This window comes from Pocillopora damicornis, chromosome 14 (genome assembly GCF_964200805.1).
Source record: "Pocillopora damicornis chromosome 14, jaPocDami1.2, whole genome shotgun sequence".
Lineage (NCBI taxonomy): Eukaryota > Metazoa > Cnidaria > Anthozoa > Scleractinia > Pocilloporidae > Pocillopora > Pocillopora damicornis.
Window position 1 is genome coordinate 7,050,871 of NC_142683.1, and position 142,701 is coordinate 7,193,571.

Consider the following 142,701-nt stretch of genomic DNA (forward strand, 5'->3'; position numbering starts at 1 on the left):
GTCTTGAGTCATTGCACTTGGCGTTGCTCTCTTTTTTCTATCTTTTGAAAATCTTCGAATATCTCGGAATTGTTATCTCGCAAACAGTTCGCCTAGGCGCTTTCATTTCAAACGACTCTTGCTTCAGGCGATATCAGGGTGATGGCCCTTACGGTCACTTCCAAGTTACAGTTCTAATTCCATAGGCGGCCCAAGCTCACGTCTCGAGAAAAAGCCAACGATGAATTCATGAACGCGTCACGCGTTGTGTGACTCGGTGTTAAGTTACGGGAGGAACCGTTGAAAATTTGAACACGTTATAAGGCATAGTATGGGGAACGAAATATGGTCGATTTATAACGATAAACATTTCGAAATCTGAATATTTTACACGTAAAATCAATAAAAGCTTACTCATGCCCTGTGTATCCGTCGTAGTTTCTAGCGATTTCTGCTGTTTTAAGCTTGCTTTACCATCACTGTTAACCATGTCAAAAGTCTTTTGACATGGTTAACAGTGATGGTAAAGCAAGCTTAAAACAGCAGAAATCGCTAGAAACTTCGACGGATACACAGGGCATGAGTAAGTTTTTATTGATTTTACGTGTAAAATATTCAGATTTCGAAATGTTTATCGTTATAAATCGACCATATGTCGTTCCCCATACTATGCTTTATAACGTGTTCAAATTTTCAACGGTTCCTCCCGTAACTTAACACCGAGTCACACAACGCGTGACGCGTTCATGAATTCATCGTTGGCTTTTTCTCGAGACGTGAGCTTGGGCCGCCTGTGCTAATTCTAGCTGTGTCCTCACATCAAATATATCAGTTCAGGTATCTCAAATGAACGCCTAAGGCTCCAGCTTACTAAGCGTGAGAAGTACCATTCGTCAGACGTAAACTAAAGGCCGGCGTTCAACAGAGAGTCAAACGAGCGGGATCGTTATGGTCGGGGTAAGAACCAGATCCATTTGCAAACAATCGATCACACTTCATACTCACACAACTCCACTGGGCTCCTATTGATTAATATTGTGCCAGCATAATTGTTGGCGTAATTTGTCGAAACCAGCACAATGTTTGCACTTTTTACGAAAGTAGCACTGCTGGCATAATCAGCACACACAGTATATTTCAGTTTAGAATTTTTGAAGGGAATAATACCAGAGCAATGGCGCATAGTAAATCAAGATGAAGAAGATATATATGATATATAATTATAATCTGAATTTGCTTTGTGGTTTTTTTTTTCAAAGAGCATACTTTAACAAGGCCTAACATAATTTTTAAAAAAGAGCATAACTTGGAAAAAAAGTTAGGCGATACTAGTAGCATAACATGCTGCCTTTACAAGCACGATCTAAGCGCAACCGGCCGCGCACGCAGGCTATTCGAGGAAAACGTTATCTGATTCAAATAGACACGCGTTGCAAGTCAAAACCGGTAAAGATGTCCGTGACACGCATCCGCAGTTCACTTGTGAAGCATGCTATGCAAAGCTCTTTCCTCAAAGGTAAGAAGCGCAAGGAAAGCACAAGTTCATATGTTATGAAAACATAATTTTTCAAGGCTTTGAAAGCCCATATCAAGCACACTAAGTACACCCTTAGTAGCTGATAAGATCCTAATAATACCTCTAGCCCCCGGATTTTCCTTTCACCCTTGAAAGTCTGTATCAGTTTTTTTTTTTTTTTTTTTTTTTTTTTCATAATTTTGACTTAGTGAAATTAAGCATCGTCTTTGGAAATCGTTTTTCTGATCACCCTTCTGCTTGACCATGTGTTGATGCCGTAAGGAAATATTACACAGTAATCATTCTTGAGAAGGAGAGTGAAAGTTTTTGTAAATGTTCACTATGCAGTGCTCCTTTTTTATCTTACCATCGTTTTAGTTCATAAATACTGTGGCGCAACTCAGAGCAATATCTATTATTTCCAGGCTGAGGTTAAAAGTTATCGCTGAGAAAACCTGGTCAGGATTTCTTTTTTTCCAGGGAACGCAAACGCAACGATGCAAGAGTCAAACACTGACTCTTACAGCTGCTGCACTTTTGCATTCCCCCCTCCCCCCTCTTTTTGAAAAAGGAACACTTTATTGCGCCGCCCAGCAGGGGCAAAGAGTTTTCAATCGAAAGAGAACGTTCAGTCATTTTTTACAAGGTATTAGGTTCGGCTCATCAGGCTAAACCCTTAGCAGTCTAAAGCTGCAACTTAAGACAAAGAATCAGATGGTATTATAAATACTATTCGCTCTTAGTAATCGGTTTATTTAAATGTCTTGAGCGGTCTTCCTGAAATTTATGAACACTCTTTTTTATAAGAACATCTTGTCTGCAGCTGAGGCTAAATATTCATTTTTTTATTCTGCGATTTGCGCCTGAAAAACGCTCTTAACATGTTCCGGCTTAAAGTTGTGAAGCAAAGTATTTCAATGAATGAATTCGGACGTGACCAGACTAAGTTCGGTTACAAACTAAGTTTTTCTCCAGTGTATTGTGCGATAAGAAAACCGCATTGTTAATGTTAAAAAAGGTCTTTCAGTTTTGAGTCAATTGTCCTGTTAGATCACAGTTTTGCATTTCTTTTATCTTTATTCAAACTTCTCACAAAAAAAGGGCAAAATAACGACGTTCTTGACTGAATCTCAGCATGTGCATGTTCTTAAGATGCTCTTAAAATTTTGGTTAATCTTAGCCTGAGTGTTCCTATAAAAAAGGTTCTTATATAAAAAAAAGAGTGTATCAGTCGAGAAAATATATTTCTTCTAGCCAGAAACTCGATTTATTGGAATCTAGAAATGTTAAATTATCCTCCGGTACTTAAAGGATTTCCGTTTGACATCATCAAGTCCATTATATCAATGTTTCCGTCCGCCGGGAACGTGCACGTGAGCTGCCGCGCCATCTCACCAAACCACGGGTCTCAGACACGCGTAATTGATACGCAGCACTCTGTTGGGGGATGTCTAGTTTATTTTATAATTGTACAACGAATACGATTCCTACAGCAAATAAAAACTGAGTTCCATAACTAGCCGTAGCATATTTATCACAATGCGGTGTCCATAAACATTGCGTCGCCGCATCTATTCCCTCACCAACAACAGCTCCAATATAAACCTGTGATACTATTTTACATCGTCCTTCGATGCACTCCTCAACACGAACTTTTATCAATTCACTTAGCAAGGGGCCAAGCCGGCCAAAAAGAGTATGATCATATTGCGAAAATTGCGACAAATACGACGTAAGCACGTCCAAGATAATCTTCCTCAGTTGCTCATCTTGAATACGGACTCGGAGGTCCGAAACAGTTTTAGCGCGGGCTCGTCGACCCGAACTCTTCTCCGACGATTTCACAGCGTCGCTTTCGGGAATCGTCGCCAATGGATTCCATCCATTTAATTTACTCAGTTCCGACAACGGAACATTCGGCCACGTCTGGGTTCTCTTTCGCCTCCAAAATCGATCCACCGGCGGCGAAATACGTTCAAGTTTCTTTAGATTCATTTCTTTGGCCCGTCCTTCAACCTTTCACATACATCGTAAGTTATTTCAAGTGGTCAGTGTTTGCAGTGTTTTCTCTTGAATCTGTTTAGAAAGGCGTCATCGTTTTCCCAGATGGTTCAATTTGATTCGCGACTCTTTTCCTGCATGAAGTATTTTCTTCAGACAACACTCCACTTCAGCTGTATGAAGCACAGATATAAAGTTGCTATAAGTACAATTTCTTGAAAAGTCAATGCCAAGGTCGGAAGAACTAATAAGCTTTCCTTCACAACGAGAGAAGTGCACGAATTGGCAAGAACTGTGCGTGTCAAGGGTCAAACTTGTTACTGCTTGAATTTAACTTCGTCTAACTTTAAGTCAGCAACTTTCCCAGCATTTCTTTACCAGGATTCCAAAGAGAAAAAGCGTTGACAATGATTTTCACGTTCACCACAGTGACAGGATTTTACTTCAATTCCTGGTGATTGGAACAGACAAGATTCGATTGGGTAATTCAGACTTCAAAGGGAAGGATTATGACCCCTTTGTCAGACTAAGAAATCTGATCTCCCGCCCGATTGCATGCATGCTATTTTTGCGAAATGACCTGAACATTACGCACGACTATTTCTTCCTTTCTGCTTAGAGACATTTTCCGTGAGCGTCACAAATTTTGTCTACAGCTCAGTGTCAATGAAACAATGCCTCAGCTGGAGGCTAGGCGAATTAATTTGTCTCTCCTCGGACATGCGACAAAATATCAAACACAGAACCTAAAAGGCCCTGACAGAAGACCGAAAATTCAATTTGTTTTTACATTTGACACGATGATCTAACCTCCCTAAATATAATATTCTCCATGCAATGCACAAAGATGACAGGGCATTTTTAAACCAAATTAAATACTAACCTTGAATATCATTTAATCAACTTCAATTTCTTCTTCTCCATCTTCTAAACCTTTGGACATATTTTTCACCTGTGGGCAAAGCATCTGGTTTATTTTTTGGTAGCATGACTCGAAGCCCCCTTAAAAAAGCATTTATTCCATAATTGCTTCACCCAAAGTCTGTTTACGAGCGATAATGAATGAGAATAACTCAATTATTGTGTTGTTGTCCGCCAGTCTTGAGATCCACAACAAGCTTATCTCTGTAGATTTTTTTTCGTGAATGTGTCGCTGAATGAACTATGGAAGTTGCGTCTCTTCGATTTACTGTCTGGTTTTTGATCCCACTCGAAGCGGCGGTGATGTAAACAAAACAGTACCTTTCGAGTTGGCCGGAAAAGCGCGCGACTGAGGTTTTCACTATCGCAGTCACCGGTGTTCACGTGATTCTCGCACTGTTCTGCAACTCACGAGCTGGTCGGTAGCGACGTCGTGAGGACGTTGGAAATTCCTTCGACTGATGAATGAATTCAACATGTGCTATGTTCAAACTGTGGTTTAGAGCCAAAAGTTGGCTTCACGGAATTCCCATGAGTTCAAATTTAAATGATCAATAATTGATTGCCATTTCAAAGACAGGTGTCGTTTTCAATTGGTGGAGTTAGGGTTTATCGAGAAACGTCAAGAGGAGGTGAAGTGTTTTTGAGCAGTTGTTTGGAAGATTTCCTACGGCCAAGAGTGACAAGAAATAGCTGCATTTCTTGTAATGAAATTGGGAATTAAATTTTTATCTATCTTTGTCCGCTCGAGATGCCATGACAAAGGAAACCATGGGCAACATAAAAGAAATTTGTTCAACAGTGTAAACAAATTAACCTTAGATAAATATCAATATACGTTTACGATAAAAATAATTGTGAGCGAATGTCATCGCTTTCAAGTAGTAGGTAACATTCAATTGTAGAAACTAGTTTCGCTGGTATAATGAGGCGATTTTTTTCGCCTTTTCAAATCGAGGGAAACCAAAATATTCGTTATATGGAATGAAACCATGATTCATTTTGTATAATATTTCAAATGACACATATTTAGCGTGTTCACAGATCGTTTCCTCATCTGAGCGAGTAAAACGCGAAAACAAGTCACTTCGCTTACCGAAAGAAAAAAAATAAAGATCACTCAAACCGAAAAAAATTTCACTTCTTCAATGAACCATTAATCTCTAGCATCAGTATATATATTCTCCATATTTTTCTCTATATACTTCCCACGATGCTTTTAAGCAGAATTTGTTTAACAACCAGGAAAAAAACTTAGTGAAAACTGACTCAGATTGCAGGTTACAAATTTGAAAATTCAAATTCAGGGACCGCGACAGCGTAGGGCTAACCCTTGCCTCTCCGAATAGTCCCGACGAATATATTTCCTTCCACTGAACCACAAAGATGGACAAAATTGTAAGGCTTTCTAACAATATTCCCCCGATTTTGAAGTGAAAACTGAGAATTTACACAAACCCTTTTGAAAAAGCTGGTTTGCATCTAACGATCGAAAAATAATTGTCATGCAAAGACACTGCATTAGAATATTCTGTCCTCAGTTTTTTTTTTTTCAAGAAATGTGTTTCATTTTGAGCTTTGTCGTTAAATAACAAAGATCATAATTATCTCTACAGAACCTCAGACAAAGAAAAATGTACTCTTCGAATCTCAGGCCGTCTTTCATTTCACGGGCTGCTGCTGCTTAACATCTGATATGCAGAGAACTCTTAAGTGATCTGCGTGCTCAGTTTGATATGTTCATCATGGTTTGACGAGCATCTCACACATTTCTACAATCAGCGATGTCGAAAGCATTGTGTGGGTAAGTGACAAAATTATGAAAGACGGCATTTCAAGGTAAGTCATCTCTGGAATGAAGAAAGAAGTTGATCATTTATCAGAAACACGTTTGGCTTACCATTTGAATACTTATCCTTATAGGCAGACATGTCTGAATCATGCTTATCTGTAGGGTTAGCTTAACGTTTGCTGTTGGAGTGATGTTTTCAATCTCTTGCAAACGGCAGGGGCTCACGTAGACCACGTAAACAAAGTCGTCTGCCAATTCATAAAAGTGTTACAAACAACTTTGGAGGGAGTAGGCCATAGAACACTATATCAAGCAAGAAGGACCGAGACTCATCTTCCGGATTTTCTTCTTTATAAGGCTAACTGCTCAATTAACTAAATCAAGTATAATACACTTCCTTAAGTGCTTTATTAGTGCACATGTTAAGGTTATAGGCCTGTCGATCTTGGAAGATTGAAGCTCTCTACAAAACTCCTGACCCAAACATTGTTCACAAGTGAACAACAAAGCACTTGATATTCTACGCTATGAAAAGCCGATTATTGAATTAGCGAAAACAAAAAACACACACAGGAACTATGTTGCTCGTCCAAACCACAGCCAACGTGTAGCCGTACCCTACCCTTAGGCTATCCAAACCAAGGTCAACGGGACAATGACCCAAACAAGAACACAACCAGCAGAACCCTTCCTGTTGTTCATTACAAACAGACTAAATATTTTTATCAATCTTTTAAAGGTATAGTAGGTCAAAGGTAAACACACTAATCAGGAAATGAAACTTGGGGCTAAATCTACCTCCTGGACAGCTAAATTCACAACAAAAGTAACGAGCCATAAACTAACCGAATTCAGCAAGAGCTAGTCAATGTCACTTTGTAAAATTTCAAAGTTAGAAATCAGCGTTTCAAACTGGTCTTCTTTCTGTACTTTTAGTCTTGGATTATAAAGCGCTGGAATTAATCGCTATTGCCACATAAATTAATGTTTTAAATTGATTCAAATTGATTCCTCTCAAAATACGTCTACGTTTGATTCTCTATTTAACCACTAAGCTCAATAAATGTGTCACAAAGAGATGCGTGAATGGATAAGAAGTCGCTCCCAACTGCAGCTCAGACTAACCCAAAATCGATTAGTTTGTGCTGGTGTTTTCGTTTTCTCTCAAACCATGGGGGATCTTGTAAAAAGCCATCCGCTATTAATTCTCTACCAAATTATAAGAGTCTATCTTTTGGTCGAGGATCGAGGTAAAGAGTCATTGATTTTCAAAATTAAGAAATCATCAAGATCGAGCCAGTTTGCTCTCTGTATTCTGGAAAATGTGTCATGTTGCGCTATTGCCGCTTAATCGATAATCCTTGAGGTAATTTACCTGAATCAACCATTGCAAGATATTCAGTTCGACCGCTCGAATCCTCCCATTAACGCGCCCTAACTTGTGGAGTAGAGGAGAAAAAAACTCAGGCTTCAAGAGTAACACTCAGAGGTTACGTTTTCTCAGCTTGTTTTTTTAATCGTCTTGACGAAAAGATAACATCACATCATCAAAATGAACACCACAACCGCAAGTCGCCAAACATCACAAATCAAATTTCATTACAGAACCACAAACCAATCGGTTGTTTTTCTCAAAATAGTCGCACCGCAGGAACGCGCACTAAAATAATATTCAAAAAATTATCATTGGAATAGGGGTATGTATAGGGGATAAGTTCTCTCAGTTGATATTCTCTGTTCACATGACTAGAATAGGACATACCTTACTATTATGAAGTATTTGTTGTTTAATAAGTCATTTAGTTAGTCAGTTCAGTATGATTTAGTCTTTCGTTTATCTTTAGAATGTATTTAATGTATGAATTCGAATTCCGAAGATATCGAGGTTTGAACTGTTGTGATAAGTTGTCGAGTTCTGGCAGCCTGCTCTAACTTCCATAAGTGGACGAGCTTAGTTTGTGTACTAACCTTGCTTTGGACCCTCTTGCTTTTTGGCTTACGCAGTCAGAGGTTGATTCAGTTGATCGGAAGCATTACTTACAGAAGTACTTTGTTGTTCCTTTTGAAAGTCTCGTAATATTGTTTGGTTTATTGTTCTAACAACAAATGTTTAATCTCTCAAGGACAGCCAGCGGGCATGCCTAACCACATCTGTTAGTAGTTAGTATATAGACATGTCCTTTGGAGCTTACTTAGGAGAGTGGTGAGAGGAGTGAAGAGTAGACTACAAGAACGCAGACAATGTGCAGAAGAGTACGGTCAAAATTTCGTGGCTGAATAAGAATTATTCAGTGAGAATCAAAGTGTGAGAGCCTTAGAGAGTTACCCAGAATTGTGTACTGTGGAACTGAGTAATTAAGAAAAAGTGTAAAAGACAGTTCGAGAGTCTTGGTGCCTTTCGCCGAGCGTGGCGCGCTCGATAGTCCCCCCCCCCCCCCCCCGATTCAATAGTCGTAACAATACTATGAACTTTGGTCATGTGTCAGTAAAGACAGAGTTAACAGTGAAAGACAAGCTGCTCATTGGGTACCCAACGGAGTACAAAATGTCTAATACCCTTTATAAAGCTTCCCTTGCGGGCTAGTCTCCCTAACTGGAGCCTGCGGTTATTTTAAGTAAGGCTATCACTGAGAAAAGAAAAAGAAAATTCAAGCATTAATCACCAAATTTGTTCAAGATGCAATCTCCTTTGGGAGGGTATTGTCTCCATCTTCCAGATAAACACGAAAAGCTCTCTCCACGGCAGCGACTCCGAAAAACGACTGCAAAACTTTCACCACTACTAGCTTAGCTGAGCTTGCAAAATCTTCGTAATTCTCTCGCACGAACTCCACCATCCGAGAAAGTTCGAAGTCAACAGCTACCACCTCTTCGTGCTCAAACTTATCTTTAGGACCCGTCGTGAACCGAGAACCGAGCTGCTCGAACGTTAGTCGCCTCTCGGGAGCCACTCGTTCATCCGACAGGTCCACGTAACCACAGCAACCCCATTCATGCGTGTCGAACTTGAGGTACACGGTTGTGAGGCAAAGAGCCTTAATGTCGCTGCCTTTCAACTCTACTCGCAGCTCTTCTTCCAGTCCTCGCGCGGCGGTCTGAATCAGATCCACGTGAGACTTGTCGTTTTTATAGACGTAGTCCTTGGTTGAGGCACTTTCCACAGCCCCACAGGTAAACTTGCCTGGGGTTGCCATTCCCTCTGAAAAATAACGAGGAGAAAAATAAACAAAAACGGGAGAACGGACCTCAGATGAAACAAAGCGGATGTGTGTCAAAAAATCTAAAGGCCTCAGTTTTGAGTTTTGTTAGTTTGCTTTGTTCGTGTTGGTGTTGTGCTGTTGAATTCAAATATTCATATTCAGTGCTAAGAGACACAGGATTGTATAAAGGGGCCACACGTTAATGGCATGTCAACTTCGATAAACAAATTTGTTTGTTGTGGTGGCTGGTTGTTCAGCTGATGATGATTGAAATTACAACTGCTACTTAATCAACATTAAATAGTTTTAAAGGGAACTGACTAAAATCAGCGGTGGAATAGGCTTGTGGTTTAAAAAAAACAATCTTGTTACCTGCAGCTGGGAACCCTGTTCGCCAGATTTTCCCGCCCTATGGATCACGAGACCTCCGTGACTCGGAATGTTCTGTGTAATGGCGGTCGTTTGGTTGTTTTGTTATCGATACGAACATTCTGGTCCGTACGTAAAAATCTATTTGGGAGTCTTTTAACGGAGATGTATCAGGGTCAGATATCACTGAAAATTGTGGCGTTATGAAATTTAACCATAATTTCATTTTCCTTTAAATCAAATTCTAAACTCGTAAACAGTTACAGAACTCTTAACAAAAGGCCAAAAAGGGTGTTTGAACAAAATAGATACCTCGATTAGACCTTCTAGCGAAGATAAATTTCTGAGGTTTGTCTGCAGTCAGGACAGCAACATGGAGGCCAAAAGATGTGCTGAATACCGGATGGACCGTGGTCTTACACACAACAAACTCTCTCTTTTTAGAGTCTTCTAGGTTCCTCCAGATCTCCCGAACGGCTCTATGATGACAGTAGGTTGATTGTCCAAACATCAGTTGTATTTCTTGTCTTTCTTCTTCCTCCTCCCGGGAGGTAATCAATGTTTTGAGGGCAATGGCAGGATTGTCTTCGATCTTTTTGTCGATGGCATCCTAGACGCAGATAAAGAAAATCAGTCATGAGCAGTGGCGGATCTAGGGAAAAGGCCTGGAATCTCCCTACACGAGGAAGACTTTCTTACTGACTTTCAGCATGAATATGTTCTTAGTATATTCTCAAAATTTTTCTTAATCTGAGCCTAAATGTTCTAATAAAAATAGGTTTTTATTAAAAAAAGAGAAGCTAGTTTATTTTGATGGGCTCGTCGTTGTAATTTCCATTGTCTGAAGTTGTTTTTCTTCGCCGCCCTATCTTATACGTACAAAAAAACATATGTGAAATTCTGGTCTCAATATATGTACCTGCCTAAATTTTCCGTAGTGCTCCCTATACTTCTGTTCATAAACCCACTCCTTTGGCACGTCGTTGTACTCCTTGTTGCCGACCTCTACAGAGCACAACAGACACTCAGGGGGGAATCCTTGGGGACGAACTGCTGTCTTAAAATACCCTTCACTGGACTGTTGGTTAAAGAGGACAAATCAATCAAGACATACATAGGATAAGACGGAGAAGCTTAGCGTAAGCAGCCTACGAGCTGACCTTCATTATTAGCGCGAAGGCAAGAGCGTCTCAACTCCCACGAGAAAGTTTGAGGCATCGCGCAAAGCGAGCCGTCTGCTAGGGGTCTCAATACGAAGGTATAATGGATCGATTAAAGAGCAAAAAGACGGCGCTGCCAAGGTTTCCGGTCCGGTTTCCGCTGTTATTGCTAACCTCTGCATGGAGAGTTTCGAAGAACAGGCGATAACTACATCATCCTACAAGCCTCGGATCTGGAAACGCTACGTGGACGATACCGAATTAAGGAGCACGATGGAGACATCCGACTCGCCCGTTCCGAGACCTCCGCCGTTTCAGAGCAGACCCACAACACCGGACACAAGCCACTCTGGAACGAAGTAAAGTTTATTGATCGTGACCCTTATTACTACACGTGCAGGGTCAAAGAGGCAATTCATATAAGACTTCACCCTAACAACATCAACAGGGATAGTGGAATAGAATTTCCAGAGGTGTGGATGCCCACGATCAAAAAACACAACAACAGGAGAGCAGTGCGACAGCGGACCGCCGAGGGAGCAAATCAGTGGGTGAAACAGCAAGGATCGAAAATGCACCAATCAGAGCTGTTAAAAAACAACTAATCACAGCAGAGCATCATGCTTTATAAGATCACGCATGACCAGTCGACTTCATCGCCTGAAGAAGACTAGCAGTATGCAGTCGAAACGTCGCGATCTATAACACACGTGACTATATCGTTTATTTTATTGTTATTCACCACGACGAATAACCACAACCTTTTTTACGAAATAAAAATTAGTTTCAGACTCTTCCCAGACCTCTCGCGGGCGAAGAAACGCTCCTGCCGCAGCGCTAATAATTTTACGGAAATATATTACTAGGCCATCAAAAACCGCGAAAACAGCAGTGTTGCTGGGTAAAAGACCACAAATTCGTCAAAGGGAAATCAACTTTATCCACGCAGACTCAACAGTATTTCAGGTGATAAACCAACTGGGCTAGAGTTTGAAAGTACCAACTCATCACCTTCTCTTCCACAAAATACGAAGTTTTGAGGATATCATGTACTATTGACAAAATGGTAGAGCTCAACTTAGGCAGCGAGACAATGATACAAATACCTCCCCGCAGTAATCACCACTTCTCCATTACCACCAATTACTACTACGGTATTACGGTAAAATTTCCGCACAGCCCCATACTAAATTATGCATTCACTTCTTGGATAGAGAAAACAATGACAAAAACAATACATTGCCATTGGGGAAACAGATTTGTTTTACAATAGTATGGAGCTGTGCGGAAATTTTTACCCAGTATTACCTCTTCCACTAAGCTCTCAGCAACAAAGATATAAGTGTTCTGAAGGAACCCACAGGAAAAAAACTCAGCGCTTTTGGCTTCAGTTTGGTACGGGTTAACATCACCTTCAAGAAAAAACTCTGGTAAGCCATGTGTTAAAGATTAAAAATTTTATATTTAGATGAAGAAAGTGATGTTTACGTACTGTGCAATAAAAATAAGACCAAAAAATGTTACGAAATAACAAAGAAATGGATAAAAAACGCTAAAATCTTTTAAGCCGGGCAGAATAATTTTTCTAATTCAGTAAATGACGAATCAAAGCAGATATTCAAACGTTCCGATCGGCACTAAACGCGACTGCCAATTCAAAAGTTGGTTGGGAAGTCCAATAGCACGTAAGACGTGGTGTGTGTGGAGTGCTTGTTCTGTTTAATCATGGCACGCAGTTCCTGGTCAACAAAATTTCAGTTAGGCTTATTTTGACTTGTTTTTCCCTTTGCCGTTAGACTTGTCATTCAATTCTGGTCAGAGAAACGACGAAATTTGCCAGTGTATTGACTTGACAAGAACAATTCTGGTCCCACAAGTCTTCGTAGAAAATCAGTTAAGTTCTAACTGCGTAAAGATAGTGGAGAAGTTTTCGTTGAGAAGTGTATTTACGAGCAGCAATTGCCAGTGAGAGTAAATGAGAGTAATTGAAACTTTGGAAACTCTACCACTAAAATACTCCAAAACCAGTTGGTCTGCTGTAGGTCTCATCTCAGGATTTTCCAGACGACAGTCCTCTATAACTTTTCTCAATACACCACCCAATTCTTCGGGCAACTCCACTCTGTCCTCCTTCTTTATCAAGTTGTTTTGAATGCCCTGTACACTGACAGAGTTTCTACCCTGCCACGGTGTATTTCCTGTTAACGTATAGGCTACTACTTGAGCATACGAGTAGATGTCAGCACGTAGATAAAAAAACTCGTCATCAAAGCCTGTGTGCTCTTCTGTTGTATCTGTCAGTTCTGGGTGAAGAAAGCAGAAGTTTGTTTGTAATGCTAACATACTCATTCTGGATGAAAAACCTTTCATTACTTGTTATATTTCATTAGCTACTTGGAGGAAATTAAGTCATGAAGTGTAGGTTTTGACTTAGATGAAGGACAGGGGTGCATTGGGGTCTATTAGAAACCGCAAAACCGTAGAAAAAAAATCATCCAAAACCGCAAAAGCGCTAAAGAATTAGATCAAAACCGAAAACCGCAAACCGCTTGCAAAACCGTCAAAACTGATAATCCGATACAGTGGTGACAAGTGGAACATACAGTGGTTTTCGCGGCATTCGAGATCAGTGGTGCTGCATATTTGTCGCTCAAATTGAAGAAACACCGGCACCCAAATAGGAAAAAACTGAAAACCACATCGGATACCAAATCCAAAAACTCATTAGTGTTTTTTATGAATACCGAAAATGGAAAATGCGTAACTGCAATGAACACCAAAACTGAAAAACCAAAGTTCTTTGGCACAAAAACCAAAAAAAAAAATATCTAAAAGAAAGCCAAAACCGAAAATCCCAATGCTCCCCTCATGAAGAAAGCTCATGGTGTGACAAAAATTCTGATCGTTCTGATCAAAGGGTTAATGTTACCTTCTACATTATACTCATCATCTGTGAAGTAATCATCCCACACTTCAGGTGCTGTCCAGCGCGCATGGAACAAAGACAGATCATTGCCACTCCTCTCAATTGTTCTTGATAAGCCAAAGTCTGCTAGTTTTACCCGCAAGCTTCTGATGTCCAACTTGATTAATTTATGATTTACAAATAAAGGAATAATCAGGATGAAATTTTTTTGAATGTGTTTTAGAGATACTGATCGAGTTATTTAACAGCTTAAAAATAGTACGATAGAGCATCAAAGTTTTTCAATATTTTTTCAACTGGTCTATTTTTTATCTTCCGTTTTATATTCAAATATATTCAATTTTTTCTTTTCCTAGCAAACAGGTCTCAAAAAGATAATAAAATTCCAGTAAGAATGATTCTATAAACCCTTGGGTCTTTGCTGTGCAGCATATATCTAAATAATTTGAGAAAAAAATTAACTCATTTGCTGATTTTTTTTCATTTTTTCATTTTGATCAATTTCAACTAATTAATTAATCAATCATTTCTTTTCCCTTTTTATTATTTTTTTTCATAAAACTACAGCCTGTCTTCTGTTTATCTGACAAAAGTCTGAAACAGATGATTTCTACAGCAATCTCACCAGTATATTGTCAGGTTTTAAATCCCTGTGGCTTATTGGAGGATTCAAACTGTGTAGGTACATTAAGCCATTAGCCATTCCTCTACCAATGGTCCACACTTGACTTTTAGGAAGTCCCCTAGATTCTGGAGTTTTGTGATCCTCAACAAATCTGTACAAGTTCTTAGGAATGTACTCCATCACCAGAAAAGGGCATCCTGCTTTAAGGATGAATTTCTCATGTGAGATATCACGCTCCAAAATGTCCATTCCTCTGAATGCAATAATGTTATCATGCCGAAGATCTCTGTGTATCAAAAATTTAAAATAATTTTAAAGAAGCTAGTAAGAGCTAATTTTCCAAAGAGGGGTTTTAAATTTGAATTGAATGTAACTGAGAGCAACTATAATAATCTGATATTCAATAGAATAATTAATAATGGTAATAGGACCAAGTGGAGTCCAATATGGTTTGTAATCATATGAGTGATAAACAAAATCTGTTGACCAAGAAGTGTGATTTTTTAATCATGAGTGTAATGATTACAGGTAGAACTGGATGACATGAAGTCCTGTTACCAATTAATCAAAACTATAACAAAATTTGAGAAAGAAACTAGAGACTGGAGATAAGTTTTCATGAAAAAAAACATGGTCAACTTGGTGAAATGGGAGGCAACAACACATATTAGTGACACGCTCTGTTCACTTACACAGGCGTGACGTGTTAACTGTCCCTTTAGCTTTTTCTATTACATCATCAAATTACAAGTATGATGTGTACACTGTCTTATTATTGCTCAGATCAGGCTGGTGATAACCAATCATGTTCTTGAGAATTTTGTTGTAACCAATCACATTCATGAGAATTTTGTTTTAGTTTTGATTAAAAGCTTAGGAGGAGAAATGGAGAATGAATGGTTAGTGCACTTAAGTACAGATCAAAAAATCCAAATTCAAGATGTGGCTGAGTCAATGTGTTGTGCTCTTCAGCAAAACACTTTTCTCTCACAGTGCCTCTCTCCAACCAGAGTATACAAGTAAATAGGTACCAGCAAGTTAGTTGCCAGGGAAGCCTGATGAAATGCTGGGGGGGTGGGGGGGGGGGGTAACCTTGTAATGGATTTGCATCCCATCCAGATAAAGTAGTGAAACTCCTGGTTGCTTCATGGTAATTAGCAAACCAGGACAAGCTCCAGCTGGGTGAGCCACTTGGTGCAAGAACAAACTAAATGCATATATGGAAGACTGAAATAAAATGTATTTTGCAAATCACTCAACTTCATTAAAAGGTTTGAAGAGAGGTTACATATATTTTAAGCTAATGATTGTAACATTAAACTTTATAATTATCTAAGAAGGGTAGAAATGAGCGTGTTTAAAAGTTCACCTCAATAGATTTCCTTCTGTAAGCAGAGGTCTTGTTTCTTTAAGATTTTTTAACACCTTGACAGCAACATCATTCCCTTTAAGCTTAGCCTTATACACACTTGAAAATCCGCCTTCCCCTAGCCGCTCCCAGGCTGCCAGTTCATCCTGGCTTACTTTCCCAACAGTCCTCAAACCGGATGACTCTGCAAGGAAAGTTGTGTTCAAAAGCCCATTCTGTTTATATATCAAATATTGACTTGCAGTCATAAATATTGTAAATGATCCCTTTACGCCCTAACATCAGTATGCATATTTTCTAAACTGTTCTCCGCACATTTCCTTCCTCTTCTGCCTGTCTCGTGCACTGAACTCATCACCTTTCACTTAAATCACCAGGCTTAACATTTACCATCCTTATTTACATCATCATTGCACAAAAGCATCACATTCAACATTCCAATCCTAGCAGTATATAGGAAGTTAGTCATTATGGAGCTTGTTATTTCCCTTTAAACTGTAAGAGTGACTAGCATTTAATTTCTCCTTATAATATCACCCCTGAATCACATGTTAAGGTCATGAGAATGAAGGAAATGATAACCAACACCAGGAAGCTTTTAATCAGTAAACAAATTCTCCTTGTCAGCACCCTAGGAAATGTAGAAAGAACAGTATGGAGAATATGTATAATGACATTAGGGGCCGAAAAGGGTTAAACTGCCAAGCCTGCCACAAGTCCTCTGTAGCTCAGTGGTAGAGTATCCAAAGTACATGTACTAATTGGGAGGTCATAGGTTCAACTCCCATTAGGACCCCTCTGAGTTCTTTTCCCTACAAGTATACCTGTGTTATTCACTGAAAACATTGACTTTCATTTCCTAAGATGTTGACAAGAAGAAATTTGTTTAAGAATCAAGAGCTTCTTCAGTTGGTGATAATTTCCTTTATTCTTGTGACCCAAATGTTTGATTCAGGGGTGATATTGTAGGGAGAAATTAGATGCACGTCACTATTTGGGGTCAATTGGTTAATTATGAGTGTAACTAGTGCAACAGTAAAGAAAAGAATGATGATATTTTGACAAATAGTAAGTACAATATACAGTTATTTCCCATCTGCATCTACAGAAAGCTTTTATTTTTTTATTTTTGCTTCTAGAAACTTAGGATTGTTTTTTTTAGACCCTTTCTCTGAACCAGGTTGTTGTTTGTTTTTTTTTTGTTCTTTCATCAAGTTAGCATCAAAAATTTGTGGCAAACTTCAGTATTTAATAGATCACTGAAAAAATATAATTCAAATCTGACCAGAGTATGCTGACTACCTGATCTGGTGGAGAAAATTCAATATACATCAAATATATTTAAAAGATAAGATTGGAACAACATGATTTGAGTTGTTCCTTTCAAAAGCATACTTCCGAAAAACCAACAACAGGTCAACAACAACAGATCAACAACAACAGATCAACAACAACAGATCAACAACAACAGATCAACAACAACAGATCAACAACAACAGCTCAACAACAGGGGCAAAATTTCCGCGCACAGCCCCATACTTTATTATGCACACATATATGGGGCTTCATTATTCAGTGTATCACCATTAAGATGTGCATGCATAATGAGGAATGGGCTGTCTGGAAATATTTCCTAATTTGATGTAATCCCTGCTTAAACTGTCGATTTATCTTTTTGATGAACAAACTTTACTCGGAAGCGACCAAACAAACCCTTAACAATTTTATAAGACCTCAGGGGAAAACGGGCGAAGTAAAAAAACGATGGTTTTACTTTACGATACAAGAAATGGAAAATAACAATAAAATTATAAACATGTATACCTTCTTCGTTGCACGAGGCTTTTATCAGATCTATATTCTTGTTTACTTGACATAAGATGTGTCGAACTTGCTCGTTTGTCACCAAGTCACTTCCGGCCTCGAGAGAGCTAATTGCAACACAAATTTGTTTCTGAATTTTGCCTAACAACTCCAGCCTTTTTCTTGCTATTTCATCTAGGGATAAGTTTGCAAAATCATCTCGGACATCCGCCATGGTATACTTCAAGCTCAGGTGTCACATTTCTTAAACATTCGAAGAAAAGTTTGTCGTAATGGAACTGATAGTGGGTGCGTTCATCATGGTGACAAGGTATCCCATGAGGGGATTCCCCTTAAATCTTTCCACGATAGTACACTCGATTCCGTTGGTGCCTTTTCCAGAGCATTTCCAAATTAGGACTTTGGCTAACAACCAATCACATGTTACGTACTAATGTATTATAATGCGAAACATAACTTACATTTTCTTTCCGACTAATAAGCCGACCAGAGTTGGCAATCTGTGGTAGAGATTTTTGTGAGTGTTAAATCATTTTTCTTTCTTAATATTTCCCAGTTCTTATAATTTAGATATACTCTTACATTTACTTTTTACGCTTGATAACACTTCCGAGTTCTTCCTGACTATTATGGCGCGAATTGGAACGTACGTTGGCTTTACGTAATTTATTTTTAGAATTTCGGTTAGGAAATCACATTGAAAGGCTTCGAATTGCCACCTTTTCTCTCGACGATGCGATTGAATGAGCATTAACGATGAACGGAAACTGCCGAAATCGTTTGGTCGATCGTTCGGTGTAAGAACGAAGTCAAACACAAGCGTGATCTGTCTGTGGCAGATAATTGCCTCCATCGGGTTGCAATTGATCAATAAAGAACGGCTAATACACCGAATGCAAATATGGCAACATGATCTCGAGACCGAAATTACGATTATCGTTATTTCTAAATTGGCACCAAATTTATGGATATAGTAATTTCGTGGCACTCTTTACCAATGCTCTTTACCGTGTTAAATAAAGAGAAGGACTCGGTTCCACTGTCTTACAACATTCAAGATGGCGGAGGAAAGGGGTAAATGTGCGTTCAGTTGTGATCAGTATGATCTCGACACCAAGATAACGATTATCGTTATTTCTAAATTGGCCCTGAAATAACGAATATCATAATTTCAGTGCATGTCTGAGACCTTCGGGCTCGAAGCTTGGGAACTAGTATTCAGGGAAAGATAAAATGGCGGCTTACGGCGGCGAAGGAAATCTCAGTAGTTTAATATTTTAGCGTGAAAAGGCTTGGGTGTTGTGATCTGGTTCTCAAGTAAAAAAAAATCACGGTCTGCAATGGCCCTACCACCTTTTGAACAACAAGAAAACATTGAAACGGTGGTAAAAAGCAGCAAGTTTCGAAGTCTAAACGAAAGATGGGTAAGCTGAGTTTCAGTCAAATATCATGACATTTGGGATGTAATTTCGATACCGAATAAATAGTTCTACATGGTTATACACGCATAGGATTCTGTTGTGTTCACGTGAAGGCCATTTCAGCCATTCCTGCCACTTGTAAGTGGTAGGAAATAAAAGATATGTATAGTTGTTTCGTATTGAAGCCCTGTGAAATCACAAATTTGATTTATTTCTTCTTTGTTTTAAGTGGTCATTATCCATTACTTTTGGAAGTCGATGCTGATGAGAAAGAAAAAATGTTTATGATTATTTCTTCTCTCGAACATTTTACTATTTAGGTACCAAATAATCTTGATACTGAAGATCATTGCATCCATTATGAAAAAATTACCCTTGATTGCTTTGTCAACTGGAATGTATAATGTAATATACCTTGTGATTTGTGGGATTTTCACAAGTAAACTAGAAATACTTGAAGAAGTTAATGATGTACTTAATGCAGAGCATTTGGTACAAAGTCTGCTTTGCTGTAATCTACCTGAAGGTGCTTTTTATATGCTAGTAAGACTTGCACAGCCCAGTCAAAATGTTTTTGAGTAGTAGAAAAGCTGGCCAAACCTCTTCCTGAAAAGCAGTCTGAAAAATGTGAAGTTAGCGGAAGGTACTTCATTGTAGGCGGCCAAATTGTAAGCTGCCAGCCCATTTTGAGTGAGCAGTAAAACTCAAGATTGGCTATTTTAGCTAATTTTATTGAGAACCAAATTCCCAGCAACAGGCACAATTTTACTGGGCTATTTGTTATTTAACTACTTAGTAATATTCTTATTAAAATTTACTGCATTCCTTTCTAATAATTTGTTGCTGATTGTATGCTGTATATAGCTTATGATTTGTGTGATTTTCACAAGTAAATTAGAAATACCTGAAGATGGTAATGATGTACTAGATAATGTACTTGATGCAAAGCTATTTTGGTGCAAAGTGTGTGCCTTGTCCGTAGGTGATTTTGCATGCTAATAAGACTTGTAATTCAAATAATACACATCAGCTGGAGTGGGAATATTAAAAGAAAAATAATAATATTTAGCTATACCAAGTTCTGGTTTTATGTCCAAATTAAGCACTTAGTTGAAGATCACTGCACTGCTCAGGTCCAGAAGGCTGAAAGAGTACTGTCTGCTGTTAGTTTGATTTTTGTCATTTCTATTGATTTATTTTATTTATCAATGTTTCTTTGAATTGTAATTCATTGATCTCTTTCAATAGTGCAGGTTCGCTCATGTAACCTAATCTCCCACTTATGTATGTATGTATGGATGAGCTCAGTCAAAATGTTTTTGAGTGGAAGGCAAGCTGGTGATAGTAATAGGCAGCAGAGGCTGAACCTTGTCTTGAATGGAAGTGTGAAAAGTGTGAAGTTAGCGGCAGCTATATTGTGGCAGGCAGCCAAATTGTCAGCTGTGGCACATTTTGACTGGGCTGATTGTGTGTAGTATATATGTGCACTTCTTTTAGGGTGTTAAACAGGTTAAAGTACCAAGAAATCCTCTGTGATAACTTGATAATTCAAGATGTAAAAATTTTAAATAATAAGGTAAAGCTTGATCATTCTTAAGAGTTTCCATTTGTTCTGGAAATTTGGGGGAGGGTCAGGGGAGCATTATTTATACATAAATAATGTACATAAAAAGTAAAAAAAAAGGACCAAGGTAAAATCCCAATTTGTTTTAAGAGTTAATTTTATCAAGAGAAAACCCTGGATATAGCTTGGGATTTGTGTGATTTTCAAAAATTGTTAGGAACCTTGTTAATTTTCAGCTTCAAGAACACAAGTACATAATCTTTAGTGCAGCCCTCTTTTCTCCCCGCCATTATTCTAATTTTTTTTATCAAGTTTCCTTTTTCTTGTGTTCAATTAATTTATTGTCTTTACAGGTGAAATTTTAATATCTGCTAGCACAATTATCTCTGCTAAGAGTGTCTACCATCACTCTTGCCGGTCTCATGCCCAAAACGCTGCAAACTAGCTGAAACTACGTGTATTTCGTAAAATTGCAATGAAATCTATCTAAAAACACCAAAATCCGGCAGAACGCACGAGTTTTTGCCAAATTTTACGCAAAAGTTGACAAAAGCGCTCAATTCGACCTGAAAAACACTTTTTTTTTTTTTTTTGCAAAAATCAGCCTATTTTACATTCAAAAGCACGATGTCTTTAACAAAATAGGGATACAATCCATGTGAAAACACTTATTCCAGCTAAAACGCAGTCTTCTCAGTAAAATTTGGGCTGATTTTACCCACTTTTTGTGTAAATAGCTGCCAAAACCCTCTAAACTAGCTGGAACTACATGTTTTTCACAAGATCGCCATAAAATCTTGAAACGTTGCTTTAGGGACCTTTATGCCTCCAAAACGAGTTTTTACTTTAAAAAAAATGGAATTAGCAAAGATGTTAAAGGGGAAAAAGCTGTGAGAAAGGAGAAGTTTAGTGTTGCTGTGTGATATGCCGCCCAGATATATCAATTTATTAATTTAACGCCTTTAGCCGTGGGCAGAAGTTTTTCTCTAGACTAAGAGGACCCTCCCTATGTTGACGAACCTCAATAACTCGTTGATTTTACTGTTTTTACACAGATTTGATTTTAACCATATTCGCCAAAATAACTGCCAAAACACGGCAAACCAGTATCTCGGCCAAGAGCGATATTGGCCATTTCACACATCCTTATTAGATATGAATTTTATTAAAGATTGTCATTCTAGCATATGTTGGCTAGTTACCACAGGTTTCTTGATTTTCATGGGAAAGTGGCATTGGTTGGTACCATGACCAATCTCCTCGACTTTCCCATGATTTTCATAGGATGTTAGCGACCCATACTTCGAACCTCAGTTGTTTTTTTTTTTTTTTTTTACATTGGCGCGAGTTTCACAACTTTCTTCTGGTTTGGCATTGACTCAGAGTTGGGCTTATTTTTATGGCTAATCCATCGGCGACTTTCTCATGATTTTCTTGGGTTCTCAACAGTGACACGCACTTTGGAACCATAATTTTATAAATATGTCAACACTGGCAAATACTGCTAAAATCTACACTCTACTAAACTCCATGTACCACAATATCCACACAACTGCGTGTGCCTACTTGAAAATCCTAACCCTAACCCTATCCAGTTAGCCTAGTATTGTATTGCTGGTTTGAGTGACTAAACTGGCTCAAATGATCCAGCTGCCTAAAAATCTAAGCACAGAGTAAGTTTAAAAGATTCAATTTTGTAAGGTTTCGAAACAGTTCCAAAATTAACATGCACATAGCTCAGTGTAAAACATCGAAGCTTCTAGGACTTCTTATGATTCCTACGAACGTACACACCTAATGCACGTCAATTTGCCTTTGTTGTCCTCGAACGATCACGTCTTCATGGTAACGTGGTGTAAGAACTGTACAGCACTTTATAAATATATGTTTTACTTGACGGTAAAAGTTTGAATCCGTACAAGGAAACGTAACGGAAACAGGCGATGATAATATTCCGTTGACAGAAATGCAACGGAAACGTGTCGTCATATTTCCGTTCAGGAATCATAACGGAAACATAACAGGTCCAAGGAAGAAGTGAATGATGTGGAAACATAGAGTTTCATTTTTCCGAATTACGGAATCATGCTACTTCGTTCTGTGCTCACTCTAACTCTGTGCTATCCTAAACCTAACCCAAACCCCAAACCAATCCTAAGCTATGGTAAAGGGTTTAAGTCAGGGTTGAGGATAGGGTTAGGGCAGGAGCCCATTACCTGGTTAGGGTTAGAGTTTGGGTTGCTTCGGGTCAGAGGGGTTTAGTGTTACAATCAGGGTTAGGGCTAGGGTAAAATTATGCCTAGAGTTAGCGGGGTTTAGTGTTAGAATTAGGGTTAAGGCTAGGATGAGGCTATGCTTAGGGTTGGCGTTAATATTTTTCTACAAGCATTCAATTGCAGGGTTTTTGGTATTGTGTTTGTAAATTTCAGTAACTGCTTGAAAGTTTACTGAAAAACAAACGATAGGCCGACTGGTACACTTACAGGATAGATAGAGAAGGTTGGGGTTAGGGTTAGGGTTAGAGGGTCTGCGGTTGAGGTTAGGGCTAGGGTGAATGTTTGGGGTTAGGGTTTGGGGTAGGGTTAGTGTTTAGGGTAAGGGTGTAAGCCTCTTCAAAAATATTTTTAAGAAGATTTTGTCACCTTTTTCACTTAAATAACCACCTGAAGAATTTTGACCAGTTAGATTATTTGAAGCGGTTGGATTAATTTTGATTGGGGTTTAATAACTTTTAGTAGTTGGATGATTATTTTTACCAGTTGAACCACTGTAATATGCTGGATCTTTTTAACTAATGTTACCATCCTTACCTGAATTATTTGAACCAATTTCACTGGTTACACATGCATTATCCAGTTAGACCATTTCAACTGGTTGGATTATTTAAACCAGTTTGTCCATTTTAGATATTGGCATCATTTTATCAAGTTGGATCATGTTAACCAGTCGCACCATTTTACTAAGTGAGATCGTTTCTTCCGATTGGACCATGTCACGTAATTAAAATCTTTTCACCGTTTAAACCATTTTATCTTGTTTTGGCTGGTTGGACCATGTTAACCAGTTGCATCATTTTGACTGGAGTGAAAAGTTCCGTTCTTAACCCGAGCCCTAACCCTAACCCGGGGTTAGGGTTAGGGTTAGGATAGCTCGCAGCTAGAGTTAGGGCTTGGGTAGGGTGGGATTATGATTAGGCTGAGGGTCACAATTTTTTCTGAAAACATCCAATTTTTTTTTGGTATTGTGTTTGGCTCTAAACTTTAACAAATACTTGAAAGTTTGCTTGAAATCAAAATATACCATTTTTTGCAAAAATAACTGCCAAAATGCGCAATTCGGGCCTTTTTATCAATTTACACTTGGTTTAAGCTTGGTTTTTGTGTTTTCCCACAGACTCTTAAACTATTTTGCTGAGAACATTTTTTGCAGCGTTTTTAAAACTGAAATAAGCTTATTTTTGCAAAAAAAACGTGTTTTTCAGTCGAATTTAGTGTTTTTGTCAACTTTAGCGAAAAATTTTGCAAAAATCGTACATTTCTGCCGTATTTTAGAGTTTTTAGACAGATTTCGTCGCGATCTTGTGAAAAACATGTAGTTTCAAGCTAGTTTTCAGTGTTTTGGCAGTTATCTTGTCAAAAAATGGGTAAGTCAGCGCAATTGTTTTTTTTTTGGTTTTTAAGGTTTTGTTTGCCCAAATTTTACTGAGAACACTGTGTGTTAGCTTGTCTCCATTGTTTTTTCGCAGATTCTATCGCTGTTTTGCTGAAAACATAACGTTTCAGCTTGTTTGCATCGTTTTTGGTCGTGAAATAAGCTAATTTTTGCAAAAGGAAAAAAACCTGTTTTTCAGCCCAAATTGACATAAAGGATACAGAAGAACATTTGCTTATTGCCTTTTTTTTTTGTCCTTACTCATGAAGTTGATTTTGGCATTTCAAACAAAAACTCTGCTAGAGCATTAATTGAATGACATATCATGCACTTACTTTGAAGCAAGAACACTTTTTTTTTAATTCAGAAAAATACCTTTTTATTTTTTTTTAAGGACTGCTGGATATAACCTGTACAACCAAGATGAATTTACATTCATTATTTGTCATAACTTACACTAAATTAGAAATTCAAGTATGAAATGAGGGTACTAGCCCTTTAATAGTGTTCAAAATTTCCATATGCAGGGGTACTTGTGGCTACTGGAGAAGAATCAGTCTTTAACCCTTCACCCCCCCCAAGGGAGATAATAAGTACAGATATCCTCTTCCCTAGGGGCAACTAGCTCAAAAGTGAGTGATCTCAAGGGCCCTCCAAAAACGTTTTCTACAGCAATAACTAAGCTCTACAGAAGCACACTATGCAGACAAAAGGTGTAAGAGAATCAATGAATTCTTTAATTCTTGGTCCCTCCCAGGCCAACCTATTGTACAAATCTCATGACATCTGTTCCAGTTTCATCAGTCAATTTTTCAAGCTTCAAGCTTTTCCTGCAATTATGTAATTGTTCTTGAAGCTGAAAACTAACAAGGTTCCTGTAAATTAAGTTTACATAACAACCTAACAATTTGTGAAAATCACACAAATCCCAAGCTATATCCAGAATTATGCTCTTAATAAAATAAACTTTTAAAGCAAATTGGGATTTTGCCCTAGTTCTTTTTATTTTTTTGTTACTTTTTAAATACATTTGTATAAATAATGCTCCCCTAACTCTCCCCAAAACTTTTAGAACAGATGCAAACTCTTAAGAATGATCAAGCTTTACCTTATTATTAAAAATTTTTTACATCTTAGACTACCAAGTTATCACAGAGGTTTTTTTTCGGTACTTTGACCTGTTTAACACCTAAAAAGAAGAACACATACATAACACACACACAATCAGCCAGGTCAAAATGTGCTGCAGCCAACAATTTGACCACCTACAATGAAATAGCTGCCAATTTCACACATGTCAGACTTCTATTCAGGACAAGATTTGGCCTCTGCTGCCTATTACTATTGCCAGCTTGCCTGCCACTCAAAATTTCAACTGAGATTGTACATACATACATGTGGGATTAGGTTACACGAGCGAACCTGCACTATTGAAAGAGGTCAATGAATTATAACTCAAAGAAACATTGATAAATAAAATAAATCAATAGAAATGACAAAAATTAAACTAACAGCAGACAGCACTTTTTTGGCCTTCGGGGCCTGATCAGTGCAGTGATCTTCAACTAAGTGCTTAATTTGGACATAAAACCAAAACTTGTTATGGTTAAATATTATTATTTTTCTTTCAATATTCCCATTCCAGCTGATGTATATTATTTGAATAACAAATCTTATTAGCATGTTAAAATCACCTAAGGACAAGGCATACACTTTGTGCCAAAATTGCTTTGCATCAAGTACGTTATCTAGTACATCATTACCATCTTCAGGTATTTCTAATTTACTCTTGAAAATCACACAAATCATAAGCTATATACAGCATACAATTGGCAGCAAATTATTAAAAAGGAATGCAGTAATCTTTAATAATAAGAGTAGCTAAATAACAAATAGCCTAGTCAAAATGTGCCGTTAACCAGGGATTTGGCTTTCCACACAGAACATTTGTTAGGCGTCTAGTCTGGACAAGGTTTGGTCTCTACCTTCTGTTACTATAGCCAGCTTGCCTACTTCTAAAAAACGTTTTGACTAAGCTGAAAAAAATGTTTGAGAGAAAAATGGCCACAACAAGCCCACTTACTGCAAAATAAGAAACATAAAAGTAACACTTCAAATTAATACAGAATATAAGCCTTGCAGGATTTGGCTCTCAATAAAATTAGTTAAAATAGCCGATCTAGAGTTTAACTACTCACTCAAAATGGGCTAACAGCCTGCAATTTGGCCACCTACAATGAAGTATCTTCCACTGACTTCACACCTTTCAGACTGCTTTTCAGGATGAGGTTTGGCCTCTGCTGCCTATAATTACAACAGCCAGCTTGACTACTACTAAAGAACATTTTGACTGGGCTGTGCAAGTGTTACTAGCATATAAAAAGCACCTTCAGGTAGATTACAGCAAAGCAGACTTTGTACCAAAACACTTTGCATTAAGTACATCATTACCCTCTACATGTATTTCTAGTTTACATGTGAAAATCCCACAAATCACAAGGTATATTACATCATACATGTTGACAAAGCAATCAGGGGTACATTTTTCATAATAGGATGCAATGGTCTTCAGTATCAAGATTATTTGGTACCTAAATAGTAAAATGTTCGAGAGAAGAAATAATCATAAACATTTTTTCTTTCTCATCAGTATCGACTTCCAAAAGTAATGGATAATGACCACCTAAAACTGTCGGAAACAGAATAATGGCATGGATGTCGGATAGCGATTGTGAAATGTTTGTCCGGAAATTTTATTATTCTTATGTCTGGAAGATTCGTATCTAGCCAATCAGCGTTCTTTTTAACTAAGGTGTCCCGCAAAGATAAGGAACAATTGTCTGTGATTTATTTAGCTTTCAGTCGAAGTAATCTTTTATATCAGTCGAGTCGAGGAGTTGTGACAGTTGTGAAACCTAGCGAGAATAGAAGAGGAGAAGAATAAAAATCTAGCGAAGACGAGACAGTGTGGGCTATCCTTACTAATTCCCCACAAAACAAAGAAGAAATAAATCAAATTTGTGATTTCACAGGGCTTCAATACGAAACAACTATACATATCTTTTATTTCTTACCACTTACAAGTGGCAGGAATGGCTGAAATGGCCTTCACGTGAACACAACAGAATCCTATGCGTGTATAACCATGTAGAACTATTTATTCGGTATCGAAATTACATCCCAAATGTCATGATATTTGACTGAAACTCAGCTTACCCATCTTTCGTTTAGACTTCGAAACTTGCTGCTTTTTACCACCGTTTCAATGTTTTCTTGTTGTTCAAAAGGTGGTAGGGCCATTGCAGACCGTGATTTTTTTTTACTTGAGAACCAGATCACAACACCCAAGCCTTTTCACGCTAAAATATTAAACTACTGAGATTTCCTTCGCCGCCGTAAGCCGCCATTTTATCTTTCCCTGAATACTAGTTCCCAAGCTTCGAGCCCGAAGGTCTCAGACATGCACTGAAATTATGATATTCGTTATTTCAGGGCCAATTTAGAAATAACGATAATCGTTATCTTGGTGTCGAGATCATACTGATCACAACTGAACGCACATTTACCCCTTTCCTCCGCCATCTTGAATGTTGTAAGACAGTGGAACCGAGTCCTTCTCTTTATTTAACACGGTAAAGAGCATTGGTAAAGAGTGCCACGAAATTACTATATCCATAAATTTGGTGCCAATTTAGAAATAACGATAATCGTAATTTCGGTCTCGAGATCATGTTGCACTGGCTGGCCTCACTAGCCTCGCTTCCACGCAACTAGCCCCGGGCCGCCCGAGAGGTCCGCCATATTTGCATTCGGTGTATACAATTTTGAATGCCTCGTGATTGTATCTCGTGATTGTTTCTATGCTAAGTGTGTAGAGCCTTAGAGAGTAGGATTTTGCTATTGTTGTCTTGTCTATGGTGAAAATGAAAGCCTTCTACCGAGCTCATACAACACTGTGTAGAGATCTGAAAATGTTTGTATGATCATTTTTAACTCGTGAATTGCGCGCATGCGCAAGAGCGAGTTATAGATACGATGTGGGGAATAGCATTCGCTCGCTCGCTCGATTGGTCGATTCCTGTAAACTTTTTTTAGATTTTAGGCTTTTGAGTGCATTTTATAGTTTTTGGCGAGCAATAAACAGACGAAATGGCGACCTTTGTTGCTAAGAATAGTGGTGGGGTGAAAAAGAAGCCAATGATAATCTTAAAAGAGTTTTTTTTTTCGTTTTAGTTTCAACAAGCGGCGCCAGCGACTGGCAGGCATGCAAGGATTCACACTGAAATAACAGAACAACCTTCGTTTTTCATAAAATTGTAATTTACAGTCCTTGAACTTGAAAAAAATCCGAAGATTCATTGAAAATATCACTTACTGCGAAGCGCTCGGAGTTTACAGATGTTCAAAAGCTTTTTCTGTTATAGCGTGAGATTGAGGACAAAATTGATCATTACGTTTCGTCGCGTGTGTTTTTCCTGTGAGAAGCAACAAAAGATACCGGCGACTGACGAAATAACAAGTTAACACGAAAATCAGATAACACCTAAACAAACAATTTTAGCTACCGATTTTCAGTGAATTTTTAAAGAACAATTTTCTTTTAAATTTCAAGACAATTTGAAGATTCAACATACACACAACGTACTAAAATGCGAAAGTTACACACCACAAAATTGATAAATAGGCCTGAAATGAAATTCTATCTTGTTATTGATCATACGTTGCCTAGCACGTGACCTAAATCCACCCAGGCGGAGATCCAAAATGACGGTGGCAGGCTTGGCTTAGTTATATCACTCAAAACTCGTTCCCGTTTGTCTCATTTGATAAAGAGGGAATCGTTAATGTTTTCGTTAAGACAGTATTGCCTTGATTTTCTAATATTTACAACGAAAGACAGTAAATTTCACTTTTCACCCACATTTACTTCCAACCTTTTCTTTTGAACCAGAAACAAAAATGATAGACGTTTAAAACACATGACATCATCCACCTTGTCAAATGTAATAGCATGATCATTTCAATTGTAATGCCTTCTTATCCCAACGTTACTTTGTTTCTCTGCTACATTAGCGAACACTGAACTACTGCTCGTACTCTAGATATGACAATCAACCACAAAATTCCCTAAACCAGATAACATTAAACATAATCTAAAAAATCATATCATGTGTCAATTCACGAGTTTGCTCACAGAGCACTTTGATATGCATTCAAAGGGAACAGAAGAAATGACTCTGTGGTACTCTAAGCTAATGAAATCTAACAGTTATCCAATTATTTGTTATGAAATCGTCCTCTAATTCCTAATTTCTTCTTTTTTTCAAGGAAGCGTGAATGATCAGTCCATAATGGATGAAGATGATATGGGAAGAAGGTACCAACAGTGCAGTAGCATTTCACACTCAGTTTGTGGTTTGTCTCATTGCTTTTAGGAAAGTGTGCAGTCAACTCTCACATTTCATTTTGTCATGTCTATCATTTAACTCTTTCACTCCCAAGATCTCATTTGTAATTCTCTTCACTGTCTGCCATACAATTCTCATGATAATAGTTGGGAGAATTTGGTATGGGATCAGCCAACTATCCTCTTAATAATTATTTTCTTTATTCTCAATACTTTCTACTTGATGTTGATCATGTGTGGAGGAGTACAGTCGTGTCTTAGTCACTCTTTGGAGTCAACTCTTTCACTCCTTTGAGTGACCAAGAAGTACCAAATTTTCCTAACTAAATTCGTTAGAATTTTAGGGTAGATAGTAAGGAGAATTACCAATGAGGTCCTGGGAATGAATGAATTAAAGGATTTTTAGCACAATGATTTATTATTTTATGATTTAAATAAACTATGATTAATTTATTATGGTATGATGGAGACACTTAAATCTCATGTTAAGTTTCACATATTTAATGAATATTGTAGAATGATTTAGCTGTTTTGACTGTTTCACTCTTTTTGTTTCTGATTATATGTATACATAGCTGGAGTGGAGGTTCATCCTCTTCTGAAGTGTTATTACAAAGGCAGTTGTCTGATAGAAACATGGACCCCATAGTTAAAAATGTAATTCCTGGTGAGTGCTATATCCCTAAGTCTTTTTGAAAAAGATGGAGTTGGATTGTCACAATTGTAAATAATACAAAACCAAATTGAATCTGCCATGGTTAGTAATCAGAAATCTGCCTAATAGAACCTTTTCATGCCTGAGGTTCACTTTATGTTTGCTCTAATGAGGTACAAAGGAGTATTTCATAGTCCTGGCCCATACATGTGAAAAGACAAAAAAAAACCATCTTTCTTTATTTCATTACCAAGCTTGAAAATTCACCATCTTTTTTATTCTATCTATACACAGAACACTTTTGGCAATGCTGATCTTTACTGTATGCAGAATGTCTGTTATACAGAATATATGAACCTAGTAATGACTTAGCTCACTGTAGAGTCTCTGTGGCTCAGTGGTTGTGTATCTGAGCAAAGCATTCCTAAGGGATGAGGCACTTAGAAATCTTTCATTCTCCCACTCTCATAGCAAAACCAAAAAGAAACTTTTTCTACTTCAATATTAGGGGAAAAACACATCAACTTTTGTATTCCATCTGATTTACTGGTAGATATACTTTCAAGAGAAATACATTAAATAGAATGAGAAAAAAATATTCACTCTTTGATTTCAAATTTAAGATTGTCCTGGTAATACCATGCATCTCTCTTTTGGATGGTACTGAGAATATGGGAGGGATATGCAGTATTGTAGAGTTGAGAAATGGAGGGGGGGGGGGTTAAGTTATAATTTCTGTGCAATGCAACTCAAGAAGTGGGGAGAAACACTTGACTAAGTCTTGAGTTTCCCCTACACTTCTTTCATGCTCTAGCTGCTTCCTGCATGCTTTACAACAAAACAGAGCACAGTCAAGGCTTCTCTATTTGTTTAGTAGACAACCAATGGATTAAATGGGATATGTTAACCTGTAGTTTGAGCAATGCGCTGAACTTCCAGTTTTTGGTAAAAATGAAAAAATTGCTAAAAGAAATTACTGATTGTTCTCCACTGTAACTGACAGGAAGCAGAGCATGTGGTGCTAAAAGCCAACATTCACATGTTGTTTTGGGTCACAAACTTTTATGTTTGACGTGAGGAAAATAAAGTAATTCAATATGCAGACAATGTCTGCCGTGATTGTTTCCTGTGACTTTTAATATATAGTTTCCAGGCTTAGTCTCTTGACTAAATCATAATCTGTTGATTTTACTGTACCTGTCAAGAACAAGAAGCAAGCTATAATACTAGCTATCTCTCATGTGGCTTACAAGCATGAAATTTGGCACACAATTTGCTTATACCCTGCCAAATGATATAAGAAGGGGTGCCCATGTCAATCTCCTCACGCTTCCGTTTTAAAGAGATCTTTAGTATGCGGAATTTCAAACCGACTACAAGACTGGTGCCCATGCTTCGCTCGACCATCCCAAGATGGCGGCGCCTTTGCCGATCATTTCATCAAAGAAAATTTCTTAAGAAAATTATCTTTAGAACATAAAATAAATATATTTTTATCTATTAGAATGGTTTTAAGCCTGGTTTGAGTGGAAGTTATCCTACTTAAAATGCTTCTGTTTGAGTTCGACTAGTTCATCGTGAAAGCAAAATATCTGTGAGTACCTTACGCTAGAAATCTTTTAATTTGTATTTCATGCCGTTGGACAGGTTGTTTTAATCCTTTTCATTGTTTTAAAGCGTTGACTGGTTGTTTTAATTTAGACAGTTGGCCATTTTGGTGCTTTGTTCTTTTATCTCTGTAGATATAACAAATAGTTAATTGTTAGAATTATATGGAGAAAAACGGTAATTTTGATTAAAGTAATAAGAACTGTGTTACCTTGTAGAAATTTTGAAATAGCATTTGTCCTCTAGGAGCTTTAACTGTAATGTCACTTGATTGGAAAAAGTGCATCATTTGTCAGGAGTCCACGAGAGAAGCATTAAAGTGTCCCCTAAACAGCAATGGATCACCTGAAGATAACCGGCAAACGTGTTTGACTTTCTTTCAAAATGTGAACAGCATTCGGGAAGCAAATGCTTTACCCACGGAGTTTAAATTTGGCGACGATGTTGATGTAGACTGCCTTTGTCAAAGTTCTTGGCACAAGTCCTGTTACCTCAAGTTTAGCCTTTCAAAGCTTAAGAAAGCTCAAGAGCGTGCAGGCCGAAAACGAGGCGAAGACAGCAGAGCAGACGAGGAGGGAAGACCCGCATCGAAACGCAGGAAACGCCAGTCTAACTCTGAAGAGCTGTCACAATGTTTATTATGTTCAGGTGGAGGCGACAGCGATAAGCTTCAATGTCTCTCGATGCTTGAAACTGATAAGAGCGTCCGTCAAATAACCCTTGATCTGGAGGATTTTGAATTGTTACAATATACAGGTCGTATATCAGAGGAAGAATTAATTGCTATTGAAGCAAAATACCATCTGAAATGCCCAATCTCTTTGAAAAATCGGTACAGATCACTCTGTACGCAGAAAGTGCAATGTTCAAGTGATAGAGTGGACGATGAAAAAATGGACAAGTCAATCGCATTTGTCGAGCTGGTTGAGTACATTGAAGGATGTGTAGAAAACGGAACTCATCTGTTTAAACTTTCTGAGCTGTTGTCGTTGTACATCCAGAGGCTTAAAGATCTTGGAATTAAAAAGACCACAAATAAAACCAGGTTAAAGGATTCTTTGTTGGAACATTACAATGAGAGAACAAACTGATGGAAGAAACACCGTTTTAGTTTTTAGTGAGGCAATAAGTACTTTTCAGAAGACGCTGAAATTCTAGCGAGGGCTGCAACGGTTGTAAGGAAAGACATTTTTGCTCACAAAGGATTTTATTTTTCTGGATTTTTTTCCAATGGACTGCCAATCGTAATATTTACCATCTAGCTTGAGGTCTCTGATTTCTATCATTCTAAATGAACTTAACATTAGGGATCTAGTGCAGTCAGAAAACCAAGCATGTCTAACAGTCTGCGAAACGATTATCTTCAACACTTAGAAGAGGTCCTACAAGACCAAAACTGGTCAAACTCGCCACTCGGCATCTCGTGAGCCACCTCTATCTCTTGGCCTAAGCATAGCATAGCTCGACCAGAAGTAAAACACTCATGGAAGAGATGTATCAAATGGGGATTTCTGTTTCCTACAATCGCATCATGGAAATAGAAAACTGGCTAATGTCGTCTCTTTGCGAGTGCTACAAGGAAGATGGATGTGTATTGCCTGCTTGTTTAAGAAAAGGAATATTTTCTGTGGGTGTGCTTGATAACCTTGATCATAATCCCAGCTCTACGACATCAGTCCTGTATTTGGGCGATTTCAAAATGGATGTAATAAAGTGGTAATTGAACCTCGTGTCGTGCAATTTTGGTCTGAAATCATACTTGGGATTTCAAATCACACGTATGATTTCAGCCCAGATTGCACTCCACTCAGTTCAATAACCATTATAAATGTTCCATCTGTCAAAATTAAGGAAGAGGATACAATAAACTCTAGGCCATTAAAAAGTGGGAAACTTAGGAAAGAATTCACAGCTCTGATATTGAAAATATACCTACCTTAATTGCGATAGAGCAGCTTAGGAAATTTAAGTGGAAAACCAATTTAAAATTTCTGCTTATCTATGCAAGCTTGGTGTGGAAACTATCGTATGAAAGGAAATTGAAATTATAAGTATAAACTCAGCTGCCAACTACCATAAGAATCAATTTTTCCAGAAAGACCATTAACACTTATATTTACCTAAAATTTCACTAGTAATGGTGAACAAAAGTACCTACATGCAGGTGTACAATAAAAGCAAGCAACAAAACAAACATCTTTTAGTTTACTACTCAAAAGCTACTGTGGCTTTTTTAAAATTTTTTTTTCTTTTTTACTTACTAGAATCAAAGAACTTGAATGAACTCGAATAAATTGAAAATGGTTAAATATGGGAAGTTTACGAATAATATGTCCCAAACAAACACGGAAGAATCAATAAATTTTCCCGTAACAGAGCTTACTTAGGATAGTGGCGAGAAGAAAGAAAAATAGACTACAAGAATGCAAACAGTGTGCAGAAGAGTGCGGTCAGAATTCTGTGGCTGAAGAAGAATTGTTCATTGAGAGAGCCTTAGAGATTAAACAGAGTTACACAGAATTGTGTACTGGAGAACCGAGTAATTAGAGAAAAAAGTGAAAAAGACAGTGCGAGGGTCTCGGTGCCTTTCGTCGAGCGTGGTGTGTTCGATAGCTAGTTCCCCCGATTCGATAGTCGTAACAGTACTACGAACTTTGGTCATGTGTCAGTAAAGACAGAGTTAACAATGAAAGACAAGCTGTTCATTGGGGACCTAACGGAGTACAAAATGTCTAATACCCTTTATAAAGCTTCCCTTGCGGGCTAGTCTCCCTAACTGGAGCCTGCGGTTATTTTAAGTAAGGCTATCACTGAGAAGAGAAAAAGAAAATTCGAGCATTTATCACCAAATTTGTTCAAGATGCAATCTCCTTTGGGAGGGTATTGTCTCTATCTTCCAGATAAACACGAAAAGCTCTCTCCACGGCAGCGACTCCGAAAAAGGACTGCAAAACTTTCACCACTACTAGCTTAGTCGAGCTTGCAAAATCTTCGTAATTCTCCCGCACGAACTCCACCATCCGCGAAAGTTCGAAGTCAACAGCTACCACCTCTTCGTGCTCATACTTATCTTTAGGGCCCATCGTGAACCGAGAACCGAGCTGCTCGAACGTTAGTCGCCTCTCGGGAGCCACTCGTTCATCCGACAGGTCCACGTAACCACAGCAACCCCATTCATGCGTGTCGAACTTGAGGTACACGGTTGTGAGGCAAAGAGCCTTAATGTCGCTGCCTTTCAACTCTACTCGCAGCTTTTCTTCCAGTCCTCTCACGGCGGTCTGAATTAGATTCACGTAAGGCTTGCCGTCTTTATAGATGTAGTCCTTGACTGAAACACTTTCCACAGCCCCGCAGGTAAACTTGCTTGGGGTAGGCATTCCCTCTGAAAAATGACGAGGGAAAAAATAAACAATATTTTATGCGCTACATTTTTCGTTGGTCTATTCTAGGATTGCTCATCGTTATGTTTACAGTCTCGTTATTAAGTATTGCGAATTTCTCTGCATTTGGACCCAAAAAAAAAAAAAATAGGAGAACGGGCCTTAGATGAAACAAAGCTGATGTGTGTCAAAAATCTAAAGGCCTCAGTTTTGAGTTTTGTTAGCTTACCTTGTTCGTGTTGGTGTTGTGTTGTTAAATTCAAATATTCATATTCAGTGCTAAGAGACAAGGGATTGTATAAAGGGGACACGAGTTCATTACATGTAAACCTCAATAAACAAATTTGTTGTGGTGGCTTGTTGTTCAGCTGATGATGATTGAAATGACAACTGCTACTTAATCAACATTAAATATTTTTGAGGGGAATTGACTAAAATCATCGGTGGAATAGGCTCGTGGAAAACTTTTTCCTCTCTTAGTCAAGGATTGGTGTAAAAAAAACAATCTTGTTACCTGCAGCTGGGATCCCTGTTCGCCAGATTTTCCCGCCCTATGGATCACGCGTGACACGGAATGTTTTGTGTAATGGCGGTCGTTTGGTTGTTTTGTTATCGATACGTACATTTTGGTCCGTACATAAAAATCTATTTGGGTGGCTTTAAATGGAGATGTATTGGAGTCAGATATCATTTTCCTTTTAATCAAAATCTAAACTCGTAAACAGTTACAGAACTCTTAACAAAAGGCCAAAAAGGGTGTTTGAACAAAATAGGTACCTCGATTAGCCCTTCTACCGAAGATAAATTTCTGAGGTTTGTCCGCGGTCAGGACAGCGACATGGAGGCCGAAAGATGTGCTGAACACCGGATGGACAGTAGTCTTGCACACAACAAACTCTCTCTTTTTAGAGTCTTCTAGGTTCCTCCAGATCTCCCGAACGGCTCTATGATGACAGTAGGTTGATTGTCCAAACATCAGTTGTATTTCTTGTCTTTCTTCTTCCTCCTCCTGAGAGGTAATCAATGTTTTGAGGGCAATGGAAGGATTGTCTGCGATCTTTTTGTCGATAGCATCCTAGACGCACACAAAGAAAATCATTCAAGAGCAGCGACAGATCCAGAGAAAAGGTCCGGCATTCCCCTACATAAGGGTTTTTTTAACCATCTAACGAATCCAAAATTCTTGAAACGACAGATTGCATGTTAATTTTACAATATAAAGTATCTTTAAATGCTAGACTATCAACTTGTCTTGTAATATTGCTTAGCTTATCTATAAGAACAACAAATTCCAGTGTGTATTGAGGCACAGCGTTTGGAAACCACTTATCAAAATTCCCTGGACCCTTCCCTGAGGAGAAATCTCTACAAGAAGTCTAATTTAACACCTTATAAACTGCAAGAACACTAGGACAAATCAAGCGTCTGTTCTGTTCTCTGTACATTTTTACGGTGACGAAAGGGAGAATTTTTTAACGATGCGGAACTCCTTTACTCTCGTAACCTTAATGTTTGAGTCAGTAGTGATAATATAAGGAAATATTAGAATATTAGGTGCTGGCCTGAATGTTCTAATAAAAAAAGGTTCTTATGAAAAAAAGAGAAGCTAATTTATTTTGAGGCACTCGTCGTTGTAATTTCCATTGTCTGAAGCTGTTTTTCTTCGTCGTCCTATCTTGTATGTACAAAAAACCATATGTGAATGCAAAATCTTGTCTTCATATATGTACCTGCCTAAATCTTCCGTAGTGCTCCCTATACTTCCGTTCATAAACCCACTCCTTTGGCACGTCGTTGTACTCCTTATTGCCAACCTCTACAGGGCACAACAGACACTCAGGGGGGAATCCCTGGGGACGAACTGCTGTCTTAAAATATCCTTCACTGGACTGTTGGTTTAAGAAGACAAATCAATCAAGACATACATAGGATAAGACGGAGAAGCTTAGTGTAAGCAGCCTACGAGCTGACCTTCATTATTAGCGTGGAGGCAAGAGCGTCTCAACTCCCACGGGAAAGCTTCAGGCATCGAGCAAAGCGCGCTGTCTGCAAATGGGTCTGGCACCAATAAAATTAGTTTTAGACCCCTCACAGACCTCTCGCTGGCGAAGAAACACTCCTGCCGCAGCGCCAATAATCCCACGCAAATATTACTAAGCCATCAAAAACTGCGGAAATGGCAGTGCTGCTGTGCAAAAGATCACAAGTTCGTCGCTGGGAAAATCGACTTTGTCCGGAGTTTACAATATTTCATGTGATACGCCAAGGCCAGAGTTTGAAAGTACCAACCCACAACAATGGTGCTGGGCAAAAGACAACAAATTCGTCCAAAGGAAAATCAACTTTATCCAGCGTTTACAAAATTTCAGGTGATACACCAACAAGGCCAGAGTTTGAAAGTCCCAACCCATCACTTTTTACGAAGTTGTGAGGATATCATGTACTATAGGCATGCCATGCATGCAAGAGTTTTTTATTGGGGGTGGATGGATTACTTGAAACATTGTAAGTTATGTCTACATTTTTACAGAAGGAAAGAAGAGTATTAACACGGAAAAGAACGAAAATATCGAATTAACTCACACACAGGTATTTTGTGATAGATTGTGTGTGTTGTGCGAATAACTGTGACCAAAAATAAACTGTATTGGTGCCACAGATACCTGTTAGTACAAAATGCAGACTGCAGACCGGATACTAGGTACTAGGTACAAAATGTAGACTGAGAATCTAAAGGATTTTTTCGTCTGGTATGCGATAACATGTCATCTTACAACTTTCCCAGCGTCACGCAATCGCTCTTCCGTGATCAGCTTTCACGATTATTTTCATTATTGTGGTTGGAATATTCCTGGCCCATTTCTTGATCAAAATTGATCTTAATATAATTTCAAGCCTTCCTGTTGTCTTCTCACTTTGCACGCGAGTTGGTTGGTGTGATGTCTGTACAGATTTTACCAACGTAATAAAAATAGATGTAGATGTATAAGTAAATGAGATGTTACTATTGAATATTCAACAGGCGCAACATTCGAGAAATATTTGACAGCTTTGCACATGGTCCGCACTAACATCTTTTTAAGCGGTATGTGTTTATTTTGTCGAAATAATGCGGACCGAGACCAAAACTGTTCCTTCGACTCGATACATTTTCGACGTTAGTCGATCACATCATATTTACTTACCTCCGTAAATCATTCATTCCAGATAACAAAATCAAATAAACATGCAAATCTGAATTCGTCTTTGGCCAAACACAAACGACTCCACAAGATCACTTTCTCCAGACATCGAAAACATATACTAAATCGTCCATTGTTAATTTTAATCGGACATTCATCTGGAGAAAGCACCGAGCAAACCAATCCAGAAAAATATAATCAACACACTCAACAAATCATGAATCTTGCAACACAGCTTGCCGTTAAAGAACTGCTCAAATCAAAATATTTGGTGCAATTCATCAACACCTCAAGCAATATTTGATTCATAATTTTTGCTCTCACTCTCGTCGGGAAGGAACAATAACCATGATCGTGCTACAGTGCACAGAGCTCCATTTTCTTTCGAGAAACTTTCCACCGTTTTCACAGCATGAGTAACAAGTTTATTACAAGTAATCTGATATCTTTCATCTGTCCAGTAGTATCGCATTTCTCATAAAGCGCGGTAAAATACACGTTAAAGATACAGAAAAGCTAGCATTCCTCATTCTAAAAGACGATTCCAATTTGCCAACCGTTCTCTCCGAATCCCCCATTACTTCGTTGAAAGTTGAACACCTCTCAAACCACAGAACAAAAACGACGCTCTGATTGGTGCGAGATACATACCCTAGTGCGGCGATCTGATTGGTGCGAGATACATCCCTAAATGATCTGATTGGTACGAGCAACATACCACTCTCTGTACGCTAACATAGATATCATTAAAAAGAAAACAAAACAAAAACTTAAAAATAGTAGGGCTCAGCTTAGGCATCGAAACAAATAATACAACACCTGCCCGCACTAATTACCACTACTCCATTACCACTAATTACTACCGCGGCATTACCTCGTCCACCAAGCTCTCAGCAACGAAGACATAAGTATTCTGGAGGAACCCACAGGAAAAGAAGTCAGCGCTTTTGGCTTCGGTTTGGTACGGGTTAACATCACCTTCAAGAAAAAAATTTGGTAAGCCATGTGTTAAAGATTAAAGATTTTACATTTAAATGATGAAAGTGATGTTTGCATACGATAAAATAAAAATAAGAACAAAAAAACTATTGCAAAATGACAAAGAAATGGATAAAAAACGCTTAAATCTTTTGAGCAGGGCAGAATAACTTTTCTAATGCAGTAAATGACGAATCAAAGGAGATATTCAAACATTCCGATTGGCACTAAACACGATTGCAAATTCAAAAGTTGGTTGGGAATTCCAATAGCTCGTGTATAAAGTGCTTGTTCTGTTTAATCATGGCACGCAGTTCCTGGTCAAGAAAATTTTAGTTTGGCTTATTTTGACTTGTTTTTCCCTTTGCCGTTGGACTTGAAACGACGAAATTTACCAGTGTATTGACTTGACTAGAACAATTCTGGTCCCACAAGTTTTAACTGCGTAAAGAGAGTGAAGAAGTTTTCGTTGAGAAGTATATCTATAAGCAACAATTGCCAGTGAGAGTAAATGAAAGTAAATTTAACTTTTGGAAACTTTACCACTAAAATACTCCGAAACCAGTTCGTCTGCTGTTGGTCTCATCTCAGGATTTTCCATACGACAGTCCTCGATAACTTTTCTCAATAAACCACCCAGTTCTTCGGGCAACTCCACTCTGTCCTCCTTCTTTATCAAGTTGTTTTGAATACCTAATACACTAACAGAGTTTGTACCCTGCCACGGTGTATTTCCTGTTAACGTATAGGCTACTACTTGTCCATACGAGTAGATGTCAGCGCGTAGATAAAAAAGTTCGTCACCAAAGCCTGTGTGCTCTTCTTCCACGGTTTCATTTTCTGTTGTGTCTGTCAGTTCTGGGTGAAGAAAGTAGCAGTTTGTTTGTAATGCTAACGTACTCATTCTGGATGAAAAACCATTCATTACTGGTAATATTTCACCCGCTGTTTGGAGGAAATTAAGTCATGCAGCGTAGGTTTTCACTTAAGTGAAGGAGGGGGTGCATTGGGGTCTATTAGAAACCGCAAAACCGTAGAAAAAAAATCATTCAAAAGCGCAAAAGCGCTAAAGAATGGGATCAAAACCGCAAACTGCTTGCGAAACCGTCAAAACTGATAAATTTTTACATACCAGTTATCAAAACTCTTATTGATCCAATACAGTGGTGATAAGTGGAACGTACAGAGGTTTTGCGGCATTCAAGATCAGTGGTGGTGCATATTTGCCGCTCAGATCGAAGGGAAACCGGAACCCAAATAGGAAAAAACCCGAAAACCACATCGGATACCAAATCCAAAAACCCATTGGTGTTTTTTACGAATACCGAAAACGGAAAACTGCTAACTGCAATGAACACCAAAACCGAAAAAATTCTGATCAAGGGTCAATGTTACCTTCTTTATTATACTCATTAGCTGTGATGTAACCATCCCACACATCAGGTGCTGTCCAACGTGCATGGAACAAAGACAGATCATTGCCACTCCTCTCAATTGTTCTTGATAAGCCAAAGTCTGCTAGTTTTACCCGCAAGCTTCTGATTTCCAACTTGATTAATTTATGATTTAAAAATAAGGGAATAATCAGGATGATATTTATTGAATGTTTTCTAGAGATACTGACTGAGTTGTTTCACAGCTTAAAGATTGGACGATGTAGCATCAAAGTTTTTCAATATTTTTTCAACTCATCTATTTTTTATCTTCTGTTTATATTCAAATTTATTCAATGTTTTCTTTTCCTGGCAAACAGGTCTCAAAAGGGTAATAAAATTCCGGTAAGAGTGATTCTATAAACCCTTGAGTGTTTGCCGTGCAGCATGTATCCAAATAATTTGAGAAAAAAATTGACTCGCTGATTTTTTTTCTTTATTTCAATTTGATCTATTTTAACTAATTAATTAATCAATCATTTCTTTTCCCTTTTTGCATTTTTTCATTAAGCTACAGTCTGTCTTCTTTTTTTCTGACTGAAGTCTAAAACAGATGATTTCTACAGGAATCTCACCAGTATATTGTCAGGTTTTAAATCCCTGTGACTTATTGGAGGATTCAAACTGTGTAGGTACATCAAGCCATTGGCCATTCCTCTACCAATGGTCCACACTTGACTTTTAGGAAGTCCCCTAGATTCTGGAGTTTTGTGATCCTCGACAAATCTGTAGAGGTTCTTAGGAATGTACTCCATCACCAGAAAAGGGCATCCTGCTTTAAGGGTGAATTTCTCATGTGTACTAACATTCTCAAATGAGACATCACGCTCCAAAATGTTCATTCCTCTGAATGCAATAATGTTATCATGCCGAAAATCTCTGTGTATCAAAAATTTAAAATAATTTTAAAGAAGCTAGTAAGAATGAATTTCCAAAGAGGGGTTTTAACTTTGAGTAAAATGTAACTGAGAGTAACTAGAATAATTTGATATTCAGTAGAATAATTAATAATGGTAATAGGACTAAGTGCAGTCCAATTCGGTTTGTAATCATATGAGTGATAAACAAGATCGGACGACCAAGAAGTGTGATTTGTTTATCATGAGTGTAGTGATTACAGACAGAATTGGACGACATGAAGTCCTATTACCAATTAATCAAAACTATGACAAAATTTGAGGAAGAAACTAGACATCGGAGAAATGTTTTCATATGTGAGACAACAACACATATTCATGACGCGTTCCGTCCACTTACACAGGCATGACCTGTTAACTGTCCCTTCAACTGTCCTTTTACACTGTCCAATTACAAGTATGATGTGTACACTGTCCCATAAGTGCTCAAATCAGGTTAGTGATAATCAATCACGTTCTCGAGAATTTGGTTATAACTAATCACATTCACGAGAATTTTGCTATAGTTTTGATTAAAAGCAGAAGAGGAGAAGTGGAGAACGAATGGTTCGAGCACTGAAGTCCAGGTCGAAAGATCCAAATTCAAGACCTGGCTGGGTCAATATGTTGTGCTCTTTGGCAAAGAGAATGTTGTGCTCCAAACAAAGTATACAGGTAAATAGGTACCAGGGTGTTGCTAAGGAAGTCTGGTGAAATGCTAAGGGGGGAGGGGGGGGGTAACCTTGCAATGGATTTCCATCCCATTCAGGGAAAGTGGTAACACTCCTAGTTGCTTCATGTTGATTTGGAAATCAGGACAAGCTTCAGCTGGGTGAGCCACTTGGCTCAAGAACAGACTAAAAGCATAAGAAAGACTGAAATAAATTTACTTGGCAAATAAAATCACTCAACTTCAACAAAAGATTTGAAGAGAGGTTACCAATATTTTAAGCTAATGACTGTAACATTAAACTTTATCTATAAGAAGGGCGGAAATGAGGATGTTTAAAAGTTCACCTTAATAGATTTCCTTCTGTAAGCAGAGATCTTGTTTCTTTAAGATTTTTTAACACTTTAACAGCAACATCATTCCCTTTAAGCTTAGTTTTATAAACACTTGAAAATCCGCCTTCCCCTAGCGGCTCCCATGCTGCTAGTTCATCCTGGCTTACTTTCCCAACAGTCCTAAAACCAGATGACTCTGCAAGGAAAGTTGTGTTCAAAAGCCCATTCTGTTTATATATTAAATATTGATTTGCAGTCATAAATATTGTAAATGATCCCTTTACGCCCTAACATTCGTGTGCATTTTTCTATACTGTTCTCCGAACATTTCCTTCCTTTTCTGCCTGTCTCATACACTGAATTCATCACCTTTCACTTAAATCACCAGGCTTAACATTTACCATCCTTATTTACATCATCATTGCACAAAAGCATCACATTTGACATACCTATCCAAGTTAGTCATTATGGAGCTTGTTCTTTAACCCTTTAATTAACAAATAGAGAAGCCTTGACTGTGCTCTGTTCTGTTATAAAGCACGCAGGAAGCGGCTAGAACACGAAAGAAGTGTAGGGAGAAACACTAGACGTAGTCGAGTGTTTCTTCCCACTTCTTGAGTGCTCTAGCCGCTTCCTCAGTGCTTTATAACAGAACAGAGCACAGTCAAGGCTTTTCTATTTGTTTTATAATAAAGAATCCGTTAAATTACCCAAGCATTACTTTCAATTTTCAAAACAAACTTTATTTCCAAAGCGAACAACAATGTCGTCAGCATGCTCTATACTCTCATAAAGCACGCTACAAAAAGCCAATCAGAATCCTTGTTAGAATGGTTCAAATAATCTGGTTCAAATAATCTGATTGGCTGTACAAGACTAAAGCTGTCAAAAGTGTCAATTCATCAAAGTTCAAAAACCATCAAAGTTCACATTCTTCGATAGTTTACAAACTAAAATAGTTCGGCAAGTCGAGTTTAACACTTTTGCATGAAGTTTTTAAGTCTCTAATACAGAATCTTGAAGTGAAATGTTTAGTGAACTTCAGCCGAATTATGGCTCATAAAAACACGCGAGTTTTTTCCACATGACAAGGTAGAAAACAAACTGTTCAAGGCGAGTGTTTTTTGAATGAACGACAGCCGAATTCACCGGAACATGAAGATCGCTCGTGATGACAGCGCCGCAAAACTCGGCTGCAGTGACTGATGTGAATTGCCACTCAACGTATTGGAAAGGATATCAGAGCAAGCTCTTATTTTTTCGCTCGAAGGGTGGCCGATGTAGTTTCTGAGGCTTGCTTTACTGTGATGACCGGAGATCGCCATGATGAGCGAGCCGCGATGAACTTCAGCATGATCATATTCGCTCAGACACCGTCATGATTAGTATGAATTTTATGCCGGTTTGGCTATATTTTTCATCATTTCTTTTTTATTCTATTTTGTTTTTGAACACTGAACTTCATATATTATACGAGCGTTAGCTGTGTTTGATTTTTATTACCGTACGTAAGCTTGCAATCTAACTGAGCGTGAAAATCTTTAAAACTCGGAATGTTTATTTTGTTTTTCCTTTGAGGATTTTTGTATCTGCTCACGTTTTGATAACGTAAATTACGGCGCCTGGCATGTTTACAAACCTTTGTTTGATTCTTCTGTTGCTACTTGCCGGCTCGCTTCAGTTCCGAAATTTCACTTTCAATTATCGGAAAAAAGCTAAAAAGAAGTCCCGGCAAAGGTCGAACATAGTACAATTGGTAGATGGCGTGACAGCTGTAGCTCAGCTCTATGCTCTATACTCTCATAGAGCACGCTCTTTCAACCAATGACGGCGCGCGTTATATCCGAACTTTATTATAAACCCTAAGAGTGACTAGCATCTAATTTCTCCCCACAACATCACCCCTGAATCACATTAATCACATACCAGGAAGCTTTTAATCAGTAAACAAATTCTCCTTGTCAGCACCTTAGGAAATGTATAAAGAGCAGTATGGAGAATATGTATAATGACATCAGGGGAAAAGGTTAAACCGCCAAGCCTGCCACAAGTCCTCTGTAGCTCAGTGGTAGGCATCCAAAATATGTGTACTAATCCTATCAGAGCACTCTGAGTTCTTTTTCTCCTAGTACGCTTGTGTCATTCACTGAAAACATCAACTTTAATTTCATTTAAGATGTTGACAAGGAGAAATTTGTTTAAGAATCAAGAGCTTCTCCAGTTGGTGATAATTTCCTTTGTTCTTGTGACCCAACTGTTTGTTTCAGGGGTGATATTGTAAGGAGAAATTAGATGCTGGTCACTATTTGGGGTCAATTGGTTGAGGTTACTTCCCACCTTCAGAGGCCGAAAAACTCGATGTTTATTTTACTTGACAAAACTGAATTCAAACATTCAAACTATCGTTTCCATAAAAAAAAACATTTCTGAAATCTTTAAAAGCACACGAGTTATCTGGAGAAACGTATTTTTAAATAGAAGTTAATATATCAGGAAGGTGTCGTAATCTCTGGCCTGGGCGAATCCCCTGGGGGGAATTTTCGCGGCAACCGCTCGTGTTAGGCCTGGTGTTGCGCCTTGCGGCTCGATTTTCATGTTACTTCCACTTCCAGCGCGCACACGTTACAAAATTTACTCAAGAAGTGGGGAAAAAACACTCGACTAAGTCTCGTGTTTTTCCCTACACTTCTTTCGTGCTCTAGCCGCTTCCTTCGTGCTTTATAACAGAACAGAGCACAGTCAAGGCTTCTCTATTTGTTAAATAGGGCTGTGTGGAAATTTTACCGTACCAGCCTTGAAAAAAAAAAAATTAAGAATCGCCTCGAATTTAATTTTCGTTGTCTTGCTACTTGGCTCATTTTGCGGTTTTTCCATTTTTGTCGCGGGTTTTTCTTTACTTTTGGCAACTTTGCTCATTATTGTGTCGCCCTCCTCAACGCTCCAAGCGATCGAAATTAAAAAAAGTGTCTGCAATGGGTTACTTTTCCCCGGGCAATCTTGATCCATCGTCATGACGCCAGGAGGTTCCGTGGTCCTGTACACGGCTTTCAAAAATGGCGGTACAGTACGCTCGATCGCTGGGGGACTGGAGACGAGAAACATGGAAGTGAGGCATCAGAGGCCAAACAACAGCGTTCTCTTCAGCGTGGCGGTAATTGTTACTGTTTTTAGTGTCTTTTTATCTTCTTTACATCGTGAAAGTACTTAAAAATGACATCTAATATCAGCTTAAACGAAGATGACATTCCTGGTGCCTCACTTAGAGGTTGAAATGCTACAGAATTAAAAAACGATGAACTAAAATTTTGGTTGAAGTGTCGAGGCGACTCTGGAAAAGGACTTAAAACAAAAGTAGAACTCGTGAAAAGGTAAGATACACGAAGAGCTCGATTAGTGAAATAGTACGCCTGCCTCCTAAATATCAAGTTATAGCTTCACTCTTTAATGTAGTTGATGTAAGTTTAATTAAAACGGTTCAATATTTTTTTTACAGAGTCGAAGAATTCACCAAGAATGGTAAAAAAAAAAACAAATCGTGGATCCCGATCCAAATCAACTGTACACGCGAAGAAAACTTTCTTTGACCAAGTCTACTACTAGTAACTTTTCCAGCGAGCGCCAAGTTCGATCGGTAAAATATTCCGAAGAAAACTGGGGTACTTCTCTTGAGAAAATGCCACTGTTAAAGGCTGAAATGGACGAGCACATTGTAAATTCTGGTAAAAAAATCCCCAACAAAGACAACCACAAGCGTTCCAACCAACTTGAGGAAAGCACAGACTTTTCTTCAAGATTAATATCTTCACGAAATTATAACAACAAGTGATCAACGAGGGTTCTATTTTAAAGCCAAATGCTCTCACAGTTTTAAAAAGAATGATGCCAATAAGCTTGCAATATACATTATATCTGGTAAAGTGTTGCTTGCATTTTGTAGTTGTGTCGCTGTAAACTGTAAACTGCTTGGCATTTGGCATCTTACCTCAGTGCAGTCAGTAATAACCCTTGTTGCTGAGTATTTTGCTTTAAAAGCTTCTGGCATGGTGTTGTCAATTACTGTTCTTGAGAGCCATATATTAATCTGAACAAATTTAAGGTACATAAAATTGACCCAGGATATAACAATACGGCTTACTGTTGATAATGAAATATGGAACAGATTACTCAAGTGCTCTTCAGAAAAGCCTTCTCTTAGACGACACATCACTAAGTACAATTGCCTTAAGAGCTCTTGGGCGTCCTTTTTTCTGATTTACTGCCGTGTTCGTTGTCGTAAATATCTAGTGAAGGTTCCTCGGTATTTAAAGATGTCCTATACCTAATGTTTTGACCATATTCGCCAGGATCAAGAAAGTCAAACACTGTTTTAAACACCTCAAAGTCAGGAAATCCGGTGTAAAAGCTGATCGACGATGACTTGGAACGAAATCTATCAAAATTGAATAGTTTAGCTTTCAGTGCTTCGTTCTGTTTCATAAGTTTATCAATCTCGGCTTTCAAATCAGCAATCTCTTTTTCCATTATTACAATTAAAGCGTTACATTCTGTTTGAGATCCTTTGTCTTCGAATACTTTGTCTTCAGTCTGAGTTGTCCGTTTGATGGTGGCTGTTCAATCAATTCGAAATTATCTTCATTCTCGCTAACAGCTTCTGAGATATAGTCTAAACCCGTTGCTACTAAATGTCTGAATGGCGGAGGCTTTCGTTTACGAGGAGACGTGCGCCACGAAAATACTGTAGGAACGACTCCAGGTTTGAGATTTATCTTACTTCCACTTAGCGATCTCTGAAAGTCCTCCGTTTTAAAATGCCTCGAGCATACCTTAGTGGATCCACTTATCTGAACGTTTTTCCCTTCGTCTCTCCTTATAGCATGAGTCCATTGTTTTCGTTGAGATTTATCAGTAGGGAAAATAAAATAAGAAATTTTTTGACCCTCTTTCGACGAGAAAATTTGTCCTGAAACAATCACCATTTTCCAATCAATCGAAATCTTGAGTTGTTCACATTGTAATTCAGCGTGGATTTTTCAAATTCAAAGCGTTATAAAGGATGTAATAATAAAACTTCCAAACTTTGACAAGTTGATCGCTCTACACGTGAAAGATGTTTGTTTTGATCAGGCCTCTGATGCTTCGTTTCAGTGCACTCGTTACCAGTCTTCAAACTCCGGTCGCACTGTGCCGCCATTTTCGAAAGCCGTGTATTGGTTTGCGGTTTCAGGAGGCGAGATAATATGAACCTTAAACAGTCAGGACGGCAACGCCAAGGAAGACTTCGATTGAAAAATGAATTTCTGCCTTTAATTAGAATTTCAAAAATGGCTGCATGTGTTAACCGTCTCATACGGCGCCACACCTCAACTACGGCATAACGTATAAAAGATGCGTTGAGTTCCAAATGGAAATTAAAACAATTTGCCGTCGCGGTTTCGGTTCGCAGACGACGCAAATTGTGGCGATTTCACGTTGTTGTTTTGTATAGGACGGCTAAGAAATGTACAAAGTTTTAAAACTTACGTGCTGCGCTATTGTTCTGCCGGTTGCCGTCGCTGTCGTGGTTTGCTTAAGGTCCCTAATAATCTCCTGGCGTGGCGCGAGTTGTTTGCGAACCTTGAAGAGCTAACTGAATCTCGCGTTTGATTTTGGAAGGAATACAATCACTTTGAGCGAATATATACGGTAAATAGACTTGACCGATTTTCGTCAATTTTCGCCAAAACATCCAAGGAATAATGAAAAACGAAAGTGTGTCGGGAAGTTTTGATATATGAAATATTTGTCCCGTGGCGTCCATTGGAAAAACATGATTTGAGTTGTCCATTTAAAAGCATACTTTCGTAAAACCAACAACGGGTCAACAATAACAGATCAACAACATAATTTGATGTAATCCCAGTCTAAACTGTCGATTTATCTTTTTGATGAATTAACTTTTCTCGGAAGCGATTGAACAAACCCCAAACAACTTTATAAGACCTCAGGGGAAAACGGGCGAAGTAAGAAACGATAATTTTACTTCCCGATACATAAAATGGAAAATAACAATAAAATTATAAACATGTATACCTTGTTCGTTGCACGAGGCTTTTATCAGATCAATATTCTTGTTTACTTGATGTAAGATGCGTCGAACTTGCTCGTTTGTCACCAAGTCACTTCCGGCCTCGAGAGAACTAATTGCAACACGAATTTGTTTCTGAATTTTGCCCAGCAATTGTAGCCTATTTCCTGCTATTTCATTTAGGGATAAGTTTGCAAAATCATCTCGGACATCCGCCATGGTACACTTCAAGCTCAGGTGTCACATTTCATAAACATTCGTGTCAAAATATGTCGTAATGAAACTGATTATGGTGCGTTTATCATGCATATGGCGATGAGGTAATCCATTAAGGGATTCCCCTTAACTCTGTCCGCGATAGTACATTCGATTCCGTTGGTGTCTTTTCCAGAGCATTTCCAAATTAGGACTTTGACTAACAACCAATCACACGTTATGTACTAATATATTATAATGCTAAATCGAAAGTAAACTCTGTCCTCGCAGAAATAACATAAAATTATGTCACTTTTTATTTCTAGCCGATGAGCCGACCAGAATTGGCAATCTGTGGTAGAGATTTTTGTGAGTGTTAAATCATTTTGCTTTCTTAATATTTCCCAGTTCTTATAATTTAGTTATACTCTTACATTTACTTTTTACGCTTGATAACATTTCCGAGTTCTTCCTGACTATTATGGCGCGAATTAATAAGTACGTTGGCTTTACATAATCTATGTCTTTTTATTGCTTTTCGGTTTGGAAATCATTTTGAAAGGCTTCAAATTGCCCCGTTTTCTTTCGATGATGCGATCGAATGAGCATTAATGATGAACGGAAACTGCTGAAATCGCTTGATCGATCGATCGGTGTAATAACGAAGTCAAACACAAGCGTGATCTGTCTGTGGCGGATAATTGCCTCCATCGGGTTGCAATTGATCACTAAAGAAGAACGGTTAATTTCGAATGCCTCGTGATTGTATCTCGTGATTGTTTCTATGCTAAGAGTGTAGAGTCTTGGATCTTCCAATTGTTGTCTTGTCTGTGGTGAAAACTGAAAGCCCTCTACTAAAGCTCGTACAACACTGTGTAGAGACACTTCACACTTTATTATTTTACACTGTTTACAGAAAAAATAACTCAACATAACATGATTTACAATGATATAGAAAAAATACAAACAGAAATTAACTAGAAGAAAGAATGTTTAATCGTGTATAGTGACCAAAGTAGCCAATGAGCTTTAGAGTTTGTCACTGTCATGTGTAGATATGAGTTGGGGTTGGCTGCATGTTAAGTATAATTTAAAGATATCCGAAAATGTTTGTATGATCTTTGTATGTATTCAAAGGGAACAGAAGAAATGATTCTGTGATACTCAAAGCTAATGAAATTTAACCGTTATTCCAATTATATGTTATGAAATCATCAACTAATTCCCAATTTCTTCTTTTCCAGGGAAGCGTGAATGATCTGTCCATAATGGATGAAGATGGTATAAGAAGAAGGTACCAACAGTGCAGTAGCATTTTATACTCAATTTGTGGCTTGCCTTGCTGCTTTTAGGATTTAGTATGCTGTCAACTCTCACATTTCATTTCGTTATGTCTATTATTTAACCCTTTCACTCCCAAGATCTCATTAGTAATTCTCCTTTCTGTCTGCCATGCTATTCTCATGATAAAAGTTGGGAGAATTTAGTATGGGATCAGCCAACTATCTTCTATATAATTATTTTCTCTATTCTCTTTACTTTTCTGCTTGATGTTGATAATGTGAGGAGGGATCATGTCTTAGTCACTCTTTGGAGTCAACTCTTTAACTCCCTTGAGTGACCATGAAATACCAAATTCTCCTAACTAAAACTAACATCACAAGAACTGTATAGCAGACAGTAAGGAGAATTACTAGTAAGATCTTGGGAGTGAAAGGGTTAAATAATAGACATAACGAAATGAAATGTGAGAGTTATGAATATTATAGAATGATTTAGTTGCTTTGACTGTTTCACTGTTTTTGTTTCTGATTACATGTATACATAGTTGGAGTGGAGGTTCATCCTCTAACGAAGTATCATTACATAGGCAGTTGTCTGACAGGAATGACACCATGCTTAAAATGCAACTCCTGGTGAGTATTATATCCCTAAGTCTTGTGGAAACAGCTGGAATAGGATTGTCACAATTGTAAATCATACAAAACCAAATTTAATTTGCCATGGGTAATAATCAGAAATCTGCCCAATAGAAATTTGCATGCCTGAGGTTTACTTCATGCTTGCTTTAAAGAGGTGTTCTACCACTAAGAGGTAGAGCATCAAAGCAGTCAGGTCAGTTGGAGAACATTGGAGTGCAGGGCAAAAGTCTGTGGTTTGATTCTTCATGGGGACTGAGAATTTTCCATGATGACTCAGAATTTCTCACGAGGACTCAGAATTTTTCCAATTCATAGTCCAATACACGTGAAAAGACAAAAAAAATATCTTACCATATTTCATCACCAAGTTAAAAAATTCACCATATTTTTTATTCTATTTAAACACAGAACACTTAACCCTAACCTTGATCTTTACTGTATACAGGATGTGTGTAAAACAGTGCATGTGAACCTAGCAATGACCTAGCTCAATGTAGAGTCTTTGTGACTGAGTGGTAGTGTATCTGAGCAAAGCATTCCCAGGGGCTAAGGTACTTACAAATTTTTCATTCTCCCACTGTCATAGAAAAACCAAAAAGGAACTTTTTCTACATCAATATCCAAAGAAAAACACACAATCCTATATATTCTATCTGATTTACTGGAAGATATATTTTCAAGAGAAATATATTAAATATAAAAAGAAAAAAATGTTAACTCTTTGATTTCAAATTTAAGATTTTCCTGGTAATACTATCCCTCTCTCCTATGGATGGTACTGAGAATATGGGAGGGGTATATGTTAAGTTACAATTTCCATGCATTGTAACTCAAGAAGTGGGGAGAAACACTTGACTAAGTCTCATGTTTCTCCTTACACTTCTTTCACGCTCTAACCGCTTCTTGCGTGCTTTACAACAGAACAGTCAGCACTGTCAAGGTGCTAAAAGCCAACAATCACAAGTTGTTTTGGGTCACAAACGTTTATGTCTCATGTGAGAAAATTTAAGTAATTCAATATGCAGACAATATCTGCTGTGATTTTTTCCTGTGACTTTCAATATATAGTCTCCAGGCTTGGTCCCTTACCTCTCAAGAACAGGAAGCAAGCCATAATATTTGCTATATCTCATGTGTCCTATAGGCAAATCAACATAAGACAACCATAGCAGTTTTTCAGGGAGGGAAAGCTTTACACATAATAAGGGTCACTTGTTTGGCATCCCTCTCCAAGGGAAATGACTTTTTGGATTGGTTATGTTGTTCGTGCAAGAATTGGCTTAACATGATGGATTGCAACCTTCTTTAATCCAACCTTTATACTAACACCTTCACATTCACCATGATGACAAAATCGTGCTCAAACTATAACCAAAATTCATAGTGCTCCAAGCATATATGATGTAATAACAAATCTGTAACAGTCAGCGATCCTAAATATACATGAAAAATATCAGTATTTATGACATAACTTAGACACGATGCCCACTCTGATTGGTAGAAAATCCATTATGTATTATCCCAATAAACCCATAGAAAACTGAAACATTTTCTTGTCCTAAGAAATGGTGCCACACAGCTCCAGAGATTCTGGACTAGATTTCCCAAAACTGCACACCGGAAAGTAAAAGTTCACATGTTTTTACTTCAAGAAAATTGTAGCAACAAACAAACAGGATTTTCATTCTGTAGCAAAATATAGAAAACAAAATATTTAAACGTAGAACAGCACCCAAGAAATATCCTTGAATTGAGATAAATGTTAGACCTTGTGGAGATTGCAATTTCTAAGGATTCAACAGGTTGAATGAAATTTGATGGTAATGATTGCCAACAGCTTGTCCTTTTTCCCCATTTCTTGATTCATATAGTTTTCATGAGTAGGGAGTGATGTAAAATGAAGCCCCACTCATTCATTTATTGATGACTTTGCAACCATTATAGCAAATTCACAGTCATTTTGTTTTGTGAATGCAGTGTTCAAGGCTTCCACACCTTGTAAAGGACTTTGATTGGGAAGTTAAGAATGAGTTTGCAAAGTCTCTTGATGATCACAAAGAGAATGGCAATGATTGGCGAATGGTAGCTTCTCGGCTCGGCTTCTCAAATATCATACATCGACTGGAAAAAGTCTCCAAGCCAACTATTGAACTTCTCAGGCAGTGCACTACAACAACCTGTAAAGATCTGTTGGAGATTCTTGTAGATATCAATAGAAGTGATGTGCTGGATGATGTGGACAAACATTATATTGAGAGTAATACCAACTCTATCAGACCACCACATCTAAGATCTCCCACACAAGAGAGTGATTATGGCAACAGCACATCTTCTGGTCTTTCGTGGCAAGACTCTGGATGTGAAAGGTAAGACAATAAACTGTTTTATGTGAAAGTGACCAATCAGAGTGACTTACATTTGCCAATAAAGAAAAACCTTTTTCATCATGCTAGGCTTTCAAAAAATCTTTCCGGAAATCTACTCTTAGGGATGGGTTTTTTTTTTTTTTTTCAAGTGCTGTCGAACTCTTAACAAAGAAGATCCAACACCATTCAACAGCAAGAAATATAAGTTTATGCATATATGATCAAAATGTGCCTCTTTTTTGCAAAACTTGCAAAAGCAATGATCGATATTTATCCTTTTATATTTATATTAAAATTGTTTGCATGCTTTTAAGACTTATAAATTTTTGTTGAATAGTGTTAATTTGGGCAAACTTGTGACCCTTTTCCAGAGCAGATAAGCTGCATCACTGATTTGTTGTAAAAAATTGGAGGCTTAAAGTTGTGCTTTATATGATGGTGTTGCAGTGATTTAGGAGAAGGATTTTCTGGTGTTTGATTTTGCACCATTTCTGTTATTTCACACAGAATTGGTTTGTACTCAGGAGTACATTTTATCATGTAGCCTTAACATTCAGGTCAGAGTTGTCTTTAGGAGGACTGCTGTTTTGACAACCTTTGCCACACATCTGACTCAAATTGTGACTTTGATGATGACGTCTCTTTGGAAAAATGAGTCACTGTTTATGACAACAATTCTTGGCAGGACCAGAATTACCAGTGCTCTCACTTACACCATCAGACTACACTATCAAATTGTTATTTCAGATGCAGAATTTATGTACAATTTTATGCTAATTAGGAAGAGTAGAGTTGATTGTGGTTGCCCTCAAGTAGTGGCCAGTCAGAGAGGAGATGCGAGACCAAAAAGATAGCAGTGGCAGATCTAGGGGAGGTGCCTGGGAGGGCCCAGGCTCCCCCCTTATTTTGGGTAAAAAAAAAAAGAATCACAGAATAAAGAAAAGCTGGCAGGGCAAGTGAGTCAAAAACCCAGCACCCCCTTCCCCCCCCTGAGCTCAAGGTCTGATCTGCCACCGGATAGTGTTTTCACTAAACTTGTAAGCTAATCAAAGTGTACTGGAAAGTGTCTTGTGTTAAATGTTAATTTGTTACTTTGTTTCACAGTAGCACATCAGAGGTGGTGGCAGAGGAGTCAGATGAAAAGGGTGAGTGAAAATGATATTTGAGCTGAGCAACATTTACATGGTAACACACCACAACTAACAGAATTGGGCCAGCCTTCAGGTGAATCTGAAATGAATACTCAATGCTCTTAATTTCCAGGATGTTATTTATTTAGCAATTCTCCCATCTCATGATGAGTTCTTTTACGTGTAACATACACAAACGTAAAATGTGTTCAGCACGCCCTTATTTTGAACGTTGTGAAGCGAGACTGTCCTCTTCAAGCGTGGAACACAGACAGGTGTTAAAATCGTTTTCTATAACTAGTCTATAAGTCATGAATAAGAACCCTCTCCCAAGCCTATTGAATTTTGGGCTATCTTATCAGACGAGAGAGCCCCTCCTTAATTAAGCTCCAGTTTTTAATTATTCAGTTCTTTGCATTCCTTCAACCTTCCATTTTCAGTGTCTCTTATTAGGCAAGCCTATTGTAACTGAATGTCATGTACCTCGCTCTGTAACTACCATGTTTTTTAAATGCTCGGAAGTTCAAATTGTGGTCCTTTAGTTTTCGAAAAAAACAAAAAAGCTGGTTATGGTAAGCTGTAGAAAGCAAAATTAAAAGAACTTGTTTTTTATTCATCATCAGGTGAAGATTTTCATTCAGTTGAATCTCAGGAGTTTTGGAAAAACATTCCTGGAACTAAAGAACGAAAGGTACTGTTTTCATGTACGGGTACATTGTGTACTCTACCTTATAGCTTTTTTTTTTTAACGTTTAATTGCCATATGAGAATAAGAAAAAAATTGCAGACGTTGCCCGTTTATTGGAGGCATTCCATTAAAAAAATGCTGAATGGTAATACTGAAAATTGCATCCATGAAAGAAGATGTTATTTAGTTAATAACACTTGCATAATCGGAGAAGAAGAACTCCGAGTGCTTCCAATCGGGTCGAAGCTACAACCTTCCAATTAGTACTTTGAATAGTCTACCACTGAGCTATAGGTGACTCGTGACAGGCTTAGCTGTTTAACTGGGTCCATGATGACAAACCATGTTTGCAACAGCAGCCGCTGAATAAACAAAGTTCTTAGTTTCCAAAGAAGAAACCGTTGTTCTCTGCCAGAGGGCGATTAGAACACTTTCAATAGACAAACCACTGACTGGGGTGACTGTTATCCAATTAATTTTGAAAAGGCTTGCATCAGCCAATTTTGTAAAAGGCTTTGCATCATCTCAGTTGTTAGAGGCTAATTGGGCTGTTGTTGCGGATTTTGCCGTTACATTCGGGTTTCACTTTTCTAGAGATGGAGTAATTTTTGTCAAGCTGCCAAGAAAACTTGTCCGAAAGAAATTCAGCAGGGAAATGTGCAGAAATTTCTCAGCAAACTGCTCGGCCTTGAATATGGTAACACAGATGGTAAGTAAATGATAAAGTGTTATTATTTCATGTTCGGTTGCGATTACCTGGAAGTACGTCATACAATACTATTCTTCATGACGCTCATTAGTGCCCCTGGGTTACCTGACTTTAGACTTTATTTTGCTAACATCTGTGCATTCCGTCATTGTCATTATCATTATCATTGTCGTTATCATTGTCAGTCATTATCATTATCATTATCATTATCATTATCATCATCATCATTTTCATTGTCATTATCATTATAGTTATCATTGTCAGTATCATTATCATTATCCTCATCATCATCATTATCATTATCATTGTCACTGTCATTATCATTTTCATTGTCATCTTCATCGTTATCGCCGTCGTCGTCATCGTTGTCGTCACCTTCATCGTCATGATCGTTGTCGCTCTCTATCAACTTATTACTATCTTATCGTTATCGGCGCTGCCATTGTCATCTTAATAAGAATCATCATTGTCATCTCTTCCAGTTTTCACTGATGATAAGAAGGAGCTCTTCTAAGCCAAAGGAATATCTTGCACAAATGTCTTCGAGACACCTATTGTCACGTTCAGTTTATGTTGATGGTGGCTTAGATTACATGATTCTCATAATTTCGGGTTGAGTTCGACCAATTGCGTGGGAACTGTTGATAGTACACAGGTCACATTTCTTATTGTATCTCGATTGTATTAATGAAGTTCCGTGTACCCACATAAGGTCTTTTATCAAAGATTTTGGCACTGAATTTGTCTAATTCTCTGTTTCTTTTGTTCATGGTGCTAGCAACTGACAACATCAGACTTAATCAGTTCTTGGAGTTGGTGGCGCTGTTTGGCCCTTTCAAGCCAGGACCAGAGGGATGCCTGCAAAAGGTGCTCTTCAATTGCCTCAGATAATTGTTTGTGTCTAGATGAGAAAGAGACAATTAAGGGATTTTTTTGCGCGTAATAAGTACGTTACTAAGGTTTCAGTTTGAAATTGGAAGGAAATAGGGAGGTTAAAAAAACCACGACGGCAACGGCAACGGGAACGTCACTAAACGAAAGATTTAATGAGCAGAACAATGGCTGTGCACGTGCGTTATGGTAACTTTCTTTGTATCCTCTGCAAAACTAGAACGTGAAATGACCAAACTTTGCGTTGTATGGAGAACGTGAACGACGCTGGCTTATTTTTTAAATTTCTTTTCTTAATTTAACGCTGTTTTCCATATTCAGTTTCGAGATAGTTTTGACAGTGAGAAACAAACTAAATTACTCTAGAGTATTGTGAGATTTGTAGGTTAGATATAAGTTATTTTTTTTAACCGACGTTGTCCACGGCGTTACCGTGGTCGTTCCTAAAATTCCCTAAATTGGGGTACTTTGCTTGCAATGAAAGTATTTTAACCCAAAAATAGTCGATTGCAAGCACTATATCCTACACCCATGGATTTCAATAGAAGCCGCCGGGTTACCGGCAGTCTGCTTCCGCCTTTAACCCTTTACGCCCTAAGATCCGTATGTATATTCTCCATACTGTCCTCCGTACATTTCCAAAGAGGCTGACAAGGAGAATTTGTTTCACAATCAAGAACTGCTTTAGTTGGTGATCATCTTCTCTATTCGCGTGACTTTCATGTTTGAATGAGGGGTGATATTGTAAGGACAATATAGATGCTAGTCACTCATAGGGGCTGAAAGGTTACGACCTCTCACCGCCTTCTGTGTAGCCTGTCAATGGGCTTTCGTGTTTGGGTTTCGCGTGGGCTTACACACGAGTGAGTTACTTCCCGGTAGGCCATTGGTTTTCGAATTTCCTGCGTTTAACGAGGAACGTAACATTCGGAATGATCAGGAATGAGAGGCAAATTACAGAGGTTTCAGTAGTAATTACTTAAACAGCACTCTCTTCAATGACTACAATGCTGGAGGGTGCATCTCCGGTCTTCTAGATTTCAAAATTTTTTCCGGGGAAACATGCCCCCAAATAAACCCCCCTCCATCCTTGGGGAAAGAGCCTTACAGCCGCCCATTACACAATGGGTAGCTGCTCATGGAAAAAAAATATTGAAGGCCCCTGTATATTATACAGTTTGTTTAATTTATTGATATTAGTTGACTACCAAACGCGACTGCCGTACCAGGAATCCATCACTCAAAGGCTTCACATGGCTAGAATGAATATAGGGTTAGGACGCGGATGAACATCTCACTTCGTCTTTCTCTCCTGCATCTACGCTTTTCATGTGTTTTCTGTTCCGTGTTGACGATTGGCGTTTATCTAATCAAGTTTTCGTTTTTGCAAGAAAAAGCATAGAAGAAAAAGGAAAATTTTCTCTTGTTTGGCATTTAGCGGTGTAGAATTTTAACCTCTTTGAATTTCTCGCCCTAATGGTCCAGAGTTTCAGTCTCTAGAAACATGTTGTAACAGCTGTACAGTAGAGTTAACTTTCAATCATCTGACATAAAAGTTACCGGTCGAAAAGTTAATTTTTTTGACTTGTTTACGATAATTATTTTTCTCTTATTCTTTTTTTAAGATGTATGATTTGATGAAGAACTCAATTTCAGTTCGAGATGACGGCAAAAAAGAGAGGTAAGTGTAACTCGTCAAGGAAGGAGGATACTATAACTGTTAGTTATCTTGGAGCTGTTCGACGTAAGCGGTGACATTCCTCCCTGCCCCATTCTCCCCACGGTCACACGTCCCAGACAAAAATTAATGGTCATTAACTATATCAGTGGGATTTCATTTGCTATGTGACTTGTAGAAATACCAGCAACGATGTACCACATGCTCGTTTCGTTTCGGTGTTTTCGGAAACACAGAGAACCTCTGAAACTGCACAGTTTCTGTTTTCAAAAACAGTCTTCCAAGTTTTCAACAATTCCGTGAAAAGGAATGTTTTATAAAATGACTGTGATACTACAAGTGCCCGGATTGGTCAAGAACCCATCGGTTATTGTGCCGAAAAACCCATACTTTATTTATAAAAGTAATAGACTGCACTCTCTATAGGTTTACTGGCGTAATAAGCGAGGTGAGTTAAAACCTCTTTCAATGGAGTATAAACTGTATCAGGATTTCGGTGTTCTTGTAGTTAACTTCATTTTTTAGTAATAGTGGTATTGCATACCATAAACAACTCATTCCATTATTCTCTATAATTTTATTCAAACACTGTCTTTTGTGCGCCCTACCATTCGACGATCCCATAGCATCTTCCTTGTTGCATCCCCAAACCTATTTATGCATTCATCATCGGTCAAATCATGATATTTTGTTGGTTATGCATAATTGTTAAAAGTCAGAAGTTACCTAATGTTAAAGTATCCTTACAAGTTGGTTTGCAGGTCGAATGAACGAAACCGAATCAGACGAACGCCTTAGAGACCAGATCCCAGGGCATTTTCTTCTCCGGATCAGTTCTTCCAAAGCTCACGATGGTGTATTTGTACTTTCCGTTAAAACAAAGGGTAGTGGCGTAGTTCAAATTCAAATTAAGGTAACTGACGTCAATTGCAAGTGGAACGAAACGATCGTTTGAGCGTTGTCTTCAAATGAGCCAAAAACACCTTTGGACGCCGCAATTTTAAGAACATCTTTGTAACCTGGCCGCATACGCAAATGCGCGCTGCACAAACAGCTAGTACCTTTGCTACAATTTTATTTACAGCAGCTCAATATGTTTCAACAGTTCTCCATTAGAATAAGAAAGAAGGCTTTTTGGTACGAAACCCGTTGTTGGCCAGGTTCCTAAGCGAGGTTTAAAATGGCGGCGGCCGTAATAAAATTATTATGCTCGTTCGTAGACAATTTTGGAAACGTCAGGCTTCTCTTTGGACGCTCATATCGTGATCTGAGTTGAATTTCACAAATTCTTTTGAGATAGTGATGCTGAAAAGTGAGCCTACGTCTCCTTATAAAAAGGCAATTCTCTATGACTCGGGCTTAAAACAAGACACTTTTTTCGCACTTACGTTCTTTTCCTTGTGGTGCAAATCATGTTTCGCAACGTTTTCATTATTAGAGAGACTTACAAACCAGCAACCTTCTGCTTGCGGACAGAGAATTCAAAGATCTGAAGTCACTCGTCGATGCTTTGAGGCGAGATGTTCTCTTGGAAAACTGCAAGCAGCTTCTAATCAATCCATGCCCGGGACTACCGCTTAATGCTATTTTCGCTGGCTATGTGGATGCTAAACCAAGACAAAGAGGTCGCGGGCGGGGGAAACCTCGAAAGTGATCAAGTTCAAGTCGACTAAAAAATATTCGTGATTTCCTTCTGCATGAGCAGAGACCATTTCACTTTTTTCCTGACTGACTGTCAACCTTGCTGAGGTTAGACTTATCTTGGCAGTTCAGACGAGAAAGCTTGAGAATTTTGTATAGTTTCAACAGTTTGCGTAGGACGTTTTTTCCGTAAAAGGACCTACATTCGTAGTAATGGTGGAGATCTGTGACCAGTTATACGAAAAGCTTTTCTTTGTGCATATACAAAAACGCAAAACAAAAAACCAAAAGGAAAGGAAATCACCATGCTTTTTTGGTAGGAAATTACCATAATTTTGCTCCTAAATTGAGAAAAGAGTTTTATTTATTTTTATCCTGCGTAAAGGTGTTCTTGCTTGATTTTTAAGGTAAGCTTTTTAAGTTAAGTTATTGGAGAACTCGGGAACTTGTCAAAGAGTCGTTTTTAGGTAGACCCGAGATAGTGCCAGACTTCAAATACGAGTATATCATTAAGTAGAGTTTCAAATTAGCGTAGGTGTTCAGATATTTATTTTATAACAATTGTTTTCATAAGTATTTCCCAAACTCGTTAATAATTCATGCTGAGAAAACAAAGGAAATTTACAACCGTGAAGGAGGTTTGGATATGTGATCTTAATTATCATAAAATTTGGTGAACTTTTGCTTTGATTTTCTCCAAGAATTATTACTGGTTTGAGAAGCTATATCAAACATTCGAAAGGGTGTTTCATCCGATATCCAAACACCTTGAGGTTGGTTAAAAAAAACTCAGCTGCGCCTCGTTTTTTCAACCACTTGTCGGTGCTTAGATATCGGATGAAACCTCTTCCTCGTGTTTGATATATTACAGCACTGTTCGTTGTTGCAAATGCGCGCAACTCATTGATGAACATGCGCGCTTTCGTGTGTTACTATGAAAGTAAAGATAGAATCACTGATGAATGAACCTGATGTTGTGTGCAGTGCATTTTATGACATAAATGTAAATAAATAAGTAAATAAATAGACTTTAATGGCTACCACAAGTACTAGTGGACCCAGTAGTTTACATTGTGGGCCAGGCAAGATAGAGAAACAAATATTTCAAATAAACACAAAGTGCTTGAAAATCACAACTGGTGGGAGGCAAACCAGTTGGCGATTTACACAACGCAGCCAAGGAGTTGAACTCGGGGCGACCGAGAACATATCCAGTGAGGCAGGGTGGAGGACTTGAACCCGGGACCACCAGAGTACAAGTATAGCGCCACTTGGCCACGCCGTCTCCTCAAATATTAGTGAAGTTTGTCTGTGAAAATGGTCTATTTTATCTTATTTTGTGATCAAGTAGCTGATTCTTATGAAACCCATCAAAAAGTGCAATAAAGCAATCAAAGCGCAGGAAACTGAATGAATTGCCGGCCAGTGAAGCATAGACGAATTAATTTATCGCAGAATGAAAGCAATGGCGTGGAGAAACTGAGTAAAAATTACCAAACTGATGGTGCAAAGAAAACTAACCAGAAATAGCGATATGCAAGATAAAGGCGCAAACTAAAGCGTGCTACCAAGAAAATATAAATACTTTTGGTGCCAATGACGGATACTTCATTTGACTGAGAAGACCCGATATTTGTGGCCAGAATTGGCCTACCGTTGCGATTAGGATCTGATAGTCTGTTTGGAAAGTTTTTAAAGTTTTGTCGTTTTCCAGAGGTTTTCCAGCGAAATGAGGTTCAGTGGTAGAATTTTGACAGGTGAGATTATTTCCATTTTGAGGACTTAACATTAGATTTTTTAAAATAAGATTACAAAACCACACCACGACAAAGGCGATAGAATCAAAAGACATCAACATCGAGCCGTGTGTACTGATTTCAGTGCCGTCCAGAAACTTTGTTAACTCACAGTACACTATTTCTTTTAGCCAAATTTGTTTCTATCGGCCTCAACTTAAATTAAAGCTTTCATCGAGTCTTCATTAAAATTTATAGAAAGTGCTTAAACTTGACAAAATACTCGGAAAGCTGAAGACGCGGAAAGGGAACGAAATTGCCATAAAGTCTTGAGCACACATTCACTTTGCAAGTGGTTTTTGTTCCCATGTAAATAAGAGTTTCCAGTAAATATCTCAAGGAAAACCCAGCTTGTAGCTACAATTTTCTTGAAGCAATAAACATGAAGACTTTCCTCGGTAAGCAGTTTGAGCAATTCTTGCTAGAATTTCTGAAGTTCTTTCCCTTCGATCGCGCAGCGAAAAATAAAGGATAACAACGGAGCAACCAGTTAGTTACACTACACACAAAACTTGATGAAGTTAGAAAAATGTGATAAAATCTCTTTCGTTGTTTTTGGCGTTCAAAGTGTCCTCTTTGATTCCTCCAAACCAAAGACTTTCTCGAATCAAAAAGCACAGTGACGCTCCAAATTTCCTAGAGGAGTAAAATACGAAAAGAAAAACTGAAAGTTACGTGCCCAGTGGCTTTGGTAATGGCATTTCTCACCGCTGAGAACGAAATTCGACTACTGGAAGATTTGCCACAGGCTGATTTTGACCGTGTACCTGAAAAGATTTCTTCTGTCGGTAAGGAAAAAGCTAAGATCAATAACTAAGAATTTTGTAAATTGAAATTTACGCCCATTGTTTGTTTTGAGCCTTATCGCTAACACACTTAAGTAACCATTGAGTATCAATTAGCATTGGCACAAGTCGACTTCAAAGGCGCAAGTACAAACATTTTTATATAAAAAACTGCCTGTAAACAAAAACCGTAAAAAAAATAGTTTGTCGGATCCAGTAAAAAATCCAATAATCAGTAACATTTTCTGATACAAACACATCCACCCCTTCCTGCGTAATAATAGTCTCCCACCACTCCTTGAGTAATAACAACTTGCTTCCCACCCCTCCATGAGTACTGGTAGATTACATCCCACTCCTCCTTGGGTACTAATGGTCTGTCTCTCTCCCCCCCCCCCCCCCCCCATAGTCGATAAATGGTCGAAAAAAATGTTCCAAAAATGGTCCAAAGAATAGTTCAAGACTCGGAGTCTGAAAACTTTATTTACACCAGCAAAGATTTCAATAAGTTTAATCTATCAGCGAATGCAGGGCGAAGGAGGAAAAGTCCGGCTGTAATCATGTGGCACGTTTTTCCGCGCGATTCTCCAACATCGTTTGTTCGCTTGACAGTGTTTTCCGCCATGACATTGATATTGGCCAATAGCGTTAAGTATTCTAATTTGGGACATAAGAAACATAACTTTCGCCCAGAACTGTGGATTCATTTTTGACTGAATAAGGTCTTTGCTGCCGACAAAGTTAAGACGTATTCAGTAGAGATTTGTAATGTTATTATACTAGATTTATAAGCACACGTTTTGGAACATCTTGACGGCCTCACCGATAACCGATATTCTGGGCGAAAAGACTGAAATCTCCTCATGAACACTACAGACCGCAACGAAACTTCTGTTTTTCCATAAAAAAAATTAACGAAGAATTTCGTCTCTTAGCGGGCAAGTCGGATTGTTTAGCTCAGGAGAAGAGGCCAAAATTTCCGTAGAAATCAAAGCTCACTCAAACGCGACAGAAGAAAATTCAATTGCGAAGAGCACAAACGATGCTACAGATGATGACTTTTACGGCTAACGGTTAAATTTTTGGCCAATTTACGGCTATGGGTCAATATCTTTCCATTATTGTCACAAAATGTTTTTTTACGATTAACTTCTGTTACGACGAACGGTTACACTTTATCAATTTTTACACCAATTGGCTAAATCTTTTGACTGTTTTACGGCTAACGCTCAACCCCATTGACACCCTCCTGTTAAAACTATAATCAACAGAATTGTAGCAAAATAAGCGCGATGCTTTCTTTATTTACAGAATTACTTCAAAAATCTAAATCACCTGAGAAATAATACTGAAACAATTTTCGTCTCAAACTCAGTGATTATTGTTGAATTATCCTTTCGACTTCTTCTCGAGGATTACTCAACAGTATTCACTTCAATTCGCCTTCAGCGAATAATTGTTAAATATTGGCAATCCTCAACCAATCAGCGCACGCCTCAACCAATCAGCGCACGCCTCAACCAATCAGCGCACGCCTCAACCAATCAGCGCACGCCTCAACCAATCAGCGCACGCATCTCTATAATCGCCTGAGCAATATACTTAATGAAAGTGAAATGTGATCATCGCAGTAAATTTTCCAATTTAAGCAATTGGAAAGAAGAAGCCTGAAAAAAATCAGGGCTTCAACGGGATCCCGTTGAAGCCCTGATTTTTTTCAGGCTTCTTCTTTCCAATTGCTTAAATTGGAAAATTTACTGCGATGATCACATTTCACTTTCATCTACAACCGCAGTACAAATATGAATTATTTCATATAAAACTTCACAATATACTTAATGTTCGTATAATTCACATCGTACAACTTCTGTTAAAAAATTAAAAACGAATCATCATATGTCTGTTTAATTGAAAAATTGACTGCCTATGTTTTCGATTCATCTCTGGGTTCATGTAATGACGACTAAGATCCGCCATGAAACACCGGCAAAACATTCCGCAAAACGAAAGGAATAACCTTAATAGTAATAACAGTTCACGAGTCTCAACGCGTTTAAACACATCGACCACGAAGGAACTCCAACCCCCAGTCTCCTGATCCGAAGTCGGACGCCTTATCGAATAAGCCACGCTTCTTTGCTTTTGTTTTGGTATTTCGTTTCGGCACTTCTGTGGACTGGAACACAGGTAACCAAACATAGGCACCGGGAGCTTACGAGCCAGGAGGCCTCTTTTAAATTTCTGTCACATAAAACCGACTTGGCGTATTGTTACCTCCCTCCCTCACCCCTTCCCGATGGCAAGCCTGTACCCACAGCATTTCGATGGATTTCCCTGAAAATTCGTCTGTTTTGTTTAAACCCCTGAGTGGAGAGGGGCCATGTGAGAGGAAATTTTGCTGCCCAAGAAAACAACACAACACTACAATTTGGTCTGGGAATGAGACCTGACCACGTGACCCAGCGCAAACCACTACGCCGATAGGTCTCCCACTGGTACAAATTAATAATAAAAATGTCCAAGGGCTAAACTCTGAACTAAGTTGAACCTTAACCACTGATTTCCAGCAAGGGACTAGACGTATTTAAAGTAAGTATTTGCCAAAAGTTAATACAAATCCGATTCTTTATTCATTAATCAACGATGAGAAGTCATGGGCGGCAATTGGAGAAATTAAAATCTATTTTGATCGAAAAGGTATACAGCTCAAGGTCATGACATACGGACCGAGCGCACTAAGGGTTGAAAATTTCAAAAATTTATTCCAACCTGTATAGGACGCGATAGACAGGAGCAATCGAGACGGCTACAGAAAAGACTATTTCATATATACAGAGATTTACACTGCGAGATACTATCGTTCGTGTCTCTGATTGAACGAACGACGCATTCCCACATTCGTTCAATTCCAATATTTGAAATGTGTTGGTAACTAAGAAAAAAAATCTCAGTATTTATGAAATAAAAGCATCATATCATGGAAAGTAATTGAACGACTTTTATTCACTCGTTGCGATGCATCAAAAACTCACTTCTTCGCTGCGCTCACTTGTTGGTTTTTTTGGGGTTTTTTCTGTTCTTTTTTGTTTTTGTTTTGTTTTGTTTTGTTTTTTGATGCATCGCAACTCATAATCTCCGTCTATTACTACACTGAAATCTTTTCCTAAGTTTTTTCGCGTCAGAGCAAGAAACTAACAATTCATCAAAAAACGCAACTTTTTTCTCTCTTTCTCTTTTTTAAAGTTTTTGCACCAAAGCCGTGTGATTGCAGGGCCGGACGGCTTTTTCGGGACCGGCTCACGTCAACCGGTCCGGCCCTACACACGTCGGCTTTCACTAGGCGTGCAGCGCCTACGGGTCATGTGATAATAACAAATATAATAAGCTGTTAATATACCTTACCAACCCAATCGTGCATTCTAAAATTTTTTATCAAACAATTTAGTAGACGAGCACATAAGAATTTTTCTCTAATCGTGTTTTTTTCATGAAAAAAAAAATTAATTTCCTATTTCATTTCTACCCATTCAATTGCGCAAAATTGACGTTAGGACGCGGAAATCACTCTAAAGTATAATTATTACTATTTCCTCCACCTTAAAAATATTACCAAACTCTAATATTCTAATATCAAACCATTCACTTGATCACCTAAGGAGGTCTTTTAGTAGTAAGTTTAGAGAGATCGTTCAGTTGAATTTCCCATATCTGCTCTGGAATGTTATCACAACGTTCCATAACTGGATAACCTTTGTTGGTCGCTGTCACGCAGTTGTTGGTAATCACATGGAGTAATTTATTTTCCTGTGAAAGACACAGAAACAGCAAAATATTACAGAAAGATCTAATGGACAGAACAATAGCACAGCACGTGCATACTGAACCTTTGTAAGTTTCTTAGTCGTCCTCTGCAGAACAACAACGTGAAATCACCAAGATTGGCGTGACCTGGAGAACGGAACCCCCGAAGGCAAATTATTTGAGTTTCTAATCAGAAATAAACGATGCTCACATGCCTTATACTGAGGTAAAGATGTGGTGCTGTTAGAGACAGTACACATGCATGTCCAGCCATACGCGACTGCCACACCATTGAGCCGCACGCTGCATAACCTGCAGACCAGACGTAATTTTGGCGAGCGAGTGCTCAGTATTTTCTTGGCGACAATTATGGTCGCCATCTTTGATTATAACAGCAGCGGTAGACTGGGGAGAGTAATAAATTTGTATCATGGGAGTGAGCGACGGTCAACAATAAGGAGGGGAGTGGGGTGGGTCTCCCCCCTTCCCCCCTACCGCTGCCTCTACCTCCAAATCAAACACGTTGAAAAAACGATCGCGAGCTTCTTAAGGTTCACTTGCCCTAATACGACACCTGCTTTGCAGGCTACACACTGCAAAATCGTGAACTTTAAGACGTTACCAAGGAGAGATATACCTCTCCTTATTAAACAGGTTTTCGCTCCGTACTGTAACAAACGGACTGAGCGAAAAAAAAACGGGGTACCGTAACTTACAGTACGGACCAAGAATACCAGGGGTTAGTAAGATATTTATTACATCTCTGGGTTCAAATAGAGGACCAAGACTTCAATTTAAACAAACTTTTGAATAAAGCGGGCCGTACAGTGAAATACGGTCCGCTAAATCGACCAATCACAGCGCACGAACTAACCGAGAGAGCTAATAAAAGTCTTTAACGTAAATTAAAATAAACTCAAAAGCTGACTGCAGGGTAATTCCAGTAAATCAATGGAAACGCAAAAACAAAACAAAAACCTAGCGAGCGAGCGAGCGAATTACAGCAAATAGATGCTTAGCGCAAGATAATTCCAAGGAATGAGACTGTGTCATAGCGTATGAAATAACTGGCTTCATTTATTTTCATGGAGGCGTCCAGTGCATACATATGAGTGACGGGACTTAACCTCCTTACACCGTAGACGATAGAGACTGTGATTATCATTAATTTCATTCCTCGTTACCTTGGTGTATTTAAACTCCTGGTTTCCCTTCAGTTCGTGGCAGCCATAAAGTGTTATCTTGGCTCCACTGTGACCTTGGCTTACATCTAAACACGCTTCATCTTGTCGGAATTCATCCAGAAATGTATATTGGAAAGCCTGGTCAAAACAAAGACATCATTGACAGTAAGTATCAAAGTATCAAACCCATGACCTCTGCACCGGTATCGCAGAGGTCATGGGTTTAAGTCCCGTACGGGCCTAAATTTTTTCAGGTCCTATTTTCAACTACTCGTTTCAGTAGCGTTCTTAGCTGCGAGGATCTCTTAAATTAGATACAAAGACTATATGAACATTTTTCCTGAACCAAAGTTTGTTTTCCCTGAATGGAGGTGCTGCAAAGCAGAGGTTACGCTATATTTGTCAATAAATGTATCGCTATGAAATTATGTTTTAAAACAAACTCAAAGCGAAGTGGCGTGAGATAATTCGACGAATGAAGGCATCGTATTTCAGCATTTTGTGGCAGTACTGTACATTTGTGAAAGCTCTTCTTCAAAAATGTCGTATGGTAGGAGTTTAAACTCCCAGTTTCAAATTGATATCTCCTTACGACTCCCGATTTTTTTTGACCACCCACCACCCCCCTTCTCCACTAATAGACATTCACCTGGTTTCCCATCATGCCGTGGCAAGTTACTAGTCCTAGCTCCCCTCCAGCTTTCCGTCCCATAGAGTCCAGGCAAAGATTGGTGCTTGGGTTTCGAATCTGCAGAGAGGTAAATAACCTTTAACAAATACATTGACTAATTGATAAATCAATAAATCCCACTTTTAACACTTAGAATTGACAGTGCCACAAACCACTTGACTGGGATGGTCCTTGAGTGGTAAGGTAATAAGTGAGGAGTTAAAAGTAAAAAAGATTCACGACACAAGGAAATGTAACTTTGAAAAAACTTTCCATTCGTGGATCGCTATAAGTTTCTCCTTAGTATTCCCTTTTATCAAATTTTAATTCATAAATCACTGTATTGAAACATAACAAAGCTTTTTTTTTCCTCAGTGGAACTCGCAACTAAAATAATGTACTGTACGTCAATGCTGCCGGGATTTCTGGTAAATGAGCAACGTGACTTCTCCGTACTTTTATTCCTCAAGACCAATAATGAATAACTTCGGCTACATTACTTCATTCGAAGTCTAATTTGCATGGAATGTAAAAGCAATTTTTTAATTTAATGTCGAAATTAATCCGAGATTGCATTAGTTTTTCTTTACTTCGCTCTGTGATCGGCCCAAACTACTCGCGCCACTCACTCAACCAATCAGACGCAAATCCCGACTATGTCACCCGCGTTTTCCCGCGCTTTAGGCAGTTTGGTAGGTTTTACTTTGAGTTCTCATTGGCTCTTAATGGTATTTTCCTTTCTTCTGATTGGTCGTTGCGATGTTTTGGGTTATAGCTCGACGATACTCAATCGCTTTATTAGAACAGGTAAGTAATAAAACGAGATAACGAAGAAGGAACAGTCGCCATGAAGAAGTGGAACCTCAGAACTTCGGATTCCGCGTTCTAACCCTCTATCACTGTGCATAGAGTGAGCTAAGCAGTACTACGTTCATAAATGACACGCGTCTCGCATACTGTTGGGATTAACAGGGGTGGAGGCTTCGTATTGGTTAATAGAAAAAGAAAGATGGTCAATTTTAACCCCGGTGATGTAATGAAGAACTGTGGTTTTTTTTTTTCGTTGTCTAGAGCTTGGGTCAAAGATACGTAACGGAAAAACAAACAAAAAAGTATTTCTTCAAAACATGGTAGTGTACATTACAAATAACATACCGGTCCGTTAGCCTTGAGAGGTTCATAAATCGACCTGACAGTATCATTTGCCACATTCTCCATATACCACTTGAAACTTTTACATTTGAGCCTTTTCCGCAGGGCAAGTCGATCACTGATATCTCCAGGATCGACATTTTTAAGTTCGGGCTTCTTGTCATAAAGCCATTCCTTGTACTCGTCCATCCAGACTTCTGCAACGCGCTTAAAGTTTATAAGGGTGGCATCCGCCTTGGGGTATGAATAGGGGACATGATGTCTGTAGACATGTCCCACTCGGGAACAAGGAATGTTTTCAAGTTGGCCACCACACTGCCAGAGCTTAAGAAATAAAACAAAGATCCATCGTGAACTTAATAACATGGCCGTTTATCCCCTAAATCCCTAATATCAACATGCATATTCCCATACTGTCTTCCACACTTTTTCTACGATACTGAAAAGGAGAATTTGTCGGGAAATCGAGGGCATCTTTAGTTGGCGATCATTTCCGTTATTCTCACGACCTTGGTGTTTTATTCCCTGATGATGCTGTGAGAAGAAAGTTGATGCTACATGTAGGCACTGTCGACGGCTAAAAAGGTTCAAGAGTCGTCATACTACTTCCAATTTTCGTCTCTCCATACGAAGTGCAGGTTCATGTTCTAATAATAACTACTTCCTCAAACCCATTTCCAGACGGGTGTCAAAAGTCCTGTAGGATTTTCATTGGCTTTGCCTTCCTCTGCTCAGTGTGATTAGTATACAAAACTCGTGCCATTCCTTAAACCCTTAAACTTCCAAGATCTGATTTTTAATTCTCCAAACTGGGATCTACACATTTCCTAGTAAATTAGTTATGAGAATTTGGTGTTAGATCAAGATGATAACTTTTTACTTGTAAAGTTTGAGTATTCTCATTATCTGTTTGCTGAATAGTGCATGGATGTTATTGGCAGAAGTTACTTGTACTTTATAACCAATAAGATGCAAATAGTCTATCTGTTGATCACATTTACTGTAAGTACATATTTCATAGCATGAAGATGTTATAATTAATGAGACATTCGGAGGCATTACTGTGGGATACATTGGTCTTCACCTTCAGTAACTCTGGTTTTAAGTGGAAAATAAATTTGATGCTGACTCTTCAAAGTAGAGGAATGACATCAAAAATAAGGACACGAACAAAAAAAAAACAAAACCAAACAACACAGCACCCACCCCAGTAGTAACTTCACCCAACAGGGCTTAACTTCAGTGAGAAGCACAAACATGAGGTAAATTTCCATATCTGACAACAATAAAACTAAAGCAAATTTTTAAAGTGGTCTGCCTAAGGCATCCCATTTGAACATCATACCTTGAATGATAGTTCATACTGCTCTCCTCCCCAGATGAACATTCCTGGATCATATTGTCCCAGCTCACTGAAAAACTCTCTGTTGATTGCAAACAGCCCACCAGCCATAACAGGAGACCTGGAAAGGAATATTTGTATTTTGAACTCAAGCAGCAGAAGGGGTGCAAGGGTGGGGCATGCAGTCATCTTGCCCTATGTCACCAGTTTCCACATCGTGCAACAACAGGGAATATTGCTACATTCATTTAGGGTCCATTACTCAATAGTAATTTGATATTATTGACTGAGTTGATATAGTAAATTGGCCACTATTAACCCCTGAACTCCCATGAGTGACCAAGACAGAATTTCTTCTAACAATATCAATACAATATCAACCAGATAAGGGATGAGAATAAAGAAAAATATAAATTTGGGGATAATTAATACTAAATTCTCTGAACTAATATTGTAAGAACTGTATGGTTGACAGCAAGGAGAAGTACAAATTTGATCTGGGAGTTAAAGGGTTAAGAGTTTCAAAGGTAATGCTTCAAGCATAAGCCCTTTCTCGGAGTGAACAGTCTTTTACTTTGTTATACTTATACTGGTTCCTGAGTGTAAATCTGCACTATTTTCCTTAAAATTTGATCCAAAATATTACTTCAGGCTTGTAGAGATACTGGGACCTTTGAGAAATGGTCCCTTGGAAGGGATGTATCACAGAGTTACCCTCCACAATCATTTTGAATAGTTTTCAGTTTACATGGGTGCAAGGATGTGAACAAGCCCTAACCTACCTAACTTCTTGTGTAGGATCTTTCCTCTTCTTCATCTGTTCTGGACGCACCGGCCTCTCTTTATAATCAAATCTCCAGTTGAAGGTTCCTCGAATGTAAGGGTCCATAGGCTTGTATTGAAAAGTGTTATGATCTATGAAGTCTATAGTAGGGCACACTGCCGTTCTTCGATCAAGGGCTATCCTTTCAAGCAGAGGAGGGAGCCAGCCCACATTAGCCTCACAGTGTGCATCAAGGAAGAGAACAACTTCACCGATGGCACTACTTGCACCAATAGATCGAGCCTTTATCAGTCCAACCCTTTCTTTAGTTCTGACAATTTTTATCTTTCCTAGTTTTCTTGTGTAGTCTTCTAGTTTCTTCTTTAGATGTGCTGTAAATGAAATCATGACTATTGTTAGCTCCAAAAGCAGAGGAAAATAATCCTTGTAATGAGCTTGTGAGTGTCAATAAATGTTTTGGTGTGAAATGATTTCAAGTTACCGGGTAAACAAATTTAATCCAATTTGATTTGTGTTTTTCTTTCATTGGTGGGGGACAACCAAGGCTTAAATTTGAAACTATAACCCTTATCAGTAATTCTCCTTACTGTCTGCAGCACAATTCTTATGGTGTTAATTCAGAGAATTTAGTACAGGATCAATAATTATTTCCTGATTGATATTTCTCTCAATTCTCACCACTTGTCTGCTTGATATTGTATTGATATTGTAAGGAGAAATTCCGTCTTAGTCACTCATTAGACTTAAGGGGTTAAGAACGCCACAACAGCTGACACAGGGAGATACAGTAATATAATAGCCAGTGTACTTGACACCAGGTGGAGAGTTCCGAGGTCAAGAACTGGCTGGGTCAATGTCTTGCGTTCTTTGACAAGACACTTGATTTCATAATGCCTCTCTCCACTCGGGAGTGTAAATGATTACCAGCAAATTGCCTAGGGAGCCTGATAAAATGCTGGGAAATAACAATGTGGGGGACTAACATCCTATCAAAGGGGGGGGGGGTAATACTCCCAGTCACTTCATGCCACATGGAAACCGTGATAAGCTCCAGCTGGGTGGGCCAATAAGCTTGAGTACAGGCTTTACCATCAGATGACAGCAATGAGAATGCAGAGGAGAGATAGATTTAATAAGCAAGACAGTACCTGAGCATGTGGATTTAGAGACTTTGTACATTTGGTTTTTGTCCTATTCAAAACAGCAACATGTAACACCAAATTTTTTTCACAAGTCTTAAGAACTGGAACCCCAAACCTGTTTTTTTTATGTCATGCTGAAGAGGAGATCTGGCACCAGACAAGATGGTTAACACATTAAGTAACTTGGAAAATTTTTAAGAGAAAGGACGCTTGATTTTAAAGCTGACTGTTTTCTTAGCATCACCGTTGTTAGCCTGTTCCAGGGGTTCAGTTAGAAAAAATGGAGCGTTATAGTAAAATCAATGGCAGGACAGTAGCAGTGGAGTGAAAAAAACTGGAAGTTTAAGTGGGGTGGAAAAAAAAGAGAGAGGTTTGGGTTAGAGACCCTGAACTTCAGATGGACAGGTCTGAGTTTACTACCCAGCTGGCACATTGTGTTATGTTCTTAGGCAAGACATTTTACCATCTCCAAAACTCTCTTCACCCAAATGTATGAATGCTAGCAAAATGTCTGGAAAACCTGATGAACTGCTGTGGTGTAAAGAGCGACATCCCATCCAGGGTAAGTTCAGTACAGCAATACTCTAACTACCCTTAACCCTTTAATTACCAGAAATGATTAACATGTAACTTCTCCTTACAATATCCATACATTATCCAGCAAACAGGTAATAAGAATACTCAAACTTACCAGGTAGAAGTTATCTTGATCTAACACCAAATTCTTATAACTAATTTTATAAACAAGTGTATAGCAGCTAAATTGGAGAATTAAAAATCAGATCTTTAGAGTTTAAGGGTAAATGCTATGGTTACTGGGATAAGTTTTAGTCAAACGAGCAACTTAGCTCAATTGCTGATTTTATCTTTTACCTTTTCATTCTACTACAATTACATCCGTTCCGCTCAAAAACACAATCCTGACATTTGTTTTAATTTACCATTCCCTGCAGGATAGGATAGCAATTTATGTGATGGACAAAAAAGTAGGTTTACCCAGTCTTAGAAGAGCTAAGAAAACACATTTAGAGCAAGTTTTACATCAAGTTTACTCACCTTTATCACTAAAATCATCAACCATTACTATTTCCTGGAGCATGTGTGGAGGAGACCTGTTTATGACACTGTGAACTGTTCGCAGTAATGTGGACCAACCTTCATTGTGGAAAACTATAATTACACTAGCTTTGGGGAGATTATGTGGATATTTACGTTCTTTGCATCTGAAAAAGATGATCAGCAAAAAATTTCAACTCTTATTTTTTGTTGATAACCTCAGTTTTGTGATGGAGATGTAAATCAGATAAAACACAGGTCCACGATGGACCTCTAAAAGAGACTGGTATCTAATTTCTCTTAACAATATCACCCCTGAATCAAACATAAAGGTCATGAAAATAAAGGAAATGATCCCCAACTTATTAAAGAAGCTCTTGATTGTTAAATGAATTCTCCTTGTCAGCATTTCAAGAAATGTATAGTAAACAGTATGGAGAATATGCATACTGATGTGAGGGTTAAAAATGGCAAAAATTCAGTGTTTTCAACACAACTAAATAATTATTTTGAAAAAAGGCTTAGGGCAATTTTGCAATTCATTTTTCCAAAACTCACTAACTGATAGATCTACAAAACATTTTCCTGTCACCTTGCTTTTTCCTTAGTTGCTTTAAAAACAGTATAAAACAAATCATAAGATGTGATTGTTTTCTCAACAAAAAGTTACAATAGCAATGTGATCTACATCTATTCTTAAAAAAAACCATCAATCTTAGCTTCAAGTATCTGAAACTCTTACAGGAGGAGGGCACCCATATGTTTTATAATTGCTGCACATTGGGAGGTAATCAGTAATTATCTGAGTGCAAAGTTGAAAGCAGTACTGTATTGTGGGTATGTGACCCCTTCAATTATTGCAACAAAATAAAGAATTTGAATTAACTATTCTCAAAGAAGCAAATTTGATAAAGGCAGTTTACAACAGTGGTATGGACAAAGTGAACACCAAAAAAAACAAGATATTTTGTGCCTTCTGAGCAAATTGCTTCCTCACTTCCAAAAAAAATTTAAAATTTCATAGTGCAGAGGTAAGTGTTGAAAACAGCATTCAGACAGGGATAAGAGGTTTGCGAGGAATTGTAAACACTGGGCTATCTTGACTTGTGGGGACTGGGCTGGAGAGTCCAGATGACAAAAATATGAATATTAATGAGCTAGGAAGCTCAGGTTTGAACTAAATTAGAACGCAACGGGATTCACTGGTGAATTTTCTACCTTTTGGGTGAGTAGAGGTACTGACTCAGAAATTTCATTGTAGATTTAAAAGATACATTTTAACAAAAACATTATCTTCAAAAGATAAACAATAAGCCAAGTTTGCACATAGTTCTTCCCTGAAGACAATGCCTAACTTCTACGAATTGTTTGGATTTTGGAAATAATATCATAAGGCAGCATGTAGTGATAGGTTTTGTGTAATGAACATATTTGGTTGCACTTAATAATTTATCCTATGTTTACATGTCTAGTACACGTACGTTGTGGGTTCACGGTCACTCAAAGATATCAGGGAAATTACTCCAACCCGTAACCCATTACTAATTTACAAACATTCGCAGATTTTGAAAAAGGGGAATTTTTTGGTGACTCATACGCGGGAGTTAAAAAGTTAGCGATGAATTCTTGGCGATAAAAAATTAGATATTGTTTCAGGATCACTGGCATCCATCACATAACTAGAGTAGCACAACGTCTTGTTAAAATCGTTCCTCTTTATTCCAACGAAATTAAGTCCTTATTAATTTTTCAAAGGCTTTGACCAAATTTTTTCAAACAGTTCGATCACGGAAGGCAAAACAAAACAAGGCAGAGAATGTGTTGCATACTTACGCAAAATGCCTTGTATCCTTGAGCGGACGTTCCAAGGAAATTTTATCGCTAATATATTGATTAAAGCCATACTCCGCGTAAGCACTATCTTTCAAGTGTTCACTCCCAGCCTCTGTTTCTACGGGCTCCCCAAAAGAGCCTGGCCCTCGGGGAGTGTATTTCTCCTTCTCCGGTGTCCAGAAATCCTCAATCTTGATCATTTCACCGAGCTCTGGGTGCGAATTTGCCACGTGGATGGGGTCAAGTTTATATTTCGCACACCCACCAAACCCGCAGTTTACGAAAAGATAAACAATAGTACAGATCAATAACGCTCCCAAACATTTACAAGTTCTTTTCAACTTGAATCGCATGATCAGACTGTTAAACAATGGATCCCTGTTGTAAACTGAAACGATCGAACAATCCTAAGATGCAAAATGTACCGTAGAACAATATATTTCTCCGGAAATAGCAGAATAGTGTCAGTCTTTTGTCGAAGAGATGATCAGCTGGATCAAATGTTTACTCGCATACTGGCCGTCAAATCCACTGGAGATTCTTAAAGTAATGCTTAATCCAGTACAGCAGCCTTCTCTTGATTTCCAAAGCTTTTTTTCAATCTTTATATCCAAACATAGGTTTATTCTCCCACGATCATAGGTTCCTTGCCGGTAAGATGCAAATACACGAAACACAAAGTGTTTATCTCACCGCACTTGGTACCGCAATTTTTAAGGAGAACAATAAAACCAGAGAGGACAATTAAATTTGAACCAAGCGATTTCCCATCAAATTCCAGAGTGTATGAAAAAAAACAATGGACGATAATCAATCTAAATCACATACACACGAACACCTCCAAGGGTAAATGAACTCTCCAATGCCACAAAATTCTTTGAGTAAATAATCTTCCACGCTTCTCTTAGAGACATCACCCACTTTCTCTTTCCTCCGTTAAGTTCTGGTTAATGATTTTTACCATTACTTTCGAAGAAATTCTTAAAAAAACCATGACGACTAAAGAAAATTATAAGAATAGAACTTAGCGATATTTAACCAGCAGTGTTTGTTTTAATAGTACTTACTTTGTATAAGCTGAATTAAGTTTTCCATAGGTTGTTTCTAGGGTGTCCTTGAAGGGGAGTAAGAATTTTTGGCCAGATGTTGACACCTTGGTAGTTCAACAATTAAAGCCTTCAGTTTCAAATGAAGATAGCTCGTCATCTCGCTGAGACTTTAAAGAAGCATATTTTTTTCTGCAGTCGATGTGATGGCTAGGAATGGCCAACCTTTGCAAATAGTTTTCGCACTCTTTGTTGTTCTACAAGTTTGTGAGGGAGAACGTTATTGCAAGACTGAAAACTGTGGCGAAGAGGCAAACAAACATGAGGAATACTCCATATCGCAAACAGTTATAGAGGAAAGTCTGTTTATGATTTCTCCAGAAGATTTTTACTATAATTTCTTGGTGAAACATAGGCCGTTTGTTATGAGGAGGGTGGCAAGAAACTGGCCAGCGTATACGGTAGGAAAGCAAATATTTATTAATTTTAAGCAAATAAATCAAAATGATAATGACTTCAACCCTAAGCATGGTATTATCGAAACTTGGTGGCAAAGAAACTGCCAAAAAAACGTAACTTTCAAAAACTACACATAGACGACTGACACAATTTTCATGAGAAATTTTTCAAGAGGGTCATAAAAACTTTGCTGAAGTGTGTAGCTCACTCTAACGCCATGGAGATTAGGATAGGGAAACTTTCTTCTTTGGGGGTTACTTGTTGGAAAGGGAAAAAAAACAAACAAAACATACAAACTAGTAAAAATTTCAAGATCTCTGGACTATCTTTCCTCACCCTTTAACTCACAGAAGTGATTAACATGTAACTTCTCCCCATAATAGCTACATATTATCCTGCAAACATGTAATGAGAATACTCCAACCTATCAAGTAGAAGTTGTAATCTTGATCTAATACCAAATTCTTCTAACTTATTACAAGGAAATGTGTAGCAGCCAGAGGAAGGAGTTAAAAATCAGATCTTGGGTAGTAATAAGTTAATCATGCAAACTCACTTACAAAATGTATCCTAAATTTGGAGCAGAGAGAGTTGTTCCTAGTTATTCTGTCAAGAACATGGTAACAACATCTTTTTTTTCTTTTTATTTTACCTGTATTCCAAAATTAGCACCTCCTGTATGTATTCTTAATTGGACCACTAGCTTTCACAATAACTAGTACACAACCTTGAATCATGAATTAAAAATTGGAATGAATAATGTCAAAGCCCGAGTGTGAATTGATCCTTTTTTCTTTCCCACATCTAGACCAAATGCTTCACTATACAAAATTTTTCAAGGAGCAAAGTATTGGTGATCTTTAAACTTTCCTAAGAGATGTAATTAAACTTTCTCCCTGTTTCTCATTATGTTTAGGTATGGACAGAAACCTACCTGATCCAATCTTTAACTGAAGACTTGCAAGTATCAGTTATAAAAGGACTACAGAATTTCCCATTTGGTGGTGAAAGTAACATGCCAGTCAAAGAATTCTTCTCAAGATATTCACAGGAAGATCTAACACTTTGTGATGAACCAACAATGGAGATGCTCAATGATATAAGGGCTCCCCTTTGTGCTCAGTGTCATCAGTTCATGGAGAAGATCACAGTCAAGTTTTGGTTTCACCATCGTCACAAGAAAGCATCAACATCTTTATTTTTCCAACCAGACGAACAGCTGCTAACTGTTTTAAATGGAAGTGCTACAGTAATATTAATTTCACCTTTGCACTCAGAAAAACTTCCTTTTGATGGAGATGAATTGTTGGCAATTTCCAGTTTTGATACAGGTTGTCATAAATTTATAAGTCAAACCAAATTAATTTTTGTGTTGTCTTGAAATCATTACTTCTAACATTTTTATTTACTTTTTCAGAACTTATGTACATATACCTCTCTGTCTGTTCATAATTAACAAAGGGAAATTTAAAATAGATTTGCACTTAAATTAAACATGTTCCATTTGATTTAAGAATTTTCCACTTGATTTATCCATTTGTTAAATGTAGACAGTTGCCAAGCACAACAAATTTGCTACATTAGCACTAGAGTTGCGATTTGACAGAGTAGGTGAATTGTCCCCTTCCCCTTTCCCAATCTCCCTTGTGCTCATTTCTTTTTTTTTTTAATTTTTCCCCCAGATACTCTCTCATCTAGAGGCATTCCATACTTGACTGTTGACCTTGTTAAGGGTGACATGTTTTACATACCTCAAATGTGGTGGCAACATGTAACGTTTTCAACAGAGTATAACCTATTTGTACAGTTTCTATGGCCATCAAAAACTGCCATAACTTCTGGAAATCTACAATCTTCAACCCAAATAAGAGGTAAGAAATAATGTAAATTTTTCAACATGGTGCTGTCAGAGGTAACATTTCGAGTGCTGTTAATTGAAGAACTGTAACCTGGTGAATAGTAATTGGTTTTATTAGACTAGAATATACCACACAGAAACCAAACAATCAATTTATTTCTGTCAAATGAATACAATGGAAAATAGTTAGAAATCATTAGTAAACTTAATGTGCGATTTTGTCACTTGAAATGCATAAGTTGAGCAATACATTTATATTTTGTACTTTCTAATTACTTCCAAAGTAACCAATCGGTGTACGCAATTGGAAAAAATCCTTATTTAATAATTATTTGTTTTAATGTAAGACTTTCAAATTATAACTAAAAGTTTTTCTGCTAGTTGACTTTGTATGCAAATGATCACTATCTTTGTCCTTGTAATGTGTTTGATAGCAATTACTGTGGTTGTTTATTTTGACATCTGATAATATCTGATACAGAGTAAACAGAACTTTAAATTCAACTAGTGGATGATACATATTGTATTTCCTTGGATAAGCACCTAGGCCCTCATTTAAAATTTCTGCTGAAAGGAGAGGCACTTGATGATTGGATGAGGGTGCTTAATTGATTGGGGGAGCTGTTCTGATTCTTCTGTAGTTGAATCTTAAAAATTTATAAAGAAATTGGAAATAGGAACAAGTTTCCCTGCTATTCCTACTATTTAAGTAAGTTAGGGAGGAGGGGAGGGCACTTGTTTCATATTGCAGCCTTGGGGGGTGGGCACTTATTCGGGGAAGGGCATTTATTAGGGCATGGGCACTTATTTGAGGAAATGCAGTATCTGTTTCCTCATACTTATTAAAAGATAAAATGTGTATCTATGTGGGACCATTTATTACTATCCAACTGCACAAAGTAGAGTACAAATAACACATGAATAGAGTGCAAATATCTTGTGATATTCTACAGTTATTTGGAAAGTTGGATATTTTGTATTGTAAAAAACCTGTTTAACCAGTCGGCTGCATGTGCTACACTTCTCTATCCACTTTGCTTTTCCTGCTTTATCAGAAATGAGCAGAAAGACTTAGCAGAAAAAAAAAGCAGTTGGATAATAAATATTAACTTATTTATGTTTCAGTGTAGTATTGCTGAGTAATTTTACTTGAAGTTTGTGTTCTGACTTGCCCTACAGGGCTTGTCAAAATACAGCACAACTCGTAAATACTCAGCGATACTACACACCAAAACATTTATTAAGATATATATATCCTTCATATGTAAGCTCCTCATTTTATTTTTCTATGCATGGTGATGAAGGGGATCATCTGCCAAGTTTACCAGCATCATTAAGAAATTTACTCAGAAAGTATGAAGAGAAGTTCTTGATGATGGATGTGAGACCACTGGTTTGTTTAGACCAAGACAAGAGGATGAGTGAATATACATTTGAAACAGGAAAAATGTCACCAGATGAATATGAAGCTATCCATAATGGTCCTGACTTTACCGAGGTAATGAAATTTGTACTTGTGTGATTGCCATGACCAAGCATGATGTAAAGATATATATGTTATTTGCCGGCTGGGAGGTCCGTATGGTGAAAAACTGTGACCGAGGTCTTGAAAATACTGCCCGAGGCCGTAGGCCGAGGGCAGCATTTTCAAGACCGAGGTCACAGTTTTTCACCATACGGACCGACCCTTAGCCGGTAAATAACATATTTATTGTTTTTAAACTTGACGAAATTCTTTCCGAAATAACCCGAATGATTTATGGCCGTAAATACGGCAAGATCTTCCATAAACTGAACAATTTTTGAGTGGGTAAACGGTAGTTAAAATAGAGGTGATGCAAATTTAAGAGAGATGCCTCAGCGAAACATTTTCATTTCCGTAACGATAAAGGTGATTTAAAAGGCTTCCAAACAAACTTTGAAACATTATTTTTACAAGTATCTGTCACAATCTGACACCTGTCAATTAGAGAGCGCGCAAGAAAAAGAAAATCGAAGGAACATTTGAAAACCAACAGAACTAGTTTGGCAAAGACCATCACGACAATGTTTTCTTCAAAATCAGTTAATGATCTAACGGAAAGTATTATTCACTCTCATCGACGATTCATTCATGTACGAAGATTTACCTCTGTTCATTAAGTAAACGGCGAGGAAATTAATTGTGAGTAAATTCAATCTTTTTATTTTGAAGTTGTGAGAGTTTGCTCGTTTGTTTGCTGTAATGGCGTGTTTAACTCTGATCTTTCCTTCACAAAAACTAAATTCGAACGGCACACTCCAACGAGACACCAGGGAATGTAATGCGGCCTTTTCTCAAAAAATTCCTTCAATTTCTGTTGTGCAATTTAAGGTACAAATGTCCAAATTGAACGGAATTGGAAAGACTCACCAGGAGCGTATATTTGTTGTAGAACTTAAATTAAAACTTCGCTTGCTCTTTCACTATGAACAAATTGCTCGAGAAAATTCAGATATTAAATGAATGAAAGTTCCATCGTTCAGTTTAACTGTAACCAAATACCTCACGTTCCAACTTTCTGGGTACTTTTTGTGAACGATTAAAATTAATTGCAGAAGGTTTTTAGGCCGCTTGTCAACCAACGTAATGACACTATTGTTTATACAAATTCATTCTGAAACCAATATTTTTCTGTCAACCAAAGTGATTTGATAGAGAGAAAAGAGAGGATTCATAAGTTATTTATCGGCTTGAGGTAGTGACCGACGTGTTTGCTTAAAAATACTGCCCAGCCGGAAAACGAGGTATATTTATGAAAAATGACAACGAAAGTTGGGATGTACTCGGCGACTCACGAAAGCGTTACCGTGGCCCGTGGGCAGAGTTAGGAAAATACTGACCGGGTAAAGAACCAATCAGATTGCAAGATTCGTTACCGTGCCCTCTAAAAAAACAATAATGTTCAATATTTACCTGAAATTGATGGACTAATATAAATTTGAATCAAATAAAAACCAAACAAACAAACAAACAAAAAACATTCAAGGCAAATACCCATTCATCTTGACCTCCCACTTGATCAGTGAAGGATTTATTTCATAGCAAAAAGATGAAAAAAAGAATCTACCAAAAAAGTGGGTAAAGAGTTAACAACACTTGTTATGGTTTTCTTAATTTTGATAGACTTGAGTGTGATTCCATCATTTTAAAAGCTGCTGGAAAAATTTTATTTTATAACTGAAAAATTTTTCTAGAAGTTATGAAGGATGTCAACAGGCTAAAAGCAGTTATTTTCATGCTGAACCAAAGTTGGCTCATGTTGCATACAACTATAGTCATTTTTATATGTTAAGATAATACATGTTATCATATCTGCTTTTTATCTCACAGGAAGAACCATGCAACTTTGATGCAAGTAATCTACAAAGCCCCTGTCATTTTGCAACCTGTTTTGAAGATCCAGAATCACCAATTTGTATTCGATACATTCTAGACTATTGCAGCCACTGGGAAGATCGTGGCTGTGCCATTGAACTACCTCAGTTGTTAAACAAGGTGGAAAAGAGTTTAATGAAGCAGATTGCTTCCTTGAAATCCTCCTACCAATAGGCGCTTTATTGATTTTGATGACATATAAATTTTAGTGACAATATAAAATAAAGCCTGCGGCCTGTATACTTTACCTGTTTGTCTACTGTGTTTCACCAGCTGCAGCTGAGAAAACCACACAGATCCAACATGAAATTCAAAACCCTTGAAAGCTGTTTTTCCTGGAAATTCACTTCATCCAAATTTAAGAAACTCCAGTGCTGTAAATGAATACTACTCACATAGAAAAATTACTTGTACCAGTCATCAGAATCTAAAGTGAACAAGGCCAATTAATACTGAATGTCTCCTGTAATTCTGCACCTCATTCTTTAAGTGCCAGCATTGACTGAGTTGCAGTCCTGGAAATTAGGACTTCTATACATGTAGAAGAGTCTTTTAAAAATTCTGTGTCTTCCCTATTGCTAGAAATTATTATTAGCAACATGTTCAATAGAAACAAAAAATTTAACCACAGCTCATTAAATGTACAGAATATTCTTCAGAAAATTCGATAAAAAATTTTGAAACTAAATCAGTGAATTTGGACCATCTCAGCACTTGTAACCTTTAGGGATTCTGTATTAACAATAACACAACTTTAACTTTTTTCAGTTACTTTTATTAGTTAGCAAGTCAAACTTTCAGTTTGAACTCCAAAATTTTTATTACATCATCCTGGTATTTTGGGTGAAGTTCATTTTTAGGGACCTGCAAAAGAAAAGTAAGGCTGGCATTAATTAACTTTGCACTGACATTACTTAGATTATTTTCCAGTTCTACTTTCCAACATTATTCCAGTTTTGGTGCATTGTGAATAGCCTACCTCTCAATAACATTTAATTTGACAAGCCAGGATGATGCATCTTAAAAGACATGGTTTGTACAACATGGCAATCATGTAAATGTGGTTGAAAAGGGAGGCAAATGGCAGTGAGATTCTGACAAGGATTCACGATTACTTGATGGTCAGTCTTCACACAATTATTTTCCAATTCTATTGACATTTTTCTTATTCCCATAATTCTGATATTTTTCTTGAGGATTTTAATTTTTATTCACGAAGAATATGTAGGAGAGGAGATGGAGAATATGTCCCAAATACCTGATACAACTTTTTTCTTTTTTTAATTTTTTCCATCAGTAGTATTTTATTATAGTATCATGATTTTTGGCAAGTTTTAAACTAGTATTTACTTGTTTAAAACAAGCTGGGTGTGAATGCAGGACATCACTCACAGGATGATTGGTTAATTCCATGTTAAAACAAAATTCTTTCACACACTTTAAGAAACAGTAGCCACAATAATGATGTTCTTGAAGATAAAGATGTAAACAAAGTTTACTGATGCAAAGCAATGAGATGTTAACAAGGCTTGGAGATAAAATGATGCATTGAAGCAAAGCCATGGAAACAGACAGAGTAAATGATAGAAGCAATGTATAAAACCGTTTAAAGCCGTTTTAAATACTAAGAAGTAGATACAAAGAAAACTATATTCAAACAGACTGAAAAACTATGATAAACTTTGAGAAAAAAAACTCTAGATCTCATGAAAAGAGACTTCTGTATCCAGGTTAGGGATTTTAATGCAAACAATTTCTTTAACCCTTTAACTCTCATGAGTGACCAATACAGAATTTCTCCTTACAATATCAATACAATATCAAGCAGACAAGTGATGAGAATAAAGAAAAGTATTAATTAGGGGATAATTAGTTGATCCAATACCAAATTCTCCAAACTAACATGACAAGAAATATATAGCAGACAGTAAGGAGAATTACTTATGAGATCTTAGGAGTTAAATAGTTACCATCTAATTCCTCCTTGCAATATTACCCTTGAACCACACATCACAAGAATAAAGGAAATGATCACCAACTAAAAAAGCTCTTGATTATTACACAAATTCTCCATAGCAGCTCTTAGGAAATGTACAGTATACAGAACAACATACTTAGAGAATAAGCAAGCTGATGTTAGGATGCTAAGGGTTTAAAATAGATCATCAAGTGTTGGGAAAAAGAGGAGAGAAATTTGATTACACTGAGGTACAAAATTAGGTTGCTAAGTAAGATTCAAACTAGCACTGTATTCCCTGGTTAAGTTTTGAGAACACCTGAAGCCTCTCATCTTAACTCCAAAACTTTGGAATCTAAAAACACTGTCAGTGTTATAATTGGTAATGATATTTCTGATTGCATGAGAGACCAAGGTAGGATTTCTCCTCACAACATCAATATAAAAAATTAAGGTGGCATGTGATCAGAGAAGAGATAAATATAAATTAACTAGAGAGATTATTAGTTGATTCAATACCAAATTCTCTGAACTAAATTCATAATAATTCTATGGCAGACAGTAAGGAGATCTTGGGAGTGAGAGGGTTGAATGATAAGATTTTGAGGCTAAGTCATGAGAGAAGTGTTTGAGTAAATCGATACAATCAAACCTTGATTATCCAGATTATTTGATTATCTGAACTTAATTCTCTGGTCTCAAAGAAATAGTCCCTCTTGAGATCTTTGACAATGTTTTCCCATCACACAGAGCTGAATTACTGAAACAATTTGATGACAATGACAGATAGCACTTTAGGTAGCAAAACATTTTTGTAAATACTTTTGGCAAATGTTAACAGTGAAGTACATTCATTAGAGAACATACTTTTATTTCTTGCGTGGTATAAATCAAATGATACATTTTGGCTCATTAATATTTATAGACTCTGGATAATTGAGGTTCGATTGTATAACCAGTTGGGCAGTGTTTCTAACTTCCATACCTTGTGGCAGTCATAACCTTGATCTGCCATCGTTTTCACAAATGCTTCCTCGCCTCCACGATTCCTTCCCATTGATACGTAAATACGTGAACCAGGTTTTGCTAATTTTGTGATGCACTGAGCGAGAAGCACAGAGTCGTCCGCTGAATAAAGACATTCTGCAGCGAGAATGAGATGAAACAGACCATCTTTTGTCAAATATTCTGTGCTTTTCCCCCAACAATATTCCACAACCTTGATTCTACTCCGACCAACTCCAGTCACATTTGCTGCCACGTTGTCTTTAAGAGTTTTTACACAACATTTCTGATCAGTTAGAACGGTCATTTTCGCACCTAACAAACACAAATAAATTCCCACTAAACCGCAGCCAGCTCCAAGCTCTAAAACTCGGCATTCCTGTAAATAGTGTAAAGGAAATAGATCTCGATTATCGAACATCTTAGCGAGTGCAATACTTCCATCCCAAACAGTTGTTCCAAGAGCTGTGTAGCTCTGTCGAAGTTTTATGAGAGGCATGCAATTGTAGAGTTCGTTGTCCCCTTCTCCAGATCGATCAGCGTCAGAACCCCTGTCAACTTCAAGTTCAAATGGATTTTCGAACCTTTGTTTTTCAGGTTTGTACTCTTGTCGAAGCCACATGATTAATGGGAATGACTAAGATTTTGGATGACCAAGGAAGACCAGTACTGCATCCCTGATGCAAAATATGCCAGGCGTGACTTTGTACCCAAGCCTCCAAGTTAACCAGTCTCCCTCAGTCTGTTTCGACGATAAGAGAAGTCGTCAAAACAACTTTTAATTTGCAGCAGAGGTATTTGCCAAAAAAAAACCAGTACTCTCATTAGTCAGGTGAGAAGGAGCCAATTGAAAGTCAGTCAGAACCTGAAAGTTAGCTGGTAATTGATTTATCAATTATTACATAACGATTAAAAAAAAACCAACCACAACACCAACGACAGCAATAGCATAACGAAAATGATTACATTATGACCAAAACGATTGGAGAGCGATCTACGGAAGATTTAGGCGGGACAGTTTTTAATACTTCTCACTATAAGCAAGGAGTGAATCTGCCTTGCACTGGTGAAAATGTAGCATTTCCATTTTTTGAACTTGTTATTTTTTACAAACTCTGACCTTAGATTGCCACAAGATCACTTATTGTTCATCTTTAGCGGAAGATCAGTCAGCTCTTTCCTATGACGTCAATTGAAGTCCCAAGTTTTTACAATGATGCTGTATGTGTTATCATGACTTTACTTTCATCAATATTATCGTGTAAAATACGGTAGGAGATTCTAAAAAGTAACCCTAGAGTAACAGCAGGAAGTTTACAGTGCCCCCGCATATGCGAGCGAAACGATCCATTCCCGCGAGGAAAGATGCCATCAGCATATTCTACTATCAGAAGATCGCGTGCAAAATTCGTCGAAACGATACAAACTTTTCCCTTTTTGATGAAATGTTAGGCGCTGAACAGGTCTGAATAGAATTTTCTCTTGATTTTATATCATATTTCAAAAAATACAGAAACAGTGGGAGAGAGTCCTTGACTTGAGAACTCTGTCCTTTCATCAATTTAAGATGGTCTCAGGTTAACCGCTAACCGTAAAACGGCCAAAATTTAGCTGTGAGACGTAAAAAAAAATTTAATTGTCAAAACTTTTCCTTTCTATGATTTATTATTTTGAGAGCCAAAATGTTTTATTGTTCCATATACATATAGTACAAATATATTACTGTTTCATATACATATAGTACAAATATATTACTGTTTCATATACATATAGTACAAATATATTACTGTTTCATATACATATAGTACAAATATATTACTGTTTCATATACATATAGTACAAATATATTACTGTTTCATATACATATACAGCACTATTTCCACCATGCTATAGCTATATACTACAAACCGTTAGCCGTAAAAGCCATCACCCAATTGAGACCCTCGTTGTTTCTCCACTCCTAATTTACAAAGACACTTTGAATGCTTAAAGACCTAAGGCATTCCTGTTTTTCGAAAATACGTGTACAAACATATGGGTTACGTGAGAAAACGCCAGTACCAATATTGGTCGCCTGCTTTCGAGCTCCGCTGGCGTGCGTTCCATGATACGACTGAGTGACTTAGTAAGTCCGTAAGGCTTATTGCATGTGTTTTGAAATAAATGTTGGTAAAGGGAAAATAACGAATGGATAAACGTAGAGTCTTCGAATGAGATAACTTTAAAATGCCAGAGATGAGCGAGGAAAATTTTTTTTCTAGTTAACATTATTGTTCCTAAGTAAACAGAACTCACGTTTGAATTTCCAATTCATAAAGAAATTTAATTTGTAAGCCACATCTTGAGAATTATCGCACTGTTACGTTCACAAAAGGATGTTTAAGTTTTAAAGTTTGGTTCTGTAAAGCAAATTAATTTCAAAATGCAACCGAACTATTATTTTTTTACCTCTTACAGTACTTCTCATGTGAGTTGTTGCCCCGGCCAAATTTGTGTTATTTTTACACATACGAAATTTCAGTTTCGTCATTTAAGTTTCCGTTCAATTTAGTCTGCCCGCTTTTCTTATTCAATTTGCATATGACGCAATTTATATTCCATTTACGAACTAACAGAAAAGGACAACATCAACATCAACCACAGTGTGAGACACAATGTTTGGCAAACATTACACTTTTTTGTGCTAAGGGGACCCCTACTGGCCGATCGACCAACTGCAATCCGTGGAATGTTCGCAACAATGCTCAATAACAGGAATTTTGGAATCACTAAACACTGTGAAACATGGCTAATATCGTTACTGTGGTTTGCTAGATGGTAGTACTGGTAGAAATTGCTGATTGAAATCATTAAAGTTGTGCCATGAGAGGAATTTTGTTTGAAAGTTTTGGCGCGTACTTTTGTAGTGCTGGACGCTGATAGTGGGGTGTTATGGCATCACGGAATCGAACTTCACTCTCCTCGACCGCTCGTAATTCTTCGCCGGACAAATCTTTGAGATCAGCGACGCCATCGCTTTTGGCATCGACAGGGAAATTAGCAGCTTCTTTATCAGGTAAAGTTTCTCCGTAAAAACAACCGTTCAAAGGTCTAAAGTACACAGCTACGACACAACAGTTCCTCCATATCGTAAATTGTTAGTTAGAACAACTTCTTCAGTCTCGGAACCCTATCCAAACGAGGTCTTTCCAAACAGAAAGAGCCGGTTTTTGCCAAAACAAAGGGTCACTCATTGAATAGACTGGTGTGCAAGATGTGCTTTCTGATATTTCATTACTGCCAGAAAGAATTTGATCATTTCGCATTATCTGAAACCTAAACCTCTTTACACCCTAACATCAGTATCTATATTCTCCATACTTTTCTCTGTACAATTCCTCTGGTACTGACAAGGAGAATTTGTTTGACAATCAAAGCTTCTAAAGTTGGTGATCATTTGCCTTATTCTCATTATCTTAATGAATGACTCAGCAGTATTATTGTAAGGAGAAATTAAATACTGATCACTCTCAGGGTTCAAAGGTTACAAACACAAATATCTCACAGTCTCCACGCCAGGTGAATTGTCAGTGAAAAGGCGCTCGGTTCAAACATTAGATTAACGTTCCACAAATAAAAGATTGTCCTGCGCTTCGTCTAATAGAAATCCTAGGTAAATCGGCCGACGAAAAGCGGTCAAACTCAATAGGTAATTGATAACAGTTAAAAGACCTTATCCACAGGCGCTTACGTTTGGCCGTCATGTTCAGCGGGCCATACAGTCCAACAGATTCAGCGTAAGAGATAGACAACCACATTTTTATTGGCTGCCTGATGTGACTGACGTATGACGTGTGTTGGAAAAAACTAAAAGGACGAAAAGAGATGTTTAAAAATATTTTCAAAGCAGGGCACTGAAGGCTACAGGTTATGGTAAGTACTGTCTGTGAAAACATCTGATTCACTACCATTAATTTGCCTAAACTGCATCAAACCTCTTTCAGTTATGAATTATGTGATAATGACTTGGCGGAAGAGAATTCTGATATGTGCGATAGAAATTGAGAGAAATTCATAAACGGCAAAGTCGGTTTTGACGTTTTTAACCCCACCTAGACCTACGAAACATTGACTAAGTTCGACGAATTAACTGGTATCTTAACCGGCATTGGACATGATGATTTCTTTCAAGCTACTTTCCCTGACGATTAAATTCCGACATTCCCTGAGTTAGTCGAAAGACTATCTAAAAACACACTAACCTCGCGCAGAATTCCAACCGTTATGTGAAAAATATGAATTCATAATGTCCATTACAATAGCTTAAATGATATTCATTTTGTTCCTTGCACTGAAGGAAAGATAAGGACAGACGGATGTTTGTTACCCTACTTTTGAAGCGCCACCTGATGAAATATATTTCGGTTTTGTACGTCTAACTTTTTTTACCGATGATGTATGTGAGCATGCAAAAATGAAACAATTCACTTTGGTTTCAGGTGACATCCGGTCTCAGCATAAATTGTTTTGCAAGAACCGTTGGATTTTTAACCCAAAATTGCAATCAAGACTTGTTACAGTACTGAATTGGAGCTTCTGTTTTGAAAAGGTAAGCTATTTGTGCTCGATGACTATCTTTTCATGAGCTGTTTTTTTTTCAGGAAGTGCGATTTGCGTCATCGAAGACAAACTTGGTAATTAAGAAGAACGGCTGGATTGATCAGTGTTGTACCCTTACAAAACAACACATTGCCGTCTTCGTTTATCTCTTAAGGGTGTTAATCTTAATAATACGGAAATATTGTAACAATCGCGTGATATCATGATCGAGGGGATCTCGTTTCGTGTAAGTGAGGATCAACAAATGATACGTCTTTTAGGGAGGGGAGGGAAAGGGGAATAATGAACCTGGACTACTCTCACAAACAGGAATTTTCCTAAGAATGTACATCATCGGTCATCGATTTGAGTTTACACATTCTCTTCATTCAAACGATTTAAAGTTAAAAAGTAGTGCACCGAGGGATTAGCCGAGTCAGTCAAAAGTTGAAAATCCCATGTGACAGCCGAAGTTAATAATTATGCTCGAAAACTTGGTGAACGAATTTGACTCGAAAAGCCTTTTCCTGAGTAGGTCAGGTTTTTTTCCGCAGATTCTTTTCCTGAAACTCATCAAAACTTTCTTCAAAGAACGAGTGATTTTTCCTTCTTGGGTTAGGAACTCCTAATTACTCGGAAAATTATTTACTTTGCCAGATTGGTATAAATTTTCTCGATGATTCTTGGCTTTAAGCCGATTCAGTCCGTTTACTTTCAGTTTTATGGCGTGACAAGAAACAAAAAAAAATGTTGATAAATTCCCGACTTTTAACCATTTTTATCCTTTTTTTCCCCAGGAAAAAATTGACCTCCTTTACCTTCATCAAAATCAATAAGGAACGTTTCTAACTTCAAAAGGTAATTTGCATCGATGCTGACTGTTTTAGAAATCGAAACAACTCTAGTATCGTTATGAAAGCTACAAAAAAAAAATTAAAAGAATAACAACATTAGCAGCATATAGAAATCTAAATTTAAGTAAAACTGTGGTAAATTCGCCCATGAAGTTTACAACTTGCTCAGAGACGATTGGGTGCAGATGTAATAAAGAATCGTTGCCAATTTCAAATGAATAGCATACTTATTCGATTCAACTAAATTTGAAGAGGATGCGATAGCAATGTTCAAAAATATTAGTGTATTCAAGAAAACCTTCAAAAATCGAGATTTTTCACGACTCGAATTTTTAGTGAAAATCGCTTAAAATATCTCGGATGCGGCCATGTTTCTGCTCATAATTACTCCATTTCCATAAAGTTTATTTGTTTAGGAGTATATAGAAGTGATGAGATCTGTGTGAAGTTACGTACGCATAGCCGTGCGAAACATATATTTTGCATCGGTATTTCGCTCACGACGACGGGCGAATGACAAATGGGGATTATGACTGTGATCTGTTGACATCTGGTAAAACATGCTACTGATTCTGTTGAAGACATTCTGGGCTCATTTCATATTTTAATACACAATATTATGTTTACAAAATGCACCTGATGAAATGAATCCCATCTGGAGTGCTAATAAAAGTGCACTTTGCCAAGCTTGGTGTACGCGGGAAACTACCTGCCGGTCGCTGACTTTATACACCCAACCGTATGCAATATTTTAGAAGGATATCTGCGGCTGGAAAGTGCCCAGATATTCTTCAAGACTCACACTGGCCACTTGTTTGAATGATCAGTCGTTTGAATAGAGAAGATGAAATACTTTACAAGGGGTCTTTAGACATCGAAAACGATCTGTACCATCTGCACCTTTTGAGAGTAATAGTACCACAGGGCACCCAAGGTATCAGGGTATTATTATCAGAGGATTATCCCCTTCCCCCCTCGGTGTCTCTGAACCGGAAATGCTGATTTTATTTTATTGTTTTGTTTGAGTTGGGGGATATTATAACTATTTCTTTACATCTGGTTCATCCCAAACCCTTTCCAAAGAGTCTAGATCAAAACGCTATACTCTGGTCCGCTACCCGTACGCCTCTCCCTAAAGTCACTTCCAATCCAGCCTCACCACTCCGCAGGCTTTTTCAATGAAAAGGGAGGGACCTCTGCACAAAAAGGCATATGATTTGAAGGACCAGACTAAAGACACCCCTTTCCAGAAAACCCTGCATGTGAGGGCTCGCGATTCTGTAGTTTAAAGCGTGTTCACAGAGTTAACCGATGTTTCACCCTCTCGCGGAGATTATACCGCCGAATCTCTCTTTCCAGTGGCTCTAGATCTTGGTGAGCAATGTTGATGTCGCTGGCCTCCGGAAATTTTCCGGTATTCTTTAAGGTCGCCAGTCTAGAAAAATAGCTTGCAATCTGCTGAGCTGTGAGCCACTCCTCTTTGTCGAAAAAGCGTTCGTTAGTACCCTCCCGACATAGTGTGCGTATTCGTTTTAAAGCATAAGGCGGGGTCACCTTGCGCCCAGTCTCTTCACCAACAAGAAATACCTCGAGAAGGAAGTTATTCACCTGTTCCGTAAGTCTACTACACTTCCTTGCCTTGAGGGCCCAGCCACGATGCACGCCGTTGGAGCTGTTGGCGGTAGAAGTACTGGAGGTCTTGTGGGTTTCTGGTATTTTTGCTTTCATAGAGGAGCATTTCGCCGCCCACTGCCGTCTGATGTGATCGTACTGCATCTCCCGGTGAAGTTTGTACTGGCGCTTGCCGAAGTCGATATGGCTGACAAGGTAGTAGTCAGGGTGCTAGACTTTAGTACACCCTTCCTCAGGACATGAAAACAAGGCGCTTGCAGTTTCTTCGCAGTTACGTTCCCTCACATCTTTCGCTGATAATGGATTTCTCCACCAAGAAGCTGGCCTTTTCAACTCGCCTTTTGCAGTGTCTGGTGCGTAAAAGGCTTCAAAACCTTTATACCTGTCACTTGTTGCGTTGACTCCATGGGAAGAGCCTTTTTCCGAGATCCTACTCCCACACGAAATGCGCGCCACACTCATACTAAAAATTATTTAGCTGACTTATGCCCGCCCACTTTACGGGTGTTAACATTTGCTCTCCTTGGTCGAGCCCCCGTACGAGTCAATAGCCTCCTTCAGCTGCACTGCAGTAGTAACACCATGACCTGCAAACCAATATCCACAGGCATGAGTAAGTGCATGTTTGAAGCTTCAGGTGCTGTGGCCTTTATGGGAGGTGCGCGAAGCATGCTGGTTCTTCGAGCATGGGCTTTAAACTACGAGGCGCAATGTTGTACCTATTGCCACTAGTTACGAGCGAACATGATTCGGCGAGGCAATGAGCGCAGTTTATTGCCCCATCCTTCGCGGTAATAATCCAGATTTGATTGTAGGCCTCGAGACTGCGGAAGGGTTTTTTTGCGTATAATAGCTAGTCTTGAAAACAAAATAGCACAGCAAATGAGTCGATTCCACCGGCGAGAAGACACCGGAGGTGCCAGCGCCAACGCAAGCGGATACAGAAAACTTTTACTTTTATTTTGTACTCAGCAAATGCAAAACAAAGCTTGTATTGCTGAGCTTGGTGCCCACTACTGATTCGACATCGAAGGAAATGTCGATAACCTTTACTCCTGGTTCATCAATTATTTGTTTTTTGGACTCGATTTCTTACTTAATGACTACCATGCACGTTTGGTCATTTTCATAACAAATGACAAATTTGAGCAATTGCGCAAACCTAGTGAGCCGATAATATGAACGGCGGTTTCCAAAGTATCGAAGGCTAACGATCCCTCACTTGTCATGCTATCCAGGCCTGGGAGGCTCTTCTATTTCGATGCGTTACACACCTGTTGAAAGATTGTTTACAGCGATACGGCATCTTTTAGTGAAAAGGCTAATCTACATATGTTAGTCATATCTGTCAACTCTGTGGTATACCCTCCTCCTGGTGTTCTTCAGAACGCTCGGCAGTAGGAGTCCCCTATAAAAATGAAATTTCTGCATTCAGTTTGAAAATAGGGTGTGCCGTGGGGACACAGTCAAATTATTATCCTTCACCTTTCACCTTCTTCAGGTTTCTTAAAGGGTACAACGACCAAATCTAACCATGTCATGTCGAACATGAGCTGTTAGGGACGGACATTATTTCTCTGACGAGGAGAGGGGGGGGGGGAAGAGACAAAAATTATTTTGCATGCAAACAACTTGTTATTTCCTTTTTTCAGCTGCAAAAAATTTAATTAGGGGGTTGCATACAATTTATTTCAGTTTGCTGCGCTTGCAAATAATTCATTTCAGTGTTTACGGTTCTGAAAACAATTGATTTCAAGATTTTTGATTCCCCCACCCCACTTGCAAATAGAGTATAGTATACATTCGACTGGCACTCGCTTGCAGGACTCAAACTGTATGTGAAATGTTGCCTTATTGTTGCATAAAAGCTTAAAAATAAATTTATTGGGATGACTACCGTTTTACAAAAGCACTAATATTTTAATTTCACAGTATTTTACCTGTGTATTACCAGTTGTTTCCTCGGAGCAGCGCACAGTCTCGCTGTAATTAGATAAACATTTGCTACATATCCCTTGAAAACCAAAATAATAATGCTATTTTAACTCGGAAGCATGATAAAACTTATATTTTATCTCATGCTGTGTTCATTTTCAATGTAGCCGGTATTCCGAGACAACATTAAATCATTACAATGAGTTACCTTGTCCAGTCTCGCGAAGTACACCGAAGTCTCATCATATTTTTCTCGACATCTCCTTGGATATCCCTCAGTACGGTTTCTGTTTGCTCTGATGCTCAGGATATTTACAAACTTTACTTGGCCGTCATTCCAAGCCAAATTCGTTCCTGTGCCCGGGAAAAATTGTGAGATCTTCTTCGCACTCGTCGAACAATCCAACGCGGGCCAAACATAGTTTACCGTCTTCCTCTACTCCTTCCCGGGGAGGCTTGAAAACAACCATACAAGTGCTCTTTTGTGCTACTTTTACAATTCTTCACAATAAAAATAGATCTAGCGCTCTTGTTTCGAGTAGAAAGAGTACATTCTTTCTTAGAATATTTCTGGAAGGTACAAACACATTTAAAATCGCCCATCTTTACGAAATAGAAAGCGTGGGAAATGTCGGTGTCTGGTGAATGTCAAGCAATCCTCTCAGCGCGTTACCAAAATAATGCCGTCGGAAAACAAAAATAGTTTAAAATATATTGAATTTGTATTTTCGATATACTTCATCATTACTTTCCTTTTACTGCAAACAAATAAGTACCTTTTCATCTGTAACCGAGGCAATATAGAAGGGCCTAAAAGTTGCGGTGCAATAAAAAAAATAAAATAAAAAGCGGCCTGGCTTCTTATATGATTTTTAGATAAGATAAAACTATTTTTTGTTTTTCAAAATACTGCTAAAGATCTTCTCGAAGTTTTCCTTGCGTTCTGGAGACTTATAAACAAACGGACTCTGTATTACGATACTCTGGCACGTGTCACGTGACCCTCCGAGGCACGCTGGATTGCCGTATATCAAGGGCGACATAACACACCATTATTATTATCATTGCTTAGATCATCAATTACTCAAGCTGGAAAAAGCATTGAAATGAATCAAAACATGGCCGCCTGTTTGCTTTTTCCCGCTATTTTAGGGGTATATTCCGTGATTTCGCAAAATGGTTAAAATTGTCAAGTTTGATGGATGGCTCACAAATATAAAAACAGGACAATCATATATTTTTTATATTTGTACATAAAAATCAAGGTTTCTACTTTCACTTAACGAAATATTTTTTGTTGGCTTGAGAAACACTCACATCATGAATTCACTGCATTTTTGGCACGGATTTTTGCGCATTTCTTTAAAAAAACTTAAAACTCGTATAGCCCTCTTAAAAATTAGTATCTAGATAAACCGTTTGGTTTAGATTGTAGGTTCATTGTGGACAACAAGTGAGCCAAATTTGGGCTAAATTGGGGGGGAGGGGGGGGGTCGTCCAGACTCGTCTGCCATGTGGTCACGTTCTAAAAAGACAAGGAGTTAGATAAATTGCGCGAACGAAAGCTCAAAAACAATTAACCAAACTCCGTTAAGACAAGTAACAAAAGTACGCGAAAAATGTCCATGTCATTTTTCCAATATATTGACGTAATTTGCTAATTGTGAAATCACGTGCGCCGCGCATGTAAATAAAAAAAACTACAAGGCCAGGAGTGGAAAATGAAAATTGTAATTTGAAATTTAAAACTAAAAAGATTTTCTGCAAACAATCCGTGAATAAGTTTTGACTAATTTCTCCTTGACAGGGTCAAGATGGACAACATAAAAGAAGCTATATATCAGCATAGGTAAAGTAGTCACCGAGTTCCTTCGCAAAACTGGTCGCGTGTTGCAAGCCATCCAGGTGTACAAGGAATGTTTGGTTATAATACCCAGTCAAGCGCAGGCTATCAATAGTTCATTGGCAAACGTTATGTTCAAAATCATGACAACGGTTGGAAACACCCATGGCCAGGCACCATGTTACTCAAAGCTCGGAGTAATGTTCCAATCATATGGTCAATATGACAAGGCCCGAGAATATCAGGATAAAGCACTCGCTATCGCAATAGAAATTGGTGACAGGGATGGAGAAGCATCAAGCTACGGAAACCTAGGAACTATCTTCCAATCACTCGGTCAATATGACAAGGCCCGAGAATATCAGGAGAATATCAGGAGAAAGCACTCGCTATCAGATTAGAAATTGGTGACAGGGATGGAGAGGCAGCAAGCTACGGAAACCTAGGAACTTGGTTCCGATCGCTCGGTCAATATGACAGGGCCCGAGAATATCAGGAGAGAGCACTCGCTATCAAAATAGAAATTGGTGACAGGCATGGAGAAGCAACAAGCTACGGAAACCTAGGAACTGTGTTCCAATCTCTCGGGCAATTTGACCGTGCCCGAGAATATCACGACAAAGCACTCGCAATTAAAAACGAAATTGGTGATAGGCATGGAGAAGCAACAAGCTACGGAAACCTTGGAACTTTGTTCCAATCAGTCGGTCAATATGACAAGGCCCGTGAATATCAAGAGAAAGCACTCCTTATCAGAATAGAGATCGTTGACAGGGATGGAGAGGCAGCAAGCTACGGAAACCTAGGAACTTTGTTCCGATCACTCGGTCAGTATGACAAGGCCCGTGAATATCAGGAGAAAGCACTCGCTATCCAAATAGAAATTGGTGACAGGAATGGAGAAGCAACAAGCTGGGGAAACTTAGGAACTGTGTTCCAATCACTCGGGAAATTTGCAAAGGCTCGAGAATATCACGAGAAAGCACTCGCTATCAAAAACGAAATTGGTGACAGGCATGGAGAAGCAACAAGCTACGGAAACCTTGGAACTTTGTTCCAATCACTCGGTCAATATGACAAGGCCCGAGAATATCAAGAGAAAGCACTCGCTATCAAAATAGAAATTGGTGACAGGCATGGAGAAGCAACAAGCTACGGAAACCTTGGAACTTTGTTCCGATCACTCGGTCAATATGACAAGGCCCGAGAATATCAGGAGAAAGCACTCGCTATCAAAATAAAAATTAGTGACAGGCATGGAGAAGCAACAAGCTACGGAAACCTTGGAACTGTGTTCCAATCACTCGGGCAATTTGACAAGGCCCGAGAATATCACGAGAAAGCACTCGCTATCAAAAACGAAATTGGTGACAGGCATGGAGAAGCAATAAGCTATGGAAACCTTGGAACTTTGTTCCGATCACTCGGTCAATATGACAAGGCCCGAGAATATCAGGAGAAAGCACTCGCTATCAGAATAGAAATTGGTGACAGGCATGGAGAAGCAACAAGCTACGGAAACCTTGGAACTGTATTCCAATCACTCGGTCAATATGACAAGGCCCGAGAATATCACGAGAAAGCACTCGCTATCAAAATAGAAATTGGTGATAGGCATGGAGAAGCAACAAGCTATACAAACCTCACTGGTTTGTTTCTCTCACTCGGCAAGTATGCAAAGGCTGACGACTATTTAAAGAAGGCAATGGCAGTTAGAAAGGGTATCGATGATAGAAGGGGAGAAGCAACAGATTACAGTCATCTTGGTCAAATTTCTTTTAAGCGTGGTGAATATGACAAGGCTCAAGAATATTACGAGAAAGCCCTCGCAATTCACATGGAAATCGGTGAGAGAGAAAGAGTACCAGTCAACTACAGGAATTTAGCATTGTGTTTCCAATCGCTTAGCAAATATGACATGGCCGAAGAATACCTTAAGAAGGCTCTACTATTAAGTAGGGACATTGGACTCAACTTAAGCGAGTTTTACTGCCTCTGTAATCTATCGGTGTTAAAGTTCTCACATGGTCATCTTGAAGAGGCTTGTTCGTATCTTTTTCAAGGTATCCAAAAGTTCGACACTTTGAGAGGTTTTCTTAAAGAAAACGATCAGTTTCAAATAGCTCTCTTAGAAGAACACGGCACCTTTTCCTACAAGTTATTCAGTAGGTTGCTTTCTTCCACTGGAAAACCTCAAGACGCCCTTTACGTCGAAGAGCTGAGAAGGGCACGAGGCCTGGCCGACTTGATGGCAGCTCGATACTCTCTTCAAGAGCAGATCTCAAGCGATCCACAATCTTGGTGTGGCATTCAAAGGATCATCACAAAAGAAGCAGACTGTGCATGCCTGTACATTTCGATTGGTGAAGATGAGGTACGGTTTTGGATAATTACAGCAACGGGAGCTATTCATTTTTCAGAAAAGAAAGTGAGCCTGGACCAAAACAAGGTGACCGGAATAGTCCCTGAGTTAGATGAGTTTTTTAAAGAAGTCTTCTGCAGCCACGTCATTTTATCCGAACAGAATTTCAAAACAAGTCTTGACTTGTGTTACAAGATAATCATCGCTCCTGTGGTCAGTTTACTGAAGCAGCAGCCCGAGATCATAATTGTCCCCGATTCCTGTGCGTACCAAGTGCCATTTGCAGCCTTGGCTGACGAAGGAGGCAAGTATTTATCAGAGACATGCAGGATTCGGATAGTTCCCTCCCTGACGACTCTCAAGCATGTTCAAGACAGTCCTCCAGACTATCACAGTCAGACCGGGGCACTGATAGTGGGTGACCCTATGGTTGGAAAGGTGATTTACAAGGGAAGGTGCAGAAATATGCTACCATTGCCGTGTGCAAGAAAGGAAGCAGAGATGATTGGAGGACTTCTTGGAGTAAGGCCTTTGATAGGAAATTCCGCGACAAAGCATTCTGTGCTCCAAGCGATAAGTTCAGTGAGCCTGATACACATTGCTGCCCATGGTGATGCCGAAAGAGGGGAGATTGCTCTTTCTCCTATGCACCCTACCCTACTCCCACCTTTCCCTCGAGAGGAAGAGTATCTTTTGACGATGGCGGATATTTCAAAAACTCAGTTACGAGCTAAACTAGTGGTGCTTAGTTGTGATCACAGTGCTCGTGGACAGATCAGAACCGAGGGAGTTATTGGAATTGCCCGAGCGTTCCTAAGATCCGGAGCTCGTTCAGTGTTAGCGGCACGATGGGTCCTGGATGACGAAGCCACAGAGAAGTTTATGACTTGTTTCTACAAACATTTGTTCCGCGGTGAAAGCGCCAGTGAATCTCTCCACAAGGCCAGGAAGTGGATGAGAAATAACGGCTTTGACAAAGTTTCTCAATGGGCGACATTTATGATCATGGGCGACAACGTCACATTTGATTTTGGAAATTGGCCGGTGCCTAGCGCACCTCAAGAGCCATGACTTTGATAAAACCTCTGTAGCAGAATGAATTAGACTTAGTAAAGCTCGAAACTATTTAATTACAAGCCTGTAGAAAGAGGACGCCATCTGCGAAGGACAACTCGGATCGGTACACAGAGGAAAGCACTTCTGTAAAATGTTCATAAGACATCTAAGTTTAATGATCTGAAACAAGACAGCGTATAGTGTTATCTCTTTATAAGAGTTCTGAAGTTAAAAAACTCCAATTTTTTTTTTGAGTCATCAGTTCAGTGAATGAGTCAATTAAAGTGTGATAATTCTTAGTTTTAGAACGCAATTAATTCGTCAAGGGAAGAAAATTTTAATCCTTTTTCAGCTGATTAGTTAGTCATTTCAAGTGACTTTTAAAAAAATGTGTGACTTGGGAAAGAAGTTTTTCTTTTTGGAAATTTCTTGCAAAGCTTTTGACAAGAAGTATTGTGGTTTAACATGCTAAAATAAAGACAAAAAAATAAAATAAAGAAAAAAAAGATATACTTGTATAGTAATGCAAACCCTTGTATTCTCATAGATACCCCAGTAATTTTATCAATCTAACCCTTTAACCCCAAAGAGTGACAAACATCTAATTTCTCCTCACAATATCACCCCTGAATCAAACATTAAGGTCATGAGAATAACGGAAATGATCAACAAGTACAGGAGCTCTTGATTGTTCTGCAAAACCTCCTTGTCAGCACCTTAGGAAATGCAGAGAAAACAGTATGGAGAATATGCATACTGATCTTAGGGTGTAAAGGGTCAATGGATACCCTTATGCGTAGATACGGTTGTATCTTCACACAGACTCTTGTATGCTTATAGATACTTTTGTATACTCATTATCCTTCACTTCCGCTCTGCCGCTACTGTTTCGCTCCGTTTTATCAACTGAACGTCTCGAAAAGGTTACTTTATTATCAAAGGAAAATTTATGAATTCATGAAAATTTAACAGAACTCAAAGATAAACATATCTTTATTTTCTTTCAAAGGAAAGCAACGCGCGGTCAAGCCGCCTCACAGTTCGAGAGTTGCACTGAAATGGCTTCCATGTAAAATACTTTACATTTCAATTATCAAACAAAAAATGCCGTTAAAAGGCAGAACTAGTTAGAATAAAATAAGACACCCTGAAAATATGTCGAAATAGTTTTACGGAAGTTCAAAATTTGAAATACAGAGGTGAAAACCCGTGACTTTCCATTTTAGATCCCTTTGCTTTGACTGAAGCGCTCTCCGAGTTTGCTCGAACGGGATGTCTTTCAGAGGGCAAAGTCTATAGTTTTTTGTCTTCAAACGGCGCTCAAATTTTGCGAAGAATGCCCTTAAGGAATTAGGCTCGTATTCCCCGTTGTCTTCTTTTTTGCGAACCGTTATAAGGAACTCACTGAGAAACTTGTTCAGCTCTTGAAGAGTCAATTCGTCCATTTGTCTCGTCTCGTCTTTCAAAACAAGAAATTCGTCGAACAGAGCAACATCGCGTTTGGTCCTTTTCTTTTTGTTTTCATTTTCCTGTCCGTCTATGAACTCTTCTACTGATGAATCTAGGCTCTGAAAACGCCGTTGGTCTGATTTGAAGCCTTCTTTCTAAAGGAAAATGCGCGTAAGCTCTTAGAAATGTGCTGTTTGTCAGTCAAGAGGAGCGGCGAGCGAGCGACACGGTTTTGTTCACCAGTGAAAATAATGATATAGCCAATCAAAGCGTCGATACGTCGTTTTCAGCTAGTGAAAAATATCGAATGACTAATCAGCTGGCTTCTCTAGCTCGAAGAGACTATTTCTATCTCGATGCTTTTTGGTGCGTAAATCCCGGTATGTACGTAATAATTATATTTATGAAGTTTAGCAATATAAGTTTTCTAGTACTTCAAAACAGCGAAAATTACTAACAAGAAGATGTGACCCTCATGTAACACCACTCAATAATTCTAAAGATAAAAAAAATGTTAAGTGTTTGGCAGCCACAAGACAAAATTATTCATCAGATGTAGGGGATCACTGAAGTGGTTGAAACTGATTTGTTAAATGTGACTTATTGAACACCTTCGATCTAATAAGTGTGGATTGTTTAACGAGTTGTCTCAGAATTTGTCCCACTCTCAGCTCAAAACAGTGTTAAAATGCAAGGTGAACGTGGCATCATGAAAATCGGACTCATTTTCTGTCAACAAACTGCACTCTAACGGGTCTGTTAGGAACGATGACCCCTCTTATGAACGGCTCCACATTCTTTGCCCCAGGTGGGTAAGAGATGTCAAACTGTTGCACGATTCTGGCCATCAGCGGTTCAAACGCTTCAGCATCTTTAAAAATACTCTTATCTCGCCCCATTTAGTGAACAAGGAACTCAAGTTGATCAGTGCCCCCAGGGATATGGTAGCCCCCCTAATATTATGTCTTCTTTCGATCTTCGCGGGAGAGCGGAGAAAACAGGATATAGTCAGAGAGTCTCTCGTAGCCAGGCCATCAGGTATGGCATACGAGGGAGCGTTTCTGGCGTTGCAAAGGTAGAATTTCCAACCACTAAGAGCACTTCCTGTCGAAGAATCTTCTGTTTCTCAGGATTTTTGGCCAACATATGAAGAACCCATTGCATCGTGTTGGACGTAATGTCAACTCCTGCAAGCAAACCATCGAATACGCTCGCCAACAGGTCATCAATCGGGTAAGTATGTCATGTGTGGGGAATTATTATGTCCCCAATACATATAATGTCCTATTATGTACAGTAGGTACATCCATCTACGCTGTCTACAATAGGTACAACTTCACCGTCTACAGCAGTTACAATTACCTACACTGACTACAGTAGGTACAGCTATCTACACTGTCAACAGTAGGTACAGCTATCTACACTGACAACAGTAGTACAGCTGTCTACTCCGTCTACAATAGGTACAACTATCTACACTGTCTACAGTAGGTACAACTATCTACACTATCTACAGTAAGTACAACTGCCTACGCTGTCTACAGTTTGTTTTACCTGTTAATCACATGAAATTTTTGCCTCGGTTTTGGGATGAATTCCGCAGTCACATGAAATAGTTCCTAAGATTGTAAGCCATGAATAACTCTTCTTTTTCATGTAGTTTATTATCATCTCCATGCGTTTTACAATGAGGTAACCATTTATTACAGAATAGTTGGTCAAAGTTCAATTTCTCTAAATTGGAAAAATGTCCATCACCCATTAAGTTCTTACGTAGTGATCGATGGGGTCGTGAAGTTGTGAGAGAATTTCTTAATCTCAATCTTGATGTAAATTCTTATTGTGCTCGCAGTTATGCGATTACCTAAGCTAATTTTATATGAAGGAAGCATGCTTTTTCAAAAGTAACTTGTCCTCTAACTATGAAATCATCAACTAAACCCTCTTTTTGGTGACAACAGAGTAGAAAAATTTTGCGGGTACCTCGGTGACTTTTTTCTTTTTGAGAAAGTATTTTTCTATGTTATTGAACTTGGCTCTGTTATTTACTTCTACTGCTTTTTTAATTCTACTTATTTTCTCGCAGGAAGCAATGAAGAGGATATCGCGTCACAAGACCATAGCCACTCTGTAAATGTCACTGGATTTTGCAAATCATTAATTTAGATGGAGCTTTTCCTCTAAAATAGGTACGATGAACCTCCCTTCCCATTTTTTTTTGTGTGTGCGACATGAGTAAGTCGTTATTTAGCGTAAGAAAAGTTTCAGAACAATCTGAACAGCGAAGATTTCTGCTTTTTCTATGGCATGAACTGCCTTGTATTAAACAAGGGCATTCGTTTTGCGTTGTCCAACTTCATCACGACAAGATATGTCGTCACTGTTTTTTTTCCTTCGCCGCGTCTACAAAAGGTCTCTTTAACTTTTTTTTTTTGTTTGCGCAGCCCCTGCATCTACATTTTATAGGACACTTCCATTTTGAGCGGACACATGAACACGATCTTGTCTCATAACTTGGCAAAGAACGTTCAACACACGATCTTTCTCTGTTCTTATTATTTCTTCCACGACTACAACCTCAGTGAGTCGCCAATTGATGATTTTTCCTTCTTCACTCATAATGTACAAGTTTTTAAACTGCGTTATGAATTTCTCATCTTAGCCAGGGCCTTTTCTTCTGTAAGTCCCGCTATCTGCTTTTCTGCTGTGAAGTAAAGTGATCTCGTTAAGGAAACTCGATGTTTTCAATTCTATTGACTGATAATCAGTACAATCTGTATATGGACTTGTGCTCGTATTTTCAAACGCTTTCGTACACGTTTTTATTACAGACGACCTGTGGATTATATTTTAATTACTTACGTGCTTTTCGTATTTTGCAAGATTTATGTCAAATTTTCTGATTAGGCTAAACAAACGATGGTTTTATACATTTTTAAATCTAGAAAAATGCAACAATAAGATGAGTGTTTACTCAGCTTCAAGCAATACAGTTGATCAGGGCAAAAAACCGAAGCTATAAATTTTCTCGTACACAAGATCTCAGTACGACCACACTGAATCATAGGGCACGTTCAGTGTGACAGTAATTTGGAAGAGTTTGATAATTCATCTGCTTCACAAATATCCCTCAGAAAAAGGAAAAAAAAAGGAGCTTGTTCAAAGGTGTAAATACAGTTCTTTTAAGATCATGCCCGAATATCTGCAATTTCATCGCTTTATTGAGCTTCGTCCATCTGGTAAGCATAAAAACAAAAGCTGGTTCTTTGTTCGTTAATCTATCCGGAACAAACGGAAGATATAAAACTGCTTCACTTGGTGTTATTACCATTGTTGGCAATTGTAGTATTTGTGCGGATGTCTTCATGACCAAATCCCCACGCATCTTGTCGTAAACTCCTGGTGATTGAAATTCCTCCGCTTTTTCCTGAAGGGTTTCAACATCATCTTCTTTAGGTAGTTCAAGTTCTTCTTCTCCATTTAAGACCTCGTCAACAAAAAGTTGCCCCAAGTGATAAGTGTCTTTCTCTTCAGTCTTCAATAAATTGATGCTCTCCAAATGTTCTTTGAATAGTGTATCTCCTGCAATAAGTTTATAAATTTGCTTCACTAAGTTTCTAAAGGCACAGTCTCCGTCGGCGACTACTTCTTCTATTTCCAGGCCAAAATTTCTCTACAATATGCTTCGATTCCTGTCGATACTTATGTCATCTTCATGTGCATCAAACAGGTTTTGAAAACTAATGAAATCTGGCATATTGATCATTTCCTGTATGTCTGAAGCTTCAAATGCCCTGCTTTGTTTCTTGGCCTCTAAGTTTGTGATGACCTCATACATATCGGATGAAGCGTCCAGTATTACCCTAGATACAAATTCCGTGTGCACATCCTCAATTTCCCCTGCAACAACGGTGGTATCTTGCTGATAATTGCTGGAGTTTACATCCGAAATGAGGCCGTCCTCTTGTAAAGTGTGATACTCCAGTGCTTCCTTTAAAAGGAGGTAAGAAACTTGAAGACTCATCTTTCTCTTCTATTTTCGCATTATGTACCTCAATCGGCAGAGCGCATCCTACTCTTGAATTGCATTTATGCTTTGTTAGTAAAGTCCGACTATTGTGGTGATAGAAAAGCACAGCGAGAATCGCTACAACTAATTCCACGTTGATTCTTGTTGCTCCTGACAACAAGGATCTGTTTAGCAGCTTGTGCAGCTGTTCATTCCGCTCTGTTCCGAACCCTGGAGGTATTCCCGATAGACAATTGTTAAGGATGTGTTTTTTAAGTCTTTTTATTTCTTCCAGAGTTTCCTTGGTAAGAGGAGAGACGACTACATAGTCCAACCTCTTCAGGAAAATGTTCAAGTTTTGGAGAATTTTTACTTTGCAGGGTTTTTCCTGCAAACGAACATCTCCTTGATCATGGTCCTGTCAAATTCCTCTTCAAATGCTCTTTTGAGAAGGTGGTTATCATGTAGAAACGTTTTGCATACTCTTTGACAAGCATGGTAAGGATCAAGTTTCCAGGAGTATTTTTAAATATTGATTGATACTTCTTGCGAACCTGGCAACAGTCGTCAATACAAATAAGTTTCAGCTTTTTGTTCTGTTTTCCAAGTCTTGCTTTATTCCCCTCTAGCACTTCTTGTATTTATTTGAAAGAAGTTGCCTTAGTGAGTCGCCAATTGATGATTTTTCCTTCTTCACTCATAATGTACAAGTTTTTAAACTGCGTTATGAATTTCTCATCTTAGCTAGGCCTTACTACTCCAATATTTTAAATGACTTTGAAAGTGTGATCACATGAGATCGCCAGACCTGTCACCTTATTCATTTCACTTTGATACACATACTGTTTATTTGAGGAATCCCTAAAAAAGATGCAACTTATTTGGTCATTGCTCAGAAAGGAGTATAATATGTTGTCGTGAAACTCTCACTGAACGGTTCTCCAGTAGCTCTGTTTTCGTTTCGTGCAGCGTTGTATATTTGGCCACGCCTGCAGATTTCTGCTATCTCTCAACTGACCTTCATGAAGTTCACTCCTCTGATCAGATTTGAATTAATAAAATCTAAAACTGCATTTGTGCACCCACTGCGATTAAACATAGTTATTAAGAAGATTGCCTGTATGATGCGGTTAACTTTTTAAGAAATCATTGCAAGATGAAACGATCTTATGGGGACGGCGAATCAAATATTAGCCTTGGTATTCGGTCCTTATTTCCAAATTCACCAGTATTGAATTGCCACGGTACAAGAGGGACATCAAGGGCGGGGCATTTGATGACACAGTCAACAAACTGCTCTTGAGGACTCCATACAAACACCTTTGGTTTGAAAAAATCTGCTTTTGTTGTTCCTCGTAAAGAGGACTAATGATATTATGGGAATTTCCATCATTTGGATTTTTGTGAAATCTTTGATTACATTTTGAAGGTAGCAAATTATCATTTAGTAGAACAGTCTTTCTGAGTCTTCCCTATTGCTAGAAATTAATATTAGCAACATGTCAAATAGTAACAAAAAATTTAACCACAACTCATTACATGAACAGAATGTTCTTCAGCAAATTTGGATAAATTTATGAAACTGAATCACTGAATTTGGACCATTTCAGTACTTGTAACCTTCAGGGATTCTGTATTAACGGTAACACAACTTTAACTTTTTTCAGTTACTTTTATTAGTTAGCAAGTCAAACTTTCAGTTTGAACTCCAAAATTTTTATTACATCATCCTGGTATTTTGGGTGAAGTTCATTTTTAGGGACCTGCAAAAGAAAAGTAAGGCTGGCATTAATTAACTTTGCACTGACATTACCTGGATTATTCTCCAGTTCTACTTTCCAACATTATTCCAGTTTTGGTGCATTGTGAATAGCCTACCTCTCAATAACATTTGATTTGACAAGCCAGGATGATGCATCTTAAAAGACATGGTTTGTACAACATGGCAATCATGTGAATGTGATTGAAAAGGGAGGCAAATGACAGTGAGATTCTGACAAGGATTCACGATTACTTGATGGTCAATCTTCACACAATTATTTTCCAATTCTATTGACATTGTTCTTATTCCCATAATTCTGATATTTTTCTTGAGGATTTTAATTTTTATTCAAGGAGATTTAAGGGGAAGTATGTCCCAAATACCTGATACAACTTTTTTCTTTTTTAATTTTTTCCATCAGTAGTATTTTATTAATAGTATCATGATTTTTGGCAAGTTTTAAACTAGTATTTACTTGTTTAAAACAAGCTGGGTGTGAATGCGGGACATCACTCACAGGATGATTGGTTAATCCCATGTTAAAACAAAATTCTTTCACACGCTTTAAGAAACAGTAGCCACAATAATGATGTTCTTGAAGATGTAAACAAAGTTTACTGATGCAAAGCAATGAGATGTTAACAAGGCTTGGAGATAAAATGATGCATTAAAGCAAAGCCATGAAAACAGACAGAGTAAATGATAGAAGCAATATATAAAACCGTTTAAAGCTGTTTCAAATACTAAGAAGTAGATACAAAAAAAATATATTCAAACAGACTGAAAAACTATGGTAAACTTTGAGAAAAAAACTCTAGATCTCATGAAAATTATGGAAAAAGGTTAAGAGACTTCTGTATCCAGGTTTGGGATTTTACAGTGCTGACATTGTACCTTAGAAACTAACATGATGAATAGCCAGCCTGAACTGAAAGTTTTCCTGAACATGTGCGATAAACTGTACTGAATGGTACAAAAAACCACTGAGCAGTACAAAGGATAATAACTTTGATTGTACCATTTACAGTGTGTGTAAATACATGTAAATAAGATTCTATTGTTTTGACCACAGGAAATGGGAAATGTCTCTATCAAAGAAACTCCAAAAAAACCATTTGTTGTCCTCCTCTCCAGATTGATCAGCATTAGAAAACATGTTTATAACAAAACAAAATCACAAAAGGAAATACAAAACAGAAAAACTATTTGGCAGTAAACATTGAGCCTTACTGATCCATGGCATCATCATCATCATCATCAGCCTTTTCTTCATTTAGGTAAAAAGCATATTAACTTTTTAACCCCCATAAGTGACTGGCCTCCAACTTCTCCTCACAGTATCACCCATTGAATTAATTATTTAGTTCACGAGAATAAAAGAAATGATCACTTATTTTGAGAGGCTCCTGATTTTATAACAAATTCTCCTCATCAGTGCCTTAGAAAAGGTAGACAGAAAAATGTGTGAATACCAATGTAAGGGTGTAAAGGGTTATGTTACTACTTGTCACCTTTTTCTGTCTCCAAAGAATAACATTTAATAGTTCAAAAATGGTCTTCAAATGTGCTAAAGATTCAATTGCGAATGTCATCATTTTGAAAACTCCTTTGTGAGTTTAGCTGTGTAAAGCATGCAAGCTTGCTATAAAAAATTTGGTTTTGGTTATTGTGAAAACTAATTTTTTTTAAGTGAACAATTTCTTTAAGTGTAGCTCCTAATTTTTAATACTTTGACCCTTAAGAGTGACAAGCATCTAATTTCTCCTTGCAATATTACCCTTGAACCACACATCACAAGAATAAAGGAAATGATCACCAACTAAAGAAGCTCTTGATTATTACACAAATTCTCCATAGCAGCTCTTGGGAAATGTACAGTATACAGAACAACATACTTAGAGAATGTGCATGCTAATGTTAGGATGCTAAGGGTTTAAAGTGTTAGGGAAAAAGAAGAGAGAGATTTGATTACACTGAGGTAAGAAATTAGGCTGCTAAGTTAGATTCAAATGAGCATTGCATTCCCTGGTTAAGTTTTAAGAACATCTGAAGCTTCTCATCTTAACTCCAAAACTTTGGAATCTAAAAATGCTGTCAGTGCCATAATTGGTACAATATTTCTGATTGCATGAGAGACCAAGGTAGGATTTCTCCTCACAATATCAATACAAAATTAAGGAGGCATGTGATCAGAGTAGAGATAAAGATTATTAGTTGATCCAAAACCAAATTCTCTGAACTAAATTCATAAGAATTCTATGGCAGATAGTAAGGAGATCTCAGGAGTGAGACGGTTAAATGATAAGATTTTGATGCTATGTCATGAGAGAGGTGTTTGAGTAAATCGATACAATCAAACCTTGGTTATCCAGATTATTTGATTATCTGGATTTGATTCTCTGGTCTCAAAGAAATAGTCCCTCTTGAGATCTTTGACAATGTTTTCCCATCACACAAAGCTGAATTACTGAAACAATTTCATGACAATGACACATAGCACTTTAGGTAGCAAAACATTTTTGTAAATACTTTTGGCAAATGTTAACAGTGAAGTACATTCATTAGAGAATATACTTTTATTTCTTGCGTGGTATAAATCAAATGATACATTTTGGCTCATTAATATTTATAGACTCTGGATAATTGAGGTTCAACTGTATAACCAGTTGGGCAGTGTTTCTAACTTCCATACCTTGTGGCAGTCATAGCCTTGATCTGCCATCGTTTTCACAGATGCTTCCTCGCCTCCACGATTCCTTCCCATTGATACGTAAATACGTGAACCAGGTTTTGCTAATTTTGTGATGCACTGATCGAGTAGCACAGAGTCGTCCGCTGAATAAAGACATTCTGCAGCGAGAATGAGATGAAACAGACCATCTTTTGTCAAATATTCTGTGCTTTTCCCCCAACAATATTCCACAACCTTGATTCTACTCCGACCAACTCCAGTCACATTTGCTGCCACGTTGTCTTTAAGAGTTTTTACACAACATTTCTGATCAGTTAGAACGGTCATTTCCGCACCTAACAAACACAAATAAAAATTCCCACTAAACCGCAGCCAGCTCCAAGCTCTAAAACTCGGCATTCCTGCAAATAGTGTAAAGGAAATAGATCTCGATTGTCGAACTTCTAAGCGAGTGCAATACTTCCATCCCAAACAGTTGTTCCAAGGGCTGTGTAGCTCTGCCGAAGTTTTTTGAGAGACATGCAATTGTAGAGTTCGTTGTCCCCTTCTCCAGATCGATCAGCGTCAGAACCCCTGTCAACTTCAAGTTCAAATGGATTTTCGAACCGTTGTTTTTCAGGTTTGTACTCTTGTCGAAGCCACATGATTAATGGGAATGACTAAGATTTTGGATGACCAAGGAAGATCAGTACTGCATCCCTGCTGCAAAACATGCCAGGCGCGACTTTGTACCCAAGCCTCCAAGTTAACCAGTCTCCCTCAGTCTATTTCGACGATACGAGAAGTCGTCAAAACAACTTTTAATTTGCCAAAAAAAACCAGTATTTTTGGAACAGTGCAAAGCAAAGCAACGGTGTCAGAGCACCCCCGTCACACTAAGCCATCAAACCTGCAAAAAATCTGCATCTGAAATGTAAACATAACACACTGTTATTATTATCATTGCTTAGATCATCAATTACTCAAGCTGGAAAAAGCATTGAAATGAATCAAAACATGGCCGCTTGTTTGCTTTTTCTCGCTATTTTAGGGGTATTTACCGTTATTTCGCAAAATGATGAAAATTGTCAAGTTTTATTGATGGCTCACAAATATAAAAACAGGACAATCATATATTTTATATTTGTACATAAAGATCTAGGTTTCTACTTTCACTTAAGGAAATCTTTTTTTTGGCTTGAGATTTTGGAGAGACACCCACATCATGAATTCACTGCATTTTTGGCAAGGATTTTTGCACATTTTTTAACAAAAACTGAAAACTCGTATAGCCCTCTTAAATATAAGTATCTAGATAAACCGTTTGGTCTAGATTGTAGGTTCATTGTGGGCAACAAGTGAGCCAAGTTTGAACTAAATCGGGGGAAGGAGGGGTCGTGTAGACTCGGCTACATGGTTGTCAAGTGGAGACATTCTAAAAAAACACGGGGTTAGATAAACTGCGCGAACGAAAGCTCAAAAACAATTAACTAAACTCCGCTAAGACAAGCAACAAAAGTACGCGAAAAATGTCCATGTCAGTTTTCCAATTCTTTGACATAATTTTCTAATTGTGAAATTACGTGCGCCGTGCATGTGAATACAAAAAGACTACAATGTGGGGAGGGGAAAATAAAAATTGTAATTTGAAATTTAAAACTAAAAAGATTTTCTCCTGCAAACGAGAGGTTTTCTTAATTTGATTCGTTAGGGAAATTTAATTCCTCCCACCGGGCTGCTTTTCTATAACAAAAATCTCAGCTCCACTTCACGATCAGAAGCCGCAAGCTTTTGAGCCAGTAACAAAGATTTCACTACACGCCTGGCTCCGCGCGCGCAAACATTGAGCAAAAACCCTATGGGGTCTCCTTAAAACTTGTTATTTTCTGACAAACTCTGACAATGTGGCAAACATCTTGTTTGATTCAACATTTTATTAAAACTTTGTTTGACCGAACTCCTGTGGTTCTGAACAAGTCCTAAGCGCTATCTAAGTCAAGCGTTCTTATCCACACTGGCCAAAGTGACGTCAGAATTCATCTTTACTCTCATTAGTCAGGTGTGAAGGAGCCAATTACAAGATTTATCAGCGGTCAGCGGTCAGCGGTCAGCGGTCAGTCACAAACTGAAAGTTAGCTGGTAATTGATTTACCAACTATTACATAACGACCCACTGAAAGTTACCTGGTTTATCAACTATTACATAACGGCTCCCAAAAAAAGACAACAACACCAGTATAACGAAAACTGATCATATTATCACCAAATAGATTACAGAGAGATCTACGGAAGATTCTAACGTGATTGTAAGTAAGGAGTGAATCTGTACTGCACTGGTGAAAATGCAGCATTTTCATTTTTGAACTCGTTTTTTTTACAAACTCTGACCTTGCGGCAAGATCACTTATTCTTCATCTCTGAAGGATGATCAATCATTTCTTTACTATGACGTCAATTAAAATGATTTAAAGAAAGCAGCGTCGAAAGACTAAAAGTTAAAAAGAGAAGTTTAAAGGTAACAATATTTAAAATGAACGCATATGTCAGATGAGATAGGCAACATTAAGATGCGAGCGAGAAGAACTCCCCCATCAATGCTGGAACTGTGTGAATATTATCAAAACAAACATGCTTTGACGTTTGGCTCCAAAGAACATTCAGATGTTGAAGAGAATCAAACAAGAACAGCAACGTCAAAAGAGCAAGCACGATTGAGGAAGAGGCTCTTAGTTTCTGCCGCTGCAAGCTCGAGAAGTTATGAACCATCAGAATCTAGCTCATCAGGCCACATGTCTGCGCACAAATCAAGGATTTTCTCCGCAGTGCCCGAAGGCATTCCTTCGTTTTTAGAAGAGGCATGCACTGATTTACCAAGAGTAAGGGCTCGCAAATTTAAAATAGTCGCGGTTAATGGTGGAAAAGATGGCAAAGATAAATACCCCTCTTTTCACAGTCCAGAAAACACGAGCAATAAAAGCGTTCAAATGCCCTTGTGGTACACAAAGACCTCCAACGCTAAACAGGACAAAGGCATGGTGGTACATTCAGGCGCCATGGCCAACGTAAATGTATACGGGAACTTGCACGAACGACAACGACGGCAGGCCACGACAGGAGTGGGGTGTACTGGCTGCACTCTCCCGCCGATCCAGCCACCCACTGCGGTGTCACCAATGTCTCTACCCCCGGTAAAACCAGGGCCACAAAACAAACTGCCTGCCAGCACAGGCCATCGATTTGGTCGACTAGAAACTTATCAAGAACCAAGAAGTCAAGAAAATCGACGGCAGGGTGTTTGTGAGAGCAAAGATGGCAGTGGCGTTGAACGCAATTTCGTTAGAGTTTTGAACAAAAGATTTTAGTCGGTTGTTTCCTTGTTTCGTTTCTAACGAAGATACGTATACGTTGATATTCTACGTCGATGTCTAATATTTATATCTCTCCTTAGAAAAATTTAAATAAAAAATCGATCGTTTTTTGATCATATTTGAACACATTTTAAAACTACATAATCTATATTGATATTACAGTCGACAGTGTGGCTGAATTTAGACTGTGAATTAATAACTGTGGTTGGTATCAACAGTGAAACTGTAAATAGAAAAATCAATTGTTAACATTCCTGGAGTAAAACATTAAAAAAAGGTTCAAAGACGCAGCGCTACTACTGCTGCTCAAAGATAAGTCGTAAAAAGTCATGGTGATAAGTGAAAGTGTTGTTTGCAGAAATGAAAGAGCTAAATCCAAAAGCTATAATATGTAATCAGAGTATGAAAACAAAAATGAAACAAAACTAATACAAAAATGACACAGAACAAAGCAAAGCCAAGAAATTTTTCTTTCAATATCCTTCGTATGCATCAGCATATAACCCATGTACATTTTTAAGAGGTTATGTCCAAGAATTTCTGCCTGCCAGACTATTACTCAAATTCCCCCAACCTCTCTTTATTGCGATCAACCTATTTCGTGCTTATAGCGCAAGAATTTCAATGTGAGAATGAGACTAATTATCCAATTCGTTACGTAACTGACCTAGTAAACGCCATCTTGAATTCCCCCCCCCCCCCCCTACACATGCGTTTGCGGGGCGCTTACGAAGCGACGTCACACTACACAACCGGCCCACTATAATTGAGGAGAGCGGTTATAAAGTGCTTAAATTTTTAGGCTAATAATTGTGGGTTAGATCTTCACCCACATTTATTTTACATGAGACTGCTACACCATATGCTGTTATGAGGCCAGTTAGTCCACCATCTCCTTCCGTTCACTTTGTCCTATTCCTGTAGCTTGTACAGCGTGTACACTTCTGTAGACATGACATACTAGATAGAACATCTTCAAACCTACATCTAATGCATCTTGTTTGATTCTACATTTGACTTTATTTCAAACTTGTTTTATCTGACCGAACTCCTGTGGTTTTGAACAAGTCCTAAGCGCTATCTAAGTCAAGCGTTCTTATCCACACTGGTCAAAGTGACGTCAGAATTCATCTTTACTCTCATTAGTCAGGTGAGAAGGAGCCAATTACAAGTCTTATAAGCGGTCGCGGTCAGTCACAGACCGAAAGTTAGCTGGTAATTGATTTATCAATTATTACATAACGATTAAAAAAACCAAAAAACAACCACAACACCAACGACAACAATAGCATAACGAAAATGATTACATTATGACCAAAACGATTGGAGAGCGATCTACGGAAGATTTAGGCGGGACAGTTTTTGATACCTCTCACTATAGGAGTGGATCTGCACTGCACTGGTGAAAATCCAGTATTTTCATTTTTTTGAACTCGTTATTTTTTTACAAACTCTGACCTTAAATTGCCACAAGATCTCTTATTCTTCATCTTTGGCGGAAGATCAGTCAGCTCTTTCCTATGGCGTCAATTGAAGTCCCAAGTTCTTACAGTGATGCTGTATGTGTTATCATGACTTCACTTTCATCAATATTATCGTGTACAATACGGTAGGAGATTCTAAAAAGTAACCCTAGAGTAGCAGCAGGAAGTTTACAGTGCCCCCGCATATGCGAGCGAAACGATCCATTCCCGCGAGGAAAGATGCCATCAGCATATTCTACTATCAGAAGATCGCCTGCAAAATTCGTCGAAACGAAACAAACGTTTCCCTTTTTGATGAAATGTTAGGCGCTGAACAGGTCTGAATAGAATTTTCTCTTGATTTTATATCATATTTCAAAAAATACAGAAACGGTGGGAGAGAGTCCTTGACTTGAGAACTCTGTCCTTTCATTAATTTAAGATGGTCTCAGGTTAACCGCTAACCGTAAAACGGCCAAAATTTAGCTGTGAGGCGTAAAAAAAAAATTTAATTGTCAAAACTTTTCCTTTCTATGATTTATTATTTTGAGAGTGCCAAAATGTTTTATTGTTCCATATACATATAGTACAAATATATTACTGTTTCATATACGTATACAGCACTATTTCCATCATGCTATAGCTATATACTACAAACCGTTAGCCGTAAAAGCCATCACCCAATTGAGACCCTCGTTGTTTCTCCACTCCTAATTTACAAAGACACTTTGAATGCTTAAAGACCTAAGGCATTCCTGTTTTTCGAAAATACGTCGAAAAACATATGGGTTACGTGAGAAAACGCAAATACCAATATTGGTTCCCCTGCTTTCGAGCTCCGCTGGCGTGCGTTCCATGATACGACTGAGTGACTTAGTAAGTCCGTAAGGCTTATTGCATGTGTTTTGAAATAAATGTTGGTAAAGGGAAAATAACGAATGGATAAACGTAGAGTCTTCGAATTTGATAACTTTAAAATGCTAGAGATGAGCGAGGAAAATTTTTTTTCTAGTAAACATTATTGTTCCTAAGTAAACAGAGCTCACCTTTGAATTTCCAATTCATAAAGAAATTTAATTTGTAAGCCACATCTTGAGAATTATCGCACTGTTACGTTCACAAAAGGATGTTAAAGTTTAAAGTTTGGTTCTGTAAAGCAAATTAATTTCAAAATGCAACCGAACTATCATTTTTTTACCTCTTACACTACTTCTCATGTGAGTTGTTGCCCCGGCCAAATTTGGGTTATTTTTACACGTACGAAATTTCAGTTTCGTCATTTAAGTTTCCGTTGAATTTAGTCTGCCCGCTTTTCTTATTCAATTTGCAAATGAAGCAATTTATATTCCATTTACGAACTAACAGAAAAGGACATCATCAACATCAACCACAGTGTGAAACACAATGTTTGGAAAAAATTACACTTTTTTGTGCTAAGGGGACCCCTGCTAGCCGATCGACCAACTGCAACCCGTGGAATGTTCACAATAATTCACAGTAACACGAATTGTGGAATCACTAAACACTGTGAAACATGGCTAATATCGTTACTGTGGTTTGCTAGATGGTAATACTGGTAGAAGTTGCTGATTGAGATCATTAAAGTTGTGCCATGAGAGGAATTTTGTTTGAAAGTTTTGGCGCGTACTTTTGTAGTGCTGGACGCTGGTAGTGGGATGTTATGGCGCCACGGAATCGAACCTCACTCTCCTCGACCGCTCGTAATTCTTCGCCGGACAAATCTTTGGGATCAGCGACGCCATCGCTTTTGGCATCGACAGGGAAATTAGCAGCTTCTTTATCAGGTAAAGTTTCTCCCTAAAAATAACCGTTCAAAGGTCTAAAGTACACAGGTACGACACAACAGTTCCTCCATACCGTAAATTGTTTGTTAGAACAACTTCTTCAGTCTCGGAACCCTATCCAAACGAGGTCTTTTCAAACAGAAAGAGCCGGTTGTTGCCAAAATAAAGGGTCACTCATTGAATAGACTGGTGTTCCAGATGTACTTTCTGATTTTTCATTAATGCCAGAAAGAATTTGATCATTTCGCATTATCTGAAACCTAAACCTCTCTACACCCTAACATCAGTATCTATATTCTCCATACTTTTCTCTGTACAATTCCTCTGGTACTGACAAGGAGAATTTGTTTAACAATCAAAGCTTCTTAAGTTGGTGATCATTTGCCTTATTCTCATTATCTTAATGAATGACTCAGCAGTATTATTGTAAGGAGAAATTAAATACTGATCACTCTCAGGGTTCAAAGGTTACAAACACAAATATCTCACAGTCTCCACGCCAAGTGAATTGTCAGTGAAAAGGCGCTCGGTTCAAACATTAGATTAACGTTCCACAAATAAAAGATTGTCCTGCGCTTCGTCTAATAGAAATCCTAGGTAAATCGGCCAACGAAAAGCGGTCAAACTCAATAGGTAATTGATAACAGTTAAAAGACCTTATCCACAGGCGCTTACGTTTGGCCGTCATGTTCAGCGGGCCATACAGTCCAACAGATTCAGCGTAAGAGATAGACAACCACATTTTTATTGGCTGCCTGATGTGACTGACGTATGACGTGTGTTGGAAAAAACTCAAAGGACGAAAAGAGATGTTTAAAAATATTTTCAAAGCAGGGCACTGAAGGCTACAGGTTATGGTAAGTACTGTCTGTGAAAACATCTGATTCACTACCAGTAATTTGCCTAAACTGCATCAAACCTCTTTCAGTTATGAATTATGTGATAAATGACTTGGCGGAAGAGAATTCTGATATGTGCGATAGAAATTGATAGAAATTCATAAACGGCAAAGTCGCTTTTGACGTTTTTAACCCCACCTTGACCAACCAAACATTGACTAAATTCGACGAATTAACTGATATTTTAACCGGCATTGGACATGATGATTTCTTTCAAGCTACTTTCTCTGAAGATTAAATTCCGACATCCTCGGAGTTAGTCGAAAGACTATCTACACACCAACCTCGCGCAGAATTCCAACCGTTATGTGAAAAATATGAATTCATAATGTCCATTACAATAGCTTAAATGATATTCATTTTGTTCCTTGCACTGAAGGAAAGATAAGGAGAGATGGATGTTTGTTATCCTACTTTTGAAGGGGCGCCATCTGATGAATATATATTTCGGTTTTGTACGTCTAACTTTTTTTACCGATGATGGATGTGAGCATGCAAAAATAAAACAATTCACTTTGGTTACAGGTGACATCCGGTCTCAGTATAAATTGTTTTGCAAGAACTGTTGGATTCTTAACCCAAAATTGCAATCAAGACTTGTTACAGTACTGAATTGGAGCTTCTGCCTTGAAAAGGTAAGCTATTTGTGCTCGATGACTATCTTTTCATGAGCTGTTGATTTTTCAGGAAGTGCGATTTGCGTCATCGAAGACAAACTTGGTAATTAAGAAGAACGGCTGGATTGATCAGTGTTGTACCCTTACAAAAAACAACACATTGCCGTCTTCGTTTATCTCTTAAGGGTGTTAATCTTAATAAGACGGAAATATTGTAACAATCGCAAGATATCATGATCGAGGGGACCTCGTTTCATGTAAGTAAGGATCAACAAATGATACGTCTTTTAGGGAGGGGAGGGAAAGGAGAATTATGAACCTGGACTGCTCTCACAAACAGGAATTTACCTAAGAATGTACATCATCGGTCATCGATTTGAGTTTACACATTCTCTTCATTCAAACGATTTAAAGTTGAAAAGTAGTGTGCCGAGGGATTAGCCAAGTCAGTCAAAAGTTGAAAATCCCATGTGACAGCCGAGGTTAATAATTATGCTCGAAAACTTGGTGAACGAATTTGACTCGAAAAGCCTTTTCCTGAGTAGGTCAAGTTTTTTTCCGCAGATTCTTTTCCTGAAATTCATCGAAACTTTCTTCAAAGAACGAGTGATTTTTCCTTCTTGGGTTAGGAACTCCTGATTACTCGGAAAATTATTTACTTTGCCAGATATAAATTTTCTCGATGATTCTTGGCTTTAAGCCGATTCAGTCCGTTTACTTTCAGTTTTATGGCGTGACAAGAAATAAAAAAAAATGTTGATAAATTCCCGACTTTTAACCATTTTTATCCTTTTTTTTCCCAGGAAAAAGTTGACCTCCTTTACCTTCATCAAAATAAGGAACGTCTCTAACTTCAAAAGGTAATTTGCATCGATGCTGACTGTTTTAGAAATCGAAACAACACTAGTATCGTTATGAAAGCTACAAAAAAAAAAGAATTAAAAGAATAACAACATTAACAGCATATAGAAATCTTAATTTAAGTAAAACCGTGGTAAATTCGCCCATGAAGCTTACAACTTGCTCAGAGACGATTGGGTGCAGATGTAATAAAGAATCGTTGCCAATTTCAAATGAATAGCATACTTATTCGATCCAACTAAATTTGAAGAGGATGCGATAGCGATGTTCAAAAATATTAATGTATTCAAGAAAACCTTCAAAAATCGAGATTTTTCATGACTCGAAATTTTAATGAAAAATCGCTTAAAATATCTCGGATGCGGCCATGTTTCTGCTCATAATTACTCCATTTCCATAAAGTTAATTTGCTTAGGAGTATATAGAGGTGATAAGATCTGTGTGAAGTTACGTACGCATAGCCATGCGAAACATATATTTTGCATCGGTATTTCGCTCACGACGACGAGCGAATGACAAATGGGGACTATGACTGTGATCTGTTGACATCTAGTAAAACATGCTACTGATTCTGTTGAAGACATTCTGGGCTCATTTCATATTTGAATACACAATGTTAGGTTTAAAAAATGCACCTGATGAAATAAATCTCATTTAGAGTGCTAATAAAAGTACACTTGCCAAGCTTGATGTACGCGGGAAACAACCGGCCGGTCGCTGACTTTAGACACCCAACCGTATGCAATATTTTAGAATGATGGCTGCGGCTGGAAACTGCTCAGATATTCTTCAAGACTCACACTGGTCACTTGTTTGAATGATCAGTCGTTTACATAGAGAAGATAAAATGCTTTACAAGGGGTCTTTAGAAATCGAAAACGATCTGTACCATCCGCACCTTTTGAGAGTAATAGTACCACAGGGCACCCAAGGTATCAGGGTATTATTATCAGAGGATTATCCCCTTCCCCCCTCGGTGTCTCTGAACCGGAAATGCTGATTTTATTTTGTTGTTTTGTTTGAGTTGGGGGATATTATAACTATTTCTTTACATCTGGTTCATCCCAAACCCTTTCCAAAGAGTCTAGATCAAAACGCTAAACTCTGGTCCGCTACCCGTACGCCTCTCCCTAAAGTCACTTCCAATCCAGCCTCACCACTCCGCAGGCTTTTTCAATGAAAAGGGAGGGACCTCTGCACAAAAAGGCATATGATTTGAAGGACCAGACTAAAGACACCCCTTCCCAGAAAACCCTGCATGTGAGGGCTCGCGATTCTGTAGTTTAAAGCGTGTTCACAGAGTTAACCGATGTTTCACCCTCTCGCGGAGATTATACCGCCGAATCTCTCTTTCCAGTGGCTCTAGATCTTGGTGAGCAATGTTGATGCCGCTGGCCTCCGGAAATTTTCCGGTATTCTTTAAGGTCGCCAGTCTAGAAAAATAGCTTGCAATCTGCTGAGCTGTGAGCTACTCCTCTTTGTCGAAAAAGCGTTCGTTAGTACCCTCCCGACATAGTGTGCGTATTCGTTTTAAAGCATAAGGCGGGGTCACCTTGCGCCCAGTCTCTTCACCAACAAGAAATAGCTCGAGAAGGAAGTTCTTCACCTGTTCCGTAAGTCTACTACACTTCCTTGCCTTGAGGGCCCAGCCACGAGGCACGCCGTTGGAGCTGTTGGCGGTAGAAGTACTGGAGGTCTTGTTGGTTTCTGGTATTTTTGCTTTCAGAGAGGAGCATTTCGCCGCCCACTGCCGTCTGATGTGATGGTACTGCATCTCCCGGTGAAGTTTGTACTGGCGCTTGCAATTGCCGAAGTCGATATGGCTGACAAGGTAGTGGTTAGGGTGCTAGACTTTAGTACCCCCTTCCTCAGGACACAAAAACAAGGCGCTTGCAGTTTCTTCGCAGTTACGTTCCCTCACATCTTTCGCTGATAGTGGATTTTTCCACCAAGAAGCTGGCCTTTTCAACTCGCCTTTTGCAGTGTCTGGTGCGTAAAAGGCTTCAAAACCTTTATACCTGTCACTTGTTGCGTTGACTCCATAGGAAGAGCCTTTTTCCGAGATCCTACTCCCACACGAAATGCGCGCCACACTCATACTAAAAAGTATTTAGCTGACTTATGCCCGCCCACTTTACAGGTGTTAACATTTGCTCTGCTTGGTCGTGCCCCCGTACGAGTCAATAGCCTCCTTCAGCCCCACTGCAGTAGTAACACCATGACCTGCAAACCAATATCCACAGGCATGAGTAAGTGCATGTTTGAAGCTTCAGGTGCTGTGGCCTTTATGGGAGGTGCGCGAAGCATGCTGGTTCTTCGGGCATGGGCTTTAAACTACGAGGCGCAATGTTGTACCTATTGTCACTAGTTACGAGCGAACATGATTCGGTGAGGCAATGAGCGCAGTTTATTGTCCCATCCTTCGCGGTAATAATCCAGATTTGATCGTAGGCCTCGAGACTGCGGAAGGGTTTTTTGCGTATAATAGCTAGTCTTGAAAACAAAATAGCACAGCAAACGAGTCGATTCCACTGGCGAGAAGACACCGGAGGTGCCAGCGCCAACGCAAGCGGATATAGAAAACTTTTACTTTTATTTTGTACTCAGCAAATGCAAAACAAAGCTTGTATTGCTGAGCTTGGTGCCCACTACTGATTCGACATCGAAGGAAATGTCGATAACCTTTATTTCTTACTTAATGACTACCATGTACGTTTGGTCACTTTCATAACAAATGACAAATTTGAGCAATTGCGCAAACCTAGTGGCCGATAATATGAACGGCGGTTTCCAAAGTATCAAAGGCTAACGATCCCTCACTTGACATGCTATCCAGGCCTGGGAGGATCTTCTATTTCGATGCGATACACACCTGTTGAAAGATTGTTTACAACGATACGGCATCTTTTAGTGAAAAGGCTAATCTACATATGTTAGTCATATCTGTCAACTCTGTGGTATACCCTCCTCCTGGTGTTCTTCAGAACGCTCGGCAGTAGGAGTCCCCTATAAAAATGAAATTTCTGCATTCAGTTTGAAAATAGGGTGTGCCGTGGGGACACAGTCAAATTATTATCCTTCACCTTTCACCTTCTTCAGGTTTCTTAAAGGGTACAACGACCAAATCTAACCATGTCATGTCTAACATGAGCTGTTAGGGACGGACCATTATTTCTCTGACGAGGAGAGGGGGAGGGGGGGGGGGAAGAGACAAAATTATTTTGCATGCAAACAACTTATTATTTCCTTTTTTCAGCTGCAAAAAATTTAATTAGGGGGTTGCATACAATTTATTTCAGTTTGCTGCGCTTGCAAATAATTCATTTCAGTGTTTACGGTTCTGCAAACAATTGATTTCAAGATTTTTGATTCCCCCACCCCACTTGCAAATAGAGTATAGTATACATTCGACTGGCACTCGATTGCAGGACTCAAACTGTATGTGAAATGTTGCCTTATTGTTGCATAAAAGCTTAAAAATAAATTTATTGGGATGACTACCGTTTTACAAAAGCACTAATATTTTAATTTCACAGTATTTTACCTGTGTATTACCAGTTGTTTCCTCGGAGCAGCGCACAGTCTCTCTGTAATTAGATAAACATTTGCTACATATCCCTTGAAAACCAAAATAATAATGCTATTTTAACTCGGAAGCATGATAAAACTTATATTTTATCTCATGCTGTGTTCATTTTCAAATGTAGCCGGTATTCCGAGACAACATTAAATTATTACAATGAGTTACCTTGTCCAGTCTCGCGAAGTACACCGAAGTCTCATTATATTTTTCTCGACATCTCCTTGGATATCCCTCTGTACGGTTTCTGTTTGCTCTCATGCTCAGGATATTTACAAACTTTACTTGGCCGTCATCCCAAGCCAAATTCGTTCCTGTGCTCGGGACAAATTGTGAGATCTTCTTCGCACTCGTCGAACAATCCAAAGCGGGCCAAACATAGTTTACCGTCTTCCTCTACTCCTTCCCGGGGAGGCTTGAAAACAACCATACAAGTGCTCTTTTGTGCTCCTTGTACAATTCTTCACAATAAAAATAGATCTAGCGCTCTTGTTTCGAGTAGAAAGAGTACATTCTTTCTTAGAATATTTCTGGAAGGAACAAACACATTTAAAATCGCCCATCTTTACGAAATAGAAAGCGTGGGAAATGTCGGTGTCTGGTGAGTGTCAAGCAATCCTCTCAGCGCGTTACCAAAATAATGCCGTCGGAAAACAAAAATAGTTTAAAATATATTGAATTTGTATTTTCGATATACTTCATCATTACTTTCCTTTTACTGCAAACAAATAAGTACCTTTTCATCTGTAACCGAGGCAATATAAAAGGGCCTAAAAGTTGCGGTGCAATAAAAAAAATAAAATAAAAAGCGGCCTGGCTTCTTATATGATTTTTAGATAAGATAAAACTATTTTTTGTTTTTCAAAATACTGCTAAAGATCTTATCGAAGCTTTCCTTGCGTTATGGAGACTTATAAACAAACGGACTCTGTATTACGATACTCTGGCACGTGTCACGTGACCCTCCGAGGCACGCTGGATTGCCGTATATCAAGGGCGACATAACACACCATTATTATTATCATTGCTTAGATCATCAATTACTCAAGCTGGAAAAAGCATTGAAATGAATCAAAACATGGCCGCCTGTTTGCTTTTCCCCGCTATTTTAGGGGTATATTCCGTTATTTCGCAAAATGGTTAAAATTGTCAAGTTTGATGGATGGCTCACAAATATAAAAACAGGACAATCATATATTTTTTATATTTGTACATAAAAATCAAGGTTTCTACTTTCACTTAACGAAATATTTTTTGTTGGCTTGAGAAACACCCACATCATGAATTCACTGCATTTTTGGCACGGATTTTTGCGCATTTCTTTAAAAAAACTTAAAACTCGTATAGCCCTCTTAAAAATTAGTATCTAGATAAACCGTTTGGTTTAGATTGTAGGTTCATTGTGGGCAACAAGTGAGCCAAATTTGGGCTAAATTGGGGGGGAGGGGGGGGGGTCGTCCAGACTCGTCTGCCATGTGGTCACGTTCTAAAAAGACAAGGGGTTAGATAAATTGCGCGAACGAAAGCTCAAAAACAATTAACTAAACTCCGTTAAGACAAGCAACAAAGTACGCGAAAAATGTCCATGTCAGTTTTCCAATACATTGACGTAATTTGCTAATTGTGAAATCACGTGCGCCGTGCATGTAAATAAAAAAAACTACAAGGCCAGGAGTGGAAAATGAAAATTGTAATTTGAAATTTAAAACTAAAAAGATTTTCTGCAAACAATCCGTGAATAAGTTTTAACTAATTTCTCCTTGACAGGGTCAAGATGGACAACATAAAAGAAGCTATATATCAGCATAGGTAAAGTAGTCACCGAGTTCCTTCGCAAAACTGGTCGCGTGTTGCAAGCCATCCAGGTGTACAAGGAATGTTTGGTTATAATACCCAGTCAAGCGCAGGCTATCAATAGTTCATTGGCAAACGTTATGTTCAAAATCATGACAACGGTTGGAAACACCCATGGCCAGGCACCATGTTACTCAAAGCTCGGAGTAATGTTCCAATCATATGGTCAATATGACAAGGCCCGAGAATATCAGGATAAAGCACTCGCTATCGCAATAGAAATTGGTGACAGGGATGGAGAAGCATCAAGCTACGGAAACCTAGGAACTATCTTCCAATCGCTCGGTCAATATGACAAGGCCCGAGAATATCAGGAGAAAGCACTCGCTATCAGATTAGAAATTGGTGACAGGGATGGAGAGGCAGCAAGCTACGGAAACCTAGGAACTTGGTTCCGATCGCTCGGTCAATATGACAGGGCTCGAGAATATCAGGAGAAAGCACTCGCTATCAAAATAGAAATTGGTGACAGGCATGGAGAAGCAACAAGCTACGGAAACCTAGGAACTGTGTTCCAATCTCTCGGGCAATTTGACCGTGCCCGAGAATATCACAACAAAGCACTCGCAATTAAAAACGAAATTGGTGATAGGCATGGAGAAGCAACAAGCTACGGAAACCTTGGAACTTTGTTCCAATCAGTCGGTCAATATGACAAGGCCCGTGAATATCAAGAGAAAGCACTCCTTATCAGAATAGAGATCGGTGACAGGGATGGAGAGGCAGCAAGCTACGGAAACCTAGGAACTTTGTTCCGATCACTCGGTCAGTATGACAAGGCCCGTGAATATCAGGAGAAAGCACTCGCTATCCAAATAGAAATTGGTGACAGGAATGGAGAAGCAACAAGCTGGGGAAACTTAGGAACTGTGTTCCAATCACTCGGGCAATTTGCAAAGGCTCGAGAATATCACGAGAAAGCACTCGCTATCAAAAACGAAATTGGTGACAAGCATGGAGAAGCAACAAGCTACGGAAACCTTGGAACTTTGTTCCGATCACTCGGTCAGTATGACAAGGCCCGTGAATATCAGGAGAAAGCACTCGCTATCCAAATAGAAATTGGTGACAGGAATGGAGAAGCAACAAGCTACGGAAACCTAGGAACTGTGTTCCAATCACTCGGTCAATATGGCAAGGCCCGAGAATATCATGAGAAAGCACTCGCTATCAAAAACGAAATTGGTGACAGGCATGGAGAAGCAACAAGCTACGGAAACCTTGGAACTTTGTTCCGATCACTCGGTCAATATGACAAGGCCCGAGAATATCAGGAGAAAGCACTCGCTATCCAAATAGCAATTGGTGACAGGAATGGAGAAGCAACAAGCTACGGAAACCAAGGAACTGTGTTGCAATCACTCGGGCAATTTGCAAAGGCCCGAGGATATAACGAGAAAGCACTCGCTATCAAAATAGAAATTGGTGACAGGCATGGAGAAGCAACAAGCTACGGAAACCTTGGAACTTTGTTCCGATCACTCGGTCAATATGACAAGGCCCGAGAATATCAGGAGAAAGCACTCGCTATCCAAATAGCAATTGGTGACAGGAATGGAGAAGCAACAAGCTACGGAAACCAAGGAACTGTGTTGCAATCACTCGGGCAATTTGCAAAGGCCCGAGGATATAACGAGAAAGCACTCGCTATCAAAATAGAAATTGGTGACAGGCATGGAGAAGCAACAAGCTACGGAAACCTTGGAACTTTGTTCCGATCACTCGGTCAATATGACAAGGCCCGAGAATATCACGAGAAAGCACTCGCTATCAAAAACGAAATTGGTGACAGGCATGGAGAAGCAACAAGCTACGGAAACCTTGGAACTTTGTTCCGATCACTCGGTCAATATGACAAGGCCCGAGAATATCAGGAGAAAGCACTCGCTATCAGAATAGAAATTGGTGACAGGCATGGAGAAGCAACAAGCTACGGAAACCTAGGAACTGTATTCCGATCACTCGGTCAATATGACAAGGCCCGAGAATATCAGGAGAAAGCACTCGCTATCAGAATAAGAATTGGTGACAGGCATGGAGAAGCAACAAGCTACGGAAACCTCACAGGTTTGTTTCTCTCACTCGGCATGTATGCAAAGGGTCACGACTATCTGATGAAGGCACTGGCAGTTAGAAAGGGTATCGATGATAGAAGGGGAGAAGCAACAGATTACAGTCATCTTGGTCAAATTTCTTTTAAGCGTGGTGAATATGACAAGGCTCAAGAATATTACGAGAAAGCCCTCGCAATTCACATGGAAATCGGTGAGAGAGAAAGAGTACCAGTCAACTACAGGAATTTAGCATTGTGTTTCCAATCGCTTAGCAAATATGACATGGCCGAAGAATACCTTAAGAAGGCTCTCCTATTAAGTAGGGACATTGGACTCAACTTAAGCGAGTTTTACTGCCTCTGTAATCTATCGGTGTTAAAGTTCTCACATGGTCATCTTGAAGAGGCTTGTTCGTATCTTTTTCAAGGTATCCAAAAGTTCGACACTTTGAGAGGTTTTCTTAAAGAAAACGATCAGTTTCAAATAGCTCTCTTAGAAGAACACGGCACCTTTTCCTACAAGTTGTTCAGTAGGTTGCTTTCTTCCACTGGAAAACCTCAAGACGCCCTTTACGTCGAAGAGCTGAGAAGGGCACGAGGCCTGGCCGACTTGATGGCAGCTCGATACTCTCTTCAAGAGCAGATCTCAAGCGATCCACAATCTTGGTGTGGCATTCAAAGGATCATCACAAAAGAAGCAGACTGTGCATGCCTGTACATTTCGATTGGTGAATATGAGGTACGGTTTTGGATAATTACAGCAACGGGAGCTATTCATTTTTCAGAAAAGAAAGTGAGCCTGGACCAAAACAAGGTGACCGGAATAGTCCCTGAGTTAGATGAGTTTTTTAAAGAAGTCTTCTGCAGCCACGTCATTTTATCCGAACAGAATTACGAAGATTTCAAAACAAGTCTTGACTTGTGTTACAAGATAATCATCGCTCCTGTGGTCAGTTTACTGAAGCAGCAGCCCGAGATCATAATTGTCCCCGATTCCTGTGCGTACCAAGTGCCATTTGCAGCCTTGGCTGACGAAGGAGGCAAGTATTTATCAGAGACATGCAGGATTCGGATAGTTCCCTCCCTGACGACTCTCAAGCATGTTCAAGACAGTCCTCCAGACTATCACAGTCAGACCGGGGCACTGATAGTGGGTGACCCTATGGTTGGAAAGGTGATTTACAAGGGAAGGTGCAGAAATATGCTACCATTGCCGTGTGCAAGAAAGGAAGCAGAGATGATTGGAGGACTTCTTGGAGTAAGGCCTTTGATAGGAGATTCCGCGACAAAGCATTCTGTGCTCCAAGTGATAAGTTCAGTGAGCCTGATACACATTGCTGCCCATGGTGATGCCGAAAGAGGGGAGATTGCCCTTTCTCCTATGCACCCTACCCTACTCCCACCTTTCCCTCGAGAGGAAGAGTATCTTTTGACGATGGCGGATATTTCAAAAACTCAGTTACGAGCTAAACTAGTGGTGCTTAGTTGTGATCACAGTGCTCGTGGACAGATCAGAACCGAGGGAGTTATTGGAATTGCCCGAGCGTTCCTAAGATCCGGAGCTCGTTCAGTGTTAGCGGCACGATGGGTCCTGGATGACAGAGCCACAGAGAAGTTCATGACTTGTTTCTACAAACATTTGTTCCGCGGTGAAAGCGCCAGTGAATCTCTCCACAAGGCCAGGAAGTGGATGAGAAATAACGGCTTTGACAAAGTTTCTCAATGGGCGACATTTATGATCATGGGCGACAACGTCACATTTGATTTTGGAAATTGGCCGGTGCCTAGCGCACCTCAAGAGCCATGACTTTGATAAAACCTCTGTAGCAGAATGAATTAGACTTAGTAAAGCTCGAAACTATTTAATTACAAGCCTGTAGAAAGAGGACGCCATCTGCGAAGGACAACTCGGATCGGTACACAGAGGAAAGCACTTCTGTAAAATGTTCATAAGACATCTAAGTTTAATGATCTGAAACAAGACAGCGTATAGTGTTATCTCTTTATAAGAGTTCCGAAGTTAAAAAACTCCAATTTTTTTTTGAGTCATCAGTTCAGTGAATGAGTCAATTAAAGTGTGATAATTCTTAGTTTTAGAACGCAATTAATTCGTCAAGGGAAGAAAATTTTAATCCTTTTTCAGCTGATTAGTTAGTCATTTCAAGTGACTTTTAAAAAAATGTGTGACTTGGGAAAGAAGTTTTTCTTTTTGGAAATTTCTTGCAAAGCTTTTGACAAGAAATATTGTGGTTTAACATGCTAAAATAAAGACAAAAAAATAAAATAAAGAAAAAAAAGATATACTTGTATAGTAATGCAAACCCTTGTATTCTCATAGATACCCCAGTAATTTTATCAATCTAACCCTTTAACCCTAAAGAGTGACTGGCATCTAATTTCTCCTCACAATATCACTCCTGAATCAAACATTAAGGTCATGAGAATAACGGAAATGATCAACAAGTACAGGAGCTCTTGATTGTTCTGCAAAACCTCCTTGTCAGTGCCTTAGGAAATGCAGAGAAAACAGTATGGAGAATATGCATACTGATCTTAGGGTGTAAAGGGTCAATCGATACCCCTATGCGTAGATACGGTTGTATCTTCACACAGACTCTTGTATGCTTATAGATACTTTTGTATACTCATTATCCTTCACTTCCGCTCTGCCGCTACTGTTTCGCTCCGTTTTATCAACTGAACGTCTCGAAAAGGTTACTTTATTATCAAAGGAAAATTTATGAATTCATGAAAATTTAACAGAACTCAAAGATAAACATATCTTTATTTTCTTTCAAAGGAAAGCAACGCGCGGTCAAGCCGCCTCACAGTTCGAGAGTTGCACTGAAATGGCTTCCATGTAAAATACTTTACATTTCAATTATCAAACAAAAAATGCCGTTAAAAGGCAGAACTAGTTAGAATAAAATAAGACACCCTGAAAATATGTCGAAATAGTTCTACGGAAGTTCAAAATTTGAAATACAGAGGTGAAAACCCGTGACTTTCCATTTTAGATCCCTTTGCTTTGACTGAAGCGCTCTCCGAGTTTGCTCGAACGGGATGTCTTTCAGAGGGCAAAGTCTATAGTTTTTTGTCTTCAAACGGCGCTCAAATTTTGCGAAGAATGCCCTTAAGGAATTAGGCTCGTATTCCCCGTTGTCTTCTTTTTTGCGAACCGTTATAAGGAACTCACTGAGAAACTTGTTCAGCTCTTGAAGAGTCAATTCGTCCATTTGTCTCGTCTCGTCTTTCAAAACAAGAAATTCGTCGAACAGAGCAACATCGCGTTTGGTCCTTTTCTTTTTGTTTTCATTTTCCTGTCCGTCTATGAACTCTTCTACTGATGAATCTAGGCTCTGAAAACGCCGTTGGTCTGATTTGAAGCCTTCTTTCTAAAGGAAAATGCGCGTAAGCTCTTAGAAATGTGCTGTTTGTCAGTCAAGAGGAGCGGCGAGCGAGCGACACGGTTTTGTTCACCAGTGAAAATAATGATATAGCCAATCAAAGCGTCGATACGTCGTTTTCAGCTAGTGAAAAATATCGAATGACTAATCAGCTGGCTTCTCTAGCTCGAAGAGACTATTTCTATCTCGATGCTTTTTGGTGCGTAAATCCCGGTATGTACATAATAATTATATTTATGAAGTTTAGCAATATAAGTTTTCTAGTACTTCAAAACAGCGAAAATTACTAACAAGAAGATGTGACCCTCATGTAACACCACTCAATAATTCTAAAGATAAAAAAAAATGTCAAGTGTTTGGCAGCCACAAGACAAAATTATTCATCAGATGTAGGGGATCACTGAAGTGGTTGAAACTGATTTATTAAATGTGACTTATTGAACACCTTCGATCTAATAAGTGTGGATTGTTTAACGAGTTGTCTCAGAATTTGTCCCACTCTCAGCTCAAAACAGTGTTAAAATGCAAGGTGAACGTGGCATCATGAAAATCGGACTCATTTTCTGTCAACAAACTGCACTCTAACGGGTCTTTTAGGAACGATGACCCCTCTTATGAACGGCTCCACATTCTTTGCCCCAGGTGGGTAAGAGATGTCAAACTGTTGCACGATTCTGGCCATCAGCGGTTTAAACGCTTCGGCATCTTCAAAAATACTCTTATCTCGCCCCATTTAGTGAACAAGGAACTCAAGTTGATCAGTGCCTTCAGGGATATGGTAGCCCCCCTAATATTATGTCTTCTTTCGATCTTCGCGGGAGAGCGGAGAAAACAGGATATAGTCAGAGAGTCTCTCGTAGCCAGGCCATCAGGTATGGCATACGAGGGAGCGTTTCTGGCGTTGCAAAGGTAGAATTTCCAACCACTAAGAGCACTTCCTGTCGAAGAATCTTCTGTTTCTCAGGATTTTTGGCCAACATATGAAGAACCCATTGCATCGTGTTGGACGTAATGTCAACTCCTGCAAGCAAACCATCGAATACGCTCGCCAACAGGTCATCAATCGGGTAAGTATGTCATGTGTGGGGAATTATTATGTCCCCAATACATATAATGTCCTATTATGTACAGTAGGTACATCCATCTACGCTGTCTACAATAGGTACAACTTCACCGTCTACAGCAGTTACAATTACCTACACTGACTACAGCAGGTACAGCTATCTACACTGTCAACAGTAGGTACAGCTATCTACACTGACAACAGTAGTACAGCTGTCTACTCCGTCTACAATAGGTACAACTATCTACACTGTCTACAGTAGGTACAACTATCTACACTATCTACAGTAAGTACAACTACCTACGCTGTCTACAGTTTGTTTTACCTGTTAATCACATGAAATTTTTGCCTCGGTTTTGGGATGAATTCCGCAGTCACATGAAATAGTTCCTAAGATTGTAAGCCATGAATAACTCTTCTTTTTCATGTAGTTTATTATCATCTCCATGCGTTTTACAATGAGGTAGCCATTTATTACAGAATAGTTGGTCAAAGTTCAATTTCTCTAAATTGGAAAAATGTCCATCACCCATTAAGTTCTTACGTAGTGATCGATGGGGTCGTGAAGTTATGAGAGAATTTCTTAATCTCAATCTTGATGTAAATTCTTATTGTGCTCGCAGTTATGCGATTACCTAAGCTAATTTTATATGAAGGAAGCATGCTTTTTCAAAAGTAACTTGTCCTCTAACTATGAAATCATCAACTAAACCCTCTTTTTGGTGACAACAGAGTAGAAAAATTTTGCGGGTACCTCGGTGACTTTTTTCTTTTTGAGAAAGTATTTTTCTATGTTATTGAACTTGGCTCTGTTATTTACTTCTAATGCTTTTTTAATTCTACTTATTTTCTCGCAGGAAGCAATGAAGAGGATATCGCGTCACAAGACCATAGCCACTCTGTAAATGTCACTGGATTTTGCAAATCATTAATTTAGATGGAGCTTTTCCTCTAAAATAGGTACGATGAACCTCCCTTCCCATTTTTTTTTGTGTGTGCGACATGTGTAAGTCGTTATTTAGCGTAAGAAAAGTTTCAGAACAATCTGAACAGCGAAGATTTCTGCTTTTTCTATGGCATGAACTGCCTTGTATTAAACAAGGGCATTCGTTTTGCGTTGTCCAACTTTATCACGACAAGATATGTCGTCACTGTTTTTTTTCCTTCGCCGCGTCTACAAAAGGTCTCTTTAACTTTTTTTTTTGTTTGCGCAGCCCCTGCATCTACATTTTATAGGACACTTCCATTTTGAGCGGACACATGAACACGATCTTGTCTCATAACTTGGCAAAGAACGTTCAACACACGATCTTTCTCTGTTCTTATTATTTCTTCCACGACTACAACCTCAGTGAGTCGCCAATTGATGATTTTTCCTTCTTCACTCATAATGTACAAGTTTTTAAACTGCGTTATGAATTTCTCATCTTAGCCAGGGCCTTTTCTTCTGTAAGTCCCGCTATCTGCTTTTCTGCTGTGAAGTAAAGTGATCTCGTTAAGGAAACTCGATGTTTTCAATTCTATTGACTGATAATCAGTACAATCTGTATATGGACTTGTGCTCGTATTTTCAAACGCTTTCGTACACGTTTTTATTACAGACGACCTGTGGATTATATTTTAATTACTTACGTGACTTTCGTATTTTGCAAGATTTATGTCAAATTTTCTGATTAGGCTAAACAAACGATGGTTTTATACATTTTTAAATCTAGAAAAATGCAACAATAAGATGAGTGTTTACTCAGCTTCAAGCAATACAGTTGATCAGGGCAAAAAACCGAAGCTATAAATTTTCTCGTACACAAGATCTCAGTACGACCACACTGAATCATAGGGCACGTTCAGTGTGACAGTAATTTGGAAGAGTTTGATAATTCATCTGCTTCACAAATATCCCTCAGAAAAAGAAAAAAAATAGGAGCTTGTTCAAAGGTGTAAATACAGTTCTTTTAAGATTATGGCCGAATATCTGCAATTTCATCGCTTTATTGAGCTTCGTCCATCTGGTAAGCATAAAAACAAAAGCTGGTTCTTTGTTCGTTAATCTATCCGGAACAAACGGAAGATATAAAACTGCTTCACTTGGTGTTATTACCATTGTTGGCAATTGTAGTATTTGTGCGGATGTCTTCATGACCAAATCCCCACGCATCTTGTCGTAAACTCCTGGTGATTGAAATTCCTCCGCTTTTTCCTGAAGGGTTTCAACATCATCTTCTTTAGGTAGTTCAAGTTCTTCTTCTCCATTTAAGACCTCGTCAACAAAAAGTTGCCCCAAGTGATAAGTGTCTTTCTCTTCAGTCTTCAATAAACTGATGCTCTCCAAATGTTCTTTGAATAGTGTATCTCCTGCAATAAGTTTATAAATTTGCTTCACTAGGTTTCTAAAGGCACAGTCTCCGTCGGCGACTACTTCTTCTATTTCCAGGCCAAAATTTCTCTACAATATGCTTCGATTCCTGTCGATACTTATGTCATCTTCATGTGCATCAAACAGGTTTTGAAAACTAATGAAATCTGGCATATTGATCATTTCCTGTATGTCTGAAGCTTCAAATGCCCTGCTTTGTTTCTTGGCCTCTAAGTTTGTGATGACCTCATACATATCGGATGAAGCGTCCAGTATTACCCTAGATACAAATTCCGTGTGCACATCCTCAATTTCCCCTGCAACAACGGTGGTATCTTGCTGATAATTGCTGGAGTTTACATCCGAAATGAGGCCGTCCTCTTGTAAAGTGTGATACTCCAGTGCTTCCTTTAAAAGGAGGTAAGAAACTTGAAGACTCATCTTTCTCTTCTATTTTCGCATTATGTACCTCGATCGGCAGAGCGCATCCTACTCTTGGATTGCATTTATGCTTTGTTAGTAAAGTCCGACTATTGTGGTGATAGAAAAGCACAGCGAGAATCGCTACAACTAATTCCACGTTGATTCTTGTTGCTCCTGACAACAAGGATCTGTTTAGCAGCTGTTCATTCCGCTCTGTTCCGAACCCTGGAGGTATTCCCGATAGACAATTGTTAAGGATGTGTTTTTTAAGTCTTTTTATTTCTTCCAGAGTTTCCTTGGTAAGAGGAGAGACGACTACACAGTCCAACCTCTTCAGGAAAATGTTCAAGTTTTGGAGAATTTTTACTTTGCAGGGTTTTTCCTGCAAACGAACATCTCCTTGATCATGGTCCTGTCAAATTCCTCTTCAAATGCTCTTTTGAGAAGGTGGTTATCATGTAGAAACGTTTTGCATACTCTTTGACAAGCATGGTAAGGATCAAGTTTCCAGGAGTATTTTTAAATATTGATTGATACTTCTTGCGAACCTGGCAACAGTCGTCAATACAAATAAGTTTCAGCTTTTTGTTCTGTTTTCCAAGTCTTGCTTTATTCCCCTCTAGCACTTCTTGTATTTATTTGAAAGAAGTTGCCTTAGTGAGTCGCCAATTGATGATTTTTCCTTCTTCACTCATAATGTACAAGTTTTTAAACTGCGTTATGAATTTCTCATCTTAGCTAGGCCTTACTACTCCAATATTTTTAATGACTTTGAAAGTGTGATCACATGAGATCGCCAGACCTGTCACCTTATTCATTTCACTTTGATACACATACTGTTTATTTGAGGAATCCCTCAAAAAGATGCAACTTATTTGGTCACTGCTCAGAAAGGAGTATAATATGTTGTCGTGAAACTATCTCACTGAACGGTTCTCCAGTAGCTCTGTTTTCGTTTCGTGCAGCGTTGTATATTTGGCCACGCCTGCAGATTTCTGCTATCTCTCAACTGACCTTCATGAAGTTCACTCCTCTGATCAGATTTGAATTAATAAAATCTAAAACTGCATTTGTGCACCCACTGCGATTAAACATAGTTATTAAGAAGATTGCCTGTATGATGCGGTTAACTTTTTAAGAAATCATTGCAAGATGAAACGATCTTATGGGGACGGCGAATCAAATATTAGCCTTGGTATTCGGTCCTTATTTCCAAATTCACCAGTATTGAATTGCCACGGTACAAGAGGGACATCAAGGGCGGGGCATTTGATGACACAGTCAACAAACTGCTCTTGAGGACTCCATACAAACACCTTTGGTTTGAAAAAATCTGCTTTTGTTGTTCCTCGTAAAGAGGACTAATGATATTATGGGAATTTCCATCATTTGGATTTTTGTGAAATCTTTGATTACATTTTGAAGGTAGCAAATTATTATTTAGAAGAACAGTCTTTCTGAGTCTTCCCTATTGCTAGAAATTAATATTAGCAACATGTCAAATAGTAACAAAAAATTTAACCACAACTCATTACATGAACAGAATGTTCTTCAGCAAATTTGGATAAATTTATGAAACTGAATCACTGAATTTGGACCATTTCAGGACTTGTAACCTTCAGGGATTCTGTATTAACGGTAACACAACTTTAACTTTTTTCAGTTACTTTTATTAGTTAGCAAGTCAAACTTTCAGTTTGAACTCCAAAATTTTTATTACATCATCCTGGTATTTTGGGTGAAGTTCATTTTTAGGGACCTGCAAAAGAAAAGTAAGGCTGGCATTAATTAACTTTGCACTGACATTACCTGGATTATTTTCCAGTTCTACTTTCCAACATTATTCCAGTTTTGGTGCATTGTGAATAGCCTACCTCTCAATAACATTTGATTTGACAAGCCAGGATGATGCATCTTAAAAGACATGGTTTGTACAACATGGCAATCATGTGAATGTGATTGAAAAGGGAGGCAAATGACAGTGAGATTCTGACAAGGATTCACGATTACTTGATGGTCAATCTTCACACAATTATTTTCCAATTCTATTGACATTGTTCTTATTCCCATAATTCTGATATTTTTCTTGAGGATTTTAATTTTTATTCAAGGAGATTTAAGGGGAAGTATGTCCCAAATACCTGATACAACTTTTTTCTTTTTTAATTTTTTCCATCAGTAGTATTTTATTAATAGTATCATGATTTTTGGCAAGTTTTAAACTAGTATTTACTTGTTTAAAACAAGCTGGGTGTGAATGCGGGACATCACTCACAGGATGATTGGTTAATCCCATGTTAAAACAAAATTCTTTCACACGCTTTAAGAAACAGTAGCCACAATAATGATGTTCTTGAAGATGTAAACAAAGTTTACTGATGCAAAGCAATGAGATGTTAACAAGGCTTGGAGATAAAATGATGCATTAAAGCAAAGCCATGAAAACAGACAGAGTAAATGATAGAAGCAATATATAAAACCGTTTAAAGCTGTTTCAAATACTAAGAAGTAGATACAAAAAAAATATATTCAAACAGACTGAAAAACTATGGTAAACTTTGAGAAAAAAACTCTAGATCTCATGAAAATTATGGAAAAAGGTTAAGAGACTTCTGTATCCAGGTTTGGGATTTTACAGTGCTGACATTGTACCTTAGAAACTAACATGATGAATAGCCAGCCTGAACTGAAAGTTTTCCTGAACATGTGCGATAAACTATACTGAATGGTACAAAAAACCACTGAGCAGTACAAAGGATAATAACTTTGATTGTACCATTTACAGTGTGTGTAAATACATGTAAATAAGATTCTATTGTTTTGACCACAGGAAATGGGAAATGTCTCTATCAAAGAAACTCCAAAAAAACCATTTGTTGTCCTCCTCTCCAGATTGATCAGCATTAGAAAACATGTTTATAACAAAACAAAATCACAAAAGGAAATACAAAACAGAAAAACTATTTGGCAGTAAACATTGAGCCTTACTGATCCATGGCATCATCATCATCATCAACCTTTTCTTCATTTAGGTAAAAAGCATATTAACTTTTTAACCCCCATAAGTGACTGGCCTCCAACTTCTCCTCACAGTATCACCCATTGAATTAATTATTTAGTTCACGAGAATAAAAGAAATGATCACTTATTTTGAGAGGCTCCTGATTTTATAACAAATTCTCCTCATCAGTGCCTTAGAAAAGGTAGACAGAAAAATGTGTGAATACCAATGTAAGGGTGTAAAGGGTTATGTTACTACTTGTCACCTTTTTCTGTCTCCAAAGAATAACATTTAATAGTTCAAAAATGGTCTTCAAATGTGCTAAACATTCAATTGCGAATGTCATCATTTTGAAAACTCCTTTGTGAGTTTAGCTGTGTAAAGCATGCAAGCTTGCTATAAAAAATTTGGTTTTGGTTATTGTGAAAACTAATTTTTTTTAAGTGAACAATTTCTTTAAGTGTAGCTCCTAATTTTTAATACTTTGACCCCTAAAGTGACAAGCATCTAATTTCTCCTTGCGATATCACCCTTGAACCACACATTAAGGTCACAAGAATAAAGGAAATGATCACCAACTGAAGAAATTCTTGATTATTACACAAATTCTCCATAGCAGCTCTTGGAAAATGTACAGTACACAGAACAACATACTTAGAGAATGTGCATGCTAATGTTAGGATGCTAAGGGTTTAAAGTGTTAGGGAAAAAGGAGAGAGAGATTTGATTACGCTGAGGTAAGAAATTAGGTTGCTAAGTTAGATTCAAACAAGCACTGCATTCCCTGGTTAAGTTTTAAGAACATCTGAAGCTTCTTATCTTAACTCCAAAACTTTGGAATCTAAAAATGCTGTCAGTGTCATAATTGGTACAATATTTCTGATTGCATGAGAGACCAAGGTAGGATTTCTCCTCACAATATCAATACAAAATTAAGGAGGCATGTGATCAGAGTAGAGATAAAGATTATTAGTTGATCCAAAACCAAATTCTCTAAACTAAATTCATAAGAATTCTATGGCAGACAGTAAGGAGATCTTGGGAGTGAGAGGGTTGAATGATAAGATTTTGAGGCTATGTCATGAGAGAGGTGTTTGAGTAAATCAATACAATCAAACCTTGGTTATCCAGATTATTTGATTATCTGGACCTGATTCTCTGGTCTCAAAGAAATAGTCCCTCTTGAGATCTTTGACAATGTTTTCCCATCACACAAAGCTGAATTACTGAAACAATTTGATGACAATGACAGATAGCACTTTAGGTAGCAAAACATTTTTATAAATACTTTTGGCAAATGTTAACACTGAAGTGCATTCATTGGAGAATGTACTTTATTTCTTGCGTGGTTTAAATCAACTGATACATTTTGGCTCATCAAATTTTTAGATTGGGGTTCGACTGTATAACCAGTTGGGCAGTGTTTCTAACTTCCATACCTCGTTGAAGTCATAACCTTGATCTGCCATCGTTTTCACAAACGCTTCCTCGCCTCCACGATTCCTTCCCATTGATACGTAAATACGTGAATCAGGTTTTGCTAATTTTGTGATGCACCGAGCGAGTAGCACAGAGTCGTCCGCTGAATAAAGACATTCTGCAGCGAGAATGAGACGAAACAGACCATCTTTTGTCAAATCTTCTGTGCTCTTCCCCCAAAAATATTCAACAACCTTGATTCTACTCTGACCAACTCCAATCACATTTGCTGCCACGTTGTCTTCAAGAGTTTTTACACAACATTTCTGATCAGTTAGAACGGTCATTTTCGCACCTAACAAACACAAATAAATTCCCACTAAACCGCAGCCAGCTCCAAGCTCTAAAACTCGGCATTCCTGCAAATAGTGTAAAGGAAATAGATCTCGATTATCGAACATCTTAGCGAGTGCAATACTTCCATCCCAAACAGTTGTTCCAAGAGCTGTATAGCTCTGTCGAAGTTTTATGAGAGACATGCAATTGTAGAGTTCGTTGTCCCCTTCTCCAGATCGATCAGCGTCAGAACCCCTGTCAACTTCAAGTTCAAATGGATTTTCGAACCGTTGTTTTTCAGGCTTGTACTCTTGTCGAAGCCACATGATTAATGGGAATGACTAAGATTTTGGATGACCAAGGAGGACCAGTACTGCATCCCTACTGCAAAACATGCCAGGCGCGACTTTGTACCCAAGCCTCCAAGTTAACCAGTCTCCCTCAGTCTGTTTCGACGATACGAGAAGTAGTCAAAACAACTTTTAATTTGCAGCAGAGGTATTTGCCAAAAAAAAACAGTACTTTTGGAACAGTGCAAAGCAACGGTGCCAGAACACCCCCGTCACACTAAGCCATCAAACCAGCAATTAGTTCAATTTTAATCAGGGCCGTTTCACGGAGTAATCATCTAGGTCGTTGTGGTGAGACCTAGTGAGTCTCGTTTCTTGTTGGCGAGACGTTTTCTTATTTTGATTCGTTAGAGAAATTTAATTCCTCCCACTGGGCTGCTTTTTATCAAAAATCTCAGCTTCACTTCACGATCAGAAACCGCAAGCTTTCGAGCCAGTTACAAAGATTTCACTACACGCCTGGCTCCGCGCGCGCCAACATTGAGCAAAAACCCTATGGGGCCTCCTTAAAACTTGTTATTTTTTTTACAAACTCTAGCAATGTGGCAAACATCTTGTTTGATTCAACATTTTATTAAAACTTTCTTTGACCGAACTCCTGTGGTTTTGAACAAGTCCTAAGCGCTATCTAAGTCAAGCGTTCTTATCCACACTGACCAAAGTGACGTCAGAATTCATCTTTACTCTCATTAATCAGGTGAGAAGGAGCCAATTACAAGATTTATTAGCGGTCAGCAGTAATTGATTTATCAACTATTACATAACGACCCACTGAAAGTTAGCTGGTTTATCATCTATTACATAACAACCCCCAAAAAAAGACAACAACTTCAACGACAACAACAGCATAACGATAAGTGATCATATTATGACCAAAACGATCATAGAGAGATCTATCGAAGATTTGGACGGGACTGTAAGTAAGGAGTGAATCTGTACCGCACTGGTGAAAATGCAGCATTTTCATTTCTTGAACTCGTTATTTTTTACAAACTCTGACCTTGCGGCAAGATCACTTATTCTTCATCTCAGGCGGATGATAAATCATTTGCTTACTATGACGTCAATTAAAATGATCAGAAGAAAGCAGCGTCAAAAGACTAAAAGGCAAAAAGAGAAAGTTAAAGGTAACAATATTTGAAATGAACGCATATGTCAGATGAGATAGGCAACATTAAGATGCGAGCGAGAAGAACTCCCCCATCAATGCTGGAACTGTGTGAATATTATCAAAACAAACATACTTTGACGTTTGGCTCCAAAGAACATTTAGACGTTGAGGAGAATCAAACAAGAACAGCAACGTCAAAAGAGCAAGCACGATTAAGGAAGAGACTCTTAGTTTCTGCCGCTGCAAGCTCGAGTAGTTATGAACCATCAGAATCTAGCTCATCAGGTCATATGTCTGTGCACAAATCAAGGATTTTCTCCGCAGTGCGCGAAGACGTTCCTTCGTTTTTAGAAGAGGCATGCACTAAGTAAAGAGTAAGGGCTCGCAAAGTTAAAATAGCGGCGGTTAATGGTGGAAAAGATGGCAGAGATAAATACCCCTCTTTTCACAGTCCAGAGAGTACGAGCGATAAAAGCGTTCAAATGGCCTTGTGGTACACAAATACCTCCAACGCTAAACAGGACAAAGGCATGGTGGTACATTCAGGTGGTAGGGCTAACATAAATTTATACAGGAACTTGCAAGAACAACAACGACGGCAGGCCACGACAGGAGTGGGGTGTACTGGCTGCACTCTCCCGCCGATCCAGCCACCCACTGCGGTGTCACCAATGTATCTACCCCCGGTAAAACCAGGGCCACACAGCAAACTGCCTGCCAGCGCAGGCCGTCGATTTGGTCGACTAGAAATTCATCAAGAACCAAGAAGTCAAGAAAATCGACGGCAGGGTGTTTGTGAGTGGCGTTGAACGCAATTTCGTTAGAGTTTTGAACAAAAGATTTTTTAGTCGATTGTTTCCGTGTTTCGTTTCTAACGAAGATACGTCCACGTTGATATTCTAAGTCGATGTCTAATATTTATATCTCTCCTTAGAAAAATTTAAATCAAAAATCGATCGCTTATTGATCATATTTGAACACATTTTAAAACTACATGATCTATATTGATATTACAGTCTACAGTGTGGCTGAATTTAGACTGTGAATTAATAACTGTGGTTGGTATCAACCGTGTAACTGTAAATAGAAAAATCAATTGTTAACTTTCCCGGAGTAAAACATGCAAAAAAAGGTTCAAAGATGCAGCGCTACTACTGCTGCTCAAAGATAAGTCGTAAAAAGTCATGGTGATAAGTGAAAGTGTTGTTCGCAGAAATGAAAGAGCTAAATCCAAAAGCTATAATATGTAACTGGAGTATGAAAACAAAAATAAAACGAAACTAATACAACAGTGACACAGAAAAAAGCAAAGCCGAGAAATTTTTCTTTCAATATCCTTCGTATGCATCAGCATATAACCCATATTCATTTTTAAGAGGTTATGTCCAAGAATTTTCGCCTGCCAGACTATTATTATTATTAGACTGATATTTTTTACAAACTCTGACCTTAAATTGCGGCAAGATCACTTATTGTTCATCTTTGAAGGAAGATCAGTCAGCTCTTTCCTATGACGTCAATTGAAGTTCCAAGTTTTTACAATGATGCTGTATGTGTTATCATGACTTCACTTTCATCAATATTATCGTGTACAATACGGTAGGAGATTCTAAAAAGTAACCCTAGAGTAACAGCAAGAAGTTTACAGTGCTTCCGCACAAGCGAAACGATCCATTCCCGAGAGGAAAGATGCCATCAGCATATTCTACTATCAGAAGATCGTGTACAAAGTCGTCGAAACGAAACGAACCTTTCCCTTTTTAATGAAATGTTAGGCATTGAACAGGTCTGAATAGAATTTTCTCGTGATTTCATTTCATATTTCAAACAAATACAGAAAGGGTAGGAGAGAGACCTTGACTCGAGGACTCTGTCCTGTCATCAGTTTGAGATGGTCTCAGGTTAACAGCTAACCGTAAAACGGCCAAAAAGTTACCTGTGTCGCGTAAACCTTGACAAATTTTAACAGCTAGTTATTAAAAAAAATTAACTCTCAAAACTTTTCCTATCTACGATTTATCATTTTGAGAGTGCCAAAATGTTTTAATGTTCCATAAACACATAATATATATATTACTGTCTCATATACATATACAGCAATATTTTCACTATGCTATTTACTTCTTTGTGTATGTATTTTTGTCGTCTCAGAATTGGCCTAAAAAACTAACCGCTAACCGAAAAATGCCCAAAGCTTTAACCGTTAGCCGTAAGAGCCATCACCCAATTGAGACCCTCGTTGTTTCTCCACTCCTAATTTACAAAGACACTTTGAATGCTTAAAGACCTAAGGCATTCCTGTTTTTCGAAAATACGTGTACAAACATATGGGTTACGTGAGAAAACGCCAGTACCAATATTGGCCCCCGCTTTCGAGCTCCGCTGGCGTGAGTTCCATAATACGACTGAGTGACTTAGTAAGTCCGTTGGGTTTACTGCATGTGTTTTGAAATTAATGCTGGCAAAGAGAAAATAACAAAAACACCCTCCCCATTTTGTGCAGGAATGGATAAACGTAGAGTCTTCCAATCAGATAACTTTAAAATACCGGAGATGAGCGAGGAAACATTTCTTTTGTAGCTAACATTATTGTTCCTAAGTAAACAGTGCTCACGTTTGAATATCCAATTCATAAAGAAATTTGTAAGCCACATCTTGAGAATTATCCTACAGTTGTGTTCACAGAAAGATATTTAAAGCAAATTAATTTCAAAATGCAACCGAACTATAATTTTTTTACCTCTTACACTATTTCTCATGTGAGTTGTTGCCCCGGCCAAATTTGTGTTATTTTTACACGTACGAAATTTCAGTTTCGCCACTTAAGTTTCCGTTCAATTTAGTCTGCCCGCTTTTGAAGCAATTTAAATTCCATTTATGTACTAACGGGGAATGATAACATCAACCATTGTGAAACACACAAACATTACTCTTTTTCGTGCTAAGGGGAGCCCCTGCTAGCCGATCGACCAACTGTAACCCTTGGAATGTTGAGAACAATTCTCAGTAACACGAATTGTGGAATCACTAAACACTGTGAAACATGGCTAATATCGTTCCTGTGGTTTGCTAGATGGTAAAACTGGTAGAAATTGCTGATTTAGATCATTAGAGTGGTGCCATAAGGGGAATTTTTTCGGAAAGTTTTGGCGTTTACTTTGTAGTGGTGGACGC

The 142,701-nt window shown here is 38.4% G+C and overlaps 10 protein-coding genes, 3 long non-coding RNA genes and 1 pseudogene across 20 annotated transcripts; 6 read left to right on the plus strand and 8 right to left on the minus strand.

Annotated features, from left to right (window-relative positions):
• Positions 1-2,552: 2,552 nt before the first annotated feature.
• Positions 2,553-4,748, minus strand: LOC149034221 (uncharacterized). The gene is made up of 2 exons (XR_016183126.1): positions 4,380-4,748; positions 2,553-3,947 (listed from the first exon to the last, which is right to left on the minus strand). It is a non-coding gene; the product is annotated as an uncharacterized LOC149034221 (long non-coding RNA).
• A 1,795-nt stretch (positions 4,749-6,543) lies between these two features.
• Positions 6,544-18,010, minus strand: LOC113671090 (uncharacterized). The gene is made up of 9 exons (XM_089194480.1): positions 17,683-18,010; positions 15,859-16,042; positions 14,490-14,775; positions 13,868-14,021; positions 12,945-13,241; positions 12,247-12,350; positions 10,698-10,856; positions 10,091-10,388; positions 6,544-9,408 (listed from the first exon to the last, which is right to left on the minus strand). Exons 1-9 carry the CDS (start codon positions 17,894-17,896, stop codon positions 8,882-8,884), a joined length of 2,223 nt encoding a protein of 740 aa, XP_089050606.1. The 5' UTR covers positions 17,897-18,010; the 3' UTR covers positions 6,544-8,881.
• A 121-nt stretch (positions 18,011-18,131) lies between these two features.
• LOC113671082 (uncharacterized) lies at positions 18,132-30,976 on the plus strand. Of its 2 annotated transcripts, XR_016183128.1 has the most exons (4): positions 18,206-18,328; positions 29,647-29,695; positions 30,301-30,392; positions 30,675-30,976. It is a non-coding gene; the product is annotated as an uncharacterized LOC113671082 (long non-coding RNA). The 2 variants fall into 2 exon arrangements; XR_016183127.1 differs by lacking the exons at positions 18,206-18,328; positions 30,675-30,976 and adding an exon at positions 18,132-18,199 and having other exon boundaries at positions 30,301-30,425.
• Positions 30,977-32,043: 1,067 nt separating this feature from the next.
• On the plus strand, positions 32,044-33,577 carry LOC149034222 (uncharacterized). Its single transcript, XM_089194504.1, has one exon. The coding sequence runs from the start codon at positions 32,249-32,251 to the stop codon at positions 33,077-33,079; it is 831 nt and encodes a 276-aa protein (XP_089050630.1). The 5' UTR covers positions 32,044-32,248; the 3' UTR covers positions 33,080-33,577.
• A 509-nt stretch (positions 33,578-34,086) lies between these two features.
• LOC113671083 (uncharacterized) lies at positions 34,087-49,285 on the minus strand. 2 transcript variants are annotated; one of them, XM_089194478.1, is made up of 9 exons: positions 48,932-49,285; positions 42,875-43,058; positions 41,537-41,840; positions 40,924-41,077; positions 40,072-40,386; positions 39,425-39,528; positions 37,099-37,257; positions 36,146-36,443; positions 34,087-35,370 (listed from the first exon to the last, which is right to left on the minus strand). In XM_089194478.1, the coding sequence occupies exons 1-9, from the start codon at positions 49,143-49,145 to the stop codon at positions 34,844-34,846; spliced, it is 2,259 nt and encodes a 752-aa protein (XP_089050604.1). In that variant the 5' UTR covers positions 49,146-49,285; the 3' UTR covers positions 34,087-34,843. The 2 variants fall into 2 exon arrangements, with proteins under 2 accessions (XP_089050604.1, XP_089050605.1); XM_089194479.1 differs by lacking the exon at positions 42,875-43,058 and having other exon boundaries at positions 48,932-49,280.
• Positions 49,286-49,376: 91 nt separating this feature from the next.
• Positions 49,377-61,276, plus strand: LOC113671084 (uncharacterized). 3 transcript variants are annotated; one of them, XM_089194495.1, is made up of 12 exons: positions 49,446-49,490; positions 50,366-50,415; positions 50,950-51,037; positions 51,489-51,594; positions 53,021-53,409; positions 54,514-54,554; positions 55,163-55,230; positions 55,822-55,936; positions 56,715-56,803; positions 58,453-58,508; positions 59,256-59,418; positions 59,944-61,276. In XM_089194495.1, exons 5-12 carry the CDS (start codon positions 53,123-53,125, stop codon positions 60,157-60,159), a joined length of 1,035 nt encoding a protein of 344 aa, XP_089050621.1. In that variant the 5' UTR covers positions 49,446-49,490; positions 50,366-50,415; positions 50,950-51,037; positions 51,489-51,594; positions 53,021-53,122; the 3' UTR covers positions 60,160-61,276. The 3 variants fall into 3 exon arrangements, with proteins under 3 accessions (XP_027043102.2, XP_089050620.1, XP_089050621.1); XM_027187301.2 differs by lacking the exon at positions 51,489-51,594 and having other exon boundaries at positions 49,377-49,490; XM_089194494.1 differs by lacking the exon at positions 51,489-51,594 and having other exon boundaries at positions 49,377-49,490; positions 50,992-51,037.
• Positions 61,277-64,000: 2,724 nt separating this feature from the next.
• On the minus strand, positions 64,001-64,327 carry LOC149034223 (uncharacterized). The gene is made up of 2 exons (XR_016183129.1): positions 64,263-64,327; positions 64,001-64,202 (listed from the first exon to the last, which is right to left on the minus strand). It is a non-coding gene; the product is annotated as an uncharacterized LOC149034223 (long non-coding RNA).
• A 1,007-nt stretch (positions 64,328-65,334) lies between these two features.
• Positions 65,335-76,756, minus strand: LOC113671079 (polypeptide N-acetylgalactosaminyltransferase 1). The gene is made up of 8 exons (XM_027187296.2): positions 75,692-76,756; positions 73,859-74,025; positions 71,659-72,031; positions 70,880-70,997; positions 69,538-69,858; positions 68,362-68,460; positions 67,713-67,850; positions 65,335-66,531 (listed from the first exon to the last, which is right to left on the minus strand). Exons 1-8 carry the CDS (start codon positions 76,042-76,044, stop codon positions 66,379-66,381), a joined length of 1,722 nt encoding a protein of 573 aa, XP_027043097.2. The 5' UTR covers positions 76,045-76,756; the 3' UTR covers positions 65,335-66,378.
• Positions 75,022-82,698, plus strand: LOC113671091 (uncharacterized). Of its 3 annotated transcripts, none has more exons than XM_089194492.1 (6): positions 75,022-75,083; positions 76,936-77,198; positions 78,113-78,527; positions 78,879-79,067; positions 80,359-80,552; positions 82,407-82,698. In XM_089194492.1, exons 2-6 carry the CDS (start codon positions 76,944-76,946, stop codon positions 82,623-82,625), a joined length of 1,272 nt encoding a protein of 423 aa, XP_089050618.1. In that variant the 5' UTR covers positions 75,022-75,083; positions 76,936-76,943; the 3' UTR covers positions 82,626-82,698. The 3 variants fall into 3 exon arrangements, with proteins under 3 accessions (XP_089050618.1, XP_089050619.1, XP_089050617.1); XM_089194493.1 differs by having other exon boundaries at positions 75,034-75,093; XM_089194491.1 differs by lacking the exon at positions 75,022-75,083 and having other exon boundaries at positions 76,771-77,198.
• On the minus strand, positions 82,611-86,120 carry LOC113671080 (protein N-lysine methyltransferase METTL21A-like). Its single transcript, XM_027187298.2, has 2 exons — positions 85,394-86,120; positions 82,611-83,315 (listed from the first exon to the last, which is right to left on the minus strand). The coding sequence occupies exons 1-2, from the start codon at positions 86,033-86,035 to the stop codon at positions 83,241-83,243; spliced, it is 717 nt and encodes a 238-aa protein (XP_027043099.2). The 5' UTR covers positions 86,036-86,120; the 3' UTR covers positions 82,611-83,240.
• A 6,939-nt stretch (positions 86,121-93,059) lies between these two features.
• Positions 93,060-99,832, plus strand: LOC149034224 (uncharacterized). Its single transcript, XM_089193852.1, has 2 exons — positions 93,060-93,135; positions 96,606-99,832. The coding sequence occupies exons 1-2, from the start codon at positions 93,060-93,062 to the stop codon at positions 99,686-99,688; spliced, it is 3,159 nt and encodes a 1,052-aa protein (XP_089049978.1). The 3' UTR covers positions 99,689-99,832.
• Positions 99,833-106,760: 6,928 nt separating this feature from the next.
• On the minus strand, positions 106,761-110,293 carry LOC149034225 (protein N-lysine methyltransferase METTL21A-like; annotated as a pseudogene). The gene is made up of 2 exons (XR_016183124.1): positions 109,586-110,293; positions 106,761-106,894 (listed from the first exon to the last, which is right to left on the minus strand). The product of XR_016183124.1 is annotated as a protein N-lysine methyltransferase METTL21A-like (transcript).
• Positions 110,294-117,623: 7,330 nt separating this feature from the next.
• Positions 117,624-128,357, plus strand: LOC149034226 (uncharacterized). The gene is made up of 3 exons (XM_089194477.1): positions 117,624-117,734; positions 118,520-118,576; positions 123,925-128,357. The coding sequence occupies exon 3, from the start codon at positions 124,092-124,094 to the stop codon at positions 127,869-127,871; it is 3,780 nt and encodes a 1,259-aa protein (XP_089050603.1). The 5' UTR covers positions 117,624-117,734; positions 118,520-118,576; positions 123,925-124,091; the 3' UTR covers positions 127,872-128,357.
• A 6,601-nt stretch (positions 128,358-134,958) lies between these two features.
• Positions 134,959-138,481, minus strand: LOC149034227 (protein N-lysine methyltransferase METTL21A-like). Its single transcript, XM_089194505.1, has 2 exons — positions 137,751-138,481; positions 134,959-135,069 (listed from the first exon to the last, which is right to left on the minus strand). The coding sequence occupies exons 1-2, from the start codon at positions 138,390-138,392 to the stop codon at positions 134,995-134,997; spliced, it is 717 nt and encodes a 238-aa protein (XP_089050631.1). The 5' UTR covers positions 138,393-138,481; the 3' UTR covers positions 134,959-134,994.
• Between the last annotated feature and the right edge of the window lie 4,220 nt (positions 138,482-142,701).

Coding starts and splice junctions, on each gene's coding strand:
- LOC149034224 (XM_089193852.1), top strand. CDS start 93,060: ATGACCTGCAAACCAATATCCACAGGCATGAGTAAGTGCATGTTTGAA. Junction 93,136..96,605: donor TGCTGTGGCCTTTATGGGAG/GTGCGCGAAGCA, acceptor CAATATGACAAG/GCCCGAGAATATCAGGAGAA.
- LOC113671091 (XM_089194492.1), top strand. CDS start 76,944: ATGGCTAGGAATGGCCAACCTTTGCAAATAGTTTTCGCACTCTTTGTT. Junction 77,199..78,112: donor GAAACTGGCCAGCGTATACG/GTAGGAAAGCAA, acceptor CATTATGTTTAG/GTATGGACAGAAACCTACCT. Junction 79,068..80,358: donor ATCTTCAACCCAAATAAGAG/GTAAGAAATAAT, acceptor ATGGTGATGAAG/GGGATCATCTGCCAAGTTTA.
- LOC113671083 (XM_089194478.1), bottom strand. CDS start 49,145: ATGGCGGATGTCCGAGATGATTTTGCAAACTTATCCCTAAATGAAATA. Junction 39,529..40,071: donor GGTTTCGGAGTATTTTAGTG/GTAAAGTTTCCA, acceptor TTTTTCTTGAAG/GTGATGTTAACCCGTACCAA. Junction 35,371..36,145: donor CGGTAGAAGGGCTAATCGAG/GTACCTATTTTG, acceptor GTCATTTTTCAG/AGGGAATGCCTACCCCAAGC.
- LOC113671090 (XM_089194480.1), bottom strand. CDS start 17,896: ATGGCGGATGTCCGAGATGATTTTGCAAACTTATCCCTAGATGAAATA. Junction 14,022..14,489: donor TAAAACCTGACAATATACTG/GTGAGATTGCTG, acceptor AAATTAATCAAG/TTGGACATCAGAAGCTTGCG. Junction 12,351..12,944: donor GGTTTTGGAGTATTTTAGTG/GTAGAGTTTCCA, acceptor TTTTTCTTGAAG/GTGATGTTAACCCGTACCAA.
- LOC113671080 (XM_027187298.2), bottom strand. CDS start 86,035: ATGTGGCTTCGACAAGAGTACAAACCTGAAAAACAAAGGTTCGAAAAT. Junction 83,316..85,393: donor AAGGTTATGACTGCCACAAG/GTATGGAAGTTA, acceptor TTTCTTTTGCAG/GTCCCTAAAAATGAACTTCA.
- LOC149034222 (XM_089194504.1), top strand. CDS start 32,249: ATGTCACTTGATTGGAAAAAGTGCATCATTTGTCAGGAGTCCACGAGA.
- LOC113671084 (XM_027187301.2), top strand. CDS start 50,390: ATGGATGAAGATGGTATAAGAAGAAG. Junction 50,416..50,949: donor GAAGATGGTATAAGAAGAAG/GTACCAACAGTG, acceptor ATGTATACATAG/TTGGAGTGGAGGTTCATCCT. Junction 58,509..59,255: donor GATGACGGCAAAAAAGAGAG/GTAAGTGTAACT, acceptor TATCCTTACAAG/TTGGTTTGCAGGTCGAATGA.
- LOC149034227 (XM_089194505.1), bottom strand. CDS start 138,392: ATGTGGCTTCGACAAGAGTACAAGCCTGAAAAACAACGGTTCGAAAAT. Junction 135,070..137,750: donor AAGGTTATGACTTCAACGAG/GTATGGAAGTTA, acceptor TTTCTTTTGCAG/GTCCCTAAAAATGAACTTCA.
- LOC113671079 (XM_027187296.2), bottom strand. CDS start 76,044: ATGCGATTCAAGTTGAAAAGAACTTGTAAATGTTTGGGAGCGTTATTG. Junction 69,859..70,879: donor AGTATGAACTATCATTCAAG/GTATGATGTTCA, acceptor TTATTTCTTAAG/CTCTGGCAGTGTGGTGGCCA. Junction 67,851..68,361: donor ACGGCATGATGGGAAACCAG/GTGAATGTCTAT, acceptor TGTTTTGACCAG/GCTTTCCAATATACATTTCT.
- LOC149034226 (XM_089194477.1), top strand. CDS start 124,092: ATGTTCAAAATCATGACAACGGTTGGAAACACCCATGGCCAGGCACCA.